Source organism: Zea mays, chromosome 5 (genome assembly GCF_902167145.1).
Source record: "Zea mays cultivar B73 chromosome 5, Zm-B73-REFERENCE-NAM-5.0, whole genome shotgun sequence".
Taxonomy (NCBI): Eukaryota; Viridiplantae; Streptophyta; class Magnoliopsida; order Poales; family Poaceae; genus Zea; species Zea mays.
In genome coordinates this window covers 77,784,000-77,928,178 of record NC_050100.1, presented here as the reverse complement: position 1 = coordinate 77,928,178, position 144,179 = coordinate 77,784,000, and positions in this window count along the sequence as shown.

Below are 144,179 nucleotides of genomic sequence, written 5' to 3'. Positions count from 1 at the left end.
GCAGAACTTCACCGGAAGCCCGAGATCGACTTCACCGGACTTCGGTCGCCCGCCTGCGCGCGTGGACCAAGCTCTCCGGTGAGTCATTCTTCAATTCCTCGTGCACACCCCTTCCTTGTTCCCTGGTGAAGCTCTCTGACCCGTTCAATTGAACTATCGCGCCGTGAGTAGGCCGGACGCCTCGCCGCCGACGAGCATCTCCGCCTGCGCATGTAGACCGGCCGACTCTGACCATCCCCGACGGCGACCTGCACATCGCTGTGATCCCCGAGACCTCCCCTACGTCCTCGACCACCTCACCGAAGCAATCTCGCCGCCGGTAAGCCCCTTCGCCCTTTCTTCCGCCGCGGTTACTGTTTAAGTTAGGAGAAGGACCTTGGGTTAGGAGTAGAAGAACCCGGGGGGCTTTCTGCAATGTCAGTGACTCATTTGAATAGTAGCCCAGGGACTGATCCGTGAGGAAAACTTAAAACACCCGCCAGGGACCCCAGTGCAAAGTAGTTTTCCATTTAATCAATTCTGTTAATCTTTTTAAATAACCAGAGAACTTAGAAAATCCATAACTTGATGAATTCTTAATCAAAAGTTGTCAAGCTAATTTTGCTAGATCCTAAATATTATGAGCTATCATTTAAAAATAATAAACCCTATGCTTTCTGTTCTAATTTTTAGAGTTTAAAATTAAAAATAGAAACTGACCAAACCTTGTTTAATTAAGGAAAATTAGTTTTGCTTCTGTGCTGAACCTAAGAAAATTTGTAGACATTCAAACCTCATTTAGAACTGTTTAAAAATGGTAGGAACCCCAGTATTGAAGAATATAGTGTAGATATCCATTTAAAGCTGTTTTGCCCAAAACTTAGCAAAAATCAGAAAAGCATTAGAAATTAATGAACAGTGAGTGAAATTATTTTTCCTAGTTTGCTTAAGTAACAGATGTTGGGGACTTGTTCTCAAATGCTTCGTCTTAAGAACAAGGCAACATAAAATGTTAAATATTAATGCCCTTCGTCCGCTGAAGCATTATATCCCCAAGGATTTAATGAGCTTCGGACAAAGGCCATAAGCAAAATATCACGAAGGTCATACCTTCGTGATCAGACTTGAAAAACAATATGAAATAAAATATAAAACACGAGACATTATAGAAAGACATACCGAAAACAAATAACATTATTCACATATTTTATTATATGAACCTAAATATTAAAACATAATATTTAGATACATTTATACCTTCGTCTTGGCAGAAAGCAATAATTCCAGCGTAATGTGCCAGTGATTACAAGATTACGTGAACAGTACAGGGGTACTGTTCACCTATTTATAGGCACAGGGCGCAGCCTGTGAGGAATTACAATTATGCCCCTCATAAGGGATTACAACAGCGACTCAAACATTTATGGACTAAAAGGTCATTCTACTTTTATGTCGGTTTGCAAATACCGAAGCTTCATGAAGAGGAACCTTCGGTCATCACATGCGGACAGCTTCAGCCGAAGCTGTTTCTTCCTACCAGACCTTCGGCGACGAAGCATAGTCCCAACAGTAGCCCCTTCGCGGTACTAGATCATTTTTCGTAACGAGCTTGATCCGTGAAAAAAGTATCTTAGGCTTCGGGGAGCCGAAGGTCCAAAAAACACCTTCCCTGAGCTCGTTGTCGAGAAACGATTCAGTTTCCGAGCGCGTAGCGGTCCCACCTTGCAGAGTTACTATTTGGTCTCTGCGGTCCACCACGCAGCGGGTGCAAGCAGCTGTTCGCCTGGTGTAGAAATCCTGGCGATTCACCTTCTTACCTGCATCACTATATAAACAGACGGGTAGGTGTGAAGTTACCACATCATTCATTGCTATTTGCACTGTTTTGCTGCCAAAATTTTTAACCATAGCCGAAGCTTGACTCTCGAAATCAAACGAAGCTCCAGCTCGAAGCCTACTTCGTCGGAAGAAAAAAGCTTCGGAAGAAAAGTATTTAGTTCCCAAAAAATCCAGAATTAAATGGCTAGAGTGCGTTCTACCGCTAGAGTTGAGCGTGAGGGAGGCGAAGCTGAAGGATCGGAGACTGTTCCCATCTCCGAAGCGATGCAACGATTCGGACTGGTAATCACGGAAGAAATCCCCACTGCTGAAACAGGACAGGCAACTGCCAAAGCGGAAGAAGGAGACATTGAGGAAACTGATTCCGAAGATGATTATCAAATTGCCATGCCAAGTAAGCCCAGCCACTTGGACTTCGGAAAGTCGACTGTCTCTAAGGCTGATTTCTCCAAGATGGTGAAGTCGGGTTATTTCAGTGAGAGTCAGAAGAAGCTACTTCGCTTCGGGGGAGAAGAAACTACCCCGAAGCCGGAGAAGGATGAAATAGTCATTTTCAAGAGCTTTCTAAAGGCTGGGTTGAGATTCCCCCTCCATGGGATTATTGCAGATGTATTGAAGAAGTTTGGGATCTACTTTCATCAGCTAACTCCTAACGCTATCGTTAGGCTTGGTGTTTATATCTGGGCCCTCCGAAGCCAGGCGGTGGAGCCGTTTGCCGACAGCTTTTGTCGAGTTCATGAGCTACACTACCAGACGAAGGCTAGAAAAGATGGATTGCATGATAACTTTGGTTGCTATAATTTTGCTTATCGGAAAACCACAAAATTTCCTGTAATCAGCTACCGAAGCAAATGGCCGGCAGGCTGGAAGTCGGAATGGTTTTATGTGAAAGTTGACGAAGACAAAGAGAAGCTGGTACAAAGCCCTCTTGAATTGATCTTCGGAGAGACAAGACCGCGATGCCAAATGTCATTAGAAGGTCCCACTTGGGCTGCACTGGCTGAGTTTAAAATTATTTCAGAGCATATCGACACAAGAGACCTGGTTCAAGAGTTCTTGGCCTTCAGGGTTTTTCCTACTTTAAAAGAATGGGAAATGCCGAAGCTAAAGGGGGAGAAGAAAGAAGGGGAACTTGTGCGGTTACCTTACTATTACAAGTTTAAGAAATACTTTAAGACACCTTGCCAAGAGTGGCTGGACACAATTGAAATAATGTGCAATGAAATACTCGGTAACTACTCCAAAAAAGAAGATCAGTTGATGACTGCGGCCTTCGGTACCCGTCCGAAGCGAAGACTGAATCGAGTGCTGGACGCCTTGGGTTTTGAATACCCTGACTACGAACAACTGAATAAAGGCGTCGAAGGCCGGAAAAGGAAAAGGGTAGCCGAAGCTTTAAAAGAAGATGAGAAAGAACCACCAAAAGAGAAGAAAATTCCGAAGAAGAGAAAAGTATCATCTCCGAAGCGAAAAGTATCCGACGAAGAAGAGACTCCCGCATCACGCTCTGCCACTGACGTGGAAGAGATTTTGAAGGTAATGACTGAATTCCTGCCTGTGAAGCTAAGTCCATTAGGGCCTCAACTGACGAAGTTTTTTCAAAAGGAAAAGGAGCCCGAAAAAACGAAGGAAACAACTAAAACAAAGAGGCAAAGAATCATCGCAGTGACAGAAGTCATTGACAAGACACCACCGAGAGCCTCAGCTCGGAAGATACCAACGGCTGAGGAAATAACAAATATTGAAGTTGCACCTTCGGAGATCGCGGCTACCGAAGCTACCTCAACTGAAGATTTGAACTTAGAAACCACAATCGAACACATCGACAAGATACTGACAGAAGAAGTTACGACTGCCGCCGAGGAGACCATGGCCGCAGTGTCTGGGAAAGAAAAGGAAATCTCTGACGAAACTTCAGAGGACGAAGCCTTCATGTTTCAAAATTTAGTTGGACAAGAACTATCAAAAACCGAAATAGAAGAGCTCAAAGAATATGCCAAATCTTGCGGATATAAACCAGGAGCACTCCTCTTCGGGGGTATTGACGATGAAAAATTAGACTGTATCCGGGATCAAACTGGAGCTAAGATTATCGGTACTCTATCAAAGAGTATCGGTTTTCCGAAGCTAGAAACGGATATTAGCCGCTACCGACGACAACATATCGTTGGTAGTTTATTTTATTCCAATTTCAAGGTGAACTACTTTTCCCTTGACTTTTATTGTTTTTAATAACGAAGACATTTCTAACGAAGGTTGTTTATGTGCAGAGTATGCTGTTGAGTAAAGCTTTGAAAATGCAGCAGGATCTGGAAGACAAAAAACACGAGGTTATAATTGAAAATTTAGAGAGCAAATTAAAAGAGCAATCAGCTACTATTGAAAAGAAAAACTTCGAGCTTCAGACAACTGAAGGCTTATTGGCAGAAGCCGAAGCTAAAATAGCAGAATTGAATACGAAGCTTCTCTGGCAGTCTGAACAGTTTGAACAAGAAAAGCAAGAACTTAATGCAAAACTTGAAGCCGAAGTCCAACAAAGTTCAGATTTGAAAAAATTATTGGCAGGCCTTCAAGACAAATGTTTGGAGTTTAGCAATAAATGTATTCAACGACTGAGAAAAATCTTCCACTCAGTCGGGGCTAGCAGTGGGAAGTTCACCCCGTCAACTGAAGATTTACCAAAGACCTTCGAACATATTGAGGGTGAAATTGATGAGCTTGACGAAGTTATAGCCGGGCACGGTGACTTCTGTGCCTGGGTAGCTTCTCGGGGCACTGCTGCAGCTTTTCTGAAAGCTGGCTGCGACCATGGAAAAATTGTTAATAGGCCCAATTTCACTTTATCACCATCAATTTTAGATGATATTCCTGACCTCGCCCGAAGCATTTCTAATAGATTTGTAAAGATGATATGGACAAAAGGCGGGCGAGAAAAGGCTGGAGACGAAGCTCGGAGTCATCTTGAACCAGTAAGAAATCATACCTTGTGCTTACCTTTTCCTTCAAACTTGGTTTTGACTCTCAACAACTTAATTCATGTAGGATGACGAAGCCGAGACCGATGCTTAGAGTACGACACCAAAGCTGAGGCCCCATGAAGATCAGTAGAAGTAGACTGTAGAAAAACTCAAGAAACTTTTGAAATAACTTTTGTAAATATGGCTAAACAGTTCTTAATGAATTTTGTTCATACCTTGTAATATGCTCTTACCCTTCCATTAATGTATGAGGTGCTTTGATGTGGACGAAATTATCTTTTTGAGACAAAGGCGAAAAAAACACCTTCCCTTCTTTTCGTACACAGCGAAGCATAAAAACAGCTTTTTCTTTTTGCCGAAGCTTTTCTTTTCGTACATAACGAAGTACAAAAGACAGTTTTTTCCTTTTTGCCGAAGCAACCACTTATGCTATGACGATGGTTATCCTACATATGCCTGATGAATGTTTATGAATGCAAATGTTATGATGTAATGTGGTGCGCAAATGAATGTCCAAACACATATCCGAAGCCATAATCACAACCGTTATTTCCTTAGAAACAATCACATATCAGCGCTGACTTTTCGCTGTAAGCCTCCCTTAGGAGCTTCTTCGCCTTTTACTTCAGCGGAATCAGCGTTGACTTTTCGCTATAAGCCTCCCTTAGGAGCTTCTTCGCCTTTTACTTTCGGCGGTATCAGCGTTGACTTTTCGCTGTAAGCTCTGCATTCCCTTTGGAACGACTTTGGAGCAGAAAACTTACACTGCGCTCCCTTTGGAGCGACTTCTTTAGTAGCTTCGTCGTGCTCCGCATCCCCTTAGGGACGGCTTTCGAGCTTCTTCCCTGTTTCTTTTCGGCACTCGATGGTGCGTTCTCAGTTTTTACATTTACATCTTTGGGGGATTTTGCTCTTATAGAGCTAAAAAAAGTAAATTACATGTGATGGCCCCATTAAAAACCTTTCTCCCCCTTTAGAAAGGAAAAGGGTGCCATGAAAGAAAAATAAAAAATATAAAAAATTACATCAAGTTATACATAATATCGCCGAAGCTCATCCGCATTCCAAGATCTAGGAATGTCGTTGCCGTCCATATCCTTCAATCTGTATGAACCGGGTCTTGACGAAGACACTACCAAGAAAGGTCCCTCCCATTTCAACTGCAACTTGCCCACTGTGTCTGGGTTAGCCACTCTCCGAAGCACCAAATGTCCTGGCTCAATATTCTTTAACCGAACCTTTCTATCACGCCATTTGATTGTTTCGGCTTGATATTTATTGATGTTCTCCACAGCTTGAAGCCTGATCCCTTCTATAGCATCTTTTTCCACAGAATGATCAGCTTCAGAATCTGGTTCTGCCGAAGCTACTACTCTTATTGATCCAGTTTTAGCTTCCTCCAGAGTTATTGCTTCGTCACCAAACAATAATTTGAATGGAGTAAAGCCTGTTGACCTTGATGTTGTTGTGTTGTGGCTCCATACCACTTTGATTAATTGATCTGGCCACTTTCCCCTGGGTTGATTGAAGATTAACTTCATTATTCCTGTCATTATGATGCCATTGGCTCTTTCAACAAGTCCATTTGACTCCGGACGCCTGACTGATGCAAAATGGATCTTCGTGCCAATTTGATCACAGAATTCTCTGAAAGCTTCGGAGTCGAACTGTGTTCCATTATCTAAAGTGATGGCCTTTGGTACTCCGAAACGACAAACAATATTCTGCCAGAAAAACTTTTGAATGGTGGCCGAAGTTATTGTGGCTAAAGGCTTTGCCTCAATCCATTTAGAAAAATATTCCATAGCCACTACAACATATCTTAAATTTCCTTGGGCCGGTGGTAACGGACCTAACAAGTCAAGGCCCCACCTTTGCAATGGCCAGATGGGTTGTATCAGCTGAGTTAGAGACGAAGGTTGTTTTTGGTCTCTTGCACATTTCTGACAACCTTCGCACTTTTGAACCAATTCCGCTGCATCCGAAGCTACCTTCGGCCAATAAAACCCTTGACGGAAAACTTTTCCAAGTAATGGCCTAGATCCAATGTGAGATCCACACAGGCCTGCATGTATTTCTTTCATCAATTCTATGCCTTCGGCTCTGGATAAACACTTGAGTAATGGAGCACAAACTCCATGCTTGTACAACTCCCCTTCTATCATGACATATGGACGAGCTCCTGCTTCTATCCTCCTGTTATAAATTTCGTCATCTGAAAGGAAGTTACCCTGAAGGTACGAGATGATCTCAGTTCTCCAGTCTTCACTATAAACAGGAGATATATTGAGGACTGCTCTTTCAAGAAGTTCCACTGAAGGTGCTTTTATTGTTTCGAAGAACACATCCGAAGGTAAGGGCAGCCCCTGTGCTGCTGACTTAGCTAGTAAATCAGCATGCTCATTTTGTCCTCGAGGGATATTTTTGACAGAAAATCCTTCGAAGGAAGCTTCAATCCTTCGGACCGTGTCTAGATATTTTTCAAGCTTCGGATCTTTAGCCTTACAACTCTTGTCGATATGACCCGAAACAACCTGGGAATCAGTTTTAAGAATGGCCCTTCTGATTCCCATTGCTTTTAACTTCTGAAGGCCCAAAAGCAGGGCTTCGTACTCAGTAATATTGTTTGTACAACTAAAATCGAGTCTTGCCGCATAACAAGTTTTAACTTTGGATGGTGAGACCAACACAGCGGCTGCTCCTGCTCCGAAGGTTCCCCAAGACCCATCGCAAAACACTGTCCATACATCGGCATCTTTATTTGTTTCTTCATCCTGAGCCCCTGGCGTCCAGTCAGCAATGAAATCTGCCAGCGCTTGAGACTGGATCGAAGATCTATGCACATAATCAATGCAAAATTCATTGAGCTCTGCAGCCCATTTTCCAATCCGTCCTGTAGCTTCTCTATTTCTCATAATATCCTTCAACGGTTGCGAAGAAGGAACAACAATATTGTATGCTTGAAAGTAATGCCGAAGCTTCCTGGATGCCATCAAAACAGCATATAACACCTTCTCCAATTCTGTATAGTTTTTCTTCGATAAACTGAGAACCTCAGATACAAAATATACTGGGACCTGTTTCTTGACTTGGCCATCAAGCTTCTCCTGGACAAGTGCTGCACTTACCGCTGAGTGCGAAGCTGCCACATATAATAACAAAGGAGCCCCTGGTGTTGGTGGAGTTAATGTTGTTAAATCTATCAAATATTGCTTCAGTTCCTCGAAGGCTTTTTGTTGGCTTGGTCCCCATTGAAAGACTTCGGCTGATTTCAGCACTTCGAAGAATGGTAAATTTCTCTCTGCTGATCTGGATATGAATCTATTGAGAGATGCCAGCCTCCCTGTCAGTCTTTGGGCCCCCTTTTTTGTATTTGGTGGCTCCATTCGAAGTATAGCTTCAATTTTACTTGGATTAGCTTCAATTCCCTTTGTTGAAACCAAGCATCCAAGAAATTTCCCCTTCTTTACTCCGAAGACACATTTTTCTGGATTCAGCTTTAGACCAGCTTGTCTAAAACTGGCGAAGGTCTCCTGCAAATCAGCAATGTGATTTTCTTGTTTCGTGCTTTTTACAATGATATCATCAACATAAGTTAGCACATTTCTGCCTATCTGAGACTGAAGAACCTTCGCAGTCATTCGGCTGAAACTTCCTCCAGCGTTCTTGAGCCCCTCGGGCATCCGAAGGTAACAATATGTTCCACTGGGGGTTATGAAACTGGTCTTCGGCTCATCCTCCTTCTTCATCCAAATTTGATGATAGCCTGAATAACAATCTAGAAGACTCATGAGTTCTGACGAAGCTGCTGCATCAACTAAGGAGTCTATTCTTGGCAATGGGAATTCGTCCTTCGGACAGGCCTTGTTGAGACCCGTAAAATCGATACACATTCGCCATTTGCCATTGGCCTTTTTTACCATAACAGTGTTAGCTAGCCATTCTGGGTACTTTACTTCTCTGATAACTCCTGCACTGAGGAGTCTTTTGACTTCGTTCCGAGCTCCTTCGGCCTTGTCTTCAGACATTTTCCGAAGCCTCTGCTTTCTGGGTTTAAATGATGGGTCAACATTGAGCGAGTGTTCAATGACATCCCTGTTAACTCCGCAAAGATCATTGGCTGACCATGCAAAAACATCTTTGTTGTTGAACAAAAACCTTATCAAGGTTTTCTCCTGTTCTTCGGATAATTGGGAGCCCAACAGCACCTTCTGCTCTGCTATGTCTTCACATAAGAGCATGGGTTTCGGCTGATCTGCCGAAGCTGCTTTCTCCCTTCTGAATTTGTACTGTTCACAAGCTTCAGCTCCATCTATATTATGGATTGCTTTTGAGTCAGACCAGTTCCATCGGCCCTTCTGGCAGCTTCCTGACTTCCATGAATAGCAATGGGTCCTTGATCCGAAGGTATCTTCATGCAAAGGTAAGCAGGATGAAGAATTGCTTCGAAAGCATTGAGGGTGCCACGACCAATAATTGCATTGTAAGGGTATTCCATGTCAACAATGTCAAACACAACTTGCTCAGTTCTGGTGTTGTTGATGAATCCGAAGGTCATTGGCATGGTGATTTTGCCCAGTGCTACAATCTGTCTTCCTCCGAAGCCACAGAGAGGGTGCGTAGCATCATGAATCTTATCTTCTGGCTCTTGCATTTGTCTGAAGGCCTTAGCAAAAATAATATCAGCTGCACTGCCTGTATCAACCAAAACATTGTGGACCAGAAAACCTTTGATAACGCAAGAAATAACCATAGCATCGTTATGAGGAAAATCCTTGAGCTGAAGGTCCTCTTGGGAGAAGGTGATTGGAACGTGGGACCATCTTGACTTGATGAAGGGTCCCTGCACTCCAACATGTTGTACCCTTCTCTGCGCCTCTTTCTTCTGCTTTTTGTTGGCTGGTTCTGAGCACGAACCACCTGTTATCGGGAGCACCAGCTTCGGGGCCGAAGCAGCTCCAACTTGATCGTTAATCGAAGCCATCAGCTCAAAAAGTGGAAGTGAGTTGACCGGAGGTGGGCGCCAATGTTGGGGACTTGTTCTCAAATGCTTCGTCTTAAGAACAAGGCAACATAAAATGTTAAATATTAATGCCCTTCGTCCGCTGAAGCATTATATCCCCAAGGATTTAATGAGCTTCGGACAAAGGCCATAAGCAAAATATCACGAAGGTCATACCTTCGTGATCAGACTTGAAAAACAATATGAAATAAAATATAAAACACGAGACATTATAGAAAGACATACCGAAAACAAATAACATTATTCATATATTTTATTATATGAACCTAAATATTAAAACATAATATTTAGATACATTTATACCTTCGTCTTGGCAGAAAGCAATAATTCCAGCGTAATGTGCCAGTGATTACAAGATTACGTGAACAGTACAGGGGTACTGTTCACCTATTTATAGGCACAGGGTGCAGCCTGTGAGGAATTACAATTATGCCCCTCATAAGGGATTACAACAGCGACTCAAACATTTATGGACTAAAAGGTCATTCTACTTTTATGTCGGTTTGCAAATACCGAAGCTTCATGAAGAGGAACCTTCGGTCATCACATGCGGACAGCTTCAGCCGAAGCTGTTTCTTCCTACCAGACCTTCGGCGACGAAGCATAGTCCCAACAACAGAGAACCTAGGAAAAATAAAGAGACCTTTAATCCAGATCAGTTTTAAAATGAAATGTTTTATTTAGCATTATTCCAACTAGAAATCAATTATTAGAATTACAAAACCAGACCCAAAATTGATAATAAAAATCCAGTGGACTTGTAACCACCAGAACCCCACTGCAAAAATAATGAACACTTCAGCCCAACATTTTAAGTAGGGTAAACAAATATAATATGATAATGAGGCATTTTCCAAATAAATCATGAATAACCAATAATGGGCAACCAAAATTTTGCTAAGTCAATAATAAGATAAACCACCAGAGAAAAATGCAAACCCATTGAAATGATGCAAAATAATACCTATTGCTAATATCTTATAAGAAAGGCCATTTAATCCAATTAATGCATACCACCCCTTCCCTTAAGCAAAAAGATGCCAAACTTCAGAATGATTGCTCTTGCGCAAAATAGAAGCTAAGAAAAATCAGAAATCTGTTGTTTGATATTTTTCAAATATAGTGGTAGTAGAAAGCACCTCTTTGGCAAGAAACTTAAGAAAACCCTAGTAAAATAACTAATAGGTATTAATGACAAGAAAATTGTGTCAAGTCATGTTATAGCACCTAAAAGCCAGCAAAAATAAGTTTTAGAGAATTACCTACTGTTGAATAATAGTTGTAGTTCAAAGCACCCTTCCGCCCTAAAAATTGATAATTTTGTCCAGAGAAAACTATTCACTTTCTGATCCCCACATTTTGAGACAGAGAATTATACACCAGTAATAAGCCACTGTAATTTTTGCAGGATTTTTGGAATTTTATTAAAGCAACTTGTAGTTCAAACCCACTCCAAAACATTAAAGAGAATAAAGAAAAAAAAGAAAAAGAAGAAGAAATAAACCTCACTCCAATAAGTCCAACTTGAATTCCTGTCAAAACTCACTAAGGCTTAAAAAGAATTCAGTGGAACCCCAAAATAAAACCTACCACTTGCCTTAGCTAAGTTAACCCAATTTACCAGATATGCCACCCAAAGATCTTACATAAGTAAGGTGTAACTCTATCTAACTCAAGTAGATCATGAAGTTGTAATTTCTAAAGCACATATCATGTCATGCATCTACCTTACGCATTGCATTCATTAGATTGTAATCTTGCCGACGGAGAGTACGTGCTCATCCCCGAGCAAGGATCTGTCCAAGAGTAGGACCAGGAGCAAGCTTCCGAGGCTGCTGTTGAGGATCTCCCCGCAGCCCCAGCAATTGAAGGCAAGCCCCGGTTTATATGCATAACCGTATTATTATATGCTACTTTACTACACTTAATGCTTGTAGGATTGCAATGTGCACTTAAGTGTAGGAGTTTCTTGAAACCTCTAGTTGCATGAACTTAGGATTCCTTTTTGAGATGAATACTAGTATGCTAGGATCGAGTAGCTGCTTTGCTAATCAGGATCTCGGTAGAAGTCGAGTGATTTTTCTAGCACTCGCGCGAGGTCAGGAATTGTTTGTATTCATCTTGATAACGGGATCTATGTTAGTCTACGGACTTCGATCCAGGGAGGATGCCTTGTCCATGAGACGGGAAAAAGGAATTAAGGATTATTGTGTGGATACCTGAGTCAAGCTTTTGAACGTACTAAGCACATGCCGGGAAAACTGGTAACCGGTAAACCTAGTACCTGAGTGAAGCCGGACGCGGACTTTATCCCTCATGCGACCTAAGACTGGGTCTCCCATGCTAGTTATGGTGGGTACAAGTGCGGTCACTGCACGGCGGCAGCCGGGGTCAGTGGAGCATTGTATGCCAAGGCGGTGAGGCCTGGACGCGAACGGGGAATCGATGGGGACGGTTGTCATGTGTGCGGTCGGAGTACCCTGACATGCCGTGTGTTTAGGTTTACCTTGCAAGGTTAAAACTCGATTCGAATCGTCTGCTTCTCGCAGCTAATGAGACTGCTTGACCCCTTGTACTGCATCGAGTAAGAAGTGAAATGAGGTTACATGAGATAATTTGTTGATTGAACTAAATGCTTGTTACCATGTATGCTTAGAAGTAGCAAATCTAGCTAAGTTAATGAGGATAGAAATTTGAAAAGCTAAAAATTGATTTTAGAAACAGCTAGTGCTTTTGGCAAACCAAACCCCCTCAGCCAAACAGCTGCATAGTCTAGAGGTAGAGGAGTAGACTCCTCACACCGGTTAAGTCTAGCTGAGTATTAGTATACTCAGCCTTGCTTGTGGCATAATTTTTGCAGGTGCAATTCAGGAAATGGTTAATGGTGTGACTTGGCCTACCACCCTGCCACCGGGTTGGACGGTCGAGTGGGATGTTGCTCCGGCAGGAGAGGAGCACGAGGAGTAGTGGGCTAGGCCTTGCCCATTTCCTCGATACCGACGACATCGATTATCCGCTGCATTTTATTCTGTGAACTCTTATTTGCTACTCAAAAACTCTGATCTATGTAATAATTCAGCACTTAATTTGAGGTTTCCTGTTTTATTGTATTTCTTCTGTGACTCACCTTCGAGTGAGACTGTGGAATTTGATCCTGGTTAAGTGGCTCTATCAGACTAGATCTGAGGGACTGACGGGTTATTCCGATTTAAGTGTGTTGCGACCCCTGAGGCGTGACTTAGGCACTTAAGCTGGAATAATTCAGGCGGTTCCGCCACAGAGGCCCTCGGGCGAGGCGTGAATTCGTCCTGGACTACTATTCCCGCCCGAGGCTAGGCTCGGGCGAGGCGAGATTGCGTCCTTGGTAGACGAGGCCTTGACCTAAATCGTGCCCATCAGTCTTTGCGGTGAGTGCTGAGGGTGGTTACCAGCCGTGTTTAGGAGTGTTGGGGGTACCCCTAATTACGGTACCCGACACTAGGCTACGCCTGAAACGAGTGGGAGTAGGACTAAACTAGCGGGAACTACTTTCAAGTCGCTCTTCGCGTACTCTCCTCCTGGTGGTGTCAGCGGCCAAAGCTCATACCATCTAAATGATTGTCCCTGAGTATGCTACTCTTGTTTGTCTTTGGTTACTTAACTTGTGGATGTACCTAGTAGTTCAAACCATAGTGTGGTTGTGTCGGTGTTCGGACTAAGGGTCCTAACCAACTAATAAATAATGCCGCGTGCCCAGAATCTAGATGGTGTGCGAGTTAACACAAACAATTTATCCTAGTTCGGGCAATACAAAGCTCTACTTCCAGAAGAGGGGGATGAGGCTTATATTAGTCACACCTGAGTGCCTACAGTAGGGATTACAAGCACGACGGGAGAGGGAAATTCCCCGAGTCACTAGAACTGATTGAGGCAAGTGCCAATATCCTAAGACTTAGTGGGAAACGACTGAGTGTTTGCTTGTATATCCGCCTACCCTTTGGAAGAACTACCCTGCCCTATTTATACACCTGGGAGATGTATGCTGTGAAGCCTAAGGTCATCGTATTCCAAGGGGAGATGTCTTGGCGTTCTGTAAGCCGACGTGATAGTGTACTGCGTTGTTGACTTGTGCCCGCTGATTTCCTGCTGAGAGCCAAGGCAAAGGCCGAGGGGTTGGTCGTATGGCCGAGCCCCCGGGGGAGGGGTTGCCCATACCGTAGTTGTTGTAATAGCGCCATGGTATGGGTAAAAGCCTGCTTACAAGGTGCGTCAGCGTCACTGTGCTGGGTGACGTCGTGATTGCTTGCTGCGTTTATTGATGTCAAAGCTCTGCTCGGGCGAGGCGCAAGTCTTCCCGAGGCGTTGGACGAGCCATCCCTGACGTGTGCCACAATCAGCGGAGTGACCGCCCGCGGGATTCTCGGTGGAGCAGGTGGCCGATGTAACGCCTCTGGTGTTACTGCCACTAAAACTTGAGCATAACATCATAAGCATTGCATATCATGTGATTTTTACACTTAGAATGCATTCACTAGGCAAAAATTTTAAACAAAGTTGTATTGATGGGACATGTTATAAGTGAAACCCTAGGGTACAGTACTTAACCCTAAGCTGGGCTTAGAAGAGTAAATAAAGCCTAAACAAAAGAAAACTTCAAAACTTATTAGTAATGATCATAAAATGTCACCATTAATGAACATAAGTGATATCCAAACCCTAGAAGTACCAAAAACCCTAAATAGACCCCTGGAAAACCCTGGACTGAAACCCTAGGGGGTTATCTGTAAAAGTATGCACATTTTGGACCTAAGTGCAAAAATCATGGAAGTAGGGTATCTTAAGTCATATGGTTCACATATTTGGAGATTTGCAAATAAAACCATAAGTTTTGGGCTTATTTGCAAAAAGGCCACATTTGTGCTCCAATAGCTAAGTCTGAAAATCAGTGCATTAGGACCAACTTTAGAACCCTGTATCTTCCAAATTATGAGGAATTTGCCTAGGGTCAACACATCAAGTTTGTAGAGCCATCATAGGAGAACAAGTTTGATTAAGTGACTGATCACTGGTGCTGAATAGAAATTGGAGATGAATAAGTGTGAAGTTGTGCTGTCAGAAGTAAGTGGGCAAATCTGAAAATTGGATTCAGAAAAGTATGGCCTCAAGGAAATGCAGTCGATTTGAGAGCACCAAATCTGAGAATCTATACAGAATTGATCCATGAACCCTATAACAAACTTAAAGACTATTGTTTGGGGAACAAATTTTATTAAGGAAGGTTACCCTGTTCTTAAGAAGAATCACGAGAAAGTGGGGATGATAGGTGGTTGGTTCAGTAAAACGCTGAAGATCAAAACACTGTAAATATCTGAAGAACGCGGATAAAGATCTGAGGCACTGTTGAACCGGATGTGCTCGAGTGATCTGGTGAAGGGAGTCGATCGCGGAGAGATAACTTCGGACGTGGCACCATCCCGCGAACCTAGGAAAAAATTGGATGCAGCCGGCTGCAAACTTGAATGTTTGCAGCCCCTCACAAAAAGGAGGATAGATCCCACCTGTAGGTTGTGTTGTTGTACCTGCAGGTGGGGTCTATCCTTCTTTCTGTGAGAGGGGCTGCAAATAGTCCGGTTTGCAGCCGGCTGCACCCAATTTTTTTTCGCGAACCTAGCCGTGCGTGGCCGGAGATATCCCACCGGCGGTTACCGTGGCTCGGTCACTTCCGCCGCGGTGTCACCCATGCCTCATTTTCCCCCAACTGTGCCTTTTCTCTACGTGGTAGCCATGCGTGAACAATGCAATCCGCGACCGCTGATCGTTAGCCGGACCTCTGTGGCTATAAATAGCGCCATGGACCACGACGAGGCACTCACAATTTCACCAGTGAACTTGGTAGAAGCCAAAATTCGCACTGCCTTCTCCACCTCTCCCCAAATTGAGTGTGCACGGTGAATCGGTAGCCCTTTGCGACCGTATAGCCCCAACAAGACCTCCTAATTCCACCCGAGCTCGTCGCAACGACGTTTTCCCCCTTCTCAGTCACCGACGAACACAAATTCTCCGCGCTCCGTGGCCGGACCATTCTGGTATGGTTCTGCGCTTCTCGCGTATTGTTTTAGCAGCTCTGCATACCCATGAAGCTCATCATGGCAACCATTTGACCAATTCGGGCGTGATTGAATGGGAACGCGGGCTCGACGTCGCGGTTTCCGCCGTGCGCGTGGGTAGAGCGTTCTCGGAGTGTGCCAGCCAAATTGATGCCCATAATAGCTCAAGATAGGGTAGAATTTGGTGGGGCAGGGAGCAATGGGTGCTTGGGTATCTCATGGCCATGGCGCGACGAGGGGTGTTCGTCCTCGCCGCCGTCCGGGTTCAAGGACCTAACCTTAAAAGACATAGAAGTTTGGGGGGGGGGCTAAGGAAAACATGTCAGTGACTCATTAAAACCAGTCGAGGACTTCTTCTTAGATTTTTGAACCGTCAAGGGCCTTTGCGCAAAATCCACCGTGCGGTCGTGGGCGCGCCCAGATTCTGTATAGGTCTGGGCTGGGTGGGCCGATATCAGCCCAGTTCTGTTGATGACTTTTCCTTTTTCTTTTTCTGAGAAAATTTAGAAATTCATAAAGAATTTGAGAAAAATCATAAAACTATGTGACCAATTTTGTTGGATTTATAAATTTCTATAGTATTTAATAAAAATAGTAGCATGATTTTTAGTCCAAATAAAGAATTATGGAATATTTAAAATAGCCAAAATCCATACTTCTGGAATTTTAGAAAGTAATTAATAATCCCAAAATTCACCAAACTTTTTAGACAAGCTTTAAGTAATATTTAGAAGCCTTGGGTAAAGTTTGGTATGATTTAAACCATATTTGGTACTTAGAACCCAAAACCCTAACCCCTGCCCTATGAACTTCACTATAGACTCCAAAAACCCTAGTTTGTCGGAGATCCATGAAGGAAAGTTATATTCAAGACATTAGATAATAAACTTTTATTATCTTTGCATTTTCATAAGCATTACATGAGCATTCATGCTTATATATGGCTATATCTAGAGAACGAGGAGGAAATAGAAGTTGAAGAAGCGAGGACTACACCACCACCACCTGAAGAACCTCAGGCAGGAAACTGCTTTTACTTTGATATCTGTGGAGCAGAGCCTGACTCACCTATCACCCAAGGCAAGCCCCGGTGCATTTTCCACCTCCTTGCTATTTTAAATTCTTTCTCACTTACTTGATGCATTAGGTGATAGGAGTTATGTGCTAAACCAGTTGCTGCATTTCCTTCCTTCGATTTGATTACTTCTCCTTAATCCCCTGTTTACAAAAAGGTTTTTCTTATGCTTAGCTTTGCTCTAGAAAAACAAAATGTTTTGTTTTGACAAAAGATGATGCTTCAAGTGGGTGGGATGTTTTTTGAAAATAAAACTTGATGGTGGATCCATCATGGCCATGATGGCTTCAACATCGGAAAAGATGTACCTCTGCCAGGTACCAAACTTTGGGGTTGAAATGATAAAGCTGAGACCGGGTGGGTGACTTACACGAGAAGAGAGACTTGGTGTAGTGTCTTCGTCTGAGTCGATTAAGGACCTTCTCGATGTAGGCATGCTGACCGAGGACCCTTTAACTAGTCACATGCCTCATCATGGGTAAGCTTTACTTCGAGCATACTAATACCAGAATAAGATAACACGCAATGGGAGTGGAGAGATGGCTAGAGTAGCGTGTACCCTCCGTGGCAAGAGGCTGGACGGTGGTGTATCTATGCTCTCGGTTGGCGTGAACCTGATCTGGTCTTAAGAACCCCGGTGGCAAGTTGACATATGCAAGGGTTAAGTGCTACATATGTCGTGTGATTAGAGATCCTCAGCTGAGTATAATCGATTCGGATCGCCGTAACTTCACGGACATGAAGACTTGGTCACTGACTTACACGTAGCATTCCAGTGAATAAGAAGGGTTGTTAAGAAATTGGCTAGTATAGGTCAAGTGATTGAACTAGGGTAGATAGAACTCTAGATGCAGGTAACTTTACTAAACCTGACTAGTAAAACTAGATTTTTAAGGATCCACTATTAGTAAGCATTTCTGCAAATAGAGTCTTTGATTATTGATAAGCCTTACCTTGACTCCCTTAAAGCCAGCATATCCTTGAGAGTCTTTTATTTTGACGGGTAAGACTTGCGAAAGTACACTTCGTACTCAGGGCTTTGTCCCATGTTGTTTTAGGTGAAGAAGCAGCAAATTTTTGTTGCTTCTGTTCCAAGGTGGTGCCCAAAGAAGAAAATCAAGACTGAAGCCACGGGAGGAAGTGTCCTCCTTTAAGAAAAACTTTTTACTGTTTATCGGGAGGGGTTTTTGCCTCCCAGATTATGTAATAATACTACTCTGCACTCTTATATTGTTCTGGTCTGTAATAATACAACTCTTTCTTACTTTAATATAAAGTAAGTTATTGTAACTGCTTCCGCATTCTCGTACCTCTGATGTATTGTAATGTCTGTGTGACGGGTGAAACACTCTTGGGCAAGGTAAGAAATTCAGATACCGAACTTGTCAAGTGATCAGGTGCACCTGCAGGGTTGTCTGAGGTCCGTTGGACAAGGACAACTGTAGGTGGGCCTAATGCCTCTGAGGTTCTGTCACAGCTGGTATCGGAGCGAAGCCCATCTCTGCAGATGTTATGAGACATTTTCAAAAAGAATTTTCAAAGACTTATCTAGAAAATTTCTTTCCTTCTTATCTAACTACTTTCTGAAGTACTTATTCTAAAGACCAGATAGTAAAGTGCAATGTATAGAATATTGTGAATCAACTAAGGTTGATTCTGTAATTATGCATGCATCATATTAAAAACTATACTAATAAGATTTTTCCCCTATGGAGATATGCTGTCGCGCACAAGGAAAACCGCGCGCAAGTCTACCGGACCAATTGGCGTGCCTCGCCATCAACTAGCTCTAAGGCATGAGGACAGTAGTAGTGGTAGCAATGATCCCATCGGAGATCTGGAAGCTCAGGTAGAACAGCTTCGAACGGAACTCCATCACAGGAACAATGTATGGGTCGAGGATAGTCAGCGAATAAACGAGTTAAGAACTGACATCCGACACTTGCAAGACCAACTTGCTGAACGAGATTTAGCACTCGATTGGGCTGTTAACTCATGTTCACTTGCTTGGGCCAAGGAAGCCAAACCTCGAGCCTGTGTGGAGGAGCTTAGCATAGCCGTGGACAACTTGGAGGTGTACTGTAATACACTACATGAGGAAGTTCATGTATTGTATTCGCGACTGCACCCTAACGTACCCGTGGATCCTGTCGGAATGGTAGCCGGACCTTCTGGAGCAGCGGGTGAAGGCCTTGGTGGGGAACTGGACCTTTTCAGGCCCTCCTTCAATGAATCTGGTTGATGAATGGTCTCCTACACCCGACAGTGAAGCTACCAAAAGTGATAAGAAACTACAGTAGTGTAGTTTAGATATGATAATGTATAATAGGTAATGTGGTCCTGTTGTAAATTCGAGTCTATATCATTACCTTTTAAAGTAATGTAAAATGGATGGTTTGCTTTGGCATATTATATTTTCCAAATGTTCTTTGCCTCAGATGCCGTCCAGGACTCGTGGACAGGATGGTGCGGGAACCTCCCGTGGGAGGGAGACTACTCCTAACCCGCCACCAGTACCCCCAACCTTGGCTGAGGCTATCGCTGCCTTAGTCAATGCAACAGCCGACAACACCCGCTTTCTTCGGGAAATGGCGGGACAACAAATACAACAGCAAGGCGGGAGAGCGTATCCGCAAGGACCCCATGAAAATTCCTATTTGGATTTCTCAGAAACGCGTCCCCCACTATTTGTCAAGGCTGAAGATTCTCTTGAAGCGGATGAATGGATTCGGGTTATCGAACAAAAGTTTGGGCTTCTCCGATGCACGGAGACTCAAAAGCCCTTATTTGCGGCGCAACAGTTGCGAGGCCCTGCCAGCACCTGGTGGGGAAATTTTGTGCTATCCAGCCTGCTGGTCATAAAATTACCTAGGACGAATTCAGGTTGGCATTTTGGGAGCACTATATTCTAGAAGGGGTGCTCCATATGAAATAAGAGGAATTTATGAAGCTTAAACAAGGTGGAGATACTATTACACAGTATCTCAACAAGTTCAACCACTTGTCCCAGTAGGCCATCTGTAACACCCCAGGTGTTACTCAGGGTGTCCACCCCCAGGGTTACCCCTTTTATCCTTTATCACATGAAGATTGAATTGGGCAAAGTATACCACACTTGGAATTCTAGGTCCTAAGCAAGTGTAATCCCCTTTGGATGTCATGCCCTAGCTTATCATGCACATCTAAGTGGGGATCTCCCAAAACCCTAGAACAAAACCCCCATATGCAATAATAACCCTAATAGAAGCCATGATCAAAAGATCATGTAAACACCATGATCATGGTTTGGGCCAAATACAAAGGTTGTAATATACTCAATAACCTACCATTAATAGTAAGGAAGTACCCCCAAAAAGTTTTCAGAAAGGTCCTAAAAAGATCACCAAAGGTTGAACACAAGGGAGAAATTCAGATTTTGCCTAAGTCAAAAATCAACCCTTGAGCAAAGATCCCACCTGTTCACCTTGATCCCCTCTTCAAAACCTGTCGACCTAATGGACAAAGTGGCGCCAAATGAACCCTAGAATGCCCTGGAAAAGTTTGAACCCAAGCCAAAACCATTTGACACGAGTTGGCACTGGTTTTGTCTCGGTTTGCACAGGGCAGACAGACAAGACTTGGCGCTACCATATCTCCTCAACCAGACCACATCTACTCTTGGAACTCACATGAACTAGGTAGCTCTAGGTGCAGGGAAGAGATCTCCCACAGGCGGTAGGGAAAGATTCGTACGCCTGGCCGCTCAGCAGAGCGAAGAACACGGGCAGAAGCAACACGCCACGTGTTCGACGCGCTCTGAGCTCGCCAGGGCACGCCCGCGCGTGCCCCGCTAAACGGTCGAACCGACGCCCCGGCCGCGTCCGCGCCTATAAAACCCGCCCCAGCGCTCGGTTGCCTTCCCCATTGCCTCCTCCGTACCTCGCCTGTCTTGCCCGAGCCAGCCATTGCCTCCGGCGACCTCCCCGCAGCCCGCCAGTGCCGCCCGAGAGCAGCCACCGTGGCCAGCCCCTCTCCCGTCCTCTTCCGTTCGATCCAAGCCTTCAAAGAGCTTCCTGGTGAAGCCGTGAGCCTTGCTCAAGCTTAAACCGAGGGCCCGCGTCACCGGGGTAGCCAAATCGCGCTCACCGGAGTTCAAGAACTCGCCGGCGCACGTGGACCGGGTAAACCCCTTCACCATTTCCCGATTCGTTGCGCGCATGGCCTCTGTGTCACCCCGTGAAGCTCCTCGTGCCCATTAATTGAACTCTACCGCCGTGGTTTGGCCGGAGCAGGCGTCGCCGACGATCCCCGCCGCCTGTGTTCGTGGCCAGGGGAGCTCCTACCACCTCTGGCGCCGACCCGCACATCGACGTGACCGTCGCGACCTCCTGAACATCACCGACCACCTCGCCGGACCTCCCTCGCCGCCGGTAAGCCGCGCCACCCTTTCCTTTTCCGCGGCTACTGTTTCAGTTGAGGGAAGGACTGCGGGTGAGAGGGAGAGAAAGTCAGGGGGTTAAGTGAAAAGTCAATGACCCGAGTGAATAGTGGCCCGAGGGTAGATCTGCGAGGTTTGATTCGGTTTAAACCTAGGGACCTTGGCGCAAACTACTCTTTCAGAAAAACTTAATTAAAACCTGATTTAAATTCAAACAGAAACTTTAAAAACCCATAACTTCTGTTTGGTTTACCCAAATTTGGTCAAACTAATTTTGCCAGACTCTAAATAATGTAACCTGTCTAAGAAAAATATAAAACCCCATAAGTACTATAGAAAAATGTAAGGTCCTGATTTAATTACAGTTTGAACCAAAAGCTTAATAATAGCAAGAAAAATGGTTGTATTATTTAACTAAGGTTAGAAAAATTTAGAGAAGTTATTATCTACCTACTGACCTAGTTAAAAATGTTAAACACCTCTGTCCACTACATTAGGATAGATTTTACCCCTTATTCCATAATATGTTTAAGATTAAGAAAAATAGGAAAGGTGACATAAATAAGGAACCAGAGGGCACCCCTATTTTTGTTGAGATACTTACTCAATGTAGTTCACTGGAAAAATATATCATACCCTATTGTAGTGTAAAATAAGAAAGCTATCTTTTAATTCAATAAAATAAGAATAACTTAGAAAAACCCTACAAAAATAACCCTAAGGTGAAACCTCCCCAAACCTTAGGATAACTAATGTTTTGATAATAAGGACTTAGAAAAAATAAGAAATCTGCTGTTTGACATTTTTCAAATAATAATGTAGTAGAAAGTGCCTTTTTGACATTAAACTTGAGAAAATCATAACTAAATAACCACCCCTTAGTTTCCTATGATTTTTAGCACAAAGACCTATTATTACCAGAGGATGCCAACAAAAATAACCTTTAGGTCAGAACCTACCCCTAACTAGGAGGTGTAGTGTGAAGTGGCCCTTTTGGCCTAACTTTTGTTATTTTTGTTTAAAGCCCAACTTTTATACTTTAAGCCTCAAGTTCTTAGAACAAGCTAGAATAGCCAGTGACAACCCACTGTAATTTTTGCAGAATTTTTGGAAATTATTAAAACCCTGTTGTAGTTCAAACAAACACTAAAAGCCTAAATGGAGATTAAGGAAAGAGAAATGAAAGATGTGAATAAATGTTGTCCCAAAAACTTTGTAATCTGTCCACTAAGATAGATCAAGCAATGCAAATCCCCTATGTTATCCTAAAGGAAAACTTAAGTCCAAAGGGTAATAAGTCTATCTACGTACCACTAGAAGCCCCGCATGACTAAGAAACCCTAAGTTACTTCTTGGCTAGTTTCTTTAGCTTAATGATCTTAAATCTTGCATAATCATGACATACATGTTCATTGCATTTCGATAGACTGTAATCTTGCTGACGGAGAGTACATCCTCGTGCCGGAGCAAGGAGCTGCTCAGGAGGTAGCCCCAGATCCAGCACCCGAGCCAGCACCAGAGGACCTGCCTGCCACTGCTTTGGAAGGCAAGCCCCGGTTTTATGCATAACCTGTTATTTATGCTATTTTACTTCACCTAATGATTGTAGGATTGATTGTGCACTTACGTGTAGGAATTGTTTGAAACCCTAGTTGCATGATCTCAGGAATCCTTTTGAAATGAATACTAGTATGACAGGTCGAGTAGTTGCTTTGCTTAAGTAGGATCTCGGTAGAAGACGAGTGATTTTTCTAGCACTCGCGCGAGATCAGGGAATTGATTGTACCCACTTTCACACTGTCAGGATTACTAGTTGGTGGACAACAATCCATGGGGATTGGTTGTTTACAAGATGGAAAATGGAATAAGGATTAACGTGCGGATACCTGTGTCAAGCGTTTGAACGTACTAAACACATACCGAGAAATATGGTAAATCGGTAAGCCTAGTACCTGAGTGAACCTGGCAGTAGACTTTGCCCCTCACGCGACCTGAGACGAGGTCTCCCATTCCAGTTATGGTGGGTACAAGTGCGGTCACTGCACGACGGCCAGTCGGGGTCAGTGAGGCATTGTACGCCAAGGCGGTGAGCCCTGTTCTGCTGACGGGGAATCGATGGGGACGGTTGGTATGTGTGGGGACGGAGTGCCCCTGCATGTCGTGTGTTTAGGTTTACCTTGCAAGGATAAAAACTCGATTCGAATCGTCTGCTTCTCGCAGCTAATGAGACTGCTTGATCCATTGTACTGCATTGAGTAATAAGTGGAAGTATGATGAGTTGAGATAAGATGTTGATTGTTAATAATGCTTGCTACCATGTATGAGTAGATAGTTCACTTTTAGCCTTAAGAGAGTCACACTTAACTTTGACTAAGTTAAAACCTTGATTTAGAAACTCAGCTAGTGCTTTTGGCAACCAAACCCCACAGCCAAACAGCTGCATGTCTAGAGGTAGAGGAGTAGACTCCTTACACCGGGTAAGTCTAGCTGAGTATTAGTATACTCAGCCTTGCTTGTGGCATAATTTTTACAGGTTCTCTGGAGGAGATGGTTGCTGGGATAACTTGGCCGTCCACCTTGCCACCGGGTTGGACTGTTGAGTGGACCCTGCCTCGGCCGAGGAGGAGCATGAGGAGTGATGGGACAGGCTTCCCCATCTCTCTGTTTTATTTACCGTTAGTTTTATTCCGCTGCACTTCGAACAATGATGGTTACTTTTGCAAAAACTCCGATGATGATGATGGTGATGTAATAATTTAACATTGTGACATGTATGGTTTTATGCTTTATTGTATTTGCTCTGTGACTCACCTTCGAGTGAGCTTGTGGTACTTGATCCTGTCAGTGGCCGTGTCGGACTAGATCCGAGGGATTGACGGGTTATTCCCATTTAAGTGTGGTCTAGCCTCTGAGGCGGGATTTGGGCACTTAAGTTGGAATAATTCGGGCAGTTTCGCCACACCATCGATCGGGTCAACACTGATCTAAAGAAGAAAAATTGCTTCATGAGAGGTCTTAATGACCGGCTACAGCGGAAAATGGCCACCTGCCTCGACCTCACTTACAGTAGGGCTATCAGCACGACACTGGCAGTTGAAGCCAAATATGCAGGCCTAGGAAAATCAAAGGGCTATGGAGGTGATAGGCCCAACCAGGGGCCTGAGAAGAAACAAAGGTTGGTGATCCGACCTTTTAATCAAAATCGTTCTTCACCACGTCCACCCTCCTATCCCTTTAAACAACCTGTCTTTATCTGTCCTGCCACTGCCCCCACCTCAACAAATCATCCAGGTGCCCCTGGTACTTGTTTCCCCGCCCTCCCAAGCTCCTCAACAGGCTGCTTTAATTGTGGAAAGTCCGAACATTTTATCAAGGACTGCCCATATCCCAAGCAGAACAAATCAAATAATCAGCAGAGTTCTGGGAGTTCCACTCAAGGCAAGGGAAACCCGACGAATAATACAGCGGGCAAAAATATGAAGAAAACTGGGCAGATTTATTATACGCAAGTGGCCACGACACCGGAAGGAGAACCGATTATGATGGGTACGTTTCTCATGGCCAATCACCCTGCAGTTATTCTTTTTGATTCTGGCGCTTCACATATATTCATAAGCAAGAAGTTTGTGGAGCAACATTGCATTCCATACAATGAATCAAGTGAAGGGTTTATAATTCATTTGCCTAGGGGACAAATATTCACTAAAGAAGTGGCTTTCCATGTGCCCATAACATTGGCGGAATGGGACTTTCCCACAAATATGATTGTTCTGAAAGGCCAAGATATAGATGTAATTCTGGGCATGAATTGGTTAGCCTAACATAAAGCTATCCTCAACAATGATCTGAGAACCATCAGGTTGAGTTATGGCCAAGAAGAGGTTCTCTTGTCCATCCCTGTAGCTATTCCAGCTAAACCAATTGGCAGAGTATATGAAGCCATCATACCGGAGATCCAAGATATTCCGGTAGTATGTGAATTCCTAGATGTCTTACCGGAAGATTTGCCTGGATTTCCTCCAGAAAGAGATGTAGAATTTGTGATTGAGTTGAAGCCCGGTACGGCTCCTATTTCTAGAAGGTCGTACCGAATGCCTCTGAACGAGTTGGCAGAACTCAAGACCCAATTACAAGATCTACTAGAAAAGGGATTCATCCAACCAAGCTCATCACCTTGGGGTTGTCCAGCCATCTTTGTCAAGAAGAAGGACCAAACATTTCAAATGTGCATGGATTATAGACCCCTTAATGAGGTCACAATCAAGAATAAGTACCCTCTTCCCCGGATTGACATCCTATTTGACCAGCTTACCGGAGCTCGGGTATTTTCCAAGATTGACCTTAGGTCGGGTTGCCATCAGATTCGTATCCGACCCGAAGATATACCCAAGACCACATTCACTACGCGGTATGGATTATTTGAATATCTGGTTATGTCTTTTGGACTAACAAATGCTCTTGCCCACTTCACATGTCTTATGAACTCGGTATTCATGCCCAAGTTGGATAAATTCGTGGTGGTGTTCATTGATGATATCTTGATATATTCTAAGAATGAAGAGGAACATGCTCGGCATTTACGGATCGTATTAACGCGCTTAAGGGAGCATCAACTATATGCTAAATTCAGTAAATGCACATTTTGGCTGGAGGAGATCCAATTTTTGGGACACATGTTGTCTGCTAACGAGATTGCGGTGGATCCCAGCAAAGTCAAGGATATTTTGGAGTGGAAACCCCCAACCACTGTACATCAAGTCCGAAGTTTCCTTGGACTGGCTGGTTATTACCGCTGATTTATTCCAGATTTTTCCAAGCTTGTGAAGCCAATCACAAGTTTATTGAAGAATGATACCAAATTTAATTGGTCTTCAAAATGTAATGAAGCCTTTGAACAGCTGAAAGTATTATTGACCACTGCTCCGGTGTTAGCTCAACCGGACATTGAAAAGCCCTTTGATGTGTATTGTGACGCATCAAGCAGTGGTCTAGGATGTGTTCTATTGCAAGAGGGTCGAGTGATAGCTTATGCTTCAAGGCAGTTGCACCGGCATGAGGAACATTATCCAACTCATGACCTGGAATTAGCTGCTGTAGTTCATGCCCTAAAAATATGACGTCATTATCTGCTGGGGAATATATGTCATATTTATACAGATCATAAAAGTCTGAAATACATCTTTACCCAGTCAGAGCTAAATATGAGGCAGAGGAGATGGCTCAAGCTGATAAAGGATTATGAATTGGAGATTCACTATCACCCAGGCAAAGCTAATTTAGTGGCAGATGCGTTAAGTCGCAAGGCTTTCTGTCATTGTCTTACAATGAAGACTTCTGACATTACATTATGCCAAGAAATGGAGAAGTTAAACCTAGGAATGATTCAGCAGGGAACTTCAAATCACTTGAACCTTGAGTCGATTCTTCTGCAAAGGATAATTGGTGCCTAAAGAAATGATGAGCGTATGAAACACATTCATGAGAAAATGGAGGCCAGTAAAGCCAACTGCTTCAGAAGAGATGATCAAGGTGTTGTATGGTTTAACAACTGCATAGTTGTGCCCAAGAATGATGAGATCCGCCAGCAAATTTTAGATGAAGCACATCTTAGTCGCTATTCTATTCATCCCGGAAGCACTAAGATGTATCATGATCTAAAACAACATTATTGGTGGACGAGGATGAAGATTGAAATTGCACGCTATGTGGCAAGATGTGACACTTGCAAACGTGTCAAGGCCATACATATGAAGACTGCTGGTCCATTGCAATCTTTGCCTATCCCCACATGGAAATGGGAGGATATAAGCATGGACTTTATTGTGGGATTGCCTAGGACAACAAAAGGATATGATTCTATTTGGGTTATAGTTGATCGACTTACCAAGATAGCCCATTTTCTGCCAGTCAAAACAGATCATCCGGTTGCTGTCTATGCCTATATATTGCTCGTATTCTTAGTCTGCATGGAGTTCCAAAGACTATAGTGTCGGATCGTGGACCACAATTTGTAGCCAAGTTTTGGGAAGCACTTCATAAATCCCTAGGTACCAATTTGCTTCACAGTTCGGCCTACCATCCCCAAACCAGTGGGCAGATGGAGAGGGTAAATCAGATACTTGAAGATATGTTGCAAGCATGTGTTTTGGAATTTCCACAAAAATGGGATGACTGTTTACCATTAGCGGAGTTGTCATACAATAATAGCTTTCAAGAGAGCATCAAAATGGCACCCTTTGAAGCTTTGTATGGACAACGGTGTCGTACTCCGTTAAACTGGTCGGAACCAGGTGAAAGATGTTTCTTCAGGACTGATATGATAAAGGAAACAGAAGAAAAGGTTCGACGAATAATTCATAATTTGAAAGAAGCCCAAGCTCGACAGAAGAATTATGCAGACAGGCGACGCAAACCCTTATACTTTGAAGTTGAGGATTATGTCTACCTGAAAGTTTCACCAATGAAGGGTGTATCACGTTTCGGGGTAAAGGGGAAGCTTGCACCCCGGTACATTGGTCCTTTTCCTATCCTTGAAAGATATGGACCAGTGGCATACCGACTCCAGTTACCGAAAACATTGTCTGCTGCGCATAATGTGTTCCACGTGTCTCAATTGAAGAAGTGTCTTCGGGTTCCCGATCGAACCATTGAAGTAACGGATGTTGCCTTAGAACCAGACTTGACATATTCATAACATCCTATTCGAGTCTTGGATCAAAAGGACAGAACTACCCGAAGGAAAACTCTCAAGTTTTACAAGATACAATGGAACCAACATACAGAAGATGAAGCTACTTGGGAAACTCAAGACTTTATAGAAAAGAATTTCCCAGGCTTTTTAGCTTTGTGTAAATTGTAAGATGTGTACGTTTGTTGTAATAGAGGAATGAACCCCATACCACCCCTGCCTTGTACCAAAAATAAGGAAATAAAACTATGTCGCGTTTCCTTTTCCATTACTTGCTCTAAGACTTTTAATCTCGGGACGAGATTCTTTTATGGGGGAAAGGATGTAACACCTCTGGTGTTACTGCCACTAAAACTTGTGCATAACATCATAAGCATTGCATATCATGTGATTGTTACACTTAGAATGCATTCAATAGGCAAAAATTTTAAACAAAGTTGTATTGATGGGACATGTTATAAGTGAAACCCTAGGGTACAATACTTAACCCTAAGCTGGGATTAGAAGAGTAAATAAAGCCTAAACAAAAGAAAACTTCAAAACTTATTAGTAATGATCATAAAATGTCACCATTAATGAACATAAGTGATATCCAAACCCTAGAAGTACCAAAAACCCTAAATAGACCCCTAGAAAACCCTGGACTGAAACCCTAGGGGTTATCTGTAAAAGTATGCACATTTTGGACCTAAGTGCAAAAATCATGGAAGTAGGGTATCTTAAGTCATATGGTTCACATATTTGGAGATTTGCAAATAAAACCATAAGTTTTGGGCTTATTTGCAAAAAGGCCACATTTGTGCTCCAATAGCTAAGTCTGAAAATCAGTTCATTAGGACCAACTTTAGAACCCTGTATCTTCCAAATTATGAGGAATTTTCCTAGGGTCAACACATCAAGTTTGTAGAGCTATCATAGGAGAACAAGTTTGATTAAGTGACTGATCACTGGTGCTGAATAGAAATTGGAGATAAATAAGTGTGAAGTTGTGCTGTCAGAAGTAAGTGGGCAAATCTAAAAATTGGATTCAGAAAAGTATGGCCTCAAGGAAATGCAGTCGATTTGAGAGCACCAAATCTGAGAATCTATACAGAATTGATCCATGAACCCTATAACAAACTTAAAGACTATTGTTTGGGGAACAAATTTTATTAAGGAAGGTTACCCTGTTCTTAATAAGAATCACGAGAAAGTGGGGATGATAGGTGGTCGGTTCAGTAAAACGCTGAAGATCAAAACACTGTAAATATCTGAAGAACGCGGATAAAGATCTGAGGCACTGTTGAACTGGATGTGCTCGAGTGATCTGGTGAAGGGAGTCGATCGTGGAGAGATAACTTCGGACGTGGCACCATCCCGCGAACCTAGCCGTGCGTGGCCGGAGATATCCCACCGGCGGTCGCCGTGGCTCGGTCACTTCCGCCGCGGTGTCACCCATGCCTCGTTTTCCCCTTACTGTGCCTTTTCTACGTGGTAGCCATGCGTGAACAATGCAATCCGCGGCCGCTGATCGTTAGCCGGACCGCCGTGGCTATAAATAGCGCCATGGACCACGGCGAGGCACTCACAATTTCACCAGTGAACTTGGTAGAAGCCAAAATTCGCAATGCCTTCTCCACCTCTCCCCAAATTGAGTGTGCACGGTGAATTGGTAGCCCTTTGCGACCGTATAGCCCCAACAAGACATCCTAATTCCACCCGAGCTCGCCGCAATGACGTTTTCCCCCTTCTCAGTCACCGGCGAACACAAATTCTCCGTGCTCCGTGGCAGGACCATTCTGGTATGGTTCTGCACTTCTCGCGTATTGTTTTAGCAGCTCTGCATACCCATGAAGCTCATCGTGGCAACCATTTGACCAATTCGGGCGTGATTGAATGGGAACGCGGGCTCGACGTCGCGGTTTCCGCTGTGCGCATGGGTAGAGCATTCTCGGAGTGTGCTAGCCAAATTGATGCCCATAACAGCTCAAGATAGGGTAGAATTTGGTGGGGCAGGGAGCAACAGGTGCTCGGGTATCCCATGGCCGTGGCGCAACGAGGGGGTGTTCGTCCTTGCTGCTGTCCGGGGTCAAGGACCTAACTATAAAAGACATAGAAGTTTGGGGGGCTAAGGAAAACATGTCAGTGACTCATTAAAACCAGTCGAGGACTTCTTCTTAGATTTTTGAACCGTCAAGGGACTTAGAAGGGTTGTTAAGAAATTGGCTAGTATAGGTCAAGTGATTGAACTAGGGTAGAAAGAACTCTAGATGCAGGTAACTTTACTAAACCTGACAAGTAAAACTAGATTTTAAGGATCCACTATTAGTAAGCATTTCTGCAAACAGAGTCTTTGATTATTGATAAGCCTTACCTTAACTCCCTTAAAGCCAGCATATCCTTGAGAGTCTTTTATTTTGACGGGTAAGACTTGCGAAAGTACACTTCGTACTTAGGGCTTTGTCCCATGTTGTTTTAGGTGAAGGAGCAGCATTTTTTTTTGCTTCTGTTCCAAGGTGGTGCCCAAAGAAGAAAATCAAGACTGAAGCCGTGGGAGGAAGTGTCCTCCTTTAAGAAAAACTTTTTACTGTTTATCGGGAGGGGTTTTTGCCTCCCAGGTTATATAATAATAATAATACTTAGTACTCTTATATTGTTCTGGTCTGTAATAATACAACTCTTTCTTACTTTAATATAAAGTAAGTTATTGTAACTGCTTCCGCATTCTCGTACCTCCGATGTATTGTAATGTCTGTTTGACGGGTGAAACGCTCTTGGGCTAGGTAAGAAATTCAGATACCGAACTTGTCAAGTGATTAGGTGCACCTGCAGGGTTGTCTGAGGTCCGTTGGACAAGGACAACTGTAGGTGGGCCTAATGACTTGGGAGGTTCTGTCACAGCCGAGGTCGAGCTCGGGCGAGGCGGAGAAATCACCCGAGGCCGAACTCAGCGCCGGGCGAAATGGAGATTGCGCCCAAGGCCAAACTCAACGTCGGGCGAGGTAGAGAATTAAGCTCGAGGGCAGGTTTTGCTTCTCCTATCGTATTAGGTGTCCTATTGGGAGTATGGTAGACATCGTGCACGTAAAGTAGTGGGGGGTGTAATCATGCTGTCTTGCCCGGACATGACCGTTGTCTTGTTAGTCACTGTGCTCCTATGCCGCTACGTGGGGTAGGTATGTGCATTAAATACGAGTGTTCCCCACCATTTTTCGGGCGCCTTTGTCTTATCTGCCTGGGATCAGCTCAGGCGAGACGGACGGAGCGATGGTGACTTCAGGCGAGGCAGAGCTTTGCCTGAGGTGGGAGACTCTCAGAGAGAGGCCTCGGGTTAGGAGGTATCTTGGCTGCTTCCCTTGGGGGTTTATGTCTTAACTTCCCATGAGTGCGTTTTTCCAGAGGGATAATCTAGGTACCTGTAATACCAATCTGTAAATAATAAGAAAGAGTTGATCTCATTATATGTTGTGCCCTTTACTTATTATAACATGGGAATAATCATATTTAAAGTGAACCAATAACTAATGACACCTAAAATGAACCATGCATCATGTTGAATTTATTTGTTTGTGCATTTAATACTAGCAATATTAATAGAAATATATTAATGTCCAAATTGGAATTTAACCTAAGTTATAATTTAGAAAATTAGAAAAATAACCTAGAAAGGGAAAGAGAAAATACTACATAATATAAAATAAATATATAAATAAATTACTTCCATACTGGTATGTTCAAATTGTGCATTTAATTTGAGTACAAAAGATTCACAACAAAATTTGAAATCGAATTTAAAATTACAAATAAAAAGGGAAGGAAGTAGAAAATAAAAAGAAAAAGGAAGAAAGAAAAATAAAACGTGCATTGGGCCCAATTTCCTGCTTCGGCCCACCCGACTCATCTCTCCCGCGTGGCCTACCTCGCTGGTCACTGACCTTGCGGCCCCACCGAACGGTCGCCGTATTCCTCGCCCTACACACCGAACGTGCCACTTCCCCTGGGTCCCGCCTGTCATCGCGCTTCTCACAGGCCTCAACAACCCGCGCGACGAGCGCGGTGGGTCTTCCGGGCGGAGCGTGCCGACCCGTGTACCCCCTTGCCTCGGCTACTATATGGGAGGTTAGTCGCTACCATCTACTCCCATTGACCCTCGCTCTGCGATAGCCACGCAGCCGTGCCTTTCATCGCCGCCGAGTGCAACCTCGTGCGTCGGGACCTGCCACCGTCGCCGTGCACCGTGCCACCGCCAAAGGTCTAAAAAGCGAGTCGGAGGTGATCGCCGATCTACTGGGGAGCCATACGTGCCCTCGAATCGGGGAAACGACCGCCTGTGCTCCCGAAATTTCTCGTCGGGAACTCCATCGAGCAGGGGATCCAGTTCCGCCGCGCTCTAGTCGTCGATGCTTCTAGTGCCGGTGAGTAACCTCGCCTGTGTTCACCAGTTTCATATCATCGAGTAGACCCTAGCACGGCGAGGAATTGAACGCCGAGGGCGGAAACCGGGTGGTCGCCGGCGCTGCGCTGCCCCTCCATTCACCGCCGCTCTGCAACTGCCTGCAAGGGAGACGAGTGCGCGACCGTCAGATCCCGTTGGACGGCTAGGATTAGCCCTTGATACCAGTTCGACGAAATTGATCTAGGACGTTGGATCCAGATCTGGCGTGCGCAAGTCGATCTGGATGTTTTTGAATCCGAGACACCCATCTAAAATCTGGACGAATTTGTTATTTACCGTTCATGACAAGATCATTATGTTAATTGGAACATGGAGCGACCATCCGGGAAAATAGTGATACCACAAGGGTGGTATGGGACACCCTTGGCAAACTAATTAGGAGAGCTAGTGGAGGACTACCTTACACGAAAGGGGCATGGGCAATAGGGGAGTGGAGGTTCTCGGGTTGATTTTGCTGCGATGGCGGTCAGACGGGGGATCCCTACATTGCGCTTCCTAGAAACTGTAGTGGGTTTTCTGAAGCTAGTGGAACTTTGTAAAGGCCTCGTAGTGTTACCCTGCCTCACTTCCTTAATAGAGGTGTATGGGATTCATGACCCCTTGGCAGATGGGTGACATGACTTGTGGGTAAAGATGTGCAACCTCTGGAGAGTGTAAAACTGGTATATCAGCCGTGCTCACGGTCATGAGCGGCTCGGACCCTCACATGATTAACTTATGGAATTAAATTTAGTTGGTCATTTGTCACACCCGGATTTAAGGGACAAAGCCGAGTGCGTCTCATATATGCGCCAAGGAAGAACAACACATATAATAACAAAGTGCATAAAGATAAATGTCATAAATATCATAAATGTACTTATTACATAGCGGAAGTCTTACAAAATAAATAATAAATATAAATCAAACTAAATATTATTTCCCTGGCGTCACAAAACTGACTCGAATATGCCACCTAGATTAAGTCGAACTCCTCGATGTGCGGCTCCTCTTCGACCACCCGCTCTTCACCTATGGGGGGGTTATATATCGCAAGAGTGAGCTCACAAAAGATCATATCTCAACAAGTTGTGGGGAATAATGTGCATGAACTCGCCAAAGGTGGGAGTTCATGTGAAGTGTAAGGCTGATCAACAAAATAAAGGTTGAAGCTGAGCATTACTTTTATAAGTTGGTCAAAATTTTATTAGCAGTTACTAAGTGTAAGTAAATACCAAACCATAGTAATAGTAAATAAAAGTAATAGTAAATAATCCCAATGCGATGCAAATGACAAAATTGAATTTAATTCCATAAATTAATCATGTGAGGGTCCGAGCTGCTCATGACCGTATAGCACGGCTGATATACCAGTTTTACACTCTGCAGAGGTTGCACATATTTACCAACAAGTCATGTTACCATCTGTCAAGGGGTCATGAATCCCATACACCTCTACCAAGGAAGCGAGGCAAGGTAACACTATGAGGCCTTTACAAAGTTCCACTAGCTTCAGAAAACCCACTACAGTTTCTAGGAAGCTTCAATGCAGGGACCCCTCACCGGACCGCCATCACAGCAAAATCAACCCAAGGGCCTCCCTACACTGACCACTCCCCTACTGCCCTTGCCCCTTTCGGGTAAGTGAGAGCACCTAGAGGGGGGTGAATAGGTGATCCTGTGAAATCAAACACTAAATAGCCACAAACTTGATTATAAAAGTGCGAGTTAATCAAGTTGCTATGAGGCGAGCTCTTGCGAACAAAACAATCACAGAGAAAAGTAGCACAAGAGACACGCTGTTTTATCTCGTGGTTCAGCCAAGTATAACACTTGCCTACTTTCATGTTGTGGCGTCCCAATGGACGAGGGTTGCACTCAACCCCTTTCAAGTGATCCAATGATCAACTTGAATACCACGGTCTTTTATTTTTAGAGTATTCTTCCCGTTTGCGAGGAATCTCCACAGTTTGGAGCCTCTCGCCCTTACAATGATGATCACACAAGAAGCGCAGTAGTAAGAGAGGGAGAGCAACACACGCAGGACTCAAATCAGCAGCACACACACGCACACAAGCCAAGACTTGAGCTCGAAACACAGCACATGGAGTTCACGACTCAAACGGAGCTCAAATCACTAACACAACAGATCAAATGCGTGGAGGCGGAGTCTGGGAGTCTTAGGATGCTTAGTGAATGCTTGGTGTAGTGCTTCATGCGCCTAGGGGTCCCTTTTATAGCCCCAAGGAAGTTAGGAGCCGTTGGAGATCAACTTGGAAGGCAAATCTTGCCTTCTGTCGAGTGGTCCGGTGCACCACCAGACAGCTACAGTCCAGTGCACGATCTCCTTCCATATCGGGCGCAGCCGACCGTTGGGCCTTAGGATCGGTTGGTGCACCGGACACTGTCCGTTGCACACCGGACAGTCCAGTGTGCCCAATCGACCATTGGCGCGTGCCACGCGTCGCTCGCTGATTGCGCAGCCGACCGTTGGCCGCGAGCGCCTTTGGCTCACCAGACAGTCTGGTGCACCACCAGACAGCCCAGTGATTTTTAGCTGCGGCGCCTCCTCCTTTTCCCGAGAGCGACGAGTTCATCGCCGAAGACTTGGACGCGGGCGCTGATGAACCACTGGACAGTCCGGTGCACCACCGGACAGTCCGGTGATTTTTAACCACGTCGCCCCGCCGATTCCCGAAAGCAGAGACTTCGCCCCCGGGCCAGCCTGAGCACCGGACACTGTCCGGTGCGCCACAGGTTGGTGCTGGTTTGGCTGATTACAACCACTTCTTCTCTATCTCTTTTCATCTTTTCTTGGCTATGTCTCTAGCACTTAGATAAACATGTTAGTACCTAAAAACAATTTATTAAGTCTAGAAACATACCTTGTTCTTTGATGTGCACTTTTCTCCTACTTAGCACATGAGAGTTTAAAACAATGTGTTGGGCATTCAATCACCAAAACAAATATAGAAATGGCCCAGGGGCACATTTCCCTTTCAATCTCCCCCTTTTTGGTGATTTATGCCAACACATTACAAAAGCAACTAAAAATCGCAATTCGAAGACCAAATTCTCTTTACTTAGGATTTGGCATATTTGGATCACTCTTTGCCACCACTTGGTTTGTTTTTGCAAATCAAATTCTTTTTCCTATCTCTAATTCAAACACACTTGCTTAGGCAAATAGAGAGATATTCCAAGAGTAAAATTTGTCAAGTGCCAAAAACTCCCCCTTTTTCCCATAATCAATATTCTCCCCATAAGAGACCAAATTTTTCAATAAGAGTCATTTGTGCAAAATACAAATTCTAACTCTACTCTTTTTGAAATTCACAAGTGGTTGGCTGATCCATTTGCTTTGGCCTTAGTTTCTCCCTCTTTGGCATTAAGCACCAAAACAGGATAACTTTTGGCCCCTCTAACCCCATCGGCTCACCAAAATGTCAAATAAGAGCAAAAAGGCAATGAGAGTATTAGTATAAACTTGGACTTAAATACACTTATACCAGAGTGCAGTGGAAGTCTTTTCGTTGTCCATGTGCATTTTCCCTTTCAATGGTCCTTCGAGACTACTTCAAGTGTACTCAAACAAACAAGTTAGTATCAAAGGAGTCAAGTTGTAGCTCATCTCCCCCTAAACATGTGCATAATTTGCATACGGACTTGTGAGGTCCGGGGACGACTTGTACAACTTGAGCACCCCAAATAAACAATAAATGATGTAAATACTCAAAGTAACATGATCAAAGGCATGAAACACATGTATGCTCTAGATCAATCCAAGTTACACGAATCTAAGACATTTAGCTCACTACGCAACCTGCAAAACATTTTCTCATCCAAAGGCTTGGTGAAGATATCGGCTAGCTGGTTCTCGGTGCTAATATGGTAAATGTTGATATCTCCCTTTTGCTGGTGGTCTCCCAAGAAGTGATGCCAGATGTCTATGTGCTTAGTGCGGCTGTGTTCAACAGGATTATCCGCCAAGCGGATTGCACTCTCATTGTCACATAGGAGTGGGACTTTGCTCAGATTGTTGCCAAAGTCCCGGAGGGTTTTCCTCATCCAAAGCAGTTGCGCGCAACATTGTCCTACGGCAACGTACTCGGCCTCAGCGGTGGATAGGGCAACAGATGTTTGTTTCTTGGAGCTCCAGGACACCAGGGACCTTCCTAGAAACTGGCACGTCCCTAATGTGCTCTTCCTATCTACCTTGCACCCCGCATAGTCGGAATCTGAGTATCCAATTAAGTCAAAGGTAGACCCCTTTGGATACCAGACCCCGAAGCAAGGCATAGAAACTAAATACCTAAGAATTCGCTTAACATCCGCAAGGTGACATTCCTTGGGGTCGGATTGAAATATCACACATGCATACACTAAGCATAATGTCCGGTCTACTAGCACAAAGATAAAGTAATGAACCTATCATTGACCGGTATGCCTTTTGATCAACGGACTTACCTCCTTTGTTGAGGTCAAGATGTCCGTCAGTCTCCATCGATGTCTTCGCAGGCTTAGTGTTGGGGCGAAGGCAAAGACGCTACCCTTCGCTCGATGCCTTCGTCGCCTCGCTGCACCAATGAAGACCACACCCGAACGGTCTCCCTTCGTCCTCTCCATTGCAAGACGAAGGCAAGACTCCGACGAAGTCTGCTAGTCCCACGTCCTCATCACGCTCGGAGGCCCATGTGGAATTCGGCCCACTGTAACGGGCCTCGCGCGTATAAGCGTGTTACGGGCCTCATCTGTAATAGCCTTTTCTGTAATGACGATCTGTAACCTCCCCATGTGGGGATATTCTGGGGATAGTCCGGGTACCCGAGGGCATAAACGTTCTTACCAGAGGACAGTGGACACTTGGGTACCTATAAATACCCCCGTACAGTGCCCTTGAGAGGCCAGATTAACAGAGCTATTGCCATTCCCCGTTGAACTTTGCAAACATTCTCTCCATTCTCCCGTTGGATCCACTTGCCCAAAAGAGCAAGTGCCAACATTTGGCGCCCACCGTTCGTGCTACGAACAAACAACCCGCGATGGCACCCAAGCGAGCTAGTTCGAAGGCAGCCCCATCCATCGACGAAGCAGTGAAGGAAGCGCTCCTAGCTGAGAAAAAAATGCAAGGCCCTTGCGGACAACACCCCAAAGAAGCCTCCAAAGACGAAGCCCTCAGCAAGAGACAGTGTCAAGAACACCCCACTCCCGAAGGCACCCTACGCACCTGTAGCTCCGAAGGACTACCACAAGCACCACCTCCAGGCTTCGCTCCACCAGAGGGCAAAGACGCAACAGAGAACGGCGAAGTCATCGACATCTCAGCCGAAGAACAGCTACAGCTACGGGCCCTGCGCATCAAGAACGGTAACCTCCAAAAATAGAAAGATATCCTCAAGACCAAGCGCCAACGTGTCACCGCGCAAGTCAAGGTGCGCCGGATGATACGAGACGAGGAGCAGAGAGCTCGGGAGCTCAAGCAAGAGATCGCGCTCATGCAGAGCGAAGGCCAGCAAGATCTGTAGCACGGGCTACCCCTCCAACAGCGCGTCCCAGCCAGAGACTTATTCATACCCCAGCGCGGGCCCTTCATCCCACACGCCACAGCTTTCCAAGGCATCAACTACCATGATGAACGAAGGCCCCTGGCTCCGCAACTCCAAGTGTCACCGTGGCCCACCAACTTCAGGGCAGGGACCTACCCCAAGTACAACAACAGCACCGACCCAGCACAATACATTATGAGCTATCAAGTCGTCGTCGCATCGTCCAGAGGGGATGACGCCACAATGGCCAAATCTTTTATCATCGCCCTCGAGGGTCCGGCCTTGACCTGGTACACCAGGTTGCCGCCATTATCCATCGACTCCTAGAAAGGACTCCGGGACAAGTTTCTGCTCAACTTCCAAGGGTACCGACCCGATACCGATGCCTTGGCCGAGCTATCACTCTGCAAGCAGCAAGACAAGGAAACCCTACGGGAGTACTACCGCAAGTTCCTGACTCTCAAGTCACAACTGCCATCGGTCGACGACCACATCGCGATACATTACACCATCAGCGGCCTTCGGGCTGGCGTCCTATACAGTCACTACATCAGGGACCCACCCAAAAATCTCCAAGAGCTATATCAGCTATTCGAGAAGTATGCGAGATCCGAAGAGCTACATCAGCGAAAGGTCGAGTCCTAGAGAAAGCCCAAGGACCCTTCGCAGTCTAGCCGAACCTGGACCAGGCCTTTGTAGTCAGACTCCGAACGGGACAACCGCAGTCAACAGCAGGTGCACAACATAGCCAACCAGCACCCGCCCCGCTCGCTGTCAGCAATATCCCCCCCCAGGGCCGCGACAATGGCACGCGAGGCCGGGGCCGGGGATGGACGCAACAACCGCGCAGATTTTACTGCATGTTTCACGACGAGGATTGCGCACATCCAACAAGGGATTGCCCGAAAACAAAGGCCGCCAAGGACAGGATGTCTCGAGCACAACCAGCCGACAACCAGAGAGTTGTTGCACACACATACCACCACCACCACCAACAACCATACAACAACGGCCACGTCCAGCATCCACCCAACCACATATATCAACACCATCAGGAAGTACAAGTTGTTCCACCCCCGCCTCTGCCTCCGCCTCTGCATCACCCGAACCCACACCACTAAAATCACCCCAAGCACCAAAGCAGGAAGACTTCTCCGATCAGCCATATCGCGGAGTCATCCACATGATCACCGGAGGGTCCAGCGTCGACTTCGAGACGAAGCGGCAGAAGAGGGATCATTACCGGAGTGTCAACCATGTCGCCCTCACCGGCCCAGTGGTACAAACGAGGTGGTCACATGTGCCACTAACCTTCGACGCCAGAGATGTTTGATCTGCGCAGCGCACCTCACGCCGACGCCATGGTGATCAACTGCAGCGTAGCAGGCTGGGACCTGCACAAAGTCCTAGTTGACAACGACAACCAAGCGGACATCTTCTTCCTGCACGCCTTCGACCGCATGGGTATCAGCCACAACTTACTCAAGCCTTCGAACAACCCCCTATATGGCTTCGACGGCAAGGGCACCTTCCCCGTCGGCAAGATAGAATTACCCCTGTCATTCGGCGTAGCACCCAATGCACGAAGTGAGCAGGTCACCTTCGACATTGTCGACATGGTTTACTCCTACAACGCTATAATGGGTCGGGGCTCCATCAATAAATTTGAAGCGGCCATTCATGGACTGTACCTCTGCATGAAAATTCCGGGTCCGCAAGGCGTGATAACAGTTTATGGTAACCAGCAGACTGCGCGCAATATTGAGAGAGACTTCGTTCCAGGCCAATGGAACGTACACTGCCTTACAACACAATGCGAAGTCTCCAAAGTGACCCGCCTAGCCGCCGATGAAAAAGTAAAGGCGCAACTACAGAGCAACGACGAAACGAAGACAGTACCCCTCGATCCGGCGATGCCCAAGCAAACGGTCATGATAAGCGAAGACCTGACCTCGTGAGACGAGGAGAAACTCATCTCCTACCTCTCCCGAAACAAGGACATCTTCGCTTGGTCCGCCCTCGACCTGGTTGGAGTCAGCCGCTCCATCATTGAGCACGATCTAGGCATGGACCCTTCGGTGCGCCCAAAAAAGCAGTGACTGCGCAAAATGTCCGACGAAAAGACAGAAGCCGCCAAAGCCGAGGTGCGCCGCCTGCTGGAAGCCAACTTCATCGAACCAATCGCCTACCCTACATGGCTCGCCAATGTGGTCATGGTACAAAAGAAAAGCGGCAAGTGGCGCATGTGCATCGACTTCACCAGCCTCAATAAGGCCTGTCCCAAGGACAATTTCCCGCTGCCACGGATCGACAAAATTGTCGATAGCGCAGCCGAATGCGAAGTCATGTCCCTTCTCGACTGCTTCTCTGGCTATCACCAGATATACATGAAAGAGGAAGATAAGGCCAGCACTAGCTTCATCACACCCTTCAGCACGTACTGCTTCATCAGGATGCCAGAGGGACTCAAGAATGCCGGGTCAACCTTCTCTCGCCTCACCAAGACGGTGCTCGAAAGCCAAGTGGGCTGCAACATTTTCACATACGTGGACGACATCGTTGTCACAAGCAAAAATAAAGAAGATCACCTGGCTGACCTTGCAGAGATGTTCACTAATATGCGGGACGCACGACTTCGCCTCAACCCCGAGAAGTGCGTCTTCGAAGTTCGACAGGGCAAAATACTTGGCTACCTGGTGTCTCACCGTGGGATCGAGGCCAACCCAACCAAGATTCAAGCAATCATCAACATGACACCCTCGCAGACAACCAGGGATGTCCAGCGACTGGCAGGCAGATTGGCCGCCTTGAACAGATTCATTTCCAAGTCCGTAGAGTGAAGTCTACCCTTCCTCAAGACACTGCGCGGCGCAAAAAACTTCGTGTGGGGACCAGAGCAGGCGGCAGCCTTCGAGTCACTCAAGAAACACCTGTCAGACTTGACAACTCTTGCTAGCCCCGACCCCTCGCTGCCTCTGCTACTCTACATTGCAGCCTCGCCATGTATAGTCAGCGCAGCACTAGTCCAGGAACAAGACAGAGATGGCACGACCCGGCAATGCCCAGTCTACTACGTCTCCGAAGTCCTCATGGCCTCCAAATGCAACATGACCGAACTAGAAAAAAATTTCATACGCAGTTGTCATGGCATCGCGCAAGTTGCGCCACTACTTCGAGGCGTTCAAGGTGCGGGTCACCTCAGACAGGGGTCTGGGAGAACTGTTCAGAAACCCGGAGGCATCCGTCCGCATTGCCAAATGGGCAGCCGAACTCTCTGGGTACCACATCACCTTTGAACCCAGGACATCGATCAAGTCGCAGGTCCTGGCAGACTTCATCATGGACTGGACAGGGCCAACATGGCAGCAAGAAGAGCCTCCAGAGAAGGTGTGGACCATCCACTGCGACGACGCGTGGTGCCATGCGGGGGCAGGCGCAGCGACAATTATCACGTCAACCACAGGCATCAAGTACAGATACGCAACACGCCTTAGCTTCGCTTTGGAGTCCGACAGATGCACCAACAATATAGCAGAATACGAAGCCGTCAGCCTGGGCCTTCGCAAACTGCGAGCACTCGGTGTCACCACATGCATAGTCAGGACAGATTCCAAGTAGTAGTCGCCGGCCAGGTCGAAAAAGAATACTCAGCAAAAGACCTTGCCCTCATGCAATATCTCACAACCGTCTGCAGTCTTGGGAAACAATTCAAGGGCTTCACCCTACAGCATGTGGACCGCGCTAGGAATGAAGAGGCCGACGCGTTGGCTAAGGCAGCAGCCAAAGGCGAGGCCTTGCCCTCTGACGTGTTCTACCACGTCATCGGCACACCAACTGTTCGCAATCCAGAAGGCTTACAAATAACCAACAACGCCGAAGGCTATCGCATTGTCAACCTCATCATGACTGAGGATTGGCGGGCCCCAATAACTCTGTATTTGCAAGGACATTACCACCCAAGTGACATCAATGAGGCCAAACGCCTCAACCACCGAAGGTGGGACTTCGCACTAGTCGGGGGCCAGTTGTACAAGAAGGGGATCAGCCAGCCCATGCTGAAGTGCGTGACCGAAACCAAAGGCATTCAAATCCTTCCTGAAGTCCACAGCGGAACTTGCAGCTCCCACTCAGGACCCAGGGCCCTCGCTGCCAAGGTGATCCGTCAAGGATTTTACTGGCCCGCAATAATCTGTACTGCGAATCGAGTCATGAGATCTTGTGAAGCATGCCAAAAGTTTCCTCCTCGCTCGAGCAACCCTTCGCAATTCACCAAGCTAATCGCCCACACATGGTCACTTCAACGCTGGGGGCTGGATATTGTCGGACCGCTGCATACGGCTCAAGGGAACCTCAAATTCGCCTTCGTTGCCATCGAGTACTTCACCAAGTAGATCTAGGCTAGAGCAGCATCCACAATAACATCGAAGATCGCCCAAAAGTTCTTCTGGCAAAATATTGTCTACCGATTCGGAGTCCCGTCTGAACTCACAGTCGACAACGACAAACAGTTTGACAGCCAAGACTTCAGGGATTTCTACTCCTCCATCGGCACCAAGCCTGTCTTCGCCTCAGTATACCACCAGCAATCCAACGGCATCGTCAAGCGCGCCAATGACAAGATCTTCACTGCCATCAAGAAAAGACTTCTCAACGACAAAAAGGGCAAATGGGCCGACCAACTACCTGAAGTGGTCTGGGCCCTAAACACGGCAGAATGATGGGCAACCGGATTCACACCATTTCGTCTATTATATGGATCCGAGGCCATGACGCCACAAGAAATAAAGCATGGGTCGCCTCGGACAAACACATCAGCAGTTCCCGATGTCGACGAACCAACATCCAAAGATCTCATCGACAGAGACCACGTCCTCGCCCTACAGGCCCTCAACAATTATCAGGCTCAAACCAAGGCCAGGCACGACAACGCGGTTGTCCCAAGAGAGTTCAACAAAGGAGACCTTGTACTCATCCGGACCACCTAGACAAAATCACAGGGCAAGATGGAGCCAAAATGGGAGGGTCCATTCGTCGTCAAGTCGAAGGCCTCCCCCAGCGCGTACATGCTGGTAACGCCTTCCAGCGAAGACTTAGAGCACTCTTGAAACATTGACAATCTCTGAAATTTTTTTGTTTCACCATCAGGGCCCACGCGCCTTTGTAATTCAGCAAACAATGTTGTTCTGGCCCGTACTCTTTTCCTCCCAGGGGGTGAGGTTTTTAACGAGGCGAAGCCATGTAATACACCAGCAAAAGCCCCCACAAAAACAAAAACTCAGATGCAGCATGTCGAAAAAGACCGCTTCACGGTCTTCGGCATTAGACCAATTCAAAGTCACCACGATAGGTAGTGTAGACTACCCTTGCGTGCGACACTCCCCGCAAAAGCCGCCTAAGGGTGCAGCCGGAACAACACAACAAGTGTGTCATTCGAAGTCTTTTATTAAAAAGACATTCCGTGCAAAAGCCGCCTAAGGGTGCAGCCGGAATAGCACAACAAGTGTGCCATTCGAAGTCTTTTATTAAAAGGACATTCCGTGCAAAAGTCGCCTAAAGGTGTAGCCGGAATAGCACAACAAGTGTGTCATCCGAAGTCTTTTATTAAAAAGACACTACGTGCAAAAGTCGCCTAAGGGTGCAGCCGGATTAGCATAAGTGCGCGAAAACGGCCAACAGGCCACATTACAATACAAATTGCAGTTACATACACTCAGCGAGGGCACCCCATATACTACATTGGCTCAACCTTCGGGATGATGCCCGCCTCCATATAATTAAACAACATTATTTTCAATTCCTCACCCTCAAAAAGATTCCACAGATCCCCCTCTCCAATGCTCGTCCCAACCGACAAAGACAATAGCTCTCGTTTACCAAACCGGTCTACTCGAAGACGGTCCCGCTCCATCCCCATCTGACAACGCCTACCACTTCGTGAAACCTCGCCCACAGTGTGCTTCGACACCACCCTTCGTTGCCGGCACTTGGTCCTCGCACTAGGAAGTTTTCATACGAAGACTCTTCGGTCCAGGAGAACGGACTCCCAGATTCACCATCAGACGAAAAACACCCAGATCCAGAACCAGATAAATTATCATTGACAGGCACTACGGTTGCGGCCGCCACAAAATTTGTATCGTCAGCAGCGATTGCTTGCACAGGCCCATACGTTGGAACTACGCAGCAACCGAGTTTCAGTATCACAAAAAACAAAATCTTACACCCACTAGCCCTAGCCTCTATCCCGCCACCTGCGAAGGGCCGGCCGACAACGCAGGGTCTTCAGCAGCTGGTTTGCCCGCCACCACCGAAGTGTCCCCACGAGTTGGCGCAGCGGCTGGCACGGGGTTCTCGCCAGCGCAGGTCGGCGCGGGGGTCACCAAGGGGCCCTCGCCAACATCAGATGGCGGCGCCAGCTCCCCCTAGTCCCCTCCTTCGCACCCAACTCCTTGGGCAGTGTGCTATCCAGGTCCCTGAGGTCTTCGACCTCCTCATCATGCGCCATCTACAGAGTTAGCATACTCATTCAGCAAACACCACACAAATACACGCATATACCCCACATATACAATCACAAATATACACATATACTCCATACCTGCTCCATCACCTAGTCGGACCTCTCCCAGACAGTCTCACAACCGTGAGGGCCCCACATCCTACCGTAAAGTGCCCCAGCCGACCGCTTCAGCACCGGGTCCTCAACCTGGAAGATTCCGCGCTCTAAGTCTTCGTTCGATCGGTCGAAGACTTCAAAGTGCCCACATCCCTCGTGGGATAGGGCATTCACGGCCCCTCGCAGGTGATGAGCGAGGCGAAGGACATGAGGCCCATCACAATCGTTGGGAGCACCTCCAGCTCCTGCAGCCATCCAAGGAAGCGGAGGCCCACCTCCTTACTAGACACTTCAAAGGACGCGGTCCGCGCACCAAGCTCCCGGTACGCGTCCACGAGCTGTGTATGCGTCCGGTCGACCTCTGCGCGAGTAGAGGCCTCCGCTTTGTCTAGGCGGTCGCGCAGGCTGCTGAGGCTCGTCTCCAACTCCTTGGCACGTTGGCGAGCGAGACTGGCCTCCGCACGCGCAAGTTTGGCCTCGGTATGTGCAGCCTGTGCCTCAGCGCAAGCCCTATTTGTGTCTTTCCTCTCTGCCGCCAACTGGCGGCTGAGGTCCTCCTTCTCGGCCACCGCAGCCGCCAACTTCTCCGCCAGCCTGTGGCTCTTGTTTTCTGCAGCTAACTTGTCCCGCACCACTTCCGTATGCTACGCCAGGAGGCGCTCAACCCTGCCCTTGAGTCGTTGCCTCTCGGCAGCAAACTCCAAAGTCAGAGCGCCCGACGCAACATGATCGGCGAAGGCGGCCGCCTGCCATGAAAAATCCATCAGATTCGCAACCACATAAACACAACAAACTGACGAAGTCCAAGACAATGCTTCAGCTGCTGCGTTGCATGCTTCAGCTACTGCGTTGCATGCTTCAGCTGCTGGGAAATAGAACCAGCCACGTCCTTAACGGCGGCGGCTGACGAAATCTCGCAGTTGGCGCAAAACTTGGACCATGGGTCCTACGAAGCACCCTTCGCCTCGGCTGCCGCCACAGCTGGCGTGGCCGCCACCGGAGCCGGGACAACAGCCAATTGCCCAGCATCCAACCCTGCACCACAATCTTGTTCAAGACCCATTCCCCATTAAAAAAACACTCACCATCGAGTCCTCGGCCCGTGTGGGCATCGAACATCATGACACCACCTACGCGGTAATCATCCACGCAAATGTCCATGTCGAGGTCGGCACCACCCGCCGCCGCCTCGTCGGTGCGCACCGGAGACGGCGGCCTTCGCTCCCTCGTAGGCTCAGCCGAGGGCGGCTTGGCTGAGCCGAAAGCGACAACCCTCGCACCCGACGAAGATTTGCTGGGCCCGGGGACGGCTGGCTTCGCAGCCAGCGGTGGTTTGCTGCTGCCGGGGGCGGTGGACTTCGCGCCTCCCTGTGCCTTCTTGACCTCGCGACTAGGGTCCCCGACCCTAGTGAACGCCCGGCGCTTCCGCGTCGCATCTTGGCGATCCTTGTCCATCACTGCGATACAACAGCAACAATATTCCGCCCATAAGGAAAAATCTTCATTTCACGGGACAAACGAGACGTAAATATGTCCTCGCCGGCCGCCCAGGGGATCGAAACGTTCCTTGGCCATCGAGCCCCAGTAACCTCCAACATTTGCGCCGAAGACTCCTGGAGCTCGGGTGAAGACATCCTTCCCCCGAGGGCCACACAAGTCCCCATTAAATCCACAGCAAAATGATCGGAGACCCCCAACCCCTCAGCTGTAGTACCTAGTTTTCTCTTCTTAATGGCTGGCGCAGCCTCCCGTGAAGGGCCTTCCTCAGCCGCAGCCGCAACCGCTAGATTTTTTTCGCGGCGATCGATAGCAGCAGCAGCGTCATCCCTAGGGTAACCGCCATATGGTAGACGGTTTAACTCAAAGACATGATTCAAGAGAACATTGGATCCACGAATATCCTGTGACACCCCAGTGTCACCTAGGGTTTCTCTCAAATGCCAAACCTAGAGCCATTATTTCATGTGAACCAAAGTAAGCATGAGCATCAAATTAACTTAAGTAATAAAGAATTCACCAAGTATATACTTAAAAGTATCATGATCAAAACACTTGAGTCTTTTAAAAGGATAAGAGTGTACAACCCTAATGAAAACCCTAAGTGAGCCCTATGAGCAAAATTCAAGAAAATAAGAAAAAGGGGATGAAAAGTTTAAAATTATGACTTGAGCCAATTATGAAAATTGAAGTATATTTAATGAGCAACAAGAAAGGTTGAGGAAGCTTGACCAAAATAACTCAAATAAAACCCCAAAACAAGCTTCTCATGTGGGGACTTAATGGGAATTCTGAATTTCAGAATTCTGAAATTCAGACCTTGAGCCAAAGATCAGGGATGTTCACCTTGATCCCTAACTCGAATCCTAATGGCCCCATTAACAAAATTGTGTCTAACTAACCCCTCTGTCGTGTGCCAGAAGATGGCATTGGGACGCGAGCCCTAGACACGACAAAACCCTGGATTTGCCTCGGGTTTGAGCAGGGAGACAGACCGGATTTCCTGGCTCCATATCTCTGCAACCAGTAGGCAAAATCCTATGACCCCCACACAAGAATGGTAGCTTGTAGGGAGGAGAAGAGGTTTTGTGCACTGACCAAGGCGAGAGCAGGCTCGGATGAGCGACCACACGCGCCAGAACTTGGGTAGAACGCACGGGCACACGTGTTCGACCCTGGTCGGCACGCCAGAACTCGCCCAACCCGCGCGCGCGCTCGCCCCAGCGTCCGGTCAAGTCCGCCACGCGCCCACGCCCTCGGTCATGCTCGCCCGCGCCTATAAATCCTCCCTGGGCGCACCTCACTTCGCCCTGCACCCACCCTCACCGGCCGGCCACTTTCCCTTAGCTCCGGTGAGCTCAATTCCGCCCGCCATTGCCGCCAGAGCTTCGGCCATCGTGACCAGCCCACTCCAGCCACCCTCAAGTCGAGCCAGCGCTTCGGCTAGCTCTACCAGTAGCCCGTGAAGCTCAGCAAGCCCTCGAATCCGGCCGGATTTCACCAGAGGCCCGAGATCGACCTCACCGGACTTCGGTCTTCCGCCGCCGCGCGTGGACCGAGCTATCCAGTGAGTCTTCGACCGATTCCTTGCACCCATATCTTCTCTGGCATCCCATGAACCTCTCTGACCCATTCAATTGTTTTATCTCGCCGTGACCAGGCCAGACTCCTCGCCGCCGACGAGCATCCCCGCCTGCGTGCGTGGACCGACCGACTCCGGCCATCTCCGACGGCGACCCGCACACCGTTGTGATCCCCGAGACCTCCCCTACGTCCTCGACCACTTCACCGGAGCAATCTCGCCGCCGGTAAGCCCCTCCGCCCTTTCTTCCGCCGCTGTTACTGTTTAAGATAGACGAAGGACCTCGGATTAGGATTTGTAGAACCCGAGGGGTTTTCTTTAACGTTAGTGACTCATGAATAGTAGCTTAAGGACTGATTCACGAGGAAAACTTAAAAACCCGCCAGGGACCCCAGTGCAAAGTGGATTTCCATTAAACCAATTCTGTTATTCTTTTTAAAATGACCAGAGAACTTAGAAAACCCATAACTTGATGAATTCTTCATAAAAAGTTGTCAAACCAATTTTGCTAGCTCCTGAATATTATGAACCATCATTTAAAAATGATAAACCCTATGCTTTCTGTTCTGTATTTTAAAGTTTAAAATTAAAAACAGAAACCTACCAAACCTTGTTAATTAAGGAAAATTAGTTTTTCTTCTGTTCTGAACTTAAGAAAATTTGTAGATGTTCAAACCTCATTTAGACACTGTTTAAAAATAGTAGGAACCCCAGCATTAGAAATTATGATGTAGTTATTCATTTAAAGCTATTTTGCCCAAAACTTAGAGAAAATCAGAAAGGCATTAGAAATTAATGAACAATAATCAAAATTATTTTTCCTAGTTTACTTATGTAACAGAGAACCTAGGAAAAATACAGAGACTATTAGTTCAGACCTGTTTTAAATTAAGATGTTTTATTTAGTCTTATTTGGGCTGAAAATCAATTATTAGAGTAGCAAAACTATAACCAAAATGAGTAATAAAAATCCAGTGGACATACAACCACCAAAGCCCCACTACAAAAATAAAGAACACCTCAGCCCAACTTTTTAAGTAAGGAAAATAAATACAAAGTGATAATAAGGCATTTTCCAAATAAATCATGAACAACCCCTAATAATGTGATAATGGGAAACCAAAAATTAGCTAAGTCCATGATGAGATAAACTACCAGAGAAAAATGCAAACCCATGAAAAAGAAGCAAACTCACACCTATTGCTAGAGATTTATGAGAAAGGCCACTTAATTCAAATAATACATACCACCCCTTCCCTTAAGCAAAAAGATGCCAAACTTCAGAATGATTGCTCTTGCACAAAACACTAACTAAGAAAAATAAGAACTCTGTTGTTTGATGTGTTTCAAATATAGTGATAGTAGAAAGCACCTATTTGGCTAGAAACTTGAGAAAACCATAATAAAATAACTAAAAGGTATTAATGTCTAGAAATTTGTATCAAGTCATGTTATAGCACCCAAAAGCCAGCAAAAATAAGTTTTAGAGAATTACCCACTGTTAAATGGTAGTTGTAGTTCAAAGCACCCCTCTGCCCTAGAATTTAATAATTTTGTCCAGAGAAAACTATTCACTTTCTGATCCTCAAATTTTGAGACAGAGAAGCATACACCAGTACCCAGCCACTGTAATTTTTGCAGGAGTTTTAGAATTTTATAAAAGCAACTTGTAGTTCAAACCTACTCCAAAACCCTTAAGAGAATAAAAGAAAAAGAAAGAAGAATTAAACCTCACCCCAATAAGCCTATCTTGAATACTTATCAATTCTCCCTAAGATTTAAAAAGAATTCAGTGGAACCCCAACAATAAACCTACCACTTACCTTAGCTAAGTTTGACCCAATATACCAAGTATACCACCCAAGGGACTTACATAAGTAAAGTTAACTTTGTTTAACTCAAAAGATCATACACCTTTAAAGTTGTAATTTCTAAAAGCACATATCATATCATGCATATATCTTACGCATTGCATTCATTAGATTGCAACCTTGCCGACGGAGAGTACGTGCTCATCCCCGAGCAAGGACCTGTCCAAGAGGAGGACCAGGAGCAGGCTTCAGAGACTGCTATTGAGGATCTCCCCGCAGCCCCAGCAATTGAAGGCAAGCCCCGGTTTTATGCATAACCGTATTATTATATGCTACTTTACTACACTTAATGCTTGTAGGATTGCAATGTGCACTTAAGTGTAGGAGTTGCTTGAAACCTCTAGTTGCATGAACTTAGGATTCCTTTTTGAGATGAATACTAGTATGCTAGGTCGAGTAGCTGCTTGCTAATCAGGATCTCGGTAGAAGTCGAGTGATTTTTCTAGCACTCGCGCGAGGTCAGGAATTGATTGTATTCATCTTGATAACGGGATAGATGTTAGTCTATGGATTTGGATCCAGGGAGGATGCCTTGTCCATGAGACGGGAAAAAGGAATTAAGGATTAATGTGTGGATACCTGAGTCAAGCTTTTGAACGTACCAAGCACATGCCGGGAAAAATGGTAACCGGTAAACCTAGTACCTGATTGAAGCCGGGCGCGGACTTTATCCCTCATGCGACCTAAGACTGGGTCTCCCATGCTAGCTATGGTGGGTACAAGTGCGGTCACTGCACGGCGGCAGCCGGGGTCAGTGGAGCATTGTATGCCAAGGCGGTGAGGCCTGGACGCGAATGGGGAATCGATGGGGACGGTTGTCATGTGTGGGGTCGGAGTACCCTGACATGCCGTGTGTTTAGGTTTACCTTACAAGGATAAAACTCGATTCGAATCGTCTGCTTCTCGCAGCTAATGAGACTGCTTGACCCCTTGTACTGCATCGAGTAAGAAGTGAAAAGTGGTTACATGAGATAACTTGTTGATTGAACTAAATGTTTGTTACCATGTATGCATAGAAGGAGCAAATCTAGTTAAGTTAATAATGATAGAATTGGAAAAGCTAAAAATTGATTTTAGAAACAGCTAGTGCTTTTGGCAAACCAAACCCCTCAGCCAAACAACTGCATAGTCTAGAGGTAGAGGAGTAGACTCCTCACACCGGTTAAGTCTAGCTGAGTATTAGTATACTCAGCCTTGCTTGTGGCACAATTTTTGCAGGTACCATTCAGGAAATGGTTGACGGTGTGACTTGGCCTACCACCCTGCCACCGGGTTGGACGGTCGAGTGGGATGTTGCTCCGGCAGTAGAGGAGCATGAGGAGTAGTGGGCTAGGTCTTGCCCATTTCCTCATTACCGACGACATCGATTATCCGCTGCACTTTATTTTGTGAACTTTATTTGCTACGCAAAAACTCTGATTTATGTAATAACTCAGCACTTAATTTGAGGTTCCCTATTTTATTGTATTTCTTCTGTGACTCACCTTCGAGTGAGATTGTGGAATTTGATCCTGGTTAAGTGGCTCTATCAGACTAGATCTGAGGGACTGACGGGTTACTCCGATTTAAGTGTGTTATGGCCCCTGAGGCGTGACTTAGGCACTTAAGCTGGAATAATTCGGGCGGTTCTGCCACAGCTGGTATCGGAGCAAATTCCACCATAGAGAAGGACAATAAACCATGAATACCAATTTTCAAAATGTAAAACTTGCCTAGAAACTACTACAGATCGTCAGGACTTGACCGCTAGACCTAGGACGAAAGGCCTTAGGCATAGAGGGAGAAATAAGTGGCTAACTAATTAGGCCCCGTGGGCCAGTACTTATATTTTTAAGGATGCCCTAAAAAGCACCCTATTTTCTTTTGAGAGGCAACGTTTCTCCCAGCATGCATGCATTATAAAACATAAAGAGGAATTAAAATTTGAGCTAACCCACTTTCTTTAAAACCATCCGGGCTCTCTTTTTCTTTTTCCTTCCACCATAATCTTTCTCTTTGATTCCCTTCCGCAGATGAATTCACCCACCCCCGCCAGTGGAGGAGACTCTCGTTTCAGTTCTGACTTCCTTTCTCGCGATGGCTTTCCTTCCATCTTGTGGGAAGTGCTTAACTCCGTCGGTTACCCTACACCCCCTTTGTACACGGTGCAGTTGTTTGAGGAGCATCGGGTGCCTCGTTGTCGGGTCTGACTGACTTTGGAGGCTCATCCCCTTCAGCTGGGTTGGCGTTCTCTTGATTCTGAGACGATTGGACTCAGGACAGACGACACCGTTGAAGCAGCAGCCATGAAGACTCTGACGACTTTCTGTGGCTACCATCCCCTGGAGATGGTGATGCACCCCTTGGGACTCTTCCCTGCTGAGAAGAAGGATGATCCCATGTGGTGTAACCGCGTGAGCCATGTGAAGGATGTGTGGGCAATGTATCCTGACTTGGTTGGGAGGGTCACCGTTCAGTGCATGAGTGCGATGTACCGCCTTCAGGCCCTTCAGAGCGATGCTATGGCACTCCTTGCTAACACCGCTCAGACTGCCAAGCTCACTCTCGACAGTCGGGAAGATTTTGTGGTTGACCTATCCACAGAGTTGGTGGAGAAGGATATGCAGGTAGAGAGGCTGAGCCAGCGCATCACCACCCTGGAGCAGTAGGTGGAGATCCGAGACAACACCATTGATGTCTTGGAGAATCAGCTTCACGATGTGCAGAGGGAACTCGAAGAAGCAAATGACCACTTGGACATGCACCACCTAGAGATGGAGGCCAATGAAGCAGGAAGCGAGGGAGAAGAGGCTCCCGAGGAGCTAGGACCAGCCCCTGGTGTCAATGGGACTACCTCCGCGATGCCTCCTTCACCCGTATCCAGTGTCGCTTCCACCGCTCAGGGTTAAGCACTCACTTCGACACTTTTAGGCGGATAGAAACCTATGCGAGCTTAGAAATATCACATTTTGGACTAGGCTTATGGGTACTTTCCCCTGATTGATGTAACCTTGCAAACTTTTGAAATCTGTGGGATCTTTGTCACCATGTTATCTTCATTTCGAACCTAATATTATGATTATGGCATTTTTCCTTCCATATGAGATGATATCTTGTCGTTCGAAACTGTGAGTTGGGATAATAATGGCGACAATCTCTGTTTTCAGATGGCAGCTAGGCAGCGTTGCGGGCATAACGAGCAGGTTCCCCCGCCACCTCCTCCAGCTCCCACAGTGCAGGAGCTGATGGCCCAGCAGAATGAGATTCTGCGACAGCTCTTGCAGCGCCAGCCCCACCCTCAGCAGCATGGTGGAGGCCAGCATCAGCGACCTCCGGCTATGGAAACATACCAGGAGTTTCTGAGCACGCAGCCGCCCTTGTTCACCAAGGCAGAGGATCTGTTGGACGCCGACGTATGGCTTCGCGTCGTCGAGTCCAAGTTTCCCCTCCTCACAGGAGACTGCCTTGATGAGGCCAAGGCTCGCTTTGCCGCACAGCAGCTTCGCGGCCCTGCTCGGACTTGGTGGGACCACTTCCGTGCTATGCTCCCCGCTGATCGTGAAGTATCTTGGGAGGAATTCAAGACTGCCTTCAGAGGACACCACATCCCAGCTGGCATTCTTGATCGGAAGTTGAATGAATTTCTGGCCCTTAATCAAGGAACCCGCACGGTACTGCAGTATGCGCAAGCCTTCAACGACTTATGCCAGTATGCAGGGTATCATGCTGATTCTGATGAAAAGAAGAGGGATCGCTTCCGCAGGGGTCTCAATACCAAGCTGCGGGAACGACTCAACACTGTCCGGGCTGATAGCTTCAATGAGTTGGTCAATATGGCCATCTCCCAGGAGGATTGCATTGTTGCTCACCGGGCAGAGAAGAAGAGAAAGGCACCAATGGCAGCACCATCCGCTCAGGCTCAGAGGTTCCGGATTGTTTCTCACAATCAGAGCAGGGGTTTCCAGCAGCAGGCAGGCAGATGGGTGATCAGGCCACCTCAGCAGCAGCAGCCGGCACCCAACCGCTACCCAGCTCCCGCCCCAAGGAACAATCAGCCTCCGCAGCAGCAGCAGTTCCGCCAGGGCAATGGGAACAAGTGTTTCACTTGTGGCAGTGTGGGCCACTATGCCAAGAATTGTCCCAAGAACCAGCAGAGGCAGATGCCAGCACCAAATCAAGACAAGGGAAGAAAGCAGAAGGTGCAAGTCAGGCAAGGGAAGCTCAACTTCACTACTCTGGAGGAAGTACCTGAAGGAGCTCCTATCATGACCGGTATCTTTTCAGTTTATAATCAACCTGCTTTAATTCTGTTTGATTCTGGTGCATCTCATAGTTTCATTAGCCAAAAGTTTAGTGCTAAATGCAAACTGCCATTCTCTCACTCAAAAGGGTCATTCATGATAGTCACACCTGGGGGTAAAATTTCAACAAATCAATTAAACCAAAGTGTGCCTATTCAACTGGGAAGCCACATTGTCAAAACCACTCTTCTTGTGTTGGGATTGGAAAATGTGGACATTATTCTAGGAGCAAATTGGATGACCTTGCACCAAGTTGTGCTTGATGTAGCCAGTCGTACCGTGGAAGTTAATTCTCCGTTCTGCGGGAATTTCACTTTAATTCTGCCTAGTCGGGATTCTACTCAGTCATGTGCTTTCTCTATGACGAAGCTACCTCTGAAAAAGATCCCAGTGGTCTGTGAGTATGCAGATGTCTTCCCTGATGAATTGCCAGGAATGCCACCAGACCGGGATATTGAATTCACCATCGAGTTGCAACCGGGAACGGCCCCAATTTCCAAGAGGCCCTACCGAATGCCACCCGCTGAGTTGGCAGAATTGAAGAAGCAATTGCAAGAGTTGCTGGATAAGGGTTTTATTCGCCCAAACACTTCGCCTTGGGGATGTCCAGCACTGTTTGTGAAGAAGAAGGATGAAAGCTTGAGGCTGTGTATAGATTACTGCCCTCTTAATGCGGTAACTATCAAGAACAAGTATCCTTTGCCTCGTATTGATGTTCTTTTTGACCAGTTGGTCGGGGCCAAGGTATTTTCCAAGATAGACCTTCGCTCTGGCTACCATCAGATCAAAATACGAGCATGTGATATTCCGAAGACGGCATTCTCAACCAGATATGGGCTATATGAATTCTTGGTGATGTCATTCGGGCTGACAAATGCACCAGCATATTTCATGTATCTGATGAATTCTGTTTTCATGCCGGAATTGGACAAGTTCGTGGTGGTTTTCATTGATGATATCTTGGTGTACTCAAAGAACAAAGAAGAACATGCCGGGCATTTGCATGTAGTGCTTCAACGTCTGCGAGAGCACCACCTTTATGCCAAGTTATCCAAGTGTGATTTTTGGCTAAAGGAAATCAAATTTTTGGGTCACACTATCTCTCAGGCTGGAATAGCTGTTGATCCTGATAAAGTGCAAGAGGTGATGAACTGGAGGCCACCAACAACTGTTCGCCAGATTCGGAGTTTTCTGGGATTAGCTGGTTATTACCGAAGATTTATTCCGGACTTCTCTCGAATTGCGAAGCCTATTACTAAGTTGCTGAAGAAAGAAGTCAAGTTTGTTTGGAGTCAGAAGTGCGAAGATGCCTTCCATGCATTAAGGCAGCATCTGACCACAGCACCAGTATTAGCGCAACCCGACAGCAGCAAGCCTTTTGATGTGTATTGCGATGCCTCTGGCACCGGGCTAGGTTGTGTCTTGATGCAAGACAACCGAGTCATTGCTTATGCCTCAAGAGCACTCATGCCTCATGAGCAAAACTATCCCACTCATGACCTCGAGTTGGCAGCAGTGGTTCATGCATTAAAGATGTGGAGGCACTATCTAATGGGAACCCACTGCAACATCTTCACTGATCATAAGAGCCTTAAGTACATTTTTACTCAGGCTGATCTCAACATGAGGCAGAGAAGATGGCTAGAGCTGATCAAGGATTATGACCGGGAGGTACATTATCACCCAGGAAAAGCTAATGTGGTAGCAGATGCCTTGCGTCAGAAGTTGCAATGCAATTGTGTTCTGATGGATTCTCGCATTAACACCTTGTGTGATGAGTTGAGCAAGATGCAAATTGAAGTGATTCCTTCTGGTTCTTTGTCTCACATTTCTGTTGAGCCACCTTTGCAAGACCAGATTATTATGGCCCAGCTCAGTGACAAGGGAGTGCAAATTATCAAGAAGAATCTCCATCAGAAGGTTGGAAAGTATAATTGTTTCCGCCAGGATGAAAAAGGTGTGCTATGGTTCAAAAGCAGGTTGGTGATTCCTAAAGACCAGGACCTCAAGAGGAAAATTTTGGATGAGGCTCATCTCTCCAAATTCTCTATGCATCCGGGAAGCACCAAGATGTACCATGATCTGAAGCCCTTGTACTGGTGGACCAGAATGAAGAGGGAGATAGCCCAGTATGTATCAAAATGTGACACCTGTCAGAGGATAAAGGCAAGCCACTTGAAGTCAGCTGGAGCTTTGCAACCACTGTCCGTACCTTCGTGGAAGTGGGACGACATCAGCATGGATTTCATTGTGGGTCTGCCCAACACCTCTCGTCATCATGATTCGATTTGGGTTATTGTGGACCGATTGACGAAAGTGGCACATTTTCTTCCTGTGCACACCACTGATAAGGCTCAAAAATATGCAGAATTGTATATTGACCGGATCGTGTGTTTGCACGGATTACCTCGGACCATTGTTTCTGACCGAGGAGCCCAATTTGTTGCCAGATTTTGGGAACAATTGCAAGAGTCTTTGGGAACCAAGCTAATCAGGAGTTCAGCTTACCACCCACAGACTGATGGTCAGACGGAAAGGGTAAACCAAATTCTAGAGGATATGCTAAGAGCTTGTGCGATCGATAGTGGCAAGAACTGGGATAAGCACCTCTCCTTGGCAGAGTTTGCTTATAACAATAGTTATCAATCCAGCCTAAAGATGGCACCTTTTGAAGCTCTCTATGGAAGAAGGTGCAGGACACCACTCAATTGGTCCCAACCTGGTGAAAGAGAAGTTTTTGGACCTGACTTAGTGACTGAAGCCGAAAGGAAGGTCAAGCTAATTAGGAAGAATCTAGAAGCTGCTCAGGCCAGGCAGAAGAGTTACCATGATAAAAGAAGGAAACCTCTCCAGTTCGAGGTGGGAAGTTTTGTATACCTCAAGGTATCACCCACCAAGGGAGTGCAGAGGTTTGGGATCATAGGCAAGCTAGCCCCTCGTTACATTGGACCTTATGAGATCATAGAAGCATGTGGACCCGTGGCATACAAGCTGAAGTTACCTTCCAAGATGTCTGCCATTCACAGTGTTTTCCATGTATCTCAGCTGAAGAAGTGTGTTCGATTGCCGACCGAGATCATAGCAGAGCCAGAATTGAGGATAGAGCCAGATCTATCGTACCAAGAGTACCCCTCCAAGATTCTGGATTGCAAAGAAAGATCAACTCGGGCTAAATCGATCAAGATGTATAAGGTCCAGTGGAGTAATCACTCAGAGGAGGAAGCTACTTGGGAAACCGAGGAATTCTTGAGATCCAACTTCCCCGATTGCCTACCTAAGGAAGCTGGTACGTAATCACCCCAACCCCTCCCCCTGCCCTTCGAATCTAATTTCTAAAAATATGATCTTAATTCAGAATGAAGTAACTATGAAGTAAAACTTAAAAGGACTTCCTTCTGAAGTTGCAAAGAGAATGACATTCGAAGAGCAGTTTCACCTTAATAATAACAATAATCACCCATTTCCTATAAGTCTCACCCTTCGCTTCACCCTGGGAGGACTCTGGCCCGAATCTCGGGACGAGATTCCTTTAAGGGGGGAAGGCTGTGACACCCCAGTGTCACCTAGGGTTTCTCTCAAATGCCAAACCAAGAGCCATTATTTCATGTGAACCAAAGTAAGCATGAGCATCAAATTAACTTAAGTAATAAAGAATTCACCAAGTATATACTTAAAAGTATCATGATCAAAACAGTTGAGTCTTTTAAAAGGATAAGAGTGTACAACCCTAATGAAAACCCTAAGTGAGCCCTATGAGCAAAATTCAAGAAAAATAAGAAAAAGGGGATGAAAAGTTTAAAATTATGAGTTGAGCCAATTATGAAAATTGAAGTATATTTAATGAGCAACAAGAAAGGTTGAGGAATCTTGACCAAAATAACTCAAATAAAACCCCAAAACAAGCTTCTCATGTGGGGACTTAATGGGAATTCTGAATTTCAGAATTCTGAAATTCAGACCTTGAGCCAAAGATCAGGGATGTTCACCTTGATCCCTAACTCGAATCCTAATGGTCCCATTAACAAAATTGTGTATAACTAAACCCTCTGTCGTGTGCCAGAAGATGGCATTGGGATGCGAGCCCTAGACATGACAAAACCCTGGATTTGCCTCGGGTTTGAGCAGGGAGACAGACTGGATTTCCTGGCTCCATATCTCTGCAACCAGTAGGCAAAATCCTATGACCCCCACACAAGAATGGTAGCTTGTAGGGAGGAGAAGAGGTTTTGTGCACTGACCAAGGCGAGAGCAGGCTCGGATGAGCGGCCACACGCGCCAGAACTTGGGCAGAACGCACGGGCACACGTGTTCGACCCTTGTCGGCACGCTAGAGCTCGCCCAACCCGCGCGCGCGCTCGCCCCGGCGTCCGGTCAAGTCCGCCGCGCGCCCACGCCCTCGGTCGTGCTCGCCCGCGCCTATAAAGCCTCCCCGGGTGCACCTCACTTCGCCCCGCACCCACCCTCAACGGCCGGCCACTTTCCCTTAGCTCCAGCGAGCTCAATTCCGCCCGCCATTGCCGCCAGAGCTTCGGCCATCGTGACCAGCCCACTCCAGCCACCCTCAAGTCGAGCCAGCGCTTCGACTAGCTCCACCAGTAGCCCGTGAAGCTCGCCAAGCCCTCGGACCCGGCCGGATTTCACCAGAGGCCCGAGATCGACCTCACCGGACTTCGGTCTTCCGCCGCCGCACGTGGACCGAGCTATCCAGTGAGTCTCCGACAGATTCCTTGCACCCATATCTTCTCTGGCATCCCATGAACCTCTCTGACCCATTCAATTGCTTTATCTCGCCGTGACTAGGCCAGACTCCTTGCCGCCGACGAGCATCCCCGCCTGCGTGCGTGGACCGACCGACTCCGGCCATCTCCGACGGCGACCCGCACGCCGTTGTGATCCCCGAGACCTCCCCTACGTCCTCGACCACTTCACCGGAGCAATCTCGCCGCTGGTAAGCCCCTCCGCCCTTTCTTCCGCCGCGGTTACTGTTTAAGATAGACGAAGGACCTCGGGTTAGGATTTGTAGAACCCGAGGGGTTTTCTGTAACGTCAGTGACTCATGTGAATAGTAGCTTAAGGACTGATTCGCGAGGAAAACTTAAAAACCCGCCAGGGACCCCAGTGCAAAGTGGATTTCCATTAAACCAATTCTGTTATTCTTTCTAAAATGACCAGAGAACTTAGAAAACCCATAACTTGATGAATTCTTCATAAAAAGTGTTCAAACCAATTTTGCTAGCTCCTGAATATTATGGACCATCATTTAAAAATGATAAACCCTATGCTTTCTGTTCTGTATTTTAAAGTTTAAAATTAAAAACAGAAACCTACCAAACCTTGTTAATTAAGGAAAATTAGTTTTTCTTCTGTTCTGAACTTAAGAAAATTTGTAGATGTTCAAACCTCATTTAGACACTGTTTAAAAATAGTAGGAACCCCATCATTAGAAATTATGATGTAGTTATTCATTTAAAGCTATTTTGCCCAAAACTTAGAGAAAATCAGAAAGGCATTAGAAATTAATGAACAGTAATCAAAATTATTTTTCCTAGTTTACTTATGTAACAGAGAACCTAGGAAAAATACAGAGACTATTAGTTCAGACCTGTTTTAAATTAAGATGTTTTATTTAGTCTTATTTGGGCTGAAAATCAATTATTAGAGTAGCAAAACTATAACCAAAATGAGTAATAAAAATCCAGTGGACATACAACCACCAAAGCCCCACTACAAAAATAAAGAACACCTCAGCCCAACTTTTTAAGTAAGGAAAATAAATACAAAGTGATAATAAGGCATTTTCCAAATAAATCATGAACAACCCCTAATAATGTGATAATGGGCAACCAAAAATTAGCTAAGTCCATGATGAGATAAACTACCAGAGAAAAATGCAAACCCATGAAAAAGAAGCAAACTCACACCTATTGCTAGAGATTTATGAGAAAGGCCACTTAATTCAAATAATACATACCACCCCTTCCTTAAGCAAAAAGATGCCAAACTTCAGAATGATTGCTCTTGCACAAAACACTAACTAAGAAAAATAAGAACTTTGTAGTTTGATGTGTTTCAAATATAGTGATAGTAGAAAGCACCTATTTGGCTAGAAACTTGAGAAAACCATAATAAAATAACTAAAAGGTATTAATGTCTAGAAATTTGTATCAAGTCATGTTATAGCACCCAAAAGCCAGAAAAAAATAAGTTTTAGAGAATTACCCACTGTTAAATGGTAGTTGTAGTTCAAAGCACCCCTTCTGCCCTAGAATTTAATAATTTTGTCCAGAGAAAACTATTCACTTTCTGATCCTCAAATTTTGAGACAGAGAAGCATACACCAGTACCCAGCCACTGTAATTTTTAGAATTTTATAAAAGCAACTTGTAGTTCAAACCTACTCCAAAACCCTTAAGAGAATAAAAGAAAAGGAAAGAAGAATTAAACCTCACCCCAATAAGCCTATCTTGAATACTTATCAATTCTCCCTAAGATTTAAAAAGAATTTAGTGGAACCCCAACAATAAACCTACCACTTACCTTAGCTTAGTTTGACCCAATTTACCAAGTATACCACCCAAGGGACTTACATAAGTAAAGTTAACTTTGTTTAACTCAAAAGATCATACACCTTTAAAGTTGTAATTTCTAAAAGCACATATCATATCATGTATATATCTTACGCATTATATTCATTAGATTGCAATCTTGCCGACGGAGAGTACGTGCTCATCCCCGAGCAAGGACCTGTCCAAGAGGAGGACCAGGAGCAGGCTTCAGAGACTGCTATTGAGGATCTCCCCGCAGCCCCAGCAATTGAAGGCAAGCCCCGGTTTTATGCATAACCGTATTATTATATGCTACTTTACTACACTTAATGCTTGTAGGATTGCAATGTGCACTTAAGTGTAGGAGTTGCTTGAAACCTCTAGTTGCGTGAACTTAGGATTCCTTTTTGAGATGAATACTAGTATGCTAGGTCGAGTAGCTGCTTGCTAATCAGGATCTCGGTAGAAGTCGAGTGATTTTTCTAGCACTCGCGCGAGGTCAGGAATTGATTGTATTCATCTTGATAACGGGATAGATGTTAGTCTATGGATTTGGATCCAGGGAGGATGCCTTGTCCATGAGACGGGAAAAAGGAATTAAGGATTAATGTGTGGATACCTGAGTCAAGCTTTTGAACGTACTAAGCACATGCCGAGAAAAATGGTAACCGGTAAACCTAGTACCTAATTGAAGCCGGGCGCGGACTTTATCCCTCATGCGACCTGAGACTGGGTCTCCCATGCTAGCTATGGTGGGCACAAGTGCGGTCACTGCACGGCGGCAGCCGGGGTCAGTGGAGCATTGTATGCCAAGGCGGTGAGGCCTGGACGCGAACGGGGAATCGATGGGGACGGTTGTCATGTGTGGGGTCAGAGTACCCTGACATGCCGTGTGTTTAGGTTTACCTTGCAAGGATAAAACTCGATTCGAATCGTCTGCTTCTCGCAGCTAATGAGACTGCTTGACCCCTTGTACTGCATCGAGTAAGAAGTGAAATGTGGTTACATGAGATAACTTGTTGATTGAACTAAATGTTTGTTACCATGTATGCATAGAAGGAGCAAATCTAGTTAAGTTAATAATGATAGAATTGGAAAAGCTAAAAATTGATTTTAGAAACAGCTAGTGCTTTTGGCAAACCAAACCCCTCAGCCAAACAGGTGCATAGTCTAGAGGTAGAGGAGTAGACTCCTCACACCGGTTAAGTCTAGCTGAGTATTAGTATACTCAGCCTTGCTTGTGGCACAATTTTTGCAGGTACCATTCAGGAAATGGTTGACGGTGTGACTTGGCCTACCACCCTGCCACCGGGTTGGACGGTCGAGTGGGATATTGCTCCGGCAGGAGAGGAGCATGAGGAGTAGTTGGCTAGGCCTTGCCCATTTCCTCATTACCGACGACATCGATTATCCGCTGCACTTTATTTTGTGAACTTTATTTGCTACGCAAAAACTCGGATTTATGTAATAACTCAGCACTTAATTTGAGGTTCCCTGTTTTATTGTATTTCTTCTGTGACTCACCTTCGAGTGAGATTGTGGAATTTGATCCTGGTTAAGTGGCTCTATCAGACTAGATCTGAGGGACTGACGGGTTACTCTCGATTTAAGTGTGTTACGGCCCCTGAGGCGTGACTTAGGCACTTAAGCTGGAATAATTCGGGCGGTTCTGCCACATATCCCAACTCCGCAGAGCCTCCATCCTCGACGCATACCGTGGGGGACAGATAACCCCCGGGTCCACTAGAAGGCTAGAAGACCTCGCGAAAGGCCTTGGGCCCATTGTTTCGCAAGGCCATCCCTTCGTGGGCCTGTGGAGGAATGTCTAGCAGAGTAGGTCGACGCAGGATTGGATCAACTCGAGCCCAGGCAGCCCAATAAATTTAAGCATTATCCACTGCAATGATCCAATTCTCCTGCGCTGCGCCCTCAGGCGTCGGAACTGAATGATGATAAGTCGGCAGAATTATAGGAAGATAGGCTTAGTCGGTTCACTATTACTTAGGCGCACGCTGTTATCATATCCGCATGTAACGCCCCACGGTCGAGTATATAAGGCCTAAGGGGCACCCCCTCAAACAACAACTCACTCATTAGCCGTCTACTCAACTCTCTAGTATCCCTCATACCAGAGAACTCCCCTGTAACCCACCACATAAAAGATCCACACCAGGAAGTAGGGTGTTACGCCTCTCTAAGCGGCCCAAACCTGTATAAAATTGTCCACTGTCTCTCGTGCATCTAGCACGAACCATCGAGCTACAGTCGATAACACCGTCCTACTCCAAAAAGCACCTCGAGGGGCAACCCCGGGTGTGCGGTCGGACCCAAAACACCGACAGCAGGCGTGCCAGGTAGGGGGTGTGTCACTGATCCAAGCTAGCTCAATGGTCGTCACTTTCCAGCACAAGATCGCTCTCTGCCATGGACCCGTGTTCTGCTTTGGAACCATCTCATCCGTGGCAGATGAAGAAGGAACTTTACATCGCATAGCGGACCTGCCAGAGAGAAAACCTTCCTCAATAACCTCTGGGAAAGCCGGAACGAAGCAGGAAATAACGCAACCTACAGTGCTCCGAGCGAAGACTACCACCTGCAAGCCAGGAGCGGAAAATTCATTCATCCGAAGAACCCCGTTGTCCACCTCATCCACAGAACAGTGGACATGGATTACGAGGAAAAAAGAAACAAGGACCCATCAAGCTGCCCTTCTGGTGCCTTCGCCCTCAAAGGAGAACAGAAAGAAGCTTGTCGTCACGACAACTCCATTCTACCCCGACGTCCTCTTTATCGGGAGGAGAGTGGAATCGTCCCCCATCTTCGACGACGAACCAACGGTGCCTGGAGAAGAACCTCCTCAGCGGGAAGCTTGTCGACGAAGGAACCGATGCCGTAATGCCCGGTAACACCATGAAGCCGGAGAGCAAGATCCAGCGCAGCCTGTGTTGCGAGATGAGATCTCGGAGGTGGGAGAAACTCCAGATGAACGACTCTTCAGGGAGAGAAGGAATTCCCACCGACGTGATCATCGGCAAGCTCAAGAGCAAGCCAAGCAGGAGGCGAGACAACGTCGAGAGAATCCTCTCTTCGGATGAAATCTGAACCCCGACTTTGCCTGAGCCATGAACACACCGAGCGAGGTCGGTGGAGTGTTGGCTCGGATAGCCGATGGCCTCCCCCGGACTCTAGATGCCGAGGGCTATCGGCGGCTGCTTATTTAGGTAGCCAACCACCTTCTGCCTCTCGCTCATCCTCCGAGCGATCTACGACACACCATCAATAGTCGGCGGGATGCACGGAGCTCCATCAAGGCTTCACGTGAACGACGACATGAGAACGAGATTCGGCGTCGAGAAGAGTATGATCGAGATCATGGCATACCTGCGTGAAGTCAGGCCACCAGGGTTGAGTCGGCAACAGCTTCAACTGGCGGCACAACCCGGGGACGGTCGAGGCAGCACATCGACAACTCCCCTCCCCGGGACCGACACCACAATCGTCAATAGGAGGATACGTGTGGAGTATCGGCGCTTACTCCACGTCTCAGGGCTATTTAGTGGCCCCCTAACTTCAAGGTCTCCAACGTCGACAAGTACGAGCCCAAACAGGACCCGGAAGGCTGGTTGGCTGTCTACACCATTGCTGCCCGGGCCGCTGGGGCAACTGAAGATGTGATGACTGCATATTTGCCCATCGTCCTTGGGCAAGATGCGCTGCAATGGCTACGACACCTGCCCCGACACTGCATCGACGATTGGAGCGACTTCAGTCGGCAGTTTATCGTCAATTTCCAATCCCTCTCCGACAAGCCGACACAGCCATGGGACCTCAAATCCATCAGACGCCGAGGGGATGAGACTCTCCGGTCATACCTCAAAAGGTTTCAGACCATGAGAAATCGTATCCCCGCGGTTGCGGAAGCAGCAGTGATCGAGGACTTCTAACGGGGATCTAATGACTCGGCCTTCGTCCGAGCCATACTACAAAAGGCACCGACTACCTCCGAGCAGCTATTCAGGGAAGCAGACCTCTACATCACCGTCGACGAACGAGCTCACGACCTCATCGGAGGAGCAAAGCCTACACCACCGGCACCACGATGCGACACGAACCAACAACCCGACAAGTGTTGGGAGAAGAGGCCTCGCGAAGAAGTTCACGCCACCGGACCACCCACCTCTCTCGCCCGAGGAGCACCCCACAGAGGCGAACGTACATTGGATGACATCCTCGACGCCCAATGTTCGTACCATAAGGACATGTGCCACACCCTCCAGAACTGCAGAGACTTCAAGCACTCCGTCGGGAATGACCGACCCTTTCAACCTTTGCCACCTCCCCACCACGAGGAGGACCCGGAGAACCTCGACAACCTCAACAACAGGAAGGGGAGGAGGCGGAGCATTTCTGCGCGTCGATGGAGAAGTCAACGTCATCTTCGGCGGACATGGGTCGCAAGAAAGCAAGAGGCAGCAGAAGCTCAACGACCGTCAGATACTGGTGGTGGCCACCGGTCCTCCTGCCCCATATCGATGGTCCGAACACCCGATCACCTTCACTCGGGCGGATCAGTGGCTCAACTTTGATTGCCCGAGCAAATACCCGCTCCTCGTCGATCCGGTGATCCGAGAGAGCAGGGTAAAAAAGGTGTTAGTGGACGGGGGAAGCAACATCAACGTCACCTTCCCCCAGACACTCCAAGGCTTGGGAGTCGCACTCAAAGAGCTCCATGAGTCAGACACTCCTTTCTTCGGCATTGTGCCAACTGAAGGAGAATACCCACTCGGACACATCTACATGTTGGTCACTTTCAAAACTCCGGAAAACTACAGAACCGAGTTCCTAAGGTTCAAGGTAGCAAGCTTCGACTGCGGATACAACGCTATCATCGGCAGGCCGGGATTGGCGAAATTCATGGCCATTCCACACTATACATACATGATATTGAAGATGCCGGGACCATAAGGAATCATCACCGTGTGTGCTGACTTCCAAGGCGTCGCAGAATGCTTCCGAGTGGCCATTCAGGCGGCCCTCACCACCAAACCATCGACGACTTCTTCCACGCAGGCGAACTCAAAGCCTGAGGAGGACCTCGTAGTACCTGCAAACAAAGCTCAAGCCGTGACCTCTATGCGGCCGACTGAGGAAACAAAAAGAATCAACCTCGGATACGCTGATGAGCGCAAAACCGCCATCATCAGCTCCAGCTTGGATGACAAATAGGAAGGCGCGCTCGTCCAATTTCTGCAAGATAACCGAGATGTATTCGCATGGCAACCTACGGATATACCGGGAGTCCCGAGAGAACTAGTCGAGCACAAACTAAAGGTCTATCCCCAGCCGAGGCCGATCCGACAAAAGTTGCGTCGTTTCACGCCCGACAAGAGAGAGGCCATCCGTGCCGAACTAGCTCGCTTAGTCGCAACAGGGTTCATTAGAGAAGTACTGCATCCTGAGTGGTTAGCAAATCCTGTTCTTGTACTCAAAAAGAAAAAAGTGGATTGGCGCATGTGCGTCGACTATACAGATCTCAACAAACACTGTCCGAAGGATCCTTTGGACTTCCTAGAATAGATAAGGTGGTGGATTCAACTGTCGGATGTTCTATACTGTCATTTTTGGATTGCTACTCAGGATACCATCAAATCAGCCTGGCAAAAGAAGACGAGAAAAAAACAACATTCATTACCCCGTTTGGAGCTTTCTGCTATACCTCCATGCCGTTCGACCTTAAGAACGCTGGAGCAACTTACCAGAGAGCCATTCAAACATGCTTAGCCGATCACTGGGGCAAGCGGGTAGAAGCCTATGTTGATGATGTGGTGATCAAGACAGAAAACTCAGAAAATTTCATTAAAGATTTGCAACTAGTCTTCAACAGTCTGAGGCGACATCGGTGGAAGCTCAATCCAGAAAAATGTGTGTTTGGAGTGCCAACAGGGAAGTTGCTCGGATTCATTGTCAGCCACCGAGGGATTGAAGCTAACCCGAAAAAGATCGAGGCTATCATGAGGATGGAAGCACCACAGTCATAGAAGAAAGTGCAAAGACTCACTAGATGCATGGCAGCTTTAAGCAGATTCATATCGAGGTTAGGAGAAAAAGGCCTACCATTCTACAAATTGCTCAAGACGGTGGATAAGTTCTAGTGGACCTCAGAAGCTCAGGAAGCTCTTGATGCACTGAAGAAGTTCCTGACCACGCCACCTGTGCTGAAGCCACCACGCCTAGCCATGCCAAACCAGCCGGTAGAAGATCTGCTGTTGTACATCTCTTGCACGACTCACGTGGTGAGCACCGCGTTGGTAGTCGAGCGAGCAGAGGAAGGACACGCATATCCAGTACAACATCCCGTCTACTTCATCAGCGAAGTTCTAGGACCATCTAAGAAAAAGTATCCTCAAGTTCAAAAACTATTGTACGCAGTACTTCTAACTGCACGCAAGCTCCGTCACTACTTCGATGACAACAAAGTCATAGTAGTCACCGGGTTTCCAATAGGGGACATTCTCCACAACAAAGAAGCCATTGGAAGAATAGCCAAGTGGGCCTGCGAGCTAGGAGCTCACGACATTGAGTTTCGGCCTCGTACTGCAATAAAGACTCAATCACTGGTTGACTTCGTATCAGAGTGGACCGAACAACAAGTACCAGATAACCCAGAGACTGCAGAAGTATGGTAGATGTATTTTGATGGCTCGCAGGGATCCTCTTCATTGCACCTGGAGGTGAACAACTTAAATATGCTCTTCAGTTGTTATTCTCAGCGTCCAATAATGCAACAGAATATAAAGCTTTGATCCACGGATTGAACATTGCCGTATCACTGGGCATTAAGAGGTTAATGGTGTACGGAGATTCGCTGGTGGTCATAAGTCAGATAAATAAAGAATGGGATTGCTTGAATGACTCTATGGGCAAGTACTGCACAGCCGTCCGAAAGCTGGAAGACAAATTTGAAGGGCTGGAATTTCATCATGTGGAAAGAGATCGCAACGCAGCAGCAGACGCGTTGTCAAAACTAGGATCCAGTCGGACCTAGGTTCCACCTGGAGTTTTTGTCCAAGAGGTGCCACGCCCAAGCATTTCCTCAGATCAAGCAGAAGAGTGCAATGTTTTAAGCCAGCCAGAGTCAGACTCTAATGACTGGAGGGATACCATCATCAGATATATAAAGAATGAAGAGGAACCGGATGACAAAGCCGCAGCAGAACGCATCACAAGGCAGTCAGCCCACTACACCCTCATTAGGGATGCACTGTACAGAAGGGGCGCAACAGGAGTCCTCATGAAGTGCATTCCTTCGGTTACTAGGAAGCAACTGTTAGATAAGATCCACGCTGGACAATGCGGGATACACGCAGCATCCAGGACTCTGGTTGGGAAGGTCTTCAAGTCTGGTTTCTATTGGCCGACAGCAAAGAGTGATGCAGCCGAGTTAGTCCAGAGGTGTGAAGCTTGCCAATTCTTATCAAAGCAGCAACATTTACCAGCACAGCAACTGCAGACCATACCCATAACATGGCCATTTGTGTGCTGGGGATTGGACATGATTGGACCCTTCAAGAAAGCTCAGGGAGGACACACTCACGTGTTGGTCGCCATTGACAAATTCACCAAATGGATAGAATACACACCCATTGCTTCTCTAACTTCAGCCAAAGCAGTGGAGTTCATACAAGATATAATATTTAGGTTTAGGATACCAAATAGCATCATAACCAACCTGGGATCCAACTTCACTAGCTCTGAATTCTTTGATTTCTGCGAACAACGAAGCATCCAAATTAAATATGCATCAGTAGCACATCCAAGGGCTAACGGTCAGGTAGAAAGGGCTAATGGAATGATACTGGAAGCACTAAGGGAGAAAGTCTTTGACAAGAATGAAAAGTTTGCGGGAAAATGGATCAGAGAGTTGCCGTATGTGGTTTGGAGCTTAAGAACTCAACCTAGTCGGGCTCTGCATGGAAATACTCCTTTCTTCATTGTCTATGGTTCGGAGGCAGTGCTACCTGCTGATCTCAGGTTTGGGGCACTAAGGTTGGTCTTCGAAAGCATAGCTGAATCAGAGGCTACCAGATTAGAGGACATTGACGCATTGGAGGAAGAGCAATTGAATACAGTAATTCAGTCATCTAGATACCAACAAACCCTGAGGCGCTATCATGACAAGGCCATACGCCATCGATCCTTTGTAGTGGGAGACTTGGTCCTTCACCGAATTCCAACGGGGGAAGGACGACACAAATTGTCACCACTATGGGAAGGGCCATTTGTAGTAGCAGAGGTCACTCGACCAGGATCATATAGGCTTACTCAAATGGATGGCACGAAAATAGGGAATTCATAGAATATAGAGCATCTCAGGAAGTTTTACCCTTAGCAAGATTTGAAAAAGCTATCGGGGGAGCATTGTATTCTGTAATTGGTAAATACCTCATCAATAAAAGATTTCGTTCTCAATGCTTACTCGACTTAGGGTGACCACTATACCCTACTAACGGAGCAATCAACTTAAGTCGACAGCAACTTAAGACGGTGCAACATGCTCGCGCTTACTCGACTTATGGTGACCACTATACCCTACTAACGGAGCAATCGGCTTAAGTCGGCAGTAACTTAAGACGGTGCAACATGCTCATGCTTACTCGACTTAGGGTGACCACTATACCCTACTAACGGAGCAATCAGCTTAAGTCGGCAGTGACTTAAGACGGTGCAACATGCTCACGCTTACTCGACTTAGGGTGACCACTATACCCTACTAACAGAGCAATCGGCTTAAGTCGGCAGTGACTTAAGATAGTGCAACATGCTCACGCTTACTCAACTCAGGGTGACCACTATACCTTACTAACAGAGCAATCGGCTTAAGTCGGCAGTGACTTAAGATGGTGCAACATGCTCACGCTTACTCGACTCATGGTGACCACTATACCCTACTAACGGAGCAATCGGCTTAAGTCGGCAATGACTTAAGACGGTGCAACATGTTCACGCTTACTCGACTTAGGGTAACGTGCTCGCGTTTACTCATCTCAGGGTGATCTCTATGCCTTACTAACCGATCAATTAGCATAAATTAGAAAAAGATTCCAAAACCAGCACACTGCACTTACTTCTACGATCATTCATAACAACTGTTGAATTCAAACAACAGAAACAAAACGTTATGGTTTTTCAGCTGAGTATCTTTTAAACACAGCGAAACATCTCTACTTGGTAATGTCTTTTGCAGAAGCTATCGAGGAGGAAGGGCGAGTCGAAGCATCAGGCGCAGCCTTCACGTCTGCCACAATGTCATCAGGAACAACTACACCAGGCCTTCTCATCAAGATTCGTCCCGCACGAATGGCTTTATCCATAGCCTTGTCTCGCTGGGTCTTCAAAATAGCGCAGTTGTCCTCTACAACCTTGGCAGCCAGTCGAGCGGCCTCTAGCTCCTGGGCGACTGATCTCTTGGAGGCACACAAATCCTTAATGATAGAGTCCTTGCTTGACACCAGCTGCCTGAGCTGCAGGATCTCATCCTGGGATACTTGCAGTTCATGGCGATGATGATCCAGATCTGCCATGGTGAAGCGATGGATCCTCTCCAAGATGGTTGGAGAATTACTGGCGTCACGATATAACCTATCTAGATTGTCGCGAGAAGCTGCAAGTGCTCGTTTCTCCTCCTGCAGACAAGAATCAACCCTCAAATATCCAGAAATCAGTAAAAGCACATCAGATCCAATTAAGTAAGCTTACCTCGTTAACCGCCCTTTCAGAGTCAAGCTGAGCATTAAGAGAGGAATTCAAGGAATTCACGTCGTCTTAAGAAGCAGAAACCCGGACCAGGTCGATCTTACCTTGGGAATATCTCTCCTCAAGCTCAGAATACCGCCGACTTGAGTCGGTTTGATACTGAATATGTTTCTCCTGGAGCTCAGAGTATCCCTGGGTCTTAACTGACAAAAAGCATCCTAAGAAAGATACATAGTCAAAAAACAAATTAATCAATCAGCCAAGAAAAAAGCAAAGGTACCAACCAGGATTTGACGCTTTCAAATCAGCTATCTGTCTCTGAAGCAGCAAGGGAAACCACTGCGTTAGAGACAGAACTCCTTCTGGAACAGCAGCGCCATGTGATCTCAGTTGAGCAGACATCCCATCAACCAAAGCCTGTTACCAAAAACAAGTGAGTACGAAGAAAGTAATTTACCAGGAGGAATGACAGAATGAAAAAAGCTGATTTACCTGAAGATTAGAAAAGAATGAAGGCAATCCCAAGTCATGATAAGTTGTGTTATAACTCAATGAAGGAAGATCAACTGAGACAATTTGAAAAGCATCGTCGGGGGTTGATTCAGCTCCTCCAGCAGATATCAAAATCTTGTCATCCGGTGCGCCGACCTCTAAGGCGACTCCCTCACTTGAAGCTAAAGAAGTATGCATCACTATCACTCCATCAGAATGTGGTGGAGACAACTCGACGTGGACATCCATAGAGGTATGGGAAGGAGAGCTCGCTCGGGCACCCTCGGGGGCTGGGTTGCAGCTCACACTGCCCATCGGAGCCGAATCGCTACCGGCAACACCCTCGGGGGCTGGGTTATAGCTTGTGTTACCCACCTGAGCCGGATCATCACCGGCAACACCCTCTGGGGCTAGGTAACCGCCAGCACCACCCTTAAGGACTGGGTTTTCTTCAACAACCACCTCTAAGGCTGAAGGATCCTCAGTCACCTCCATGGGAGTCGGGCAATCTTGACCAACCTCTTGACACTAAAGACCGCCTTCCAAGGTCGATGACGCGCGAGATGCTGCTCGGGATACCTCTAATCCCACATCTGGAATGTCAGATCAAATATCCATCATATCACCATCAGTCGGCTCTGACAGCATATCCTCAGGAATGACATCCTCAAGGGTCTGATCAAAATCTGTTATAGATAAATCCTGAAGGCTAACAAGAGTAGACAGGGCTGGAGAAGGAATATCACTATCTCCTCTACTACCTCTGTAGAGTCGCCTATTCTTGCGAATTAATGGAACTTCTTCTTCTTCTTTGTCCCAATCAAAAATGCGGACAAAAGATGGTGCAGGATCACACCCATTGGGCTCAGCTGCAATAGGATTACACCCATTGGGTTCAGCTTCAGCAAGGTCACACCCATTGGGGTCAGTCGGTGCACGGTCACACCCATTGAGGTCAGCTTCAGCAGGTACACCACTAGTGGGATCAACTCCAGTAAAGACCTCTGCCGGTACTTCTTCAGCAACAGGAGTAGAAGGGCCACCACCCTGGTCCAAGCATGACAATCACCGAAGCCGTCTCTTTTTCTTCTTCTTTTCTTCAGCAGGCGCAGCCAGACGACTGACCTAGCGACGACGCTTTGGGCGAGTACCCTCAGGCTTTTGGGCGTCCGTTGCTTTGTCAAGCTCGGGTATAGCAGCAACAGCCATTGCTTCAGTAGGGCCCGAGTCAGATGATTCTCTAGCCAACATGTCAAGCATTGCATTCATTTCTGCATCATCTAGACTCACTGGCATCTCAAAATGGACTTGCCTCTCATCATTGGGAAGATCACAAAGAGAAGCAACTAAGACCTCAATATCTTCGGGAGAGGGTCGCACTCTAAGACCCAGGCCACTATCACCAGCAGGAGGATTAGACACAAAATTGAAAAAGAACTTAGGAGGTGGCAGATTCCAAGCAGAGTAGGCAACAGGAGCACCAACATTTGATACTTTGCCTCTCAAGATCATGTCTAGCCGGCTCACCAAATCCTTAGCAGGAATTCTCCTATTGGTAACCCGAGTGGAGTTAGTAACACCACTGTACAAGTAAGCCGGGTATGCTCTGTCCTTTAGGGGTTGGATGTTCTTAAAAACAAAATCAGCAACCACAGCTTCGGCGACCAGACCTCTTTCCTTCAGCAGATAGACTTCAGCAAGCAGAACCTTAGCCTCTGTTACTTCCAAAGCAGTGGGAGACTCAATCCAACTTGGAGTGCGCACATCTGGCTGTCTTCTCGACCGGGGAGGGAGGGACTTGCCGTGGTTTTGCACAATAAACCATTCAAGACGCCACCCCTTAATGTTGTCCTTAAGCGGAATATCAAGATATTCGTTTTCCTTCCGCGCCGCATTTCCAGACTCGCACCACCCACAAGTTGGTGCTGACCCCCAGCCATCCCAGGTCGACAATGGTACAGATACTTCCATAAACCAAAGTGGGGAAGAACTCCAAGGTAGGCCTCGCACAGGTGAACAAAGATAGAGATTTGCAGAATGTAATTGAGATTTAGATGAGTTAGGTTCAGATTGTAAAAGTCAAGGAGGCCGCGGAAGAAGGGAGAAATGGGAAGAGCAAGGCCGCGGACAAGAAATGGAACATAAACAACGGACTCGTGGGTATCCTCTGTTGGGACAGTAACCCCACGACAAGTCCGCCAAGAACAAAGCTCTTTCGGAGGAAGAATTCCAACTCAACAAGGTGAAGGAGATCCGATTCCGAGACAACAGACATGTGGTTACCTGCGAAAGGCAACTGGCTATTGGAGTCGATGGGAGGAATGAGCACTGCAATAGAATTTTGGTTCTTCCGCTTGGGCGCCATCGCAATCTTGTTAGCGGATTGAAGGGAAGCGAAATTAGAGGGAAGCAGAGTAATATTTGGAGGCAAAAAGGTGAAGTTAGGGCTTAGAACGCAGAGGCGTGCGACGACGTGATATAAATGGGGTTTTCCCGGGTCACACACCGTTTCTAAAAGTGCCAAGTCATCACTCGGAAAAAGCAAAGACGTCCTCGCATAACTCGGCAGCTACCTCTAAAGCGCCAACGTGGCTCAGCATAACTCGGTAGCTACCTCTAAAGCGCCGACGTGGCCCAACATAACTCGGCGGCTATTTCTAAAACGCCGACGTGGCCTAGCCTAACTCGGCAGCTACCTCTAAAGCGCCGACGTGGCCCAGCATAACTCGGCGTCTATTTCTAAAGCGCTGATGTGGCCTAGCCTAACTCGGTTGTTACCTCTAAAGCGCCGACGTGGCCCAATATAGCTTGGCCGTTACCTCTAAAACGCCGACATGGTCCAGAGCAGCTCGGCAGTTATCTCTAAAAAAATGCCGGCAATGCATAACTCAGCCGTTTCCTCCATGTAAACGCCAGCAGAACCAAATGCGACTCAGCAATTACTAGTCATTACTCGGGTGTTACCTCTAAGAACAACGACAACGCTAGGAATGAATACAAGCTATCGATTGACTATAAAAGAGCAATGGAAAAACAAAGATGAGAGACTCAGAACAAGTCGAAATTTTCTTCAATATATTGATAAGGGAAGTCCTTCCACAAACTCAAAGACCAACTCATTATGAGCCGACCTTTCTTCCCTTTTTCGCTACATTACATTACTCCACTACCACACTACTTACACTACTCTATACTACTAACTACTACTATAATATTCCATTATTACTAATACTACTTCTACTGCTACTTATCTATACTAATATTTATGCCAGCGGCGCTTTGCCGCTGGCCCTGCCGCTGTCGTCCTTGTTGCTGTTGTCGTCGCCCTCGTCATCGCCGTCGCCACCGCTCCCCTCCTCGGACGAGTCAGAGGAGTACTCCTCGTCCGAGGAGACCTCCGACTCATCCGAGCCCTCGAGTCCGGAGCGCTCGACGGCCCGGATGTACATCCACACCTCGGCGGTGATCCCCTGGGAATCGTCCGAGTCATCGGACGACACCGAGGGAGAGGCGTATGCTGGCGACCCCTCGGACTCGGAGGAGAACTCCTCCTCCGAGTACTCGGAGTCACCGAAGTCCTCGGAGGGGGGACTTGGCTCGTGCTTTCGCTTGTCACCGGAGTGGTGCGATGAACTTCCGCCTTTCTTGCTCTTGCCCATGGTGGAGTAGAAGAGAAGAGAAAAGAGGAGAATAAGCAACAAATGGCCGAGAGATGTGTGAAGACACCAGTGAAGCAAGCACTCTATTTATAGGGGCGGGAGGCAACTGCTCATCTCCTACCACGGTCACTGAACAGTCACAAATACTCAATATGCAATTCAAATCGTCTGGAAACAAGTCCGGCAGCAGACACCGTTTCACGTAACACGACACCCATTGGGACTGAAGTCAACTGCTTGGACGATATGATTACACCCCGCGATCACGTCAAGTTACTACTCAGGGGCAGTTTGCTAAACGCTAAGTGCACCAAGCCGTCCCTTGGCTACACCCATTGGGGGGAGGACGTCCAGGAATTTTCAATAGATTTTCCCAAGCAGTCGCATCCATACAGTATACGCAATGAATGTATCAAGACAGAAGGAAGATATCGATAGAGATCGGAGGAAAGCCAAAAATAGCTGCTGAAGTACAAGTCTAATCAATAGAATCATTGAAGCACGGAGCGAAATGAAGACCAGCCAAAGAGCCATCTACAGGACGTCCAATCTGTCGCCGATCCAATAAATTTCAAACCTAACAGGACATGGGTAGACCGCATTACTAATCTCAAAGGCAAAACCATATACTGATCTCTAAAGCATAAAGCTGATGATATAATGCTGAATTATAAGGCATTCGACGAAGATAAAATGATGATTTCTAAAAGCATGAGATGAAGACCTTTGAGTGGATTATTTTCAGTAATCCACTCAAAGCTCGAGGGCTACACCCATTGGGTGCACCACCAGTGCACCCAATGAATCATTAATCCTAGAAGACAAATGCTGATCTCTAAAGCATGAACTAATGATGAAATGTTGATTTCTAAAGCATAAGACAAAGATAAACCAACGACTTCTAAAAGGCAGGAAATGAAGACCTTTGAGTGGATTATCTTCAGTAATCCACTCAAAGCTCGGGGGCTACACCCATTGGGTGCACCTTCGGTGCACCTAATGAATCTCCAACCTCCAAAAACGAAGTGCTGATCTCTAAAGCATAAGCTGACCGATCAAAGCTCAGAAGCAATGACTTGACAAGCGTACTGTCAAAGCATCCACATTTTAAAAAATCAAAACTACAAGCTGGACCTAGAATCTTTGGGCCAATTATTTCAAAATCAACTCAAAGATTGGGGGCTTGTGGGGGACAGATATCCCCCGGGTCCACTAGAAGGCTAGAAGACCTCGCGAAAGGCCTTGGGCCCATTATTTCGCAAGGCCATCCCTTCGTGGGCCTGGGGAGGAATGTCTGGCAGAGTAGGTCGATGCAGGATTGGATCAACTCGAGCCCAAGCAGCCCAATACATTTAAGCATTATCCACTACAGTGATCCGATTCTCCCGCGCTGCGCCCTCTGGCATCGGAACTAAATGATGATAAGTCGGCAGAATTATAGGAAGATAGGCTCAGTCGGTTCACTATTACTTAGGCACATGTTGTTATCATATCCGCATGTAACGCCCCACGGTCGAGTATATAAGGCCTAAGGGGCACCCCCTCAAACAATAACTCACTCATTAGCCGTCTACTCAACTCTCTAGTATCCCTCATACCAGAGAACTCCCCTGTAACCCCACCACATAAAAGATCCACACCAGAAAGTAGGGTGTTACGCCTCTTTAAGCAGCCCGAACCTGTATAAAATTGTCCACTGTCTCTCGTGCATCTAGCACGAACCATCGAGCTACAGTCGGTAACACCACCCTACTCCAAAAAGCACCTCGAGGGGTAACCCCGGGTGCACGGTAGGACCCAAAACACCGACACATACCGCCCCACAATCCTCACAGCTCCATCCTCTACTTCACGCACGAACGCGACTGGGTTCTGGCCGCGCAAATCCAAAGCGAAGGTAGGACTTCCCACCAGTTGCTCGCCCAAGGTAGGCATCTGGCGAGGGCACACTTCACCAAGCACCTAGCCATGCGCCAAAGGCCACACTCCACAACCGATGAATTCCTCAACCAAATCACACCCGCTACACATGCGGGCAGCGCACCGGAGGGCCCCTTCGTCCTCATCGTCCTCCGCCACCTCAAACGGTGGGAATGCCACATAAAAGTGGGAGCACATTACGGCCGCGGGGAGCCCTGGGAGGTCTTCGTTTTCCCCTCCCGAAACATAAAACCAATAGTCCCACCAGTTGCCCCACTTATTCCGAGCACAAGGAACTAATTCCACGACTTCCACCGAAGTCTTTCCGGTCCTCGGCGTGAAGGTGCACGATCCAAATTGCACAATCTTGTTTCCAATCTCCTCTTTTGCCAGTGCAGATAATAGTTCTTGGCGAAGACCTCTACAGATGGCTGACTGCCATACGAAGTCACCGCCCAGACATACTTCACCAGGGCAACTACAACGTTGGGTGTCAACTGGTGGACCTAGACATCGAACCTCTGCAAGATCTCCACCACGAAACAATGTGCCGGAAGGCGAAGGCCAGCGACGAAGAATGCTTTGAACACAACTAATTCACCCTCAGGCTTAGGAATCTCCTCAGCGCCCGGGACGCGCCCAACACTGTCACCAAAGTACCCCAACTGCTGCATCTCCTGCACGCGAACCGAGGAAATCCTCGAGGTGCCGAACTCCACCGTGTGGCCCGGCTGTAACTCCATCACCGCCAAATCGCCTAGGGTATCCTCGAAAGACGAATCGATCGGCGACGCACTCGCAACAGATGAGGAGGAAGACATTGCTACGTACCATCGGCGGCGGCACGTGGTCTGCTTGACGCGGGCCAGATCTTCGAAGCAGAAGAACAAAGGAGGGCAGGCGAGCAGGCGAGCGATTTGAAAAAGCTAGGGTTTTTCGGCGCACGCAAGGGTAAGCGACAGTCCCAGCCATGCTGCCTTTTTATAGACATGACGTGGCGCTTCAGGAAACACGCAGTCCAACAGTACCACGTCCATCAACGGTCACCTCAAAAACCCTCGCGGGACCACATCGAGCAAGGGCAGCGTCTCCACCATCTAGCGACGTCTTCGGCACCAGATGACAAAGTCGAACTAGTCCCTGGGAGGGCAAATGTTGGGGCGAAGGCAAAGACGCTACCCTTCGCTCGATGCCTTTGTCGCCTCGCTACACCAACGAAGACCACACACGAGCAGTCTCCCTTCGTCCTCTCCATTTCAAGACGAAGGCAAGACTTCGACGAAGTCTGCTAGTCCCACGTCCTCATCGCGCTCGGAGGCCCATGTGGGATTCGACCCACTGTAACGGGCCCCGCACGTATAAGCGTGTTACAGGCCTCATCTGTAATAGCCTTTTCTGTAATGACAATCTGTAACCTCCCCATGTGGGAATATTCTGGGGATAGTCCAGGTACCCGAGGGCATAAACATCCTTACCAGAGGACAGTGGACACTTGGGTACCTATAAATACCCCCGTATAGTTCCCTTGAGAGGCCAGATTAATAGAGCTATTGCCATTCCCCGTTGAACTTTGCAAGCACTCTCTCCATTCTCCCGTTGGATCCACTTTCCCAGAAGAGCAAGTGCCAACACTTAGCATTCTTCATTCCAAATCGCTTGAAAAGATCTTGAGTGTACTTCGTTTGGGAGATGAAGGTGCCGTCCTTGAGTTGCTTCACTTGGAATCCAAGGAAGTAGGTCAACTCGCCCATCATCAACATCTCGAACTTTTGCATCATTACCCTGCTAAACTCCTCACAAGACTTTTGGTTAGTAGAACCAAATATTATGTCATCGACATAAATTTGGCAAACAAAAAGATCACCATCACAAGTCTTTGTAAAAAGAGCGGGATCAGCTTTCCCAACCTTGAAAGCATTAGCAATAAGAAAATCTCTAAGGCATTCATACCATGCTCTTGGGGCTTGCTTAAGTCCATAGAGCGCCTTAGAGAGTTTGTACACATGGTCGGGATACCTGTCATCCTCAAAGCAGGGGGTTGTTCCACGTATACCTCCTCCTTGATCGGTCCATTTAGGAAAGCGCTCTTCACGTCCATTTGAAACAAATTAAAGGAATGGTGAGCGGCATAGGCTAATAAAATCCGAATTGATTCTAACCTAGCCACAGGAGCAAAAGTCTCCTCAAAATCCAAACCTGCAACTTGGGCATAACCTTTTGTCACAAGTCGAGCCTTGTTTCTTATCACCACTTCGTGCTCGTCTTGCTTGTTGCGGAACACCCACTTGGTTCCCACAACGTTTTGCTTTGGACATGGCACCAGGCTCCAGACTACATTCCTTTTGAAGTTGTTGAGCTCTTCCTGCATGGCCAACACCCAGTCCGGATCCTGCAAGGCCTCTTCTATCCTGAAAGGCTCAATAGAAGAGACAAACGAGTAATGCTCACAAAAAGTAGCTAATCATGAGCGAGTAGTTACTCCCTTGTTGATGTCACCTAGAATCTGATCGATGGGGTGATGTCTTTGGATTGTTGCTCGGACTTGGGTTAGAAGGGCCCGTGGTGCTTCTTCCTCCATAACCTGTTCTTCCTGTGCTCCCCCTTGATCATGTTCCTCTTCTTGAGGTACCTGTACATCATCTTGAGTTGGGGGATGCACTAGTCTCGAGGAAGAAGGTTGATCTTGTTCCTGTAGTTCCTATGGTCGCACATCTCCTATCGCCATAGTTCGCATTGCGGCCGTCGGAACCTCATCCTCATCTATATCATCAAGATCAACTTGCTCTCTTGTAGAGCCATTAGTCTCATCAAATACAACATCTCTAGAGACTTCAACTAATCCTGATGATTTGTTGAAGACCCTATACGCCTTTGTATTTGAATCGTATCCTAGTAAAAACCCTTCTACTGCCTTGGGAGCAAATTTTGAATGTCTACCTTTCTTCACTAGAATGTAGCACTTGCTCCCCAAAATACGAAAATAAGAAACATTGGGTTTGTTACCAGTAAGGAGTTCGTAGGAGGTCTTCTTGAGGAGACAATGCAGATAGAGCCGGTTTATGGCGTGGCAAGCTGTGTTCACAGCTTCCGACCAAAACCTCTCAGGCGTCTTGTATTCTCCAAGCATCATTCTCGCCATGTCAATTAGCGTCCTGTTCTTTCTCTCTACCACACCGTTTTGCTGTGGTGTGTAGGGAGCGGAGAACTCGTGCTTGATGCCTTCCTCCTCAAGAAACTCTTCAACTTGTAGATTCTTGAACTTGGACCCATTGTCGCTTCTTATCTTCTTCACCTTAAGCTCAAACTCATTTTGAGCTCTCCTTAAGAAGCGTTTTAGGGTCCCTTGGGTTTTGGATTTGTCTAGCAAAAAGAAAACCCAAGTGAAGCGGGAAAAATCATCAACTATAACAAGCCCATACTTACTTCCCCCGATGCTGAGATAGGCAACAGGACCGAAGAGATCCATGTGAAGGAGTTCCAGTGGTCTTGATGTTTTCATCACATTCTTGATGTGATGAGTGCTTCCCACCTATTTCCCTGCCTGACATGCTGCATAAGGTCTGTCTTTCTCAAAACAGAAATCGATTAGTCCTAACACATGATCTCCCTTTAGAAGCTTATGAAGGTTCTTCATCCCAACATGTGCTAGACGGCGATGCCAAAGCCAACCCATATTAGTCTTAACTATTAAGCATGCATCTAGATTGGCATTCTCTTTCGAAAATCAACTAAATAGAGCTTGCCGTCTAATACACCCTTAAAAGCTAATGAACCATCACTCCTTCTAAAGACAGATACATCAATATTTGTAAATAAACAATTGTAGCCCATGTGACACAATTGACTTACAGATAGTAGATTATACCTGAGCGACTCTACTAGAAATACATTTGAAATCGAGTGCTCGTTCGTGATAGCAATCTTGCCCAATCCTTTAACCTTGTGTTGGTTCCCATCTCCAAAGATAATTGTATCTTGGGAATCCTGGTTCTTCACGTAGGAGGTGAACATCTTCTTCTCCCCCGTCATGTGGTTTGTGCATCCGCTGTCGATAATCCAGCTTGAGACCCCGGATGCATAAACCTGCAAGGAATTTAAGCTTGGGTCTTAGGTATTCAACTTTTGTTGGGTCCCACAACGTTAGTCACAACAGTTTTTGGAACCCATATGCAAGTTTTGTCTCCCTTGCATTTGGATCCCAACTTCCTAGCAACCACTTTTTCATTTTTACATAAAAGCACAAATGAAGCATTGCAAGCATGATAAACAGTAGTAGGTCCATTGCAAACTTTCCTAGGAGCATGAGAAGCAGCATAATTTCTCCTAGGCCTACTTCTACCATGTGCATAAGTAGAGCTTGATGCAAACATAGCATGTGAATCATGATAAATAGGTAAAGCAGCATGATTATAACTCCTATCATGATGAGAAACTTTCTTAACATGAGCATAAATGTAAGCATGGTTCCTTTGATCATGTGAAGAATATGAGCTACTAGCCATAGGAGCCTTCCCTTTCTCCTTGTTGAGACTGGAAGTCCTTTGGCTCGTTAAGTTCTTGGTTTTCTTTTGAAAACCAAGTCCATCCTTAATTGAGGGGTGTCTACCAATAGTGTAGGCATCCCTAGCAGATTTTAGTTTATCATAATCATCTTTGCAAGTCTTAAGTTGAGCATTAAGACTTGCAAAGCAATAGTAGTAGCATGTTTATCAAAATCAACATTTTACACCTATTGCAAATAACAACATGATCTACACATGAACTAGTTGCGTTTACTTTCTCTAGCTTAGCATTTAATTCATCATTTAAATTCTTTAAGCTAGAGAGCGATTCATGACAAGCAAACAACTCAGAGGATAACATTTCATTTCTCTTAATTTCTAAAGCAAGAGATTTTTGAACGCTAATAAATTTATCATGCTCTTCATACAAAATGTCTTCTTGCTTTTCTAGCAATCTATAATTTTCATTAAGGGCATCAATTAATTCATTTATTTTGTCTATTTTAGTTCTATCTAATCCCTTAAACAAATCAGTGTAATCTACTTCATCTTCAGATGACTCTTCATCACTGGAAGAAGTATACTTGGGAGTGTCCCGAATACGTACCTTCTTCTCCTTAGCCACAAGGCATGTATGGCGTTCGTTGGGGAAGAGTGAAGATTTGTCGAAGGCCGAGGCAGCTAGTCCTTCATCGTCGGAGTCGGATGAAGAACAGTCAGAGTCCCATTCCTTTCCAAGATGTGCCTCGCCCTTCGCTTTCCGGTAGTTCTTTTTCTTCTCCCTTTTTTCGTTCTTTTCTTGTCCCTGGTCATTATAATTATTGGGGCATTGAGCTATGAAATGACCAGTCTTACCATATTTGAAGCAGGAGCGCTTTCCCCTTTGTTTTATTCTTGTTGGGGTATTCCTTGCGTCCTTTCAAGGCGGTTTTGAAGCGCTTGATGATGAGCGCCATTTCATCCTCGTTGAGCCCGACAGCCTCCACTTATGCTACCTTGCTGGGTAGCGCCTCCCTACTGTTGGTTGCTTTGAGAGCAACAGGTTGTGGCTCATAGACGGGTAGTGGACCGTTTAATGCATCGTCCACGTATCGTGCCTCCTTCACCATCATGCGCCCACTTATGAATTTTCCAAGGATTTCCTCAGGCATCATCTTGGTGTACCTAGGGTTTTCACGAATAAGGTTGACAAGATGGGGGTCAATAACTGTAAATGACCTGAGCATGAGTCAGATGACATCATGATCCGTCCATCTTGTGCTTCCGTAGCTTCAAATTTTGTTGACTAGGGTCTTGAGCCTGTTGTAGGTTTGTGTTGGCTCCTCTCCCCTGATCATCGCGAACCTCCCCAGCTCCCTTCCACCAGTTCCATTTTGGTAATCATGGTGGCATCATTTCCCTCATGAGATATCTTGAGGGTGTCCCAGATTTGTTTGGCGTTGTCCAAGCCACTAACCTTGTTATATTCATCCCTGCAAAGAGATGCTAGCAAAATAGTAGTGGCTTGGGCATTTTTATCAATTTGCTCATTGATAAACATAGGATTATCAGAACTATCAAAGTGCATCCCATTTTGTACAATTTCCCATATACTAGGATGGAGAGAGAATAAATGACTATTCATTTTATGACTCCAAAACGAATAGTCCTCTCCATCAAAGTGTGGAGGTTTTCCAAGGGGAATTGATAGTAAATGCGCATTTGAATTGTAAGGAATGCGAGAATAGTCAAAAGAGTAATTCTGATTGACCATTTTATTTTTCGATGAAGAGTCGTCGTCGTCATCATCCCTTGGTGAAGAAGAGGAGGCGTCGCTGTCGTAGTAGATGATCTTCTTGATGCATCTCTTCTTCTTCCCGTCCTTCTTCTTGTGACTCGAGCCTGAGTCAGCGGGCTTGTCATCTCTTGGCTTGTTGAATATGAACTCCTTCTCCTTGTCATTGACCACCATCCCCTTACCCTTAGGATCCATGTCTTCAAGCGGTTAGTCCCTTAGATGAAGAGTACGACTCTGATACCAATTGAGAGCACCTAGAGGGGAGGGTGAATAGGTGATCCTGTGAAATCAAATACTAAATAGCCACACACTTGATTATAAAAGTGCGAGTTAATCAAGTTGCTATGAGGCGAGCTCTTGCGAACAAAACAATCACAGACAAAAGCAGCACAAGAGACACGGTGTTTTATCCCATGGTTCGGCCAAGTATAACACTTGCCTACTTCCACGTTGTGGCGTCCTAATGGACGAGGGTTGCACTCAACCCTTTTCAAGTGATCCAATGATCAACTTGAATATCATGGTCTTTTCTTTTTAGAGTATTCTTCCCGTTTGCGAGGAATATCCACAGTTTGGAGCCTGTCGCCCTTACAATGATGATCACACAAGAAGCACAGTAGTAAGAGAGGGAGAGCAACACACGCAGGACTCAAATCAGCAACACACACACAAGCCAAGACTTGAGCTATAGTATATGTCCGGTGCACGATCTCCTTCCATATCAGGCGCAGCCGACCGTTGGGCCTCGGGACCGGTTGGCGCACCGAATAGTCCGATGTGCCCAACCGACTGTTGGAGTGGGCCACGCGTCGCCCGCTGATTGCGTAGCCGACCGTTGGCCGCGAGCGCCTTTGGCTCACCGGACAGTCCGGTGCACCATCAGACAGTCCGGTGCACCATCGGACAGTCCGGAGATTTTTAGCCGCGGCGCCTCCTCCTTTTCCCGAGAGCGACGAGTTCGTCGCCGAAGACTTGGGCGCGGGCGCTGATGACTCACCGGACAGTCCGGTGCACCACCAGACAGTCCGGTGATTTTTAACCACGTTGCCCTGCCGATTCCCGAGAGCAGAGACTTCGCCGCCGGGCTAGCCTGAGCACCGGACACTGTCCGGTGCGCCACAGGCTGGTGCTGGTTTGGCTGATTACAGCCACTTCTTCTCTGTCTCTTTTCATCTTTTCTTGGCTATGTCTCTAGCACTTAGATAAACATGTTAGTACCTAAAAACAATTTATTAAGTCTAGAAACATACCTTGTTCTTTGATGTGCACTTTTCGCCTACTTAGCACACGAGAGTTTAAAAAAATGTGTTGGGCATTCAATCACCAAAACAATTATAGAAATGGCTTAGGGGCACATTTCCCTTTCAGTAAGGTAGTCCTTCACTAGCTTTTCTAGTTAGTCAGCCAAAGGCGTCCCATACCACCCTTGTGGTAGCACTGTTTTCTCTGGTGGTCGCTCCATGTTCCAATTAACATAATGATCTTATCAAGAACAGTAAATAACAAGCTGATAATAAAAGTGTGATCATGATTAATGTGTATCTCCATACCCAAAACCACATAAAGCAATAGCAAGTACTACCCAAAAAGTTCAATGGAATCAAGGTATAAAGATAGTCAAACTAGGGTAACCTAAAGAGTCCATCAAAATTAACCTATGCAGATCATTATGATTAAGAAGAACATGACTGAGTAAAAAGAAGTGATCAAGGGCACAACTTGCCTTCAACGAGCTCCTACTCAGCAGTCTCCACCTGCTGAACCCATGGATCCTCTATAGCTTGCTCGTCTACTCGCAACAATACAAACACACATGGTATAATAGAAATTAACATCACATCAAACAACAGATCAGAATGTATGATAATATTCTACGCTGCGTAATGAGATCGTAGGAACAAGAATTACCAAATTTAGAATTACGGTTATTTAGTTATGAATTTCTAAAGTTATTTAGCACCTAGAATAGATTAATTCAAGTGAACAATTTTATTCCAAGTTACATGGCTAAACAGTGTTACTAGTTGATAGATAATATTAATACAAAATTATTGCAACTGGAATGGGTCAATTTGGAGATAAAATGAATCAAATATGAATTATACAAGTTTCTGGAATTATTTTTGTATTAAAAATCAATTTCTATAATTAATTATATATTTCTTTATTTCCCTGGACTGCGCACTAAATACCAAAAAGATCAAGGGCTAACCCAGAAGACTTACACAAGCACAGAAAACCCCAAGTTGGACGACGGGTTGATTTCATTTAACCCGAGGGTCTTATTTGCAAAGCGTGCAAGCCGAAGAGGTATCAGCCTGATCTGGCCGTTGGATTAGATTTGGACGGCACAGATTCAATAGATCTTTAAACAAACCGGTACGCCACATGGGCCCCTGGATTTAGATCCAACGACCCACAACCTGTCTAAGCATCAACCGTCTGATTCAAACGACCGGTCCAGATCTAAACAAACGAACAGGTACGCCTATTCTAATCCACGCCGTTCATGCAGATCCGGCGGTCATGGTTTAACGCGTCGAAACGATACCTAAGATCTAATATCGGCCATCCCTTTTCAATCCAACGGGTGAGCGCCCTCGTCTATAGCCAGTCACCCGATGAGGCGGCACCACCCGACTTGCGGTGGCGCGTTGCCGGAGAACACGTGATCTTTGCCCTGAGAGAACGATTCCCCACCACGGTGCATGCTACTCGATGAGAATCAAGTGTAAAACTCGGTTGGGGCCACGTACCGGTGTTTGGTGATGACGCATAGCCCACGACGAAGTTGGATCCGCGACACAACAAGAGCTCCGTCAAGGAATTCCGGTGACCCCGGTGCAAAATTCCCTAGCCCGATAGGATGTATGGATCCCCGACGATTATACGAACCCCGCTAGACCCGCACACAGGCTCCCGAGCGGCGACCCAACGTACGGTGGCGGAAGCAGAGCACGGCGATGCGAAAATGCGCCCGACGGTGATATGGGACACAACTACGTGCCTATGGTGGGGCATGAGGGTAAGGGAAAGAGAGGGTCGCGTCAAGAGCTCCCTTATAACGACCAAGGCGAGGTGGAGGAGGGTCGGTCGGCTGTTCCCAGGAGAGCCACCGCACAATCCGCGCGGTTCGTTGCAACGGTGAGCGGCGAGTTAACAGGTGGGGTCACTTTTCCAGCGGCAGACTAACAGAAGCGCGCGCGGACTCAGTGAAAGGAACAGGTGTGGGAGTGGCCAACTTCGGGGGCCCACCTGTTGGCGCAAATATCCCGCGGCCAGAGTGTGCGTAGGACGCGAACACGTGGGGCCCACGCTACAGTGGCACAGGGGGTTTGGGCTGCGCGATGACAGTGGCCGAAGTAGGCCGAATTTCCCCGTGCGACCCAGTTAAGCTAGAATTCTCCTTTTTCTTTTATTCTATTTGAATTTCCCTTTACAAATTTGAATTTGGTATTCAATTTCTAAATTTTTCCTGAGTTTCCACGACATAAGTACACGAACAAAAAAAATACCGGCATGATACAATCTTTTATTTTTATTTATTATTATAATATTATTATTAGTTATTGTTATTATGTATTTAGGGGATCCATCCACATTAATTGCTATTTCATATATCTATGCATATGTGCTCAAGGAAAGGGCAATGTAGGTAATGCACATCCAGAACTTCTATCTCCTTTATTTTTTACAAATTGGGTATTACAAATCCTACCCCCCTTAAAATAATCTCGACCTTGAGATTAAGAGGAACTAGGAAAGAGGTGGGGAAATTCTATTCATAGCTCTTCTTCTCTCTCCCAAGTAGCTTCATCTTCACCATGATGACTCCATTGCACTTTGCACATTTTGATCACTTTACTCCTTTTAACACGAGTCAAAGTATCAAGGATCTTGATAGGATATTCAGTATAAGTCAGATCATCTTGAACACTAAGATCCTCCATAGGTAGTTTCTCATCAGGTACCCTGAGGCACTTCTTCAATTGAGACACGTGGAAGTCATCGTGTACATCCGCCAGATGATCGGGTAGTTCCAGTTGGTAGGCAACTTCTCCCACTTGCTTCAGGATCAAGAAGGGTCCAATAAAGCGAGGGGACAACTTCCCTTTAACTTTAAATCTCCTCATACCTCGGATCGGTGACACCTTTAGATATACGTGATCACCCTCCTTAAACTCTGACAATCTTCTCCGGGTATCCGCATAGCTTTCTGCCTTGACTGTGCAGTTCTCAAATTCTCCCTTATTTGTCGGACTTGTTCTTCTGCCTCTTGTACAATTTATGGCCCAAAGAACTGTCTTTCATTAGTTTGATCTCAATACAGTGGAGTCCTGCATTTCCTGCCATATAGAGCCTCAAACGGGGACATCTTCAAATTGGCCTGGTAGCTATTATTGTAAGAGAACTCCGCATACGGAAAACTCTTATCCCAACTACCACCATGTTTAAGAGCGCACACTTATAACATATCTTCTAGTACTTGGTTGGTCCTTTCGGTCTGCCCATCAGTTTGAGGATGGTAGGCCGAACTAAAATTCAATCTTGTATCCAAGCACTCGTGCAACTTCTGCCAAAACCAAGAAGTAAACTGAGATCCTCGGTCTGACACGATCTTCTTAAGCACTCTGTGTAAACATAGTATTCGTGCCATGAACAACTCTACGAGCCGGGCTCCTGAATATGTGGTCTTCACTGGAATAAAGTGGGCTACTTTAGTTAGCCTGTCCACAATCACCCATATAGAGTCATACCCAGTATATGTGCGGGGTAGACCCACAATGAAGTCCATGCCAATGTCCTCCCATTTCCACTCAGGTATCTTAAGCGGGTGCAACAAACCGGCAGGTCTTTGATGTTCCGCTTTTACCCTTTGGCAAACATCACATAATGCTACATGTGAAGCAACATCCTTCTTTAGTCCATACCACCAATATTTCTGCTTCAAGTCCTGGTACATCTTGGTGCTACAAGGGTGGATGGAGTAAGCTGAGTCATGTGCCTCCTTCAATATGGTTTCACAAAGACTGTCGATCTCAGGAACACAAATCCGGTTCTTGAACAATATCGTGCCCTGCTCATCCTCCGTGAAATCTGGGCCTCTACCTTCAGTTATCAGATCTTTGATCTCCTGAATTTTGGCATCATCGATCTGACCCTTTCGTATTTCTTGCTCTAAGGCGGGCTCTACCTCTATGGTAATTCCTTCGGTATAAGCAACTATCCCCAGATTGAGCTTCTCAAAATCTTCTACTAACTCATCTGGTAACTGGGTTACAATAGCTGCATGGACATGCTCCTTCCGACTCAAGGCATCCGTAACCAGATTCGCCTTGCCCGAATGGTAGTGAAATTCCAAGTCATAGTCCTTGATGAGCTCCAACCAACGGTGTTGCCTAAGGTTGAGATCCTTCTGAGTGAAGATATATTTTAAGCTCTTGTGATCGGTGTAGACTTGGCACTTGGTTCCCATAATATAGTGTCTCCAAATCTTGAGTGCATGCACTATGACTGCCAGTTCTAAGTCATGAGCGGGGTAATTCAACTCATGTTTCCACAACTGGCGAGACATAAGCTATGACATGTCCTTCTTGCATAAGTACACATCCCAAGCCCTGGCGAATTGCATCACAATATATATCAAAATTCTTCTGTAGATCTGGCATCACCAACACTGGAGCAGCCATCAATTTGAACCTCAATTGATTGAAACTCTCTTGGCATTGCCAGGTCCATTTAAACTCCTTGCCCTTATCCAACAATGAGGTCATAGGCTTAGCAATCTTGGAGAACCCTTCAATGAATCCCCGGTAATAGCCCGCGAGTCCCAGGAAACTCCGGACCTGTCACACCTAGATTTAAAGGACAAAGCCGGGTGCATCTCATACATGCGCCAAAGAAGACAACATATATAATAACAGAGTGTATAGAGATAAATGTCACAATATAATCGGAGTACTTATTACATAGCGGAAGTCTTACAAAATAAAATATAAATATAGATCGAACTAAAATCCATCCTTGGCGCCAGAAAGTCAACTAGGAGATGCCACCTAGGTCAAATTGAACTCCTTGATGTGTGGCTCCTCTTGAACCACCTGTTCTTCTCATGTGCGGGGTGTGAGACAGCAAGGGTGAGCTCACGCATGTGCATTGCTCAACAAGTTATGGGGAATAATGTGCATGAACTCACCAAAGGTGGGAGTTCATGTGAAGTGTAAGGCTGATCAACAAAATAAAGGTTGAAGCTGAGCATTGCTTTTATGAGTTGGTCAAAATTTTATTAGCAATTACTAAGTATAAGTAAATACCAAATCTTAGTAATAATAAGTAAAAGTAATAATAAAATAATCCCAATGCAATGAAATGATAAATTGAGTTTAATTCCATAAATTAATCATGTGAGGGTCCGAGCTGCTCATGACCGTATAGCACGACTGATATACCGGTTTTACACTCTGCAGAGGTTGCACATCTTTACCCATAAGTCATGTTACCCATCTACCAAGGGGTCATGAATCCCATACACCTCTACCAAGGAAGCGAGGCAGGGTAAGACTATGAGGCCTTTACAAAGTTCCACTAGCTTCAAAAAACCCGCTACAGTTTCTAGGAAGCTCCAGTGCAAGGATCCCTCGCCTGACCGCCATCGCAGCAAAATCAACCCAAGGACCTCCCTACACTGACCACTCCCCTACTGCCCTGGCCCTTTTAGGTAAGGTAGTCATCCACTAGCTTTCCTAGTTAATCAGCCAAGGACATCCCATACTACCCTTGTGGTAGCACTGTTTTCTCGGGTGGTCGCTCCATGTTCCCATTAACATAATGATCTTATCTTGAACATAAATAACATAACATAATAATAGGAACATGGATATAATAAAATATTAACCCAAAACCACATAATGCAATAGCATAACTACCCAAGTGAATCAGGGGTAAACAAGGTAAACAGGATAAACATACTAGGGTGGCCTATTGGGTCCCATCAAAATTAAACATATGCATTGAATAGTGATAATAAAGAATATTATTGGGTAATAAAAGTGGATCAAGGGCACAACTTGCCTGGGACTTGAGATTCCAGTTACTAGGGTGATTCTTCGGATCCTCGTGACCGCACTGCTAGTCGTAGCAATACAAACAAACATGGTATAGATAAAATTAACATCACACCAAACATTAGTGCAAACTGAATAATAATGATCTACGCGAAGCTACGAGATCGTGGGAACGAGAACCACTAAGATCGGAGTTATGACTAAGGAGTTATGATTTTATAGAGAATTTATGTGATTAAAATATTATACTATATAATAAATTGGTTAATATAAATCATATGAGAGGTTATTCTCTAAATAACTATCTACACTTTAATCCACATTATAAATTGACCTTAGATCATATTTTAGAATATAATAATGGTGAGTAGATTAACAAAACTAACCAACATAAGTTAAATAAAGACCTAATTATAAAAGAATGAAACATGGTACAATAAATGTTGTTATTGCATAGTAAATGTTTATACGAGACTAATGCAACTGGAACGAGTCAATTCGGATTTAAAACGAAAGGGTTATGAATTTCTGAAGGTTTTATGTATTTGATACAATATTAATTAAGAAATAAATCTTAAAGTGGCTTTCATGTCAAATCAATGGCACTATTTTATAAACAATAATATTATAAAATGATAGGAACTAGAATGACTCAATTTGGAATTAGTATGAATTTTATATGAATTAAACAAATTCTAGCATTTGTTTTCACAATCAAAATCATTTTCTAATTACTTTTACTGGATTTTCTATTTCCTGGATAGGCGCATAATTAGAACAAATGCCAGGGGCCATTGCGCAAATATTTCTAAGACTCAGACTTCCACTGCCAGGACTGCGGGTTCTAATTTAACTAAAAACAGGGGCTCCTATGCAAAGAGGTCGGGCCGAAGGGGTATCGGGGTATTTGGGCCGTTGGATCTAAAGCATACGGCGCAGATTAGTCCGAACTCATAAATGAACCGGTATGCGACGGCCATCGTACGATCACGGATCGACGGCCAGAAGACACTCTCACCAGCTTAATCGCGCCAGCCATTGGATCACAGATCCACGACCCGGATCAGCACGCGCGAAGGGCGCCTTGTTCTAATCGCCCACGTCCAACGCAGACCGGACGGATGGCGTCTTTCCCCCATCCATCTCTAATCCTAGCCGTCAGTCAACAGATGAAGGGCATAGACCCCGTCTTCTTCCCCACTCAAGCACCCGCACAGCGGCGCCCCACATGCGCGGTGGCGGCATCGCCGGCCGCATGGAATCATGGCCAGCCCGAGCCCCATTCGTCTCCCCAAGCTGTGCAAAACATGGAACAGACGATTGCGAGACAAACAGGGAAAATCTCACCGAGAATTACGCAGCGGTGAGGCTCCGGCTACGGTGAACCGCGATTCCACGGTGGCGCTTGAACTCCGGTGTGAAATTCTGGCGCTACGGGTCCCAAACCTCCCCCGGTAAGGCCACGAGCACGTCCGCCGCGATCACCCAAGTCCGAACAGCACCAAAGCCGAATTGAAGGTGCAGCGTCCAAGCCCTTCTCTCTGCGCACCCACCTCACCCTCTCGGTTCATAAATGGCGGCTCTTGACGAAAGAGTTAGGGGCAGAGGCCAGGGACTTGAGCTGGACGTGGCAAGAGGTTGCGGCGCTCGGAGGTAATAAATAGGCACGAGAAAAGGGGTATAGGTGCAACGGTCGCCGATTTTAGCGCGACGAAGACGGAGATCCACTGCCCGCATGCGCATGTTCCAGGGAAGACGGAGCTCCTGGCGAGCGGGCCCCACCAGTCCGAGCGGATGCCAAAATGGGCCCACAGGCCAGCGTCGACAGAAGCACGCACAGTGTGAAGTGGGTGGCTGACCAATGGGACCAAGGCGTCGGCACGAGGTGAGCGGCTGTAGAGTGGACCCCGCATGTCAGTCCTATGGTGCGGAGGTCAATGGGCCGCGCAGTGAATTTCTCTGGTGGGCTGGCTGGGAGGGAAATCTGGAAATGGGCCGAGAGCGCGATTTTGGCCCAAAGCGCAGGAATACCTTATTCCTTTTCCTTTTTCTTTTTATTTCCCTATTTTGTTTTCTCTTTTTCATTTCCAAATTTAGGATTTGAATTCAAATTTTTGTAGCATAATTTGCACTCAAATTAATTATTCATCTTGAACATAATAGGGTGGAATTTATTTATTTATGAGTTTATTTTGTATTTTATAATATTTCTTTCCCCTTTTCCATTTTAAATTCCAAATTCAAATTTATGTTTTAATCCAAATCTTCAATTTAAATTCAAACTTGTGGTACATCTGTACTTAGACTGAATGTTCTATTTGGTCATACCCAAAATTTGACAAAGTTATCCATTTATAGATTTATTTTATGTTATATGATATTTGTCTCTTTCCTTCTCTTTTTGTTTCTTTTCCTATTTTCATTCTCTTGATTTTCAAATCTAAATCTAAATTTGTTTGTTATGAGTCTCACCATGGATCAAAATGTACCAAATTCACATATTGGTGTAAAGAAATATATTCTTATTCATATATTTTATTTTAATTGATTTATTGGTTTTGTAGATGTTTGAATCATTCATAGTACTCATATTGTTTTCTTTCTTCTTAGAAAAATAGTAGTTTGGATGTGGGCTAAGAAGTAAAAGTTACTTTAGAAGTAAATATTCATGTAAATAAATGCTTATGGTGCATCATTTAATGATATGCATAATCATTTAGTTGAATAGAAAACTTTTCTATTACTTCTTTTCCAAAATAGTTCTTGGTTTTCAAAATTTAGTCCTCAACATTCATTGCTCAAGTATAAGTTGAGATGTCAGAATGTACTATTTTATTTCTTCGTATATTTATTTTATTATCATTAATAATAATTTAATTTTTATATAGATTTTGGGTCTTACAAATCCTACCCCCTTAACTGAAATCTCGTCCTCGAGATTTGTAAGGAAAGGGTGTATACTCATATGCACACAAAAAAATCCCAGCATGATGCATAATTTATTTGCAACACATGGGGTCAATTAGACCTTATTATTTCTCCCAACATAGTATCATATCAACTACTAACTAAAGTAACATTTAGGTCTTACAAATAGTAATAATATATATGAAAGTGTATTAATCCCTTTTGTGAGTTTTGGTGATTTGGATAACAACACATTTAAAGGTCTAACAAGTTTGCTAAGTGTTGAACAGGAAATTCAGTATGATGAACATACTTGAATAGTGTAGAATGATCAGTGAACAAGGTTCAACACAAGGTCAAATAACCAGTGAGACAATGCAAATGGATATAATATGGTCTCTATATTGGTTTGAATATATGGACAAGTCCTGAGAAATAACTATGCATAAATATGATCATAATAGAGGTTGAAGTGATTAAGAGGATTGGTCAAGCCAAAGTGAATAAGATATGAGGAATCGTGAATTGGCTTGACCATATTACTATTAGTCCATATATGAATATATGAGAATCAAACTAGAGCTTGATTGATCTTAGCAGTTATATCTAGATGACATTCAAGCAAGGTTCACAATATTGAAGAAATGATTCTCTCAATGGATGCTCAATAGGATGTGACTCAAGAATGGCTTGATAGGGTGAAGATAGCAAGGAAAGGGCTTCGAGGAACTAAGCGAAGGTGAAGGCCAAGCGACGGCTTGTAGACCGAGGTACAATGGCTAAGGTGAAGAAGAGAGTACTTGCACTAAGTCGATGAACTAATCAGCTATAAAGAGTTACAACATGTTGATGCATTAGTAAGGTGACTTGAAGCCATGATTTGAACTCATATATGGTGAAATGGTACAAGTCATAGGTTTTGTTTTTTGTTTGCTTCAAAAGGTGAGACAAGGATGTTTGTGATCCTTATGAAGCAACGCCATGGAGAAATCACACATGAGACACCAATTTCTCAAGGAGTTTACTTAACTATATTTTATTTAACTTGAGTATAGGAATCGTCGTACTATCAAGGGTAGGGATGAAAACGGGACGGGTACCCGGAACGGGTACCGGGTACGGGTATCAAAACGGGACGGATTTTCGGATACGGATACGGGTATTTTTGCATCGGGACGGATACGGGTACTACCCGGATAATGAACTCCCGGATACGGGTAGGATACGGAATCGCCAATACCCGACAAATACCCGAAAATACCGGGTAGGATACGGGTACCTCACGGTCGGGTACCCGGTTCCTGAACCGAATCTGTAAATCCCATTTTTCACGTGTTGTTCGGCCCATTAGGCAAGCTAGCCGCCCTGGCCCATTAACGATTTCTAGTTAGGTTAGGCTTAGCCGCTTAGGCGTGGCTGCAGCCTGCAGTTTACCCGGCCAGCCGCCAGGCGCCCAGCCACGGCCACGCACCCCACGGACGAGTACGACGCCACGACGGTCGACGGGACGAAGCCCTCCCTGGCCGTCGATTTGACGGCGCCACCGTGCCTGCTGCCAGAGTGCCAGGTGCCTTCGCCCTTCGCCGACCGCCGTGCCTCCTGCCAGGTGCCTGCGCCGACCGCCGTGCCTCCTGCCAGGTACCTCCGCCGACCGTCGTGCTTGCTGACGTGCCTGCTGCCAGGTGCCTTCGCTGATCGCCGTGCTTGCTGCCAGGTGCCTTCGCCGATCGCCGTGCTTGCTGTCGTGCCTGCTGCCAAGTGCCTGCTGCCACGAACGTGAGAACTGAGAAGCAGAGACCGACCGAGCAGCCAAGCAGCAGAGACAAGACAAGCAGAGCAACTAAGCCAGGTCAGGTGCCTCCACCGTGAGTCCGTGAAGCAGAGCTGCAGATGCTAGAATATTTTCACTAATGAATTAATGGGTGAACATGTTGCATATGTCTGAATTTTTGTACTCATGATTGGCAGTGCCATGGATGTGGATGATATAGTTGATATTGAGAATGAGTCCAATGAGAATAAAGTGCAAGCCCCAACCCCAATTATGGAGGATGTCAATGCTCACAGTGATGACCAAGTTGTTGGTGAACCTTCCGCTGATGCTAATGTTGTTGCTACCCCTTTACTTGGAAAGAAGAAGAAATTCTTGGGTGTTGTTAATCGTGTGGTGAAACAGCGAACCACTACTCCTTTGAGCAAGCTAAAGGCATCCAAGGCAGTAGCATCAAGCAAGGATAGAGCTATTGTTTTAGTGCCATCACTTGCAAAAGGTTTGTATATTTTTAAACTTGCACAAATTAGTTTCGCAAGCTTTATGCAACTAGTAATTTTATGTTAACATTTGTTTTTTGTTACAGTTGTGCAAAGCGCAAGTGCTAGTCAAAGTGCAAATGCAAGTGCAAGTCCAAACGCTCCAAGTGGAAGTCAAAGCGCAAATGCAAGTGCTAGTGGTCAAGGAAGTATTGGAGACAACGAAGAAGAAGAAGAAAATGATGTCAAGATTGGAAAAAAGCTCACTTCATGGGTGTGGGAGCACTTCACAAGGTATGAATTAGAGGTTCAACAATCTGATGGTTCCACTGTTAAGCAACCGTGGGCTAAATGCAACAGATGTGCACATAAAGCTAGGGCAGAAAGTGCTAATGGTACAAAGGCTTTTAGCAACCATTTAAAGTTGAAGCATCAAATCTTGAAAGGTCAACAAATTCTTAGTCAGAGTGGAAATGCCATAGCAACATATAAATATGATGAGAATGCTAGTGTGAGACTTCTATATTATGCCATAATCATGCATGAGTATCCTTTCATTATTGCTCAACACAAGTACTTTTTGAAATTCATCAAATCATTAAGACCATCATTTCCTATGAAGTCTCGTGTTACTGTCCGTAAAGAGATCATGGATATTTATAAGGAGCAAAAGAATCTGTTGTATGCATAATGAATGTTATCAAATCATCAAATCATCAAATGAATGTTATCAATGAATTATTTACATATTATTCTTCTGTCATCACTGCAAAATCAACCACAAAAACCACAAAATGTGTTAGTTCAAAAGAGAGCGAGCTTGTTGCAAATAAAAATACTTGTTTGGTGGATGAGGAAGATGATGAGGTTGATCTTGATGAGTTGTATGCAACAACAAGCAATGAAAAAAAGGTGTCAGAATTGGATTTGTATATGAGTAAGGAGCTAGTGAAGGTCAATGACAACGAAGCAACATTTGATGTCCTATCATGGTGGAAAGGGCAAGTGACAAGTTTTCCTATTCTTTCAACCCTTGATCGTGATGTTTTGTCTATGCAAGTGTCTACTGTTGCTTCGGAGTCTGCATTTAGCTCTGGTGGACGCATTGTTGATGCATTCCGTTCAAGGCTCAAACCAGAAATTATTGAGGCATTGGTTTGTTGTAAAGATTGGAAGATTGCTTCAGAGAAAGGTATTGCTATATTTATAACTTTATGATTCACATCATCATTCAAGACTAATAATATGTTTTATGTTAATTTCAGATTTGGAGATTGATATTAAAACCTTAAGTATAGCTACGAATGCCGTTGACTTGGAGGAGGATGCTGCAATTGAAACTTGAGATGTTCAAGTTCAAGTTACCATAGAATATTGCTGGTTGTTTGGTTGTTGGAACTATGTTTTCTTATTTGCACTTCTTCACTTGTGCTGTTCTGAACTTGACATGATCAAATGACTATATCTATTGTGATTTGTGTTGTTTCATTTTGTGATGTGAAAGTGTTGAACACTTGAACATGTCAATTAATGTCAACTATCTACTATCTGTTATATACTTGTGGGCTTGTGGATTATGCCTAAAAGAGGGGGACATGCTACCGATTTTTTTAATATTGTGGTGATGATTTCACAATGTCCTTGATTAGTAACTTTGAACTGCATGATGTCAATAGGTTTTCTTTCCTATATTTGATCTATCATATGCATAATTCATATCATCGGGACGAACTACCCGACAACTATCCGGTACCTACCCGAGTATTATCCATTATCCGTTTCTTACCCGCCCCGATTATTACCCGGTCCCGTCCTGTATCCGTCCCGAATCTTAACTACCCGTATCCGGTCCCGTATCCGAGAGAAATACATTAGGGTAGGATACGGGATGACCCTGTATCCGGCTGTATCCGGCCCGTTTTCATCCCTAATCAAGGGGGATCCAAAAAGAAGGTTGGTGTTGGTACTAAAGCTCAAAATCCTTGATCTAAAACTTCCATTTTACCCTTGTTAATCCTTAGTGAAAGTATGTAGTACAACCTTTTTAAGTCTATCTTGGCCAAAATTGCTTTTTGGAAAAACAGGTTCAACCGGTTTTAAAACAGGTTCAACCGGTTTTTGCACTGTTCACCTTTTTGAAAATACTGGTTCAGCCGGACACTCAACCGGTTTTTGTCTGGTGGAAACAGGTTCAACTGGTTTTAAAACAGGTTCAACCGGTTTTTGCACTGTTCACTTTTTTTCTGCCAGTCTGCTGTGTCAGCCAAAAAGCTGTGCGCAGCTTTTTGAAAACCGGTTCAACCGGTTTTGAGACCGGTTCAACCGGTTTTTGGGCAGAAAAGTCAAAAACGGCTAGTTTTGGAGCCCCACCTATATATACTCACTCCCACCTCTCTCCTCCACAGAAGAGCACGACTTGGACTCCAATCCTAACCTGAGAAACACCTCCCACTCTCTCTCACACACCTCTTGCCTCTCCCATTTCAAATCTTTGGAGAGAAATCTTTGAGTGAGATTGAAGAGCTGCGATTTTGGTGCTTCATCTCTAAATCCCTCTTGCTCTTCTTGATTCAAGCTTTGGTACTACATCGAGTTCTTTGTGGATTCATTACTCTTGGAGCTTCTAGCTCCTAGACGACTAGGTGTCGCTTGTGAGTCTCCAAATCTTGTGGAAGACCACAAGAAAGTTTGTATTACCCGCTCGTTTGAGCAAAGATTATTGTGTGGGCTTGACCTTTGTGGTCGGCAAAGGGAGGATTAGGGTTGAAAGAGACCCGACTCTTTGTGGGCGCCTCAACGAGGAAGTAGGGCACCTTGGTGGTGTGACCGAACCTCGGGATAAATCTTGTGTCTCTTGTGTTCTTGTTCATTGTGCTTATACATGTTCTTCGTTCTCTCACCATTCCGTGGAAGATTTGTTCATATCTTTTTGGTGTGTGGATCTTGAGAAGTGCCCTTCTCAGATCTACTACTTTGAACCCTGTGGATCATTTAGAACATCTCATTTCCAAAGTTAACTGGGTGAATTTTGAGATCAATTCAGTTTTACCCAGTTTGCTTCTAGTTTTTGTTGAAAATTTTTTAACTTGCCTATTCACCCCCCCTCTAGGCAACTTTCAATTGGTATCAGAGCCTAATCCTCGTTCTAACGCTTAACCGCGTGAGGAAGAGATCATGTCGGGGGGACTAAGAAACGAAAGTGCTTCTAAGCTTGAAAAAGTTGAGGTTGCCTCGACTTTATCTTTTGGTGCAGATGTTGATCCTAGGGCAATAGATCTTGCCATGAGAATCGCCGAAAGGATGTTCCTTAAAATGAAGGAAGATGAGGCGAAGAACAAAATTGAAGAAGAAAATGATCGATGGAGACCAAACGACGAATCCACCTCTTCACAAGGTTCGTCTTTCAAATCCACTTCTCATATGTGCTTTATTGCTAATGGGAGTGACAGTGAAAGCGAAAGTGAGGATGAGGAGGAGCAAGAAAGTGATAGTGAAGATGAGGATGATCTTCAACAATTCTTCGCTCAGCTAAGCAAGAAACATCGGATGAGCTTGCTCAAACTCATGAAAAGAGCGGAAGAACAAAAAGAAACGCTTCATAAGCAAGAAGACTTCCTCATCAGAAAAATTGAAGACTTAGAGAAGTTGACCAAAGAGCATGAGAAGCTAAAGTGCTCTCATGATTATTTGGTCTAAAGGTATGAAGACATTTCAATTGAGCAAATTAAAGTTGTTAATCATTCATCATATATTGCTCAATTAGAAAATAAAAATGCTATGTTCAAGAACACGATAGAAAGGCTAAATATTGAAAATCTAGCTTTGCAAGAAAAACATGATATGCTTGTGTGCTCTCATAATAAATTTATGGATTCACATATCATGTTAGAAATTGCTCATGAGGTTGTGTTAACTAATTTGAAATCATACCAACCTCACTTATGCACATGTACTCAAACAGAAACTATATTATCATGTGCTAACAAATGTTGCTCTCAAGAAAGCCAATCTTCCATTGAGCTAAAACTTTCAGGAACAAGTAATGTTTCCTATGCAAAAGAAAACAATGAGCTCAAGGAAGAAAATGAGAGGCTAAAAAGGAGCTTGATTCAATTGAAGGGAAAGTGTCATGCTCAACCTTCTCAAGATAACCGTGATAATATGGTGAAAAAGCTTGAGAAGGGGACAATAGTAGCATGCACAAAACCCCTTCAAAAGAATATCAAGCTTTCCAAGAAGGACATGAGCAAACATCAAGAGAAGAAAGCCAAAGCTCATGACAAGTGTCTCAACCACGCCTCCACATGCTCCACACAAGGTAACAAACAAGTCACTCTTCCAAATAAGAGAAGATGCGCTAGAAAGTGTTATCAATGTCATGAGAAGGGACATGAGATTAAGTCATGTCCCTACACAGAGGATAGTGGCTTAACTTTAGAAAGAAAGAGGCTCACTAACCATGTAGCAAACAAGAAGCAAGGAAAGAATGAGTCTTGCAAAATTAAAAATCAGATTTGCTACACTTACCGAAGAAAGGGACACCTATGCAAGGATTGTCCCATGAGTAAGTATCCTAAGCCTACCATGTCAATTCATTCATATTCGCTTAGGAGACCCAAAAATGACATTTGTGCTAGAAAGGTAATTAGTTCACCTAAAACTAGCACAAAGGCCATTTGGGTGCCTAAGTACTTATTAGCTAACCTTGGTGGACCCATCCAAAATGGGTACCAAAATGTACTTAATAAGTTTCGCAGGTACCAAGAGATGATATGAAGCTTTGGGGGTGCTTGAGCGGTTTAACTCAATTCTTATCTCAAGCTATCAATCATACATTGTCTATCCTTTAAGATTGACCCAAAGATGAATTGAGTTGTTATATCACTAACTTCATATTCATCTCTAGCAAGAACTTGTGTTGTAGGGAATAAGGATTAACCTTTGTGGGAATCAAGCAAAAGGCCTACAACCAAGTGATATCCAAAGGATGGTAACAATTAATTCTTAAGTGCACATTGCTTTTAATTGGTATATTCCTTTGTGTCTTTTGTAGCCACATAGGAAAAAATGAAGCACTTGAGAATGAACTTAAAAGATTTTACCTTGCTTTGGAAAGGATATAATTATATGGTAGATTGCAAGTTCATATTTTTATATTGTGACAATCTACATGCTTTAAATTGATTGTATGTATCTTGTGGTATATTTCAAGTTAATCATGATATTATTGCCATGACCTAGACATAAAGAGTATTATCCCATGTTCTTAAATGAATAGAGTGCTAAGTAAGAAATTCAAATTCTTAAAGCACTTACCAAAAGGGAATTCTCTATATGACTAGAGTTGTGAGACTAATGTTTCTATCCAAGTGTTTATGTAGTCTCACAACATGAGAATGTGTTTCCCAAATGGAGTGTGCCATTCAACATTCAAAGAAGATCGAACCAATACTATGTGATGTATTCATTCTTGTTTAAATTGGTTTTGAGTCTTCTACATTAATCACTCACCATGCTATGAATTAAACTTGCCATGTAAAACTTAATTAAATAATCATGCTACTTTCATCTTTTTTCAATTGATGTTATGCATGATGCTTGTAAGGGTAATTTAGTTCATATCATGAGGTTTCCTTATTTTAGTAACCTTCTTGTCATTCATATACTAGAGGTTGCTAAATAGGAAACTATTGCTTGTGTTACTAATGCAATCTCTTTTAAGCTATTTCATGAAATTCATAAGTAGAGATTGTGCTCTTTAAATTAGTAAAATCACAAGCTTTAAAGGTTAATCTTCACCTAAAAGAAAGATTAGGAATGCTCAAGGCAAAGGTATGGAACTAATTGCTTCAATTGGTAGTTAATCAATAGTAGTTCCTTTCAAGTGGCATACTTTCAATTAGTAATAATCTATTTTATGAAAAGAAATGTCAATATGAAGGTTAAATTCCTTTTGGATTAAATTTGTAAATTGGTGCATATTGTTAATTCACTCATCCATGTGCATTAACTTAAAAGGAATTTAATTTATGCCTTTATGCCTCATAAATGATGATTTATTTGACATTCATATATAAATATCATCATTCATTAAATACTTCATTGTACTACTAATACCTCTTTTCAAAGTGCTTTTTTTACTAGTTTTAAAAGGAAAAGAGATAACAAGCTAAAGAAGGAAGTCTCCACAATTGAAGAAAAGAAGAATACTTAGATGACACCATCTCATATAGTAAGATCTTTCAATTGATATAACAAATGGTACATTCTATATGGTGGTAAGTATTCTTAGGCATAAGTTAATTCATTGTAAATTTTTCATGCCTTGACCAATATATGTAATGTACTCCTCTTGAGAATCTTCATTGAATTGAAAGTGCATTTGATAAGTCATTCAAATACTTGATGCACATATCTAGTGGGAGCACATTATATATATCTTGTGTCGTAGAGAATAAGTTTCCCTTGAGTAAGCTATACTAAGACAATCCAAAATGATAAATTTGTATCTCATTCATATGGATTGTAATATTTGTTTTCTAAATAGCTACTCTTGATGCAGTTTAAAATTCCCTTATCGTTAAATCTAAAAGTGCATAAGAATCTTTTTATTGATATTCATGACATACATATGCACTAACATGGATATGATTTTTAAACTATAAAAGGTACAATTAGTGATCCATACTCTCTAAAATTTGGAAACCCATATTTTCATATCTTAGAAATCTACTTAAATCAGTATCCATATGCTTCACATTGAATTGGATCACTAAGTTGTAAATTCCATGCATAACTTGTCTTCATGTCATGAATGCTTGTGCGACTAACCTTGATAAGCTAGGTGCACCCAAGGTCAAGATAGGTTCATCATCGAGAAGGCAACACAACGATGTATCAAGAAAAGGAGAAAAGGCTCCTATTCTTAACTCTAGTTTTTTTTGTGTGATTAAATATTGACTTGAAACCATGTAAGATGGATGTCAAGTATATGTGGATGCCTACAAAAAGAGAAAGGCCACAATAAGGAATGTGTGGGTACCCAAGGCTCTTACTACTAATCTCAAAGGACCCAATTCAAATTGGGTACCAAAATACGAAGCTTAATCTTGTTTTGCAGGATCACTTCTTAAATGAATCAAGTTGGGTGCTTGATAATGGATGTATAAATCATATTTGGAGATAGTAGCAAGGGTGGTAACAACTGAATCTCAAGTGCATATTATTTTCAAATCTTATCTCTTTTGTGACTTGTGTAGCCACTAAGGAAGAAGAAGCACTTGAGGATACACATCAGTTGTTGATTATGAAATAAAGGTCCAATTGGAAGATTAATGAATATTATCATATGGTCAACAATTCAAAATTATGTGACGTATTTTCTATCTAGTTAATTTGAATTTTATTCTTCCATATTAGACACTCACCATAATATGGATTAAGTCAGCCCTTTAAACTTCATTGAACAACCATGCATATTATCCATGTCATTCAAAATATATTATGCATGAGGGCTCAAGGGAAATTTAGTCCATATTATGAGGTTTCTCTATTTTAGCAACTCGTTTGACTTTCACATATAAAGGGTTGCTAAATAAGAAACTAGTGCTTGTGCTACTAATGCCATCTCTTGTGTTGAGTTTATCCATAGAAAATCTATGTTGAGAGATGGTGCTTATTTTAAAATTGGATAAATCACAAGCTTAAAGGATACTATTCAACTAAAGTAAGAAGAAGTTGATAAGAGGCCAAGGTATGAAAACTTCCTCTCCTTCAGTTGTTTTAGTATTCTATCCTTAGTGGGATGTACCATAGTATAGGTTAAATTCCTTGCAATATAAAATGTTCAATAGTGCATATAACTTTGACATCAACTATATGTGTGCACTAATTTAAAGGAATTTAGTCTATCCTTTTGGGTTTCAGTAATGATGATTCATTTTCCATTCACATATAAGGATCATCATTTGTGAAACCCGCTCTTGTGTTTCTAATGCTCTCTTTTCTAAGTGTTTCAACAAGGTTCTCCCAAGTTCTTTGAAGATGAATTCAAAATCTACAAATATAAGAGTCTTGGTTGTTTCAATCATTGAGTTTCAATTGATATCATATCAAGTATGATCGAACCAAGCAAAGATGAATAAAGTTCAAGATCACTTGGTTGGATGAAATCATAAAAGAAAAGAAAGCACAGTCATTCAAGAAGGGAGTTACACTTTTTGTCAACCAAATAATGAAGATGTAGTGACATATTTATGTGATATCCTTCATTATGAGGTTTGAGGTTCATATTAGCATGTTTTACCCTTTAGGATTTCAATTGATATACTTTCAGTTCTTAAACTTTCAATTGGTTTGATTTTCATCATCTATGTAAAGCATGTTATGTTAAACCAAGATATAGTGCAAACATCTGCTTTAACCTTGTATTGTTGATGTGCATAAGTGTACTTTGTGTACTCTTGCATGCACAAATTGAGGAAGAGTTTAGCCTATATCTTGTGAGGCTAATGATTTCTTCAAGTTCATGTTTTGTAGTCTCACACCTTGGAGAACATCAAATGAGGATGAGTGGTTCCAAGGAAATGATCAAATATTTACCACATGTCACCCATGGATTAGTTCTATTGGGGAACGATATGTGTTCTCTAGCATAAATTCAATTGTTTCAAATATATTATGCCTTGACCAAGATATATGGTGAACTCCTCTAAGAATCTTAATTGAATCAAGTGCATGTTACAAGTAATTCGAGTACTTGATGCATACATTTAGGGGGAGCTCATTCTATATCTTGTGTCCTTAAAGACTAACATTTTCTTTTAGTGAATTTGTGTAGTTCTTTGAAGAGAATGAGTTTCTCTTGATCGTTTAAAGAGGATAAGTTTCTCTTTGAAATGTCAAGCCTATCAAAAGCTAAGATAGAAATTCATGATTATAATGAAGACCATATGGCATGGAACAAAGGTGTGTCACTCCATGAACTATTGTATTACATTTGTGTATATAGGCTCTTACAAGTTAGTGTATGCATGTATATGCAATATCTTAAGTCACATCATAAGGTTGCACTTGAATCTTGGCTTAAAATATTGCATATCATGTCTATTAGTATACCGTTTGATTATGAGTAATTCCTTAAATTGGTGCAATTTCATATTTTCATACTTTATTTGTACCAAGGTTCAAATTGTAGAACTTAATCCCCTGGCCTCACAAGTCCAAGTGCATAAGCTAAACAAGTATTCATCACTTGTATGCACACATTTAGGGGAGAATGGTCTATAATTTGAATCTTTGAGACTAACTTCATTTTCAAGTCTATTATGTGTGTAGTCTCAAATTAGAAAGGAATCTTCAAGCAAAGACAATCACTTCCACTGTAAATTTTGATGGGTATCAAAGATTCTTTGCTTCAATAAATATATCTTCTATACATTTCATAAGAGAATGAGTTTCTCTTGTATATGCCACTCCAACGTCATCTAAAATTGATAAATATGTATCACATCTTTTTGGATTACAAATATCTGAAGTAGCATAGCTTATAGATTCTCCTGTCTAGAACTTAATTGATTAAATAGTGCACATGTTTCTTATGTTGCATGATTATGTTCAATTGATACTCCTTTTATGCCAATGGTACTTTAAGTTGCAAATAAGTACTCTCAACAGGTATCAATTGAATTCATATATATGTGTGCACTAAAACTTTAGGAGAACTTAGTGTAATATGCAATTAGTGATCTAATTATCTATCAAATTGTATCAATTGGTGGTTTTCAATTGATATTTTTCGTACATGATCACTAGTTGTATAATTCATACTTGTGCAATTTTCATGCTGCTTCTTGTTATGATAAGAAAATGCTAGGTGACATCTAGACTCCAGGTATCAAGATTTATCTTTCAATTAGTATGAAAATATTCATTTGATATCTTGGACCTATGTCACAATTATGCCAACAAGAGATTGCAAAATGAACTCTAAATACAACACAAGTGTGGAACACCCCTTTGAAAAGGTAAAACGCAAAGGTACATCACTAATGACACTTCTCCATTACCTTTGTGCCATATAAGGACCCTTTTCATGATAGTGTGTTCAAATCTTGATTAATCATAATTTCTACCCTTTATATTCTTTATATCTTTTTTTGGAGATTTATGACAAAGGGGGAGAAATTGTGCATTAAAGCTTACCTTTAGTCTTATGTAACTAAGTGTAAGAAGACTTTTGAAAAGGGAGAGAAATAATTGACAAAAGGGGGTTGAATCATAAGTAAAACATAAGATGAAGGAAATTGATGAGTGCATAATATGTCATGAGCATCACGTTTATTTATGACACAAAGCACTCTATGAATAGTATGATATATGTTGTCTTCACTCTTTGACCCAAATATGTGGTTTTGGCATTTGAGTACAAAATTGGAATTTTCTGAAATGCACATATTTAGGGGGAGGAAACTATATCATAGGATTCAAAATCTTATTTATCAAATCTTATGTAAGCTTTAAATGTGTTGTCATCAATCACCAAAAAGGGGGAGATTGATAGTGCATTAATCCCTTTTGTGAGTTTTGGTGATTTGGATAACAACACATTTAAAGGTCTAACAAGTTTGCTAAGTGTTGAACAGGAAATTCAGTATGATGAACATACTTGAATAGTGTAGAATGATCAGTGAACAAGGTTCAACACAAGGTCAAATAACCAGTGAGACAATGCAAATGGATATAATATGGTCTCTATATTGGTTTGAATATATGGACAAGTCCTGAGAAATAACTATGCATAAATATGATCATAATAGAGGTTGAAGTGATTAAGAGGATTGGTCAAGCCAAAGTGAATAAGATATGAGGAATCGTGAATTGGCTTGACCATATTACTATTAGTCCATATATGAATATATGAGAATCAAACTAGAGCTTGATTGATCTTAGCAGTTATATCTAGATGACATTCAAGCAAGGTTCACAATATTGAAGAAATGATTCTCTCAATGGATGCTCAATAGGATGTGACTCAAGAATGGCTTGATAGGGTGAAGATAGCAAGGAAAGGGCTTCGAGGAACTAAGCGAAGGTGAAGGCCAAGCGACGGCTTGTAGACCGAGGTACAATGGCTAAGGTGAAGAAGAGAGTACTTGCACTAAGTCGATGAACTAATCAGCTATAAAGAGTTACAACATGTTGATGCATTAGTAAGGTGACTTGAAGCCATGATTTGAACTCATATATGGTGAAATGGTACAAGTCATAGGTTTTGTTTTTTGTTTGCTTCAAAAGGTGAGACAAGGATGTTTGTGATCCTTATGAAGCAACGCCATGGAGAAATCACACATGAGACACCAATTTCTCAAGGAGTTTACTTAACTATATTTTATTTAACTTGAGTATAGGAATCGTCGTACTATCAAGGGGGATCCAAAAAGAAGGTTGGTGTTGGTACTAAAGCTCAAAATCCTTGATCTAAAACTTCCATTTTACCCTTGTTAATCCTTAGTGAAAGTATGTAGTACAACCTTTTTAAGTCTATCTTGGCCAAAATTGCTTTTTGGAAAAACAGGTTCAACCGGTTTTAAAACAGGTTCAACCGGTTTTTGCACTGTTCACCTTTTTGAAAATACTGGTTCAGCCGGACACTCAACCGGACACTCAACCGGTTTTTGTCTGGTGGAAACAGGTTCAACTGGTTTTAAAACAGGTTCAACCGGTTTTTGCACTGTTCACTTTTTTTCTGCCAGTCTGCTGTGTCAGCCAAAAAGCTGTGCGCAGCTTTTTGAAAACCGGTTCAACCGGTTTTGAGACCGGTTCAACCGGTTTTTGGGCAGAAAAGTCAAAAACGGCTAGTTTTGGAGCCCCACCTATATATACTCACTCCCACCTCTCTCCTCCACAGAAGAGCACGACTTGGACTCCATTCCTAACCTGAGAAACACCTCCCACTCTCTCTCACACACCTCTTGCCTCTCCCATTTCAAATCTTTGGAGAGAAATCTTTGAGTGAGATTGAAGAGCTGCGATTTTGGTGCTTCATCTCTAAATCCCTCTTGCTCTTCTTGATTCGAGCTTTGGTACTACATCGAGTTCTTTGTGGATTCATTACTCTTGGAGCTTCTAGCTCCTAGACGACTAGGTGTCGCTTGTGAGTCTCCAAATCTTGTGGAAGACCACAAGAAAGTTTGTATTACCCGCTCGTTTGAGCAAAGATTATTGTGTGGGCTTGACCTTTGTGGTCGGCAAAGGGAGGATTAGGGTTGAAAGAGACCCGGCTCTTTGTGGGCGCCTCAACGAGGAAGTAGGGCACCTTGGTGGTGTGACCGAACCTCGGGATAAATCTTGTGTCTCTTGTGTTCTTGTTCATTGTGCTTATACATGTTCTTCGTTCTCTCACCATTCCGTGGAAGATTTGTTCATATCTTTTTGGTGTGTGGATCTTGAGAAGTGCCCTTCTCAGATCTACTACTTTGAACCCTGTGGATCATTTAGAACATCTCATTTCCAAAGTTAACTGGGTGAATTTTAAGATCAATTCAGTTTTACCCAGTTTGCTTCTAGTTTTTGTTGAAAAAGTTTTAACTTGCCTATTCACCCCCCCTCTAGGCAACTTTCAATATATATATATATATATTTCTAGGTGGAAGTTTCAATTGATATTTTTTATACTGCTAAAATTCTTCATGCCATTAGCAGGTGAGGCTTAGAAAACAAGGGTACATTAGATTTTTAACTATTAGGTGGGTGTTGACATAGAATGAGTGTTCCATGACATAATCGAGCTTCCTTCGGGGTAAGAGAAACTTTTATTCTGGATGGTGGATCTTGATTCATCTGAAGATCTATTTCTACTCATATCCTTTATTGTCGAGGTCATCCTTGTTCTTGGGTCTGATTTAGGGACCATCGGTCGTGGTGTTAGATGCCATCGTCTGAGTTGAGATAACAATGTGGGTACATGTGATAGATAGATTAAACTGAGTTTTACTTTGCTTTTGGGATAGATGGGTTGGGCAACCCATAACATAGGCTAGGTCATGATTTCACGAACGAGTTGGTTTAAGACACCAATTAAGGTTTAAGATCCACATATATGAATATGGTTTAGTTAATACTTGTAGCATAGATTAGACCATATTATATTAGGTAGGGTCTAGATTAGATTGGATATAACAGGATTAGACTAGTTTAAGTTAGATAGATCTACCAGGGTAGAATAAATATTATTAGGGTATGTTAGAATCTTTTGAAATAAGATAGATTATATGGTGTAGGTAAGTCAGAATCTCTGCCGTTTAAAACATAGGGGTTATGCAACTATCGGGTGGTTAAGGTAGTTGCATATGGCCAGGTTGGACTAAGACTTCAATTTAGGTTAAAACATATTTATAAGAGTAGGATCCAATCTTATTTTACTAGAATTATCTAACATGTTTGTCCATTAGATTAGATCTGATCAGATTAAATGGGATCAAAATTAAATTTGTGTAATCAGATTAGACTAGATAAGATCTGCTTAATTTATTTTGGAATAGATCATGTTTGTTACACCATTATGAGATAAGCAACATGGTGGGAATAAGTATGCTTATTAGGACAAGATGAGTCTCTAAGAATAAAATAGAATCTTTTGAGATTAGTTACATCTTATCAGGATAGGATAGAATCTTTTCGAGATAAGATGAATCTATTAAGATAAGAAAGAATCTTTTAAGATAAGATTGATCTATTAGGATAAGATAGAATTTTTTTTACACAAGATGAATCTATTAGTATAAGATAGATTTCTTTTAAGATAAGAGGGATCCATTAAAGTAAGAAAGAATCTTTTAAGGTAAGAAGGATCCATTTAAATTAGATACACTTTAATGGAGGATAATCTAAGTTGTTTAGTTATCTCATGAATTTTATTTATTTATATCTATACATATATGTAGATGTAATTGTGGACATTACTCCACGACTCCTCACACTCAATCACAGATCCAAATCAAACAAGTATCATAAGAACAAACACTCAAGCGTATAGATCCTATAAAAATAGTTTTGTTTTTGTTCCTAAGAGTAGGTCTCCTATTCCTAAAGTCACCTTAGGCACAGGATTTCAAAGTGTGAAATCCACTTTTGTCTTTAGAAGGATCATATAAGAATAATCAGAGTAAAGCGGAAATAGATGAGAAAAGATTAAGATAAGTTTAGAAAAGAATCAGAGTAAGGTAAGTAGGTAAGGGTTTGTCCATTTCTATCTATGTTTCGTCCTACAGTCAACATTCCTCTGATATCTCTTCTGTCACACCCGGATTTAAGGGATAAAGCTGGGTGCATCTCACAACAGCAAAACTGAATACTCCCGTCGGCCAAAATAATTCTCGTCGGTTTTTAGGGTTGCCGACGGGAGTTAATTAACTACTGTCGGCCATAACGAAGCCGACGAGAGATAATGTAGCTCCCGTCGGCCTCCGGACTGACCGACGGGAGTTAAATAACTCTCGTTGGTCAGTCCGGAGGCTGACGGGAGCTACATTATCTCCTGTCAGCTTCGTTATGGCCGACGGGGTTTAGGGAGGGCCAGGCTAAACGCGCGCACCGACCCACTCGCCCCGGCCTCTCCCTTTCTCGATTGCGTCGCTCCCGCGCCCGAGCGCCGCCCGCGCCTGCGCCGCCGCCGCCGACCGCCGACCCCACCGTGCCCGAGCGCCGCCCGCGCCTGCGGCACCGCCGACCCCGCCGCGCCCCGCGCCCGAGCGCTGCCCGCGCCTGCGCCGCCGACCGCCGACCCCGCCACGCCCGTCCCATCCCCCGCCGCGGCTTGCCGACGCCGCTGCCCCCGCCCGCCCGTCCATGGCGCGTGACCCCTGCGCAGGCGCCCCCGCCGCCCGCTGCCGCCCGCCTGCCCGGCCACCGGCCGGCGCCGCGCCCTCCCCGGCCTGCCCCGCGCCAACCCCGGTCACCGGCGCCGTCTGACCGGCCACCGGTGCCGCCTGCCCGTCCCCTTCCCCGGCCACCCCGGCAAAGTAAGTATATGGGCGCACACGGTATATTTATATCGAAAATATGCTTATTCCCGTCGGTTGGTTGGTTGCATTGATTAAGCCGACGGGAGTTAACTACGTTGTGGTAGTTTGATTAGTATGATACACTGTTTATTTGTTTATGCACTTTACTTTATTTTTACCATTATTTTCCTAGAGTTTTAGGGTTAAGTGCGCAGACCAGTAGTTAACCCTAGGCGTCACCCGTTCCGGAAGCATGCACATCACATTTATTCATATGTTTGGGCCTAATGCACCTGGACAATCTATGGATGCATAGATTGTATAGTTTCATTCGGTCGAAACACAGGATTACTTGTGATGTGCGTGGTTCCGGGATTGTCCACGTATTTGGACAGCCAAAGAATGGGTGTGGCCGCATGTGATTCGTGCACGTGTCCGATGGTCCGAACGAGATTTCGGCAGCATAACCCAATTGTTCTCTGTCGCACCATGATAGGCGTGCGTTCGGAGAACAGCGGGGTTATGCTGCCGAAATTTCGTTCGGACCATCAGGCACGTCACGAGTCGCATGCGGCCGCCTCCATTCTCGGGTGGGTTTATGGCCTTTCCTATAGTAGGGTTATCACCTAAGCCACGTGCATCGCTCTTATATGCTGAATTTTTGGTTGGTGGTTTACACAACAGCAAAACTGAGCCATCCTGGTCCACAAACATGGAAGATGACCGTGAGTGGATGTATGCTGGTTGGAAGAAGGGCGGATGTCACACAAAGGAATGGTTTCAGAAAACAGAAAAGTTTTTAGAGAACGCTCGTGGAGAGTCAACCCACGCTGTGATTAGGTGCCCATGCACCAAATGTGGGAACATCCAGTCACATGATAAGAGAACTGTGGCACTACACCTTTGCAGTCATGGGTATGTTCAAGGTTATAAGGTTTGGGATAAGCACGGCGAGTCACGGAGTATAGTATCAGCACAAATGGAGGTGGATGACGGTGAAAACGTTGATCGGTTGGATCATATGTTAGAAGATATGCAGGCAGAGTTTGTCAACAATCCTGAAGATCCGCCTACAAAAGAGGTTGAAGAGTTGTTCAAACTCCTCCAAGACTTAGAAATGCCTCTGCACGGACACAACGGTTACCATCCTGCAGTTCGTGACCCGTCTAATGTGCATAAAGTCAAAGTTTGGTTGCTCAGCCAAATGTTATAAGGCGATTTTGGACTTGTTTAGTGATGTCCTTCCTGCCGATCATTTGCGAGCCGCATGAGGTGGCGTAAGAATCGTAAGCCCCCAAAGGATGGGGTAATGCAGCATCCGTGTGATAGCGACGCATGGAAGGCCCTGGACAGCTTCGATCCAGAATTTGCTAGTGAAGAGAGGAATGTTCGTATTGGGCTGGCGACAGATGGTTTCAGGCCTTTCAGTATGACTGCAGCGTCTTACTCATGTTGGCCTGTCTTTGCCATACCGTACAACCTTCCACCTGAAGATTGCATGAAAGATGAGTTTATGTTCTTAACTCTCATCATACCTGGGAAGGATCATCCCGGCGTAAACGTCAATGTTATGCTTGAGCAATTGATTGAGGAGTTGAAAGAGCTTTGGGAAGGAGTGGAGGCGTATGACAGCTTCATGAAGCAAAAATTCAAACTTCAGGCAGCATATTTGTGGTCCATACATGATTATCTAGCATATGGGATCTTTGCTGGGTGGAGAGTCAGTGGAAGGCTAGGCTGTCCTATTTGTGGAAAAGAAACAGATTGTTTCTGGCTCGATAAGGGTGGGAAGTTCTGTTACTTCGATTGTCATAGGTCTTTTCTTCCTTTGAACCACCCCTTCAGGCTCCAGGCACACGAGTTCAGGAAGGACACCTTTGTCACGAAGGAACCCCTGAAGCGTCGCACCGGGTGGGAAATCGCTGAGGAGCTGAGTAATCTAGTGAGAAATGAGGATGGGGATGGGTTTGCAGGTTTCGGGAAGACCCATAACTGGACTCACAAATGTGGCCTTTGGGAGCTCCCTTACATGAGGGCATTGCAGCTCCCGCACAACATCGATGTAATGCACCAAGAGCGTAACATGTGTGAAGCACTATTTAACACCGTCATGGATTTCCCAGATAAAACAAAAGACAATTTCAAGGCCCGAGTGGACTTAGGTAACATATGTAACCGCCCAACTCTCATGCTCAGAGAAAATGGAGGCAAGCCTCGTGCTGAATTTGCCTTGAGACCCAATGAACGAAAAGAAGTGATGAAGTGGATGAAAGATTTAAAATTTCCCGATGGTTATGGTGCGGGGTTCAGAAGATCTGTGAACTTGAAAACAATGAAGATCAATGGGTTGAAGAGTCATGATTACCACATAATGATGGAAAGGCTAATCCCAGTAATGTTGCGTGGTTACATTAACGAGGAAGTGTGGAAAGCGATAGCTGAACTTAGCTATTTCTACAGGCAGCTTTGTGCTAAAGAAATTTTAAAGGAGATGATGCAGAAACTAGAGGAATCGACACCGGTGCTTCTTTGCAAGCTGGAGAAAATATTCCCACATGCGTTCTTCAATCCTATGCAGCATCTTCTTATCCATCTCCCATATGAAGCAAAGGTAGGTGGGCTAGTGTGTTATAGGTGGATGTATCCCATAGAAAGAATGTTGAAAAAACTGAAATCAGTGGTGGGTAACAAGGCAAAGGTTGAAGGTTGTATAGTAGAGGAGTTCAAATTTAAGGAGATAGCTTTCCTCACAAGTGGTTACTTGACTGAAGACCACAATGTATTTTCCCATACAAAGAGGTACCATGAAGATGAAACGGTGCATCCGTGCAGTCACATTAGCATATTTCAATGGAACGGCAAGGCTGTTGGTCCACCAGTGGCATATGAATTCAGTGAGAACGAACGGAAATCTGCTTTGCTCTACATGTGATCAAATATAGAAGAGGCTGAGAAATTCTTCAGGTAATAGTTTACTAGGCTTAAAGGAATTGTATATTCAATGTTTAGGAAACACAATGTTTTCTTACTCTCGTTCTTTTTAGCGAGTTCGATAAAGAAAACTAGAGGTCTTGTCGTAACCGTCAACCAACGGCGAAACAGCTAGACAACTTGCGTCTAAATGGATTGCACGGGGGACCTAATTTTATCTCCTAGATCCGAGACCATGTAAGCCTTGTATACTTCGTCCTCATACATCGTGTATAGGTATGACAATTGTAACACTTTTTCCTTTATTGACTGTCAGTTCGGGAATGTACCGGATGACTCACAAAAGTGTCCTGTGGGATCTCCTTCACATGAGGGCATTGATTCTCCCGCACGTCGGCGTAGTGTCCATTCGGACCTGCGTCAGCTTTCTATTGGTAGTGTGATAGTGAAGAGTTATGGCCGTTATGATGTAAACGGGTTTCGCTTCCGTACAACCAAATTTGAAGCTTCCCATCCTTTAGCAGCTACGAAAAATAACGGAGTCGTAATCCGGGCTGAAGATATGGAAAGGCACGAATCCGAGTATTACAGAATCATAAACAATATACTCGAGTGCCAATTTGTAGGGAACAAGGATCTGAGGGTGGTGTTTTTTGACTTGTACATGGTTTGACCCGAAGCATTATAGAACCGAATTTGGAATGGCGCAGGTTAAACACAAGCAAATACTTCAAGGGGCCGATAGATATGTCCTTGCTCATCAGGTGGAGCAGGTATATTACTCGTCATATCCATGCCCTAAGTTGAGCGCTTGGTGGGTCATATACAAAACCTACCCCCGTGATCGGTTGTTCACTCCTGTTCCCGATGATTACAATCGTGAGGCTCAACAAGTTGACGAGGTATTCCAAGAAGCTGAGTTGCCATCCTCATTTGATATAGACCCTGCTCCTACATTGGATTGTTTAGTTGGAGACCTCAATGATATATCATTGCCACAGAAAAGGAAACGAAACGATAAGTAACAAGTTAAGTTTATTTCCATATGAATGTTTATTTGTTTAATGTTGGTTTATTTTGCACCGTTTGTTTATTTATTTACATTACTCAGTACTAATAAAAACTTTCAATTGCTGCAGGATGCCTAAAAAGTTTAAGCAGGTGGTGAAGGGGTTCAGGGACTCCCTTTTCCGAGGGAGTTCCTTGAGCGCTAGTAAGAAGGAGCAGCTCTACAGAAGCCTACACCCAGAGTTACAGGGCCAGCCCTTGGGGTTTCAGAGAGGCGATGTAAGAATCATTGTATTGTTGCTTTTAATTCATGTAAGACTTTAACGCGTGAATGTGACACTTGAGTTACTTATTTGCAGGATGAGGATGAGGATGAGGATGAGGTTGAGGGTGGAGGTGAGGAGGCTGAGGCAGGAGGTGAGCAGGGAGAGGGTGGAGGTGGAGATGAGACTGAGGCTGAGGCAGGAGGTGCGGCTGAGGCAGGAGGTGCAGCTGAGGGTGGAGATGAGGCTGAGGCAGCTCCAGCAAGGCATCCACGTAAGTTTAGAAGGCCCCATGCCGTACAACCTCCACCTGTTCCGAGCTCCGAGGCGGGGAAGACGATGATCTCCCCCATCGGAGATAGGTAAGTGTTGTATCTTTTGATTTGAATCAGCTGTATTCATCAAATGTAAGCATGTTTGATGCTTGCCCATCTTTTTGCAGGGAGTGGTTGGACTACTCTTTCACAGGCCAGGGTCGTCAAAAGCAGGTGAACTCTGTGTTGAGTTCGCTCCTGAAGTTTCACTACCCTGGTCTGGTGAAGACGTCCGACGATGCAGACGCCGCGCCGGTCCTCGTCTCATGTTGGGACGATTACAAGCTGAAGGTCGATGTAACTTATGGCGATGCCCAGGGGCTTGTTCACGCTGACTTCTGGGTACGTAATCTTGTGTGTGTTATATGGAAGCAATCATTAAAAAGTTAGATAATATTGCATTCTTTTTGTAGGCACGTTTTCGGTTGGCCGACGGGGATGACGCGAACCACGCCGAGAAGGTGTTTCAAGTAAATGCCTATCAGTTGGTGAAGGAGGCCCTGTACGAGGCAAGGATTCAGGCCACGTGCATGTATTATCAACAAATCTTAGGGCAAAAGATGAACAAGAAGACAGGGGCCTCGAGTATATACCTTCGCGAGGAAGAGTATCGTAAGGTTATATTTCAATCCTTTCCTTCGTGTTTGTTTCATTTGAATAGGTACTGATATATGTTTGTTTTTATGAAGGTGGTGGTTCCGTGGATGTCTAACCGGCCAGAGGCCTACACAGCTTGGTGTGGGGTATGGGCTTCTGAAGCCTTCCAACAGAAGTCAAAAAGTCACAGGGACAATCGAGGCACCATGCCGAACCACACCTTCGGTGGTGACAACTTCACGCGAAAGGCGAAACGCCTGGTAAGAAAACTAACAAATATGTTGAGATGTCATATATTCATTTATTGTACTAACTCTGTGTTGTAGGAAGCTCAATTAGGTCGCGAGCCGACTCCCATCGAGGTGTGGGAAGCTGGCCATAGGGGAAGCGACCCTTCCAACCCTTTGTGCAGCCAGACACAAAGGGAGCGTCTGGTGAGCTGTTGTCCTCAATATTCGGTTAATGCTCGCAACATACTAACTAAGGTTATATAATCGATACAGGCGGCATATGCGGAAGAGATGAAGGTTTGTCACGGAGAAGACTGCGATTGGAGGACCATGCTGATCGATGCTCAAGCCGTGCATAAATCCGGTGGAGGAAAGGCACATGGACGGTGAGATGTTACATTACATGCCATTTATATAGTGACATGAGCATATGCCTTAATTAATCTTTCTTTGACAACAATTGTAGATTCTCTCTCTTTGATGGAATGATCAACACGACGGATTTTAGAGCGTCTCGGCGGTCGGCATCCGGGTCCAGGAGCTCCGGTCCTAGCTCTTGTCGGCTCACTGAGCAAGAGCTTGAGATCGTGAGGCTGTGTGAGGAGAACCGTCAGCGTGATGAGCAGTTGAGGGCTCAAACTGAGCAGTTGAGGGCTCAAAATGAGTACTATGCCTCAGTCCACGCGCAGCAGCAGCAGATGCTTCAAGTAAGCCCATTGCATTATTACTGTTTATTCATTGCTTTACACATCCAATGTGTACTACTAATATGCTTGGTCAATAGTTACTAGCTCAGCAGCAGGGCATTCCCTACGTGGCCCCTCCGCCTCCGCCGCAATGGACGTTCGTCCCTATGGGCCCTCCTCCACCTCCGGTAAGAAATTCTATGTCCATTATCTAGTTACACAGTAAAAACGACGACTTGTGCCGCACTGCACTCTTGAATATTTATTATTCTTGTATTCAATAGGGACTTGTGCCGCAGCAGCCTCAGTTTAGCACACCGCCGGCACAGCTACCTGCCCCTGGAGCACAGGTTTGTATTCTAACTCTATAGCTATTGCCGACAGTTCAGCAGTTAATATGTACGATTTCTGACAAATTGCATTCTCGCTCCGTAGGACAATCAGGAAGAAAGTGGAACGATGCATGGCTTCGTCAACTCGCTATTCGCGTACCCAACTCCGGACGAAGGCAGCGGCCAAAGCTCCAACAACCCTAGCTGCGGCGGTTCGTGAATGTGCTTCAATCTCTACCTTTTCTATAATGAACACTTCTTATGTGCATGAATGTGCTTAGAGACTTTATATATATATATATATGTGTCGATGGATGTGATTGAGGCCCTGGATGGATGTGATTGATGTGTGAATGTGCATGATGATATTGTGTATATTTTCTGTGCCATTGATCATAAATATGGGCTGTTTTGGGGGGGGGGGACAGTTTAACTCCCGTCGGCTTTGCAAAGCCGACGGGAGTTAAACTAGTACTGTCCAGGATAACTCCCGTCGGCTTAGCCAAGCCGACGGCAGTTGTCGCTCCCCCGTCCCGGTACCCAGGCCCGCATGGGCTGACGTGGCGGACCCATAACTCCCGTCGGCCCGAGCCCTGACCGACGGGAGTTAAGCGCCCGCCACGTCAGCCCTGGGCCGGGGCGCGATAACTCCCATCGGCCCTAGATAGCCGACGGGAGTTAATTATCTCCCGTCGGGGCCGACAGGAGTTAATGCAATCCCCGTCGAATAGCCCCTGTCGGCCGGGTACCGACGGGATTTAGCCTAAAACCGACGGGAATAGCTAAATCCCATCGGTTTTGGGCTAAATCCCGTCGGTACTAGGCCGACGGGAATAGCCTGGATTGCTGTTGTGTCTCATATATGCGCCAAAGAAGACAACATATATAATAACAGAGTGTATAGAGATAAATGTCACAATATAATAAGAGTATTTATTACATAGCGAAAATCTTACAAAATAAAATATAAATATAGATCGAACTAAAATCCATCCTTGGCGCCACAAAGTCAACTAGGAGACGCCACCTAGGTCAAATTTAACTCCTCGATGCGTGCCTCCTCTTGAACCACCTATTCTTCTCCTATGGGAGGGGGGTGAGACAGCAAGGGTGAGCTCACGCATGTTCATCGCTCAACAAGTTGTGGGGAATAATGTGCATGAACTCACCAAAGGTGGGAGTTCATGTGAAGTGTAAGGCTGATCAACAAAATAAAGGTTGAAGCTGAGCATTGCTTTTATGAGTTGGTCAAAATTTTATTAGCAATTACTAAGTATAAGTAAATACCAAACCTTAGTAATAATAAGTAAAAGTAATAATAAAATAATCCCAATGCAATGAAATGACAAATTGAGTATAATTCCATAAATTAATCATGTGAGGGTCCGAGCTGCTCCTGACCGTGAGCACGGCTAGTATACCAGTTTTACACTCTGCAGAGGTTGCACATCTTTACCAACAAGTCATGTTACCCATCTGCCAAGGGGTCATGAATCCCATACACCTCTACCAAGGAAGCGAGGCAGGGTAACACTACGAGGCCTTTACAAAGTTCCACTAGCTTCAGAAAACCCGCTACAGTTCTAGGAAGCTGCAGTGCAGGGATCACTCGCCTGACCGCCATCGCAGCAAAATCAACCCAAGGACCTCCCTACACTGACCACTCCTCTACTGCCCTTGCCCCTTTCGGGTAAGGTAGTCATCCACTAGCTTTCCTAGTTAATCAGCCAAGGGCATCCCATACTACCCTTGTGGTAGCACTGTTTTCCCGGGTGGTCGCTCCATGTTCCCATTAACATAATGATCTTATCATGAACATAAATAACATAACAGAATAATAGGAACATAAATATAATGAAATATTAACCAGAAACCACATAATACAATAGCATAACTACCCAAGTGAATCAGGGGTAAACAAGGTAAACAAGATAAACAGACTAGGGTGACCTATTGGTTCCCATCAAAATTAAACCTATGCATTGAATAGTGATAATAAAGAATATTATTGGTTAACAAAAGTGGATCAAGGGCACAACTTGCCTGGGACTTGAGATTCCAGTTACCAGGGTGATTCTTCAGATCCTCGTGACCGCACTGCTAGTCGTAGCAATACAAACAAACATGGTATAGATAAAATTGACATCACACCAAACATAAGTGCAAACTGAATAATAATGATCTACACGAAGCTACGAGATCGTGGGAACGAGAACCACTAAGATCGGAGTTATGACTAAGGAGTTATGATTTTATAGAGGATTCATGTGATTAAAATATTAAACTATATCATAAATTGGTTAATATAAATCATATGAGAGGTTATTCTCTAAATAACTATCTACACTTTAATCCACATTATAAATTGACCTTAGATCATATTTTAGTAGATTATAATGGTGAGTAGATTAACAAGACTAACCAACATAGTTTAAATAAAGACCTAATTATAAAAGAATGAAACATGGTACAATAAATGTTGTTATTGCATAGTAAATGTTTATACGAGACTAACGCAACTGGAACGAGTCAATTCGGATTTAAAACGAAAGGGTCATGAATTTCTCAAGGTTTTATGTATTTGATACAAGATTAATTAAGAAATAAAATTTAAAGTGTCTTTCATGTCAAATCAGTGGCACTATAAACAATAATATTATAAAATGATAGGAACTGTAATGACTCAATTTGAAATTAGTATGAATTTTATATGAATTAAACAAATTCTAGCATTTGTTTTCACAATAAAAATCATTTTCTAATTACTATTACTGGATTTTCTATTTCCTGGATCGGCGCATAATTAGAACAAACGCAAGGGGCCATTGCGCAAATATTTCTAAGACTCAGACTTCCACTGCCAGGACTGTAGGTTCTAATTTAACTAAAAACAGGGGCTCCTATGCAAAGTCGTCGGGCCGAAGGGGTATCAGGCTATTTGGGTCGTTGGATCTAAAGCATACGACACAGATTAGTCTGGACTCATAAATGAACCGGTACGCGACGGCCACCGTACGATCACATATCGACGGCCAGAAGACACTCTCACCAGCTTAATCGCGCCAGCCATTGGATCATAGATCCACGGCCCGGATCAGCACGCGCGAAGGGGGTATGCCCTGTTCTAATCGCCCACGTCCAACGCAGATCAGACGGATTGCGTCTTTCCCCTTCCATCTCTAATCCTAGCCGTCGGTCAACAGATGAACGACACAGATCCCTTCTTCTTCCCCACTCAAGCACCCGCCGGCAGCGCCCCACATGCACGGTGGTGGCATCGCCAGCCGCATGGCATCACGGCCAGCCCGAGCCCCATTCGTCTCCCCAAGCGGTGCAAAACATGGAACAGACGATTGCGAGACAAACGGGGAAAATCTCACCGAGAATTACACAGCGGTGAGGCTCCGGCTACGGTGAACCGTGATTCCACGGCGGCGCTTGAACTCTGGTGTGAAATTCTGGCGCCACGGGTCCCAAACCTCCCCCGGTAAGGCCACGAGCACGTCCACCGCGATCACCCAAGTCCAAATAGCGCCGAAGCCGAATTGAAGGTGCGGCGGCTAAGCCCTTCTCTCTGCGCACCCACCTCACCCTCTCAGTTCATCAATGGAGACTCTTGATGAAAGAGTCAGGGGCAGCGGCCAGGGACTAGAGCTGGACAAGGCAAGAGGTTGCGGCGCTCGGAGGTAATAAATAGGCACGAGAAAAGGGGTATAGGTGCAACGGTCGCCGATTTTAGCGCGGCGGAGACGGAGATCCACTGCCCGCATGCGCACGTTCCGGGGAAGACAGAGCTCCTGGCGAGCGGGCCCCACCAGTCCGAGCGGATGACGAAATGGGCCCACAGGCCAGCGTCGACGAAAGCACGCAAGGTGTGAAGTGGGTGGCTGACCAATGGGACCAAGGCGTCGGCGCGAGGTGAGCGGCTGTAGAGTGGGCCCCACATGTCGGTCCTGTGGTGCGGAGGTCAATGGGCCGCGCGGTGAATTTCTCTGGTGGGCTGGCTGGGAGGGAAATCTGGGAATGGGCCGAGAGCACGGTTTTGGCCCAAAGCGCAGGAATACCTTATTCCTTTTCCTTTTTCTTTTTATTTCCCCATTTTTTTTCTCTTTTTCATTTCCAAATTTAGGATTTGAATTGAAATTTTGTAGCATAATTTGCACTCAAATTAATTATTTATCTTGAACATAATAGGGTAGAATTTATTTATTTATGAGTTTATTTTGTATTTTATAATATTTCTTTCCCCTTTTCCATTTTAAATTCCAAATTCAAATTTATGTTTTAATCCAAATCTTCAATTTAAATTCAAACTTGTGGTACATCTGTACTTAGACTGAATGTTCTATTTGGTCATACCCAAAATGTGACAAAGTTATCCATTTATAGATTTATTTTATATTATATGATATTTCTCTCTTTCCTTCTCTCTTTCCTTTCTTTTCCTATTTTCATTCTCTTGATTTTCAAATCTAAATTTGTTTGTTATGAGTCTCACCATGGATCAAAATGTACCAAATTCACATATTGGCGTAAAGAAATATATTCTTATTCATATATTTTATTTTAATTGATTTATTGGTTTGGTAGATGTTTGAATCATTCATAGTACTCATATTGTTTTCTTTCTTCTTAGAAAATAGTAGTTTGGATGTGGGATAAGAAGTAAAAGTTACTTTATAAGTAAATATTCATGTAAATAAATGCTTATGGTGCATCATTTAATGATATGCATAATCATTTAGTTGAATAGAAAACTTTTCTATTACTTCTTTTCCAAAATAGTTCTTGGTTTTCAAAATTTAGTCCTCAACATTCATTGCTCAAGTATAAGTTGAGATGTCAGAATGTACTATTTTATTTCTTCGTATATTTATTTTATTATCATTAATAATAATTTAAATTTTATATAGATTTTGGGTCTTACAGGACCTCCGAGACTGTACTTGGTATCTTCCAACCAACTATCGCTGTTACTTTAGCCGAATCCACAGAATTTCCTCCCTTGGAGATGATATGTCCGAGGAAATGTACTTCATCAAGCTAGAACTCACACTTGGTAAATTTGGCATAAAGTTGATTATCCCGTAACTTCTGTAGCACCATCCGCAAATGCTCCTCATGATCACTATCATTCTTGGAATAAATAAGAATGTCGTCGATGAATACCACGACAAACTTATCGAGATACTCCATGAACACTTTATTCATCAAATTCATGAAGTAGGTTGGTGCATTGGTTAAGCCAAACGACATGACTGTGAATTCATATAGACCATATCGGGTAGAGAAAGCCGTCTTGGGAATATCAAATGGCCTAATCTTCATTTGATGGTAGCCCGACCTGAGGTCAATCTTAGAGAACACCCTAGCACCTCTCATCTGATCAAATAAGTCATCAATATGAGGTAACGAGTACTTGTTCTTAATGGTGACATCATTAAGTAATCTATAGTCCACACACATTCGTTGCGAACCATCCTTCTTCTGTACAAATAGTACCAGTGCTCCCCAAGGTGAGGAACTCGGACGAATGTACCCTGCTTCTTGCAACTCGGTTAATTGTTTCTTAAGTTCTTTTAACTCTTCCACTGACATCCTATATGGCCTTTTTGAAATGGGAGTAGTATCAGGTAAGAGATCAATGACGAATTTGACTTCCCTATCTGGTGGCATACCGGGTAACTCTTCAGGAAAGACATCTGGAAAGTCTCTAACAACATGGATGTTTCTACCCACGAATTTTCCATCTACTAGGAATATGGCAGGTCTGGTAGAGGCGGTTATGGTAATTTCTACTTCAAATCTTTCTCCCTCGGAACTGGTGAGTTCTACGGTTCCCTTTTCACAGTGTATATCTGCCTTTGCTTTCCTCAACCATGGCATCCCAAGAATAAGATCTATACTGCTTTCTTCTAATACTATGGGTGTAGACCAGAATTCCCTTCCCATGATTGTCAGTGTTAATCTTTGTATCATATAGTTTGCTTCAATAGGTCCTTTTGGTGTAATTACTACCATTGGTGTTTTCATATTTTGAAGTGATAATTCATTGATGGTTGCAAATCGAGCAGACATAAACGAATGCATAGCTCCAGAATCAAATAATAATGCTGCTAGAATTGCATTAATGTAAAACATACCGATAGCGACGTCCACCCCGTTAGCAGTAGCCTCAGCACTGACTTGATTAACCCTGGCAATGCTGAATCCCTTGCTAGGACTCTGTTGCTTGTTCTGAGCTAGTGCACTAGAATTCCCCACCGGACAAGCATTAGCATAGTGCCCAATCTGACTGCACTTGAAGCATGTAGGGCCTGTCTTCTGTCCTGTAGGCCTCACCGAGGTGCTAGTGGGGGCAGCCTGACGAGTGGGGTGTCGGTGGAGTCCCCTGTGGAGCGTACTAAGCTGGACGTGGTCCTCTTCCTAGACGAGCTGGTGTACCCTGGGGCAGCACGTAGCGAGGGCGAACAATTCTGCTACCATGCCCCTGGGCAATGACCTTCCTCTTCATGTCTCCCAGTTGAACACACTTGTGTTCAATAGCTAGAGCTTTATCAAGGAGCCTCTGAAATGATGGGAGTGTATGAGCAACCAGTGCATACTGTAGTGGTCCATTGAGTCCTTCTGTGAAGTGCTCTTGCTTTGTCTCATCATCAGCTACCTCATCAGGAGCATATCTTGACAGCTTAATGAATTTGTCATGATACTCATTGATAGACATGTTGCCTTGCTTCAATGACAGAAATTCCTTCTTTTTAATTTTCATCAGTCCAGCAGGAATGTGGTAGTTTCTGAACTGTGTGGTGAATTCCGCCCAAGTAATAGTGTCAGCAGCATCATGGGCAACAACATAAGAATCCCACCAATCAGCAGCAGGACCAGTCAGGCAACCAGAAGCATAGAGAACCTTCTCCCGTCCAGAGCATTAGGCGATGTTTAGCATCTTCTCAACTGACTTCAACCAGTCATCGACATGCAGAGGATCTAGAGAGCTAACGAAGGTAGGCGGCTTGTGGCTCATAAATTCCCGGTGCTTGTCCCAGGGTGGAAGTGGTGGTGGCAATGGGACTTGCTGCTGTTGCCCCCTCCTCTCCTGACGTATCTCCTCTCTCTCTTGGCGCATCTATTGGCATTCCTGCCGCATCTGTGCGTGCATATCCGCCATAGTATCAGCCATCTGTTGCATTATCCGCATTTGGGCTGCAATTGCTGGATCAGTTCCGGCTGGTGGAGGATTTGGAGGTTTCGGAGGATTCATCTTGGCTTGCTGCTGTTGTTGTCTAAGTACCATGCGATTGTATGGATTGGGGGGTAGATAAATTCCTCCTCCCTTCCTGGTATTGACCATCTGGGTTAGAAATACATGGTAAGATAGAATTCTAGAATAGATGAGTAATTATGAGGCAGAATCTTTTGGGGATTTATTAGCTACGTAGATTAGTGTGTCACCCACTAGAGCTAATACATTAACTATAATGTTTCAATCAATCAAAGAAGCAAATTAGACATTTATCATCAGAAAAATCAACCAACATTTTTAAATAGGAAAATAATTTTATTTTTTGTCTTGGGTCTCCTATCTCTTTAGGAGGTCATAAATGTAGGATTCCAAAGTGTGAAATCCTCCTTGTCTTGGAATAGAAAAGGTAAGAGTAATAAGAGTAGAACAGTAGAAGTTGAGACATGATCAAGATAAGTATAGAAAGAATCAGAGTAAGGTAGGTAGGTAATGGTTTTGTCCAGATCTATCTAGGTTTCATCCTACAGTCAACATTTCCTCTGATACCACTTCTGTCACACCCCGATTTAAGGGACAAAGCCGGGTGCGTCTCATATGTGCGTCAAGGAAGAACAACACATATAATAACAGAGTGCATAAAGATAAATGTCATAAATATCATAAATATACTTATTACATAGCGGAACTCTTACAAAATAAATAATAAATATAAAACAAACTAAATATTATTTCCCTGGCGCCACAAAGCTGACTGGAAGACGCCACCTAGATAAAGTCGAACTCCTCGTTGTGCGGCTCCTCTTCGACCACCTGCTCTTCACCTGTGGGGGGGTTTATATATTGCAAGATTGAGCTCACAAAAGATCATAGCTCAACAAGTTGTGTGGAATAATGTGCATGAACTCACCAAACGTGGGAGTTCATGTGAAGCGTATGACTGATCAACAAAATAAAGGTTGAAGCATTTCTTTTATAAGTTGGTCAAAATTTTATTAGCAGTTACTAAGTGTAAGTAAATACCAAACCATAGTAATAGTAAATAAAAGTAATAGTAAATAATCCCAATGTGATGCAAATGACAAAATTGAATTTAATTCAATAATTAATCATGTGAGGGTCCAAGCTGCTCATGACCGTGAGCACGACTGATATACCAGCTGTACACTCTACAGAGGTTGCACATCTTTACCCACAAGTCATGTTAACCATCTGCCAAGGGGTTATGAATCCCATACACCTCTACCGAGGAAGCGAGGCAGGGTAAAAGTATGAGGCCTTTACAAAGTTCCACTAGCTTCAGAAAACCCGCTACAATTTCTAGGAAGCTTCATTGCAGGGACCCCTCGCCTGACCGCCATCGCAACAAAATCAACCCAAGGGCCTCCCTACACTGACTACTCCCCTACTGCCCTGCCCTTGCCTCTTTCTGGTAAGGTAGTCCTCCACTAGCTTTCCTAGTTAGTCAGCCAAGCGCGTCCCATACCACCCTTGTGGTAGCACTATTTTCCCGGGTGGTCACTCCATGTTCCAATTAACATAATGATCTTATCATGAACAATAAATAACAAGCTGATAATAAAAGTGTGATCATGATTAATGTGTATCTCCATACCCAAAACCACATAAAGCAGTAGCAAGTACTACCCAAAAAGTTCAGTGGAATCAAGGTATAAAGATTGTCAAACTAGGGTAACCTAAAGGCTCCCACCAAAATTAACCTATGTAGATCATTATGATTAATAATAACATGATTAGGTAAAAAGAAGTGATCAATGGCACAACTTGCCTTCGACGAGCTCCTACTCAGCAGTCTCCACCTGCTGAACCCCTGGATCCTATGTAGCTTGCTCATCTACTCGCAACAATACAAACACACATGGTATAGCAGAAATTAACATCACACCAAACAACAAATCAGAATGTATGATAATATTCTACGCCGCGTAACGAGATCGTAGGAACAAGAATTACTAAATTTGGGATTACAGTTATTTAGTTGAGAATTTATAAAGTTATTTTGCACCTAGAATAGATTAATTCAAGTGAACAATTTTATTCCAAGTTACATGGCTAAACAGTGTTACTAGTTGATAAACAATATTAATACAAAATTATTGCAACTGGAATGGGCCAATTTGAAGCTAAAATGAATTAAATATGAATTATACAAGTTTTTGGAATTATTTTTGTATTAAAAATCAATTTCTATAATTAATTATCTATTTCTTTAGTTCTCTGGACTGCGCACCAAATACCAAAAAGATCAGGGGCTAACCCAGAAGACTTACATAGGCATAGAAAACCCCAAGTTGGACGGTGGGTTGATTTCATTTAACCCGAGGGTCTTATTTGCAAAGCGTGCAAGCCAAAGAGGTATCGACCATGTAACACCCCTGGTGTTACTGGCACTAAAACTTGAGCATAACATCATATCATTGACATTTCATATTGCTTGTACACCTAGAATGCATTCACTAGGTAAAATTTCAAAACAAGTTGTGATGTGGTGACTTGAAATGTACTTAACTCTAGGGTAGGGTACTTAACCCTAGGATTAGGGCATGTGGATAATAGTAAGCCAAAGTGAGTAAAATCTCAAAAGTCATTGGAAATACTCAAAAGATATTATGAGTGATGAAATTGAGTGGCACAAAAACCTAGAGTGCTCAAACCCCTAGAAGAAACCCTAGAAAACCCTAATTTGTACACTAGGGGGTGAATTCAATTCTTGTACACTTTTGGACCAAAATGCAAATATCAAAGTGATAGAACATAAAAAACTAAATAACTTTTACATTGGAGGATTTTCAAGTAGTGTGGAGAAATTTGGACTTATTTGCAAAAAGTCCCATGAACACCATGTGGCTAACTCTGAATTTGAGTGGAATTAGGTCACCTTTGGAGCTTTGTATCTCTTGATTCATGAAGATTTTGCTCTAAGTCAATACATCAATCTTGTAGAGCTATGATAGGAGTACAACTTTGCTTAAGTGACTAATCACTAATGCTGTATGAAAATGGGAGATAATTGGGTCTGATGTTGGGCTGTCAGTTATCAGTGAAGACTATATTTTGAGCAACAGTGAAATTGGATGAACTTGGAGATTGAATTGCGAGGGAATTAGTGGAGGTTTGAGCAAGATCTTTGTACCAAAGTTGTAGCTGGTACATTAGACAACAACTTTGCTGCAGATGAATGAGGGAGTTGCGACACAAAAATTGGAGAATCAAGCTCTTTAACCTGCTCTATCAGGCGCACTGAAGATGTTTCCAATGGTACAGTAACCAAATGATATTCAGGTGCAATGCACCTCACCACCGGTGACCCCTGCGCCCGGATTCACGACGGCGCTATGATTCGCGCCCCATGGCGCCCGGATAACGACTCGGGGTAAAAGATCTTTGGCAAGGGATGAAGACGAGGCACTGTGGTCGCTCTGTCACCGCACCCACTTGCGCCGCGACGTGGCCACGCGGCTGTCGCCGCGATGATCACCGTTAGCCCAGGCATGCCACGCTACTGGCCTTGTAACCACGTCGCAGTAGGTCGCTGAAGATAGCCCCACTGTCGCTGAGGACTTAGCCCAATGAATGCCACATTGAGTGGCCTCCGGTGATTCCTCCCCTTTCTTACCGCCAGCTCTTCTCCGGCCAAATTCGTCATACTAGCGATCGCTCTCTATAAATTGAGCGCTCAACAAGCTCTGTTAGCTTGTTACGCACCCAATGCATCGCTCCTCACCTCCAATCGTCCACCATAGCTCCACAATTTGCGTTTTCCCCCAATTTGGTTTTTCGCGCCGCCGTGAGCTTCTCACCGTGGCCAGCCATCTACAGGTTAGTTTAAGCTTCTCTACTTGATGTTCTAGCACCCCATGAGTCTCTTATTGCTCGTAGACCCGATTGATTGAACTAGACCGCACTGAATCACCAAGAACACCTCGGTTTGTCTCTGGTATTCACCGCCGTCATGGGCAGATGAACTCCAGGCCAGATTCGTTCAATTGATGGAGGGATTAGGGTCGCCAGTGTAACACCCCAGGTGTTACCCAAGGCCCTGGCTTAAAATATGCATCTATGGCCTATTGTCACATGTGTTTAAATGGAAAGAAAGGACACCCAAAGCTTTAGAACCATGGCTAAACTAAGTGATGATCATGATGGGAGGGATACCCTAGCCTTCATGTATCTTCACCTATGAAAAAGGTTCTAAAACCCTAATTTCCCCTCTTGGGCCATTAAACCCCCAAACATTGGATCAAAAGGAAAACTATGCAAATGGCCAATTCATGGATTGAACCCTTTACTAAAGTTGAAGTACATTAATATACCTACAAAATATAGTAAGGGAGGTATTACAAAAAGGTACATCCCTGAAAAAATTTGAAACCAAACCAGAGCCGTTTTACACGCTTTGACATCTTTTTGTCGCGGGGTGAACAGTGCAGACAGACAAGACTTGGCGCCATCATATCTTCCAAGCTAGACAAGATCTCCCCTTGGAACTCACATGAACTAGATACCTCTAGGTGCAGGGAAGAAATCTTACACAAGTCATATGGCAAGATTCGCACGTTTGGGAGCTCAGCAGGCGCAAGAACTCGGGCAGATTAACACGACCACGTGTTCGACGCGCCCTGACAATGCCAAAGCACGCCCCGGTGCTCGGCCCCGTGCGCACCGAGCCACGCCGCGTCAACCCCTCGCCCACGCCATCGTCCGCGGCTATAAAGCCCACCCGGCCTCGACCATACACCCCTGCGCTCCCAAACCCTGCCCGAGCACGAGTTCACCGGAGTTGCCTAGAGAACGGCGTGCTCGCGGCCGAGCAAGCCCCGGCCACCGTAGACCGGCCACGCCAGCCCTCCTCCACCCCGTCTGACCCTTTGGCTTGCTTCTCCGGAGCTCGGTGAAGCTCCCCGAGCCCGCAGACCGATCACCAACTCACCGGAGACGCCGGATCGACATCGCCGGACTTCAACAGATCACCGTCGCATGTAGACCAAGCTACACGGTAAGCCATTCGTTGATTCCTTGTGCACACGACATCCTTGAAATCCAGTGAAGCTCCTCGTGCCATTTAATTGAGCTATACCGCCGTGAACAGGCCGGAGCACACACCGCCGACGAACCCGACCGCTTGCGCACGCGGCCAGCCCTATTCCGGCCATCATCGCCGGTAATCCGCCCCTCGATGTGACCGCTAGGACCTCCCGGACCTCACCTAGCCCTCCACCGGACCTCTCCCGCCGCTGGTAAGCCGCGCCACCCTTTTTCCTCTATGCGGTTACTGTTCCGGCGAGGAGGGAGCTCGGGTTGAGAGAGAGAAAAGCCAGGGGGTATTCGCGATGTCAGTGACTCAGTGAAACAGTTCCGGAGGGGCACAATTTAAATGGTTTAGTTAAAGAAAACCCTAGGGGCCCCGGTGCAAAGCTATTTTTCTTAAACCTTTAAGATTTATTCTTTTAAATGAGTACATAACTTGAAAATTCATAACTTGAATTTTATCCAACCAAATTTGGTCAAACCAATTTTGCTAGGTCCTAAATATTATGAACTATTTAGGAAAAATAATAAACACCCTGATTCCTGCAATACTTTTAGAGTTTTAATTTAAATAAGTATACTGCCCAAAACTAAATAAATAAAGGAAATATAGAAATACTTTTGGACTGAGGGTAAGAAAAAATAGAGACATACTTAACAACTAACTACCTAGTTTAAAAATGTTAAACTCCTCAGTATACTAGGTTAAGGAAGGATTAACCATTAAAACTTGTTTTGGTCCAAACCTTAAGAAAATGAAAAAGGGAATTTCAAATAAGAACTAGAGGGCAACCACATTTTTTCTAGCTTGCTTAAGTAACATAGTTCATAAGAAAATTTTGTTGAGCCCTCTATTAGTACAAAAGAAATGCACCACATTTTATTTTATAAAAACAATAAGAACTTAGAAAAATCCTAGAAAATAACCCTAAGGAGAAACCACCCTAATCCTTGGGATAACTAACAATATGCTAGTATAAATCTAAGAAAAATATAAGTTATTTTGTTTGATATTTTTCAAATAACAAGTTAGTTATAAGTGCCTTTTGGACATTTAACTTTAGAAAATCACAACTAAACAACCATTAAGTCACTTTCTGTGATTTTTGGCACAGAGACCTGTCATTACCCATAGATGTTGACAAAAATAATTTTTAGTACAGAACCCTCACCTAAACCAGAGCTGTAGTGCAAAGTGACCATCTACCCTCACTTTTGTTATTTTTCCCAAGGTTTATCTTAATTAATTCTAACCCCAAATTTGTAGAATAAACTACAGAGACCAATGTTTACCCACTGTAATTTTTGCAATATTTTTGGAAAATTCTAAATCACCATGGTAGTTCAAGAGCACTAAAAAATAAGCATGGAAAGTAAAAAGGGAATTGTGGAAGAAATTAATATTATACAACTAAATCTCTCTAAGAGTCCAATAAAACATAAAGGAGATGATTAAAATCTTTAAATTCACTCAAGACCCTAAAATAGGTGTGTACAAAACACTAAGAGCACCATCCGATAAGGAAACCCTAGTTTACCCACTGTTTTAATATTGTTTCACCATACATAGTTTTTACTAAATTGACATATCATTAATATACATGTATCTTATTCATTGCATTCGATAGATTGTAATCTCGCTTACGGAGAGTACGTCCTCATTCCGGAGCAAGGAGTTGCTCAGGAGGTAGTCCAGGAGCCAGCACCAGAGTCTACTACTGAGGACCTGCCTGCCCCAGCTTTTGAAGACAAGCCCCGGTTTTATGCATAACCGTTATATATGCTATTTTACTGCACTTAATGATTGTAGGCTTGTACTGTGCACTTAAGTGTAGGAGTTGCCTGAAACCCTAGTTGCATGAACTCAGGATTCCTTTTGAGATGGATACTAGTATGCTAGGTCGAGTAGCTGCTTTACTAATTAGGGATCTTGGTAGAAGTCGAGTGATTTTTCTAGCACTTGCGCGAGGTCAGGAATTGATTGTATCCATTTTGATATCGGAATGATGATGGTCTGTGGACAACGATCCATGGGGATGCGTTGTCTACGAGATGAGAAATTGGAATAAGGATTAAAGTGTGGTACCGTGTGTCAAGCGTTTGAACGTACTAAGCACATGCCGAGAAATATGGTAAATCGGTAAGCCTAGTAACTGAGTGAACCTGCCCGCCAACTTTACCCCTCACGCGACCTGAGACGTGGTCTCCCATTCCAGTTATGGTGGGTACAAGTGCGGTCACTGCACGACGGCAGTTGGGGTCAGTGAGGCATTGTACGCCAAGGCGGTGAGCCATGTTCTGTTGATGGGGAATCGATGGGGACAGTTGATGTGTGTGGGGACAGAGTGCCTCGCCATGTCGTGTGTTTAGGTTTACCTTGCAAGGTTAAAACTCGATTTGAATCGTCTGCTTCTCGCAGCTAATGAGACTGCTTGATCCATCATGCTACATTGAGTAATAAGTGGATACGAGTTGACTGGCAAAAGATGTTGATTGCTAAAAATGTTTGATACCATGTATGAGTAGCTAGGTACTCATCTAGTTTAAAAAGGAGCATACTAAAACTTGAAAAGCTAAAACTTGATTTTAGACTCAGCTAGTGCTTTTGGCAAACCAAACCCCTCAGCCAAATAGCTGCATGTTTAGAGGTAGAGGAGTAGACTCCTCACACCGGGTAAGTCTAGCTGAGTATTAGTATACTCAGCCTTGCTTGTGGCATAATTTTTTACAGGTTCTCTGGAGGATATGTTCGCTGGAGTGACTTGGCCATCCACCCTGCCACCGGGTTGGACAGTCGAGTGGGACCCTACCTCAGCAGGAGAGGAGCATGAGGAGTCATGGGCCAGGCTTCCCCATCCTCCCTTTTATTTATTGTTAGTTAATTTCCGCTGCATCCCAAACAATGATTATTACTTTTGCAAAACTTTGATGATGTTGTAACAACCTTAAGCACTTCTTTAAATTATGGTTTTATGCTTTATTGTATTTGCTCTGTGCCTCACCTTCGAGTGAGTATGTGGTACTTGATCGTGTTAGTGGCCTTGTCGGACTAGATCCGAGGGACTGACGGTTTATTCCTATTTAAGTGTGGTCTAGCCTCTTAGGTGGGACTTAGGCACTTAAGCTGAAAAAATTCGGGTGGTTCTGCCACAGCTGGTTTTGGAGCTTGTACCACCTCAGAGGAATCAATAAATCATAATTACTGACCTTTTTCAGAAGTAAAACTTGCTTAGAAACCAAGTTGGGTAGCTGTCGGGATGATAAGGATAGACCTAGGACGTGAAGCCTTAGGATACTAGATGGGTAGCTAGGTGGCTATTTGAGTAGGCCGTACAGGCTGCTACGATATAAATGGGGGATTTCTATATCCCTATATACTTGATGTGAGGACGCTTAGGATGAGCATGCATGCATCCTTTGTCTTGTTTTGTCATCTTAGTAAAATGTTAGTATCAACAATAAGGTACATAAATAAGGAAACATCCATAACAAGAATTGAAGGCTATGATGAAGATTGCCACTTAACCCTAGAAAAGCCAAGTCCTCAGGATTTTTTCTTTGGCACTAGCTTTCTCTTTATTTTTGGGATTATTTTTCTTTTCGCTTACACTTGCCATTGCACAGATGACTTCTCACGCACCCACGGACGGCGGGAACGCACATTCCCACACAGACGGTCTTGCACGAGAGGGCTTTCCCCGCATTTTGTGGCAGGTACTGCGGGGAGCAGGTTACGCTGCGCCTACCCAGTACGCGGTGCAGCTGTTCGAGGAGCACCGGGTACCTCGCTGTAGGGTGAGGATGACCTTGGAGCCTCGTCCCCTACAGCCAGGCTGGCGTTCCTTGGACTCAGAATCTTTCGGTTTCAGGGCCGAGGATACTATTGAGTCCACGGCTCTGCATGTGCTGACCACCTTATGCGGATTTCACCCATTGGAGTTGTCAACCCATCCCATTGGCTTGTTCCCCGCCGAGAAGGATGACGACCCAATGTGGAAGGATCGGGTTGAGCACGCCAAGGATGTGTGTGCTATCTACCCTGGTGAAAGTCGCCTAGAGGGGGGGTGAATAGGCAAATCTGAAATTTATAAACTTTAAGCACAACTACAAGCCGGGGTTAGCGTTAGAAATAAAACTGAGTCCAAAAGAGAGGGCGAAAACAAATCAACCAAAGAAATAGAGCGGATGACACGGTGATTTGTTTTACCGAGGTTCGGTTCTTGCAAACCTACTCCTCGTTGAGGTGGTCACAAAGACCGGGTCTCTTTCAACCCTTTCCCTCTCTCAAACGGTCACCTAGACCGAGTGAGCTTTTCTTCTCAATCAAATGGGTCACTTAGACCCCGCAAGGACCACCACACAATTGGTGTCTCTTGCTTTGATTACAAGTTGCTTGGGAACAAGAATGGGGAAGAAGAAAAGCGATCCAAGCGACAAGAACTCAAATGAACACGAAAATCTCTCTCTCACTAGCCACTAAGTGTTTGAAGTGATTTTGGACTTGGGAGAGGATTTGATATCTTGTTTGTGTCTTGGAGTGAAGTCTAGAGCTCTTGTATTGAATGCAATATGCTGGAAACTTGGATGCCTTGAATGGTGGTGGTTGGGGGGTATTTATAGCCCCAACCACCAAAACAGCCGTTGGGGAGGGCTGCTGTCGATGGGCGCACCGAACAGTCCGGTGCGCCACCGGACACTGTCCGGTGCGCTAGCCACGTCACGCAACTATTAGGGTTCTGCTAGTCCGGTGCGCCAGACCAGGGTTCACTTCGGTTTCTTTTGCTCATTTCTTTTGAACCCTAACTTTAATCTTTTTATTGGTTTATGTTGAACCTTTAGCACCTGTAGAATAAATAATCTAGAGCAAACTAGTTAGTCCAATTATTTGTGTTGGGCATTTCAACCACCAAAATCATTTAGGAAAAGGTTTGACCCTATTTCACTTTCAATCTCCCCCTTTTTGGTGATTGATGCCAACATAAACCAAAGCAAATATATAAGTGCATAATTGAACTAGTTTGCATAAGGTAAGTGCAAAGGTTGCTTGGAATTAAACCAATTTATAGTATCACTGGATATGCATGGATTGCTTTCTTTCTTTTAATATTTTGGACCACATTTGCACCACTTGTTTTGTTTTTGCAAATCTTGTTGGAAATTCTTTTCAAAGTCTTTTTGCAAATAGTCAAAGGTATATGAATAAGATTTCGAGAAGCATTTTTAAGATTTGAAATTTTCTCCCCCTGTTTCAAATGCTTTTCCGTTGACTTAAACAAAACTCCCCCTCAATAAAATTCTCCTCTTAGTGTTCAAGAGGGTTTTAGATATCAATTTTGAAAGAGATCATACCAATTTAAAATTATATCAAAAATAAGATACCAATTGAAAAACTTCTTTAATACTAATTGAAAGACTGCGTTAAAAACTTTTTGAAATTGGTGGTGGTGCGGTCCTTTTGCTTTGGGCTAATACTCTCTCCCCCTTTGGCATTAATCACCAAAAACGGAGACTTTGTGAGCCCTTTTTACTTTCTCCCCAGTGGTACAAATAAATATGAGTGAAGATTATACCAAAGTGGAGAGCGGTGAGGAGTGACGGCGAAGGGTAAATAATACCGATAGAGTGGAGTGGAAGCCTTGTCTTCGCCAAAGACTCCATTTCCCTTTCAATCTATGACTTAGTAGAAATTTTACTTGAAAACATATTAGTCATAGGCATAAAAGAGATATGATCAAAGGTATATAAGTGAGCTATGTGTGCAAAGTATCAATCAAAATTCCGAGAATCAAGAATATTGAGTTCATTCCTAAGTTTGGTAAAGGTTTTCTTATCTAATGGTTTGGTAAAGATATCGGCTAATTGTTCTTTGGTGCTAACATAAGCAATCTCGATATCCCCCCTTTGTTGGTGATCCCTCAGAAAGTGATACCGAATGGTTATGTGCTTAGTGCGGCTGTGTTCAATGGGATTATCCGCCATGCGGATTGCACTCTCATTGTCACATAGGAGAGGGACTTTGCTCAATTTGTAGCCATAGTCCCTAAGGGTTTGCCTCATCCAAAGCAATGGCGCGCAACAATGTCCTGCGGCAATATACTCGGCTTCGACGGTTGAAAGAGCTACAGAGTTTTGTTTCTTTGAAGCCCAAGACACTAGGGATCTTCCCAAGAACTGAGAAGTCTCTAATGTGCTCTTTCTATCAATTTTACACCCTGCCCAATCAACATCTGAATAACCTATTAAATCAAAAATGGATCCCTTGGGGTACCAAAGACCAAACTTAGGTGTATGAACTAAATATCTCAAGATTCTTTTCATGGCCCTAAGGTGAACTTCCTTAGGATCGGCTTGGAATCTTGCACACATGCATACGAAAAGCATAATATCCGGTCGAGATGCACATAAATAGAGTAAAGATCCTATCATCGACCAGTATACCTTTTGATCTACGGATTTACCTCTCATGTCGAGGTCGAGATGCCCATTGGTTCCCATGGGTGTCTTGATGGGCTTGGCATCCTTCATTCCAAACTTGGTAAGTATATCTTGAATGTACTTGGTTTGGCTGATGAAGGTGCCCTCTTGGAGTTGCTTCACTTAAAATCCTAGGAAATACTTCAATTCCCCCATCATAGACATCTCGAATTTTTGAATCATAATCCTACTAAACTCTTCACAAGTAGATTTGTTAGAAGACCCAAATATGATATCATCAATGTAAATTTGGCATACAAACAAATCATTTGCAATGGTTTTAGTAAAGAGTGTAGGATCGGCTTTACCGACTTTGAAGCCATTAGTGATAAGAAAATCTCTTAGGCATTCATACCATGCTCTTGGGGCTTGCTTGAGCCCATAAAGTGCCTTAGAGAATTTATAAACGTGATTAGGGTACTCACTATCTTCAAAGCCGGGAGGTTGCTCAACATAGACCTCTTCCTTGATTGGTCCATTGAGGAAGGCACTTTTCACGTCCATTTGATAAAGCTTAAAGCCATGGTAAGTAGCATAGGCAAGTAATATACGAATTGACTCAAGCCTAGCTACGGGTGCATAGGTTTCCCCAAAATCTGAACCTTCGACTTGTGAATATCCCTTGGCCACAAGTCGAGATTTGTTCCTTCTCACCACACCATGCTCATCTTGCTTGTTGCGGAAAACCCATTTGGTTCCTACAACATTTTGGTTAGGATGTGGAACAAGATGCCATACCTCATTCCTTGTGAAATTGTTGAGCTCCTCTTGCATTGCCAACACCCAATCCGAATCTCCTAATGCATCTTCCACCCTGTATGGCTCAATAGAAGACACAAAAGTGTAATGTTCACAAAAATGAGCGACACGAGATCGAGTGGTTACCCCCTTATGAATATCGCCGAGGATGGAGTTCATGGGGTGATCTCTTTGAATCGCTTGGTGGACTCTTGGGTGTGGCGGTCTTTGACCCTGTTCTTCTTGATCATCTTCCTTTTCTTGATCATCATTATCTCCCCCTTGATCATTGTCCTCCTCTTGAGGTGGCCCATCTTCTTGATCTTCATTTTCATCATCTTGAGCTTGATCCTCATCTTGGGTTGGTGGAGATGCTTGCATGGAAGATGATGGTTGATCTTGTGCTTGTGGAGGCTCTTCGGATTCCTTAGGACACACATCCCCAATGGACATGTTCCTTAGCACGACGCACGGAGCCTCTTCATCATCTAGCTCATCAAGATCAACTTGCTCTACTTGAGAGCCATTAGTCTCATCAAACACAATGTCACAAGAAACCTCAACTAATCCAGTGGATTTGTTGAAGACTCTATATGCCCTTGTGTTTGAGTCATAACCAAGTAAAAAGCCTTCTACAGCCTTAGGAGCAAATTTAGATTTTCTACCTCTTTTAACAAGAATAAAGCATTGCTACCAAAGACTCTAAAATATGAAACATTGGGCTTTTTACCGGTTAGGAGTTCATATGATGTTTTCTTGAGGATTCAGTGAAGATACAACCGATTGATTGAGTAGCAGGCGGTGTTAATCGCCTCAGCCCAAAACCGGTCCGGCGTCTTGTACTCATCAAGCATGGTCCTCGCCATGTCAAGCAGAGTTCTATTCTTCCTTTCCACTACACCATTTTATTGGGGTGTGTAGGGAGAAGAGAACTCATGCTTGATGCCCACCTCCTCAAGAAAGCCTTCAATTTGAGAGTTCTTGAACTCCGTCCTGTTGTCGCTTCTTATCTTCTTGAGCCTTAATCCGAACTCATTTTGAGTTCGTCTCAAGAATCCATGTAATGTCTCTTGGGTTTGTGATTTTTCCTGCAAAAAGAACACCCAAGTGAAGTGAGAATAGTCATCCACAATTACAAGACAATACTTACTCCCGTCGATGCTTATGTAAGCAATCGGGTCGAATAAGTCCATGTGGAGTAGCTCAAGTGGCTTGTCGGTCGTCATGATGTTCTTGTGTGGATGATGGGTGCCAACTTGCTTCCCTGCTTGACATGCGCTACAAACCCTGTCTTTCTCAAAATGAACATTGGTTAGTCCCAAAATGTGTTCTCCCTTTTGAAGCTTGTGAAGATTCTTCATCCTAACATGGGCTAGTCGGCGATGCCAGAGCCAACCTATATTAGTCTTAGCAATTAATTAAGTATTGAGTTCAGCTCTATTAAAATCAACTAAGTATAGCTGACCCTCCAATACTCCCTTAAATGCTATTGAATCATCACTTCTTCTAAAGACAGTAACACCTATATCCGTAAAAAGACAATTGTAGCCCATTTTACATAATTGAGAGACCGAAAGCAAGTTGTAATCTAAAGAATATACAAGAAAAACATTGGAAATAGAATGGTCAGGAGATATAGCAATTTTACCAAGTCCTTTGACCAAACCTTGATTTCCATCCCCGAATGTGATAGCTCTTTGGGGGTCATCATTTTTCTCGTAGGAGGAGAACATCCTTTTCTCCCCTGTCATGTGGTTTGTGCATCCGCTATCAATGATCCAACTTGAGCCCCCGGATGCATAAACCTACAATACAAATTTAGGCCTTGTTCTTAGGTACCCAAACGGTCTTAGGTCCTTTCACATTAGAAACAAGCACCTTGGGTACCCAAACACAAGTCTTGGAGCCCTTGTGTTTGCCCCCAACATATTTGGCAACTACTTTGTCTGATTTGTTAGTAAGCACATAAGAAGCATCAAAAGTCTTAAATGAAACATTTGGCATATTTGATGCAATAGGAGTTTTCTTTTTAGGCATTTAAATATGAGTGGTATGCCTAGAGCTAGAAGCCTCATTCCTATACATAAAAGCATGGTGAGAAACAGAATGAGACTTCTTAGCATGAATTCTCCTAATCTTGTGCTCGGGATAACCAGCAGAATATAAAATATATCCCTCGTTATCCTGAGCCATGGGAGCCTTACCTTTAACAAAATTAGATAATTTCTTGGGGGCATTAAGCTTGACATTGTCTCCCTGTTGGAAGCCAATGCCATCCTTATTGCCAGGGCGTCTCCCATTATAGAGCATGCTTCTAGCAAATTTAAATTTTTCATTTTCTATCTCATGCTCATTAATTTTACTAGTTAGTTGTGCTATGTGATCATTTTGTTGTTTAATTAAAGCTAGGTGATCATGAATAGCATCAACATTAACATCTCTACATCTAGTGCAAATAGAGAAATGACTAATAGAAGATGTAGATGGTTTGCAAGCATTTAATTCATCAATCTTAGCATGTAACATGGCATTCTCATTTCTAAGATTGGAAATAGAAACATTGCAAACATTTAAGTCTTTAGCCTTAGAAATTAGTTTATCATTCTCAATCTTAAGGCTAGAGATTGATTCATTCAACTTGTCAATCTTAGCAATCAAACTATCATTATCATTTTTAAGGTTGACAAGAGAATCATCACAATCATTTAACTTCTCAACCTTAGCAATTAATTTGGCATTTTCATTTCTAATGTTAGAGATAGTGCCATGCCAAATGCTAAGCTCACTAGTTAAATTTTCACACTTCTCTAATTCCTGAGCATAAGCATTTTTCACCTTAACATGCTTTTTGTTTTCTTTAATAAGGAATTCTTCTTGGCTATCCAAGAGTTCATCCTTCTCATGAATAGCACCTATCAATTCATTTAATTTTTCCTTTTGTTGCATGTTTAGGTTGGCAAAAAGAGCAAGTAAATCATCCTCATCTTCACTAGAGCTACCCTTATCACTAGATGTTGTATATTTAGTGGAGGCTCTAGATTTTACCTTCTTTTTGCCGTCCTTTGCCATGAGGCACTTGTGGCCGACGTTTGGGAAGAGAAGGCCCTTGTTGACGGCGATGTTGGCGGCGTCCTCGTCAGAGGAGGAGTCGATGGTGCTCTCATCGGAGTCCCATTCCCGACACACGTGGGCATCGTCACCCTTCTTCTTGTAGTATCTCTTCTTTTCCTTCCTCTTTCCCTTCTTGTCATCGCCCCTGTCACTATCACTAGATAATGGACATTTAGCAATGAAATGACCGGGCTTACCACACTTGTAGCAAACTTTCTTGGAGCGGGGCTTGTAATCCTTCCCCCTCCTTTGCTTGAGGATTTGGCGGAAGCTCTTGATGATGAGTGTCATTTCCTCGTTGTCGAGCTTGGAGGCGTCGATGGGGAGCCTACTTGATGTAGACTCTTCTTTCTTTTCTTCCATTGCTTTGAATGCGACGGGTTGCACCTCGGGTGTGGAGGTGACACCTCGCTCCATGATTTGTTTAGAGCCTTTGATCATCAATTCAAAGCTCACAAACTTTCCTATAACCTCCTCAGGAGACATTAGCTTGTATCTAGGATCACCACAAATTAATTGAACTTGTGTAGGATTAAGAAAAACGAGTGATCTTAGAATAACCTTGACCATTTCATGGTCATCCCATTTTGTGCTCCCGAGGTTGCGCACTTGATTCACCAAGGTCTTGAGCTCTTGTATTGAATGCAATATGCTGGAAACTTGGATGCCTTAAATGGTGGTGGTTGGGGGTATTTATAGCCCCAACCACTAAAACAGCCGTTGGGGAGGGCTACTGTCGATGGGCGCACAAGACACTGTCCGGTGCGCCAGCCACGTCACCCAACCGTTAGGGTTCTGACTGTTTCGACCGTTGGAGCTCTTACATCTTGGGGCACTAGACAGTCCGGTGCCGCACCGGACAGGCACTGTTCACTGTCCGGTGCGCCTTCTGGCGCTTGCTCTGACTTCTGCCGCGAACTGTAGCTCTGTTAGGGCACTGTGCAGTCGACCGTTGCGCTAGTAGTCGTTGCTCCGCTTGGTGCACCGGACAGTCCGGTGACCCACCGGACAGTCCGGTGAATTATAACGGAGTGTGCCTAAAGAAACCCGAAGGTGAAGAGTTTGAAGTCGATCCACCCTGGCGCACCGGACACTGTCCGGTGGCGCACCGGACAGTCCGGTGCGCCAGCCCAGGGTTCACTTCGGTTTCTTTTGCTCCTTTCTTTTGCACCCTAACTTTAATCTTTTTATTGGTTTGTGTTGAACCTTTAGCACCTGTAGAATATATAATCTAGAGCAAACTAGTTAGTCCAATTATTTGTGTTGGGCATTTCAACCACCAAAATCATTTAGGAAAAGGTTTGACCCTATTTCCCTTTCACCTGGGCATACCGCTCACCTGACGGTTCGGTGCATGAGTGCCCTATATCGTCTGCAGGCCTTGCGAGGTAAGGCGATGTCCCTGCTTATGGGCCTAGTGGAGTCTACCAAGATCACCCTGGATAACAGGGAGGACCTTGTTGTCGACTTGTCCACTGAGTTGGTGGAGAAGGATCTCCAAGTGGAGCAGATGGCCAACCATATACAGGAGCTCGGGGATCAGGTGGAAGCCAGGGAGAACACTATTGAGGTTCTGGAAGATCAGCTCCAGACCACCCAACAACAGCTTGAGGAAGCCAACCAACATTTGGATCTGCACCATAAAGAGATTGAGGATATGGAGGCAGAAGGGGTCGATGAGGACGTGGACATTGAGGGAGGAGAGGAGCCGGCGCCTGCATCTAGCTTAGACACTGCTGGCTCAGGAAGACCACCTTCCCCCGAGTCTAGCGTTGCTTCATTTGCTCATTAGATTTCAGAGTTAGGGTAGGAGTGTGCAGAAGTAGAACTCCTCGAAACTAGCTTAGCTTTTGCACCTTGGAGGTACTAGGCTAGAGAGTTGAGTATTTTTGGCACTGTTGTAACTGTTGGAAACTCTTTTGGCAAGATGAATGATAGATGGTTCCTATTTTAAGTTTATGAATGAAATTATATCTTGTTGGTACCAGTTGTGAAAAGCGAGGCAATATTTGGAATCCTGCAAACTGCGTTGTTTAAGTTCTTTTATCGTATGCAATCACGGATTTTAAGTATAACAACAGAACGTCCTAAATTTCAGATGGCAGGAAGAGCGTGTCGTGGATAGAATGAGCGCATTCCTCCACCATCGCAGCAACCTCCTACCATGCAGGAGCTGATGGCTCAACAGAATGAGATTCTGCGGCAGCTCGCTCAACGTCAGCCACCGCCTCAGCACTATGGGGGTGGTGATCATCACCAGCGTGCCCCGACAGCGACCACCTACCAGGAGTTTCTCAGTACTCAGCCGTCGTTGTTCACTCGGGCAGAAGATCAACTCGATGCTGATGTTTGGCTCAGGGTGGTGGAATCCAAATTCCCACTACTTAATGGAGATTGTTCAGATGTGGCCAAGGTCTGTTTCGCCGCCCAACAGCTTCGTGGGCCCGCTAGGACCTGGTGGGACCATTTCCTCGCTATGCAGCCGGTTGACCACGTGGTTGAGTGGGGAGAGTTCAAAGAAGCATTTAGAGGGCATCATATACCAGCAGGCATCATGGACCGCAAGCTTAATGAGTTTCTGGCACTCACTCAGGGAAGTCATACCGTGTTGCAGTACGCCCAAGCTTTCAATGACCTATGTCAGTATGCAGGCTACCATGCTGACACTGATGAGAAGAAGAGAGACAGATTCCAGAGGGGCCTCAACACTAAGCTCCATGACCGTCTCAACACAGTCAAGGCCAACAGCTACAATGAGTTAGTCAATATGGCCATCTCTCAGGAGGATTGCATCACAGCTTGTCAGGCAAAAAAGAAGAGAAAGACCCCTATGGTAGGACCATCAGCACAGCATCAGCGCTTCGGGATTGTGTGTGACACTCAGAGCAGAGGACCTCAGCAGCAACAGGCACCCAACCGCTCCCAGTTTTCTGCTCAGAGGAACAACAACCAGCCACAACAGCAACACCGTCAGAGCAATGATAACAAGTGTTTCACTTGTGGCAGCACCGGACACTACGCTAAGAATTGTCCCCAAAACCAGCAGAGGCAGGGGCAGAATGCAAATCAAAATCAAGGCAAGAGGTAGAGGGTGCAAGTGAGATAGGGCAGGCTGAACTTCACCACATTGGCTGATATTCTGGAGGGAGCACCTGTCATGACTGGTATCTTTTCCGTTCTAAATTACCCTGCAGTCGTTCTTTTTTATTCTGGTGCATCACACAGCTTCATCAGCACAAAATTTAGTGCCAAATGTCAGCTACCTTTTTACCACACAAATGGGGGCATTATGATTGCGACACCGGGAGGCAGGGTTGCCACCTATCAACTCAACCAGCATGTGCCCATAAAATTGGGTAGTCTTATATTTAAAACCACCCTCCTTATCATGGGATTGGAGATCATGGATATCATCTTCGGAACTGACTGGTTATCACGGCATCATGCCTTGATTGACATCGCAGCAAGAGCCATTGAAATACACTCACCTACTTGTGGGGAAATCACCTTGTACCTCCCTGACCAGGGCTGTACCCATTCTTGTGCACTCGCCCTGATAGAGTCACCCGTAGAGATGATTCTAGTGGTCTGTGAGTATCCTGATGTCTTCCCAGACGAATTGCCAGGGATGCCACCCGACAGGGAAATAGAGTTCGCCATAGAGCTGCAACCCGGGTCTGGACCTATATCCAAGAGACCCTATAGGATGCCTCCAGCAGAGTTGGCAGAACTGAAGAAGCAGTTACAAGAATTGTTGAACAAGGGGTTCATTCTCCCAAGTACTTCAGCATGGGGATGTTCGGCCTTGTTCGTAAAGAAGAAGGATGAGAGTCTGAGACTGTTTGTCGATTACCACCCTCTCAATGCGGTGACTATTAAAAACAAGTATCCTTTGCCCCGCATTGATGTTTTGTTTGATCAGTTGGTCGGAGCCAAGGTGTTTTCCAAGATAGATATTTGCTCTGGCTATCATCAAATCAAGATCAGGGCCAGCGATACTCCGAAGACGACTTTCTCTACTAGATATGGGCTTTACGAGTACTTGGTGATGTCATTCGGGCTGACCAATGCTCCGACATACTTCATGTATTTGATGAATTCAGTGTTTATGCCGGAATTGGACAAATTCGTGGTGGTCTTTATTTATGATATTCTAGTATATTCAAGAAATGAAGAGGAGCATACTATGCATTTGCACATAGTACTTTTGGCGATCATCGTTTGTATGCCAAACTCTCCAAATGTGATTTCTGGCTAAGGGATATCAAGTTCCTGGGTCATACCATTTCTCAGGATGGGATATCAGTTGATCCTGAGAAAGTACAAGAAGTGATGGATTGGAAGCCTCCTACCACCGTGCGACAAATTCGGAGTTTTCTAGGATTGGCAGGATACTATCGGCGATTCATTCTGGATTTCTCCAAGATTGCTAAACCAATGACTGAATTGTTGAAGAAAGGAGTAAAATTTGAATGGAGTCAGAAATGTGTGGATGGCTTTCATGCATTGAGGCAGCATCTGACGACAGCACACGTGTTAGCACAGCCTAACAACGCCAAATCTTTTGATGTCTATTGCGATGCCTCGGGCACTGGACTTGGTTGTGTTTTGATGCAAGACAACCGAGTTATTGCCTATGCATCCAGAGCACTCAGGCCTCATGAGCAGAATTATCCCACACATGATCTGGAGTTAGCAGCGGTAGTTCATGCTCTGAAAATATGGAGACATTATCTAATGGGAGCTCATTGTAATATCTATACTGACCACAAGAGTCTCAAGTATATTTTCACTCAGGCTGATCTTAATATGAGATAGAGGAGATGGTTGGAATTGATCAAGGATTATGATCTGGAAGTACATTACCATCTTGGCAAGGCAAATGTTATGGCAGATGCTTTAAGTCGAAAGGCTCAGTGCAACTGTATAACCATGGACTCTAAGATCCCCGCTCTGTGTGACGAATTGCGCAAGCTGAACATGGAAGTGGTTTCTCTAGGTACCTTGGACTATATCTCAGTTGAGCCAACCTTACAAGAGCAGATAGTCATGGCACAGATTGGTGACAAGGGTGTTCAAGTCATTAAGGAAATGCTCAATCAAAAAGTGGATAAGTATAAATGCTTTCGTCAGGACAGCAAGGGTGTTCTATGGTTTGAAGACATACAAGTTGTTCCCAAAAATCCAAAACTCAGGAAGAAAATCTTGGACGAAGCTCATCTTTCCAAGTTTTCCATGCACCCCGGAAGTAACAAGATGTATCACGACCTCAGATCCTTATATTGGTGGACCAGGATGAAGAGAGAAATTGCTAAGTATGTATCTGAGTGCGACACTTGCCAAAGAATCAAAGCTAGTCATTTGAAGGTAGCAGGTACCTTACAACCACTCCCTATACCATCTTGGAAATGGGAGGACCTCAGCATGGACTTCATTGTGGGATT